We start from the raw sequence: 144179 nt of genomic DNA, 5'->3' as shown, positions 1-144179 counted from the left end.
CAAAAACCACAAGGTTACATCATTTAGGGGTACAATTCTGATTGGCTTATGCCTAGGAATTCCAGAAATCATGACTCAATTTTCCTTCTAAGGAGGTTGCCCGTCACCATTTCTCATTTCCTGCCCCCAGGTGGGGACATCTGGTGATTACACAGTCACTATGGAGACCAGAGTTGGGACATTCTGTGGTCAAACAGTTATTTAGGGACCAGGGAGAGGACATTCCATAGTCCAGCAGTCATTACCTCATGACTACCTTGTGACTCTGTACTTTTACACTTCCTGGTTTCTGGAACCTGGACTGACTGGTTTCAGTAACTCATGGCCTGTACCTAAAAGGAGAAATCTTAGGCTTTAGTTTTAGGGTGAAAGCATTTTGGTCTTATTTTGGTTCTACAAAACTAACCAGTATAGCCTCTGTGCCAGATGACTCTCATCTGATGTCTCCCACAGAGATAGCTAACTGTAGATTACCCAGGGTACAGAGATTTCACAGCCTCCAGTGTGGAATATCTGAGGGGAAAAAAAAATCTATGTACACTATGTTCTTATGTCTGTTAACTTTATTCCTCTAAGACAAAACTTTATCTACCCAGTTACAGCTCCATCAGGCATTCAGGGCAGGAATAACTGTAGATGCATCAAACTCTTTATCCACCTACTTTATTTCTCTGGGATGAAATCCTCTATAGCTTCAGTTCCATCCCGACTATTGGTTAAGCGGCACTTGTGCCTGGCTGCCACCCAAGACGGCCATGCTGACGAAAGGTGATGGAGAGTCATGAGCCATGGTTACCTTTCTAGAGCTTTATTGGGAGAGAAAGAGAGAGAGAGAGAGAGAGAGAGAGAGAGAGAGAGAGAGAGAGGGGGAGGGAGAGATCCTGTGGAGGGGAGAGGATATGGAAGGAGAGAAGGGCACAGAGGGCATGCCTGCTTTTTAGGCTGGGATGCTGTTGCAGGCTGGTGTTGTAATTAAAGACATAATCCTTACACTGACATTCAGTTCCTTTTTGGCCTCTCTTTTACTGTTGCTTTAAAGTCCTGCTAACAACTAAGCTCTTATGCTTCCCTCCTCATCTTCTTCCTCTGTTTCTTCTCCCTTTGTCTCTACTTGCTCTCTACTCCTGGCTCAAGAGTTCTGCCTTACCATCTACATTACCTCTGTATTCTTCTCTTCTCCCTGGTCATGCATTCTGTTTGTGTCTACTGAAAATGCCTGTTCCTTGTTCCCTTGGCCACACAGTTCCCTGCCTCCTCAGGAATGTTCCTCCACTCCACCTTCCACCTTGACATGTATAAACCTCTTTTGTCCTCAGTCAGTTGCTCTGGGATCCAGTAGGCCTCAAGGCAAGGGGGATGGTCTGAGCTTCATTTGCACAAGAAACAAAGCTATGGGTCTCCCTAGCTTGTCTTTGCCTTAACCAAGTACTGGCTCCAGCAGGGAAGTTAGTTACCTAGAAGTTCAGCAGGTCTGAGGAGCTGAACTGTTGGCCAATTGGTCTGGAAATATTTGGGCATGCAAGAATTTCGTAGCAGAAGACAGCTGAAATATTAAAAGCTGAATAACACCGAATATTCATAATAAATCGCTTGCCTTTTGACAGACCCTTGGCCAGTCAAAGTATAGCTTTGATATACAGCTGAATCTCTATAATATATTCTTGTAGCCCACAAGAGCTAACTAATTTTATATGTCAACTTACCTGGGCTCAGGGATCCTCTGGTAGCTAGTGAGGCATTTTTGATAGGATGTCTGCAAGAGTTTTCTGGCATTTTTTCAGTAAACTAAGGATATCTGATCTCACTAATATGTTGAGCATTATAAATCCAGTACCCAAATAGACACTAAATGGAGGAAGACCAGGCATAGAGACACACAGTTGTAATCTACCTTATTTGAGAGGATGAGGCTGGGGCATTGGGAATTAAATACCAGCCTGTACAATATAGCAAGATTTTGACTAAAAAAAAAAAATACTAATAACAGTCTCAGAAAGAGAAATTTCTCTGTGACATCCATCATCTGCCGCTTTAGACATAAACACCGCTGATTCATAGGCCACTGGATTCATATATAAACTTTCATTGCCTTCTCTATTTCTTAGGCCTTTGTGCTTGGACTGGGATTGAACACCTGGCTTTCTTGGACTTCCAGTTTGCAGATTGCTGGCCTATAGGACTTCTTGATGTCTATAAGCACGTGAGTAAATTCTTACACCAAATATTCCACTGTATCCATCTATCCCTTCGTCTATCTATTTATCTATCTACCTACCTATATATCCATCCATCTATTATCTGTCATCATCTATCAGCTATATTCCATTAGTTCTGTGTCTCTGAAGAACCCTGATCATGGCACCCACCACTGAGCATAGATACAGAAACTACAGACAGAGAAAATGATAACAAACAAAAGAAGACCATAATGCGTGATAAGATATGAAAATCGAACCTAGTAAATCTAATTAGGAGCAAATGCATATTACATGAATTGTTAAGCAAGAAGCAGCACAACCATTTAGTGGATGACACAAAGCATTTGATGCCATCTAAAGTCATGACGTTAAGGATATTAAAGAAAGGAACAGAAGCGTTCACTTTCATATAGAAATGAATGCCCCTTGTGCAGAAAACCCCAGCTGACTGCTTTTTGGTAATTGTAAACTACAGCACCTTTTAAATCATCACCAGACAATTTTTTAGTTGTTTGCTGTTATTGCGGGAGTTTTAGATAAAGCAATAACACACAAAATTCAGTTATTTGAAAGAATCGATCGTCAGACTTTGACAAAGACCAAATGTATTGGACAGGAATAAAAAATAAGACCAGTAACAGTGACTCACATAGCATTTATATAATTCTTACAGCAAGCCTATGCATTAGGAATGGCTGCTACCCCCACTTTATACCTGAGGGAATTGGCAAAGAGGAGGTAAGTTCTCCCAAGTACAGCTTGGTAGAGAGGAAGCTGGAATTCTGAGCCTGTAAGTCTGGATCCAAGCCACCTCCCATCTGCCAAGCCTGCACTAGGCTGGGTTCCATCTATCAGCATAGTCATAGCAAATAACTCTGAGAAGTGGGTATTATCCTGTCCATTATAGGCTGCAGTGGCTGCAGAGTAAACTGTAATGTGTGGATTCAATAGACTTTTTATGAATGTCTCAAAATTATAATTATATATAGGTAGCTATGTGGAAAGAGTTCAATAATAAAAATTGAAATGAAAGGCCAGACATCAACCAGTATATTTGACAAAATTTCACATAAGGAAGACCAGTTATCCAATTAAAGCAATGGGGATTATACCAAGATAAAAGTAGTGGTGGAGATAAGGTGATGGGAAAATGGGTGACTTTTTTTTCCTTTGCCAAATGTCCACAATGAATATTTAATAAATAATCTGAGTTTGCAAAACTGTTATTTACATGATGGATAGTGGAAAATGTGCACACTGCAAGGACTTGTAATAAAACATGTATTGGAACATTCTGTCAGAGTAAGGAGCTTTTGGGGTATAAATCAATATATAGTTGGGGTAGTTGTTGGCAAGAGTGGGAAACAGAATAATTACCCATGGAAGCAACTGATTCCTCTGCCACTCTAGGGTCTGCCTGCCCTTGCCCACAGCAATCTCATTAAATCACAGAGTCCGGCTCACTATCCCAGGCAGGCCTGCACCTGAAGCAAGCCAGATGGGTTGGGAGCCCAGTAGCTTCCAGCACTCAGGGTCCACTCCCTCCCTGGCAACTGAACTGTTGGCTACTGGTGTTTATGGTGACTTGCTTTATATACACCAAATTTTGAGTCAAACTGATTATATCCAAGAGATAGGAAGAAAAAGCATAATGGGGAGAGATGAGTATATGTTAAGGGTTTGTTTTTTTTTTTCATATAAAAAGTTCTGGTCCTTCCTAGGAGTGGGACAGGGCACCAGCAACCTTTCAAAGCTGGAAGAAGATTCCCACCACACAGAATTTATCCATACTGTTGATGTGTGCTTTAAATGTCAATTATTCTCAGCCTCTAACATAGCTACAGAAGTAAACCCTAAATAAAACTGCAATTCCAGGCTAGGGAGAATGATGTTAGTTAAGAGTTTGCCATGCACACATGAGAACCCAAGGTCAACCCCAAGAATCCATATTAACAAAAAATATAAGGTTAATGCCAAGTGCTTAGAATCCCAGCACCAGGGAGGCGGAGACAGGTGGATCCTTGGAACTTGCTGGCCAAACAGCCTAATGTGATCAGTGAGCTCAGACCAGTGGCAAGCCTCAGAAGTCTAAAACAAACAAACAAACAAACAAATCAAAACAAGGTGAACAGAGTCTGAAGAGGTGATTTAGCAGTTGAGAGCAGGTACTGCCCTTGCACAGGGGCTGAACCAGCACCCATAGTGGGTGGCTCACAACATCTATAACTCCAGCTCCCATGGATCTCACATCCTCTTCTGGACTATGCACACATGCACACCACACAAAATAAAACACCCACAGATGCTGTGGCTTAAGTGAAGTTGCAGTTCATTTTCCACTTAGGTAATCATCCAGACGGTCTAGGCTGGTGCACAGCTCCGCTCCGTGGAGTCAGTTCTGGATTCCATAAAGGGAAAAAGAAGAGTGACATCCAGGAAAGGTGACCTGCCTTTTTGCTAGACCTGACACTGGCTTTGTATACCTTACTTCTGTCACATTCCACCACACGGGAATTAATCCTATGATCACACCTACCTGCAACTACGCAAACAGACTGCTGTTTAATCATGTTTTAAGGAGAAATTAAGTGGTTTTTTGACCAGGGTAATGGCCGCTGAAGCTTCCTCACTGGTTCCCACGCTCTCTCCTATCTCTGAGCTCATCAGTGGATCAAAGATTACAAGTCTGACCTCTTTGGTAGAACCAGCCATCAAACCATAAAGGCATTCAATAGCCAAACTCCATACATATGCACTTTCCCCACCTCACTTCTTCCCTCATCCCCTCGTCCTCCTCCCCCTTCCTCCCCCCCCCCCCCCCCCCCTGCTAGCAACCCATTTTGATTTCTCTACAGACAATGCCCCAATAGTTGTTCCACTAGGAAGATGTTGTAAGCCGGAAGATTATCTCCGCAAATGGAAGAGGAATATTTACAGGGGCCCTGGGACTTGGGAAAAGTTCCTCATAGTATGTAGTCCCTGCTGTACTGGTCTGCTAGTGGCCTAGGTACACGCTTTACTAACTGCAGGCGCACATCCCCTTTCCTGCAAATCTGGTCGATAAACGTGGATTCAGGCGCCCCTAGGATCAGGCAAGCAGGATGGATTCACAGTGAGAATGTGGCATCGATGGGCTTGCCTGGGTCTGGGTTACAAATCCTCTCTCCATGACACCAGCTTTGGGGACTTAGGTAAGGTATTCATCTTCCTTCAGTCTTCTCATCAAGACAAAGGACACAACCACACCTCACAGTTTAGTTAAGTGGATTCTTTTAAAAGAGCCTAGAATGCATCATCATCATGAGTTCCTAATAATGAGTGGTGATTGTTGATATAATTCTTATGAAACCTAAATGAGATGCTTTAAAGAGGACCCTAGGCAGGGCCTGAAATACAAAAACAGTGATTTTCTTTTTTAGAGTCCTCAAAGAATCTTCTAGACTTTCTCAAATTAAAACCTGTAAAAGGGGGGGGTATTCCCCTTTGATAGGAACTCCAGAGCAAACTGAAGGTCAACAGTGAAGGAAGCCTGGGAGTGAGAAGGTTTTCATCTGAAGCTGTCCTCCCCTCAAACTGGTGATAGGGTGTGTCTTTGGGAGATGATGGCTTAGACAGGCAGACAAGGGGTGCTACGAAGAAGATGCTGGTGGAATTAGTGTCCTTACCGATGGAAGCTCAGGAAGCTGTCTGTGCCCTTTCACTCTGCAGAGATGTAGTGCCAACTATGAGAAACCCTCTCCAGCCACCAAGTCTGCTGACCCTGATCATGGACTTCTAGCCTCCAGAACCATGGGGAGCAAATTTATGTTGATCAGCTGTCCAGTTCATGGTGTTTCTTAGCATTGCAAATGAACAAAGACAGTCCATCCTCAGTGTGGGTGTGTGGGGCCACCAGAGGGAAGATCCGCCCTCTCCATTTTGTCCCAAGGTGGCCTTGCTTACTATAACCATTTCCAAATTTGTTAAAAATGGTTCTGGCAAAGTCAGTGGCTCAAAACAACACGAATGTATTGTCTTGCTCTTCTGGTGATAAGTCAGCTGAAATGAGCTGGCAGGGCTGTGTTCCTTCCAGAGGAAGGCGTGGGCTGTCACATAGCCTGTCCTGGCTTTTACCTCCCTGCTCCCTAGTATAGCAGCACTTGCATGGCCACTGATGTACCTGGATAATGCAGAATAATGCGCATCTCAAGCCTCTCCGTTTAATCCCTTCCATGAAGTTAACATAGTCACAGGTGGCAGAGGTTACAGACAGACATTTGGGGAGGTTGTTGGTTTGTTCCATCACACTATTCACATAATCTTTGTGCAGATTCTAAACCTTGGGGGTAGTTAAGAGAGATGAAAACCAAGTAGTGCAATGTTTGTGTTCCCCAACACACGTCTACGTGACAGAGATAGATAGCATGAGTAAAATACTAGTGACCTTTTGGTCAATGGGTAGGAGAGTGGATAGTATCCACACTCTACAATTTGGCCATTGCACTCCAGGAGAATGTACTGGAAGCTCTTGCTTTGTGTGCTCTAGGACACAGGCCCATTCATCTTCTGAGTAGCACCCTTTTTGATTGACATCTTAGACTGTGTGTCACTATGGGAATGAATATAGAAATTCATGTATCAAAAAACACATAAATCTGAGTTAACCCAGAGCTACCTAAAGCAGTCTGGAGGATTTGAGAATCATAACAAAGAAAATAAGTCACAAGAGAATACAGACAATATTATATCATCTGTGTGTGTGTATAAAGGATTCAATGCAACATCACATATTGCTCAGGAATATCAAAAGGAGATGAACATAAAGTATACATAAGAAGGTACAAACACATTTAGCATACAAGTTTCTCATGGGGAGGGAGAGGGAAGCACTATGGGGAAGGGGAATATTTTTAAGCCCGATGGAGGGTGTGGAGGGGCCTGACATGTCACTCACATTGTGGATCTGCAATAGCTCACAATAAAAATTGTAAAGCAAAGTTATATCTTATTATCTTGAAGGCTTAAGGAGATCAGATTCTATGTGGAGATTCAAGGAGGGAAGAACATTATTCCTAAAATGTGCCTAGATGGGGGCAAAAGGAGTCTGCTTGCCAAGAAGTATGATCCCAGACACAGGGGTTCCAGGTTGGGAAGGTGCCCTCAGTTCAAGAACTATCAGCTAATAGTCTTTCAATTACAAGTCACAAAACAGTATGCCCAAACTGATCACAAAAGGAGAGAATAGAAAGAGAGAGAAATAGGGAGGGAGGAAGGGAGGGAGGGAGGGAGGGAGGGAGGGAGGGAGGGAGGGAGGGAAACACCCTGACTCATGTCATGGAAAGGTCCAGATAGTAGTTTTGACATACCAGACAAGCCTTTCTAGTTCAGCACCACTGGCGTCAGGACCTAGTGATTTTTATGTGTGCATTTCAAAACACATCTTCCAGCTTCCACTTGTCAGATGTTAGTGCTATCCCCATCCCTAACCCTGGTTATGACAACCCCCCCAACACACACACACACACACACACACACACACACACACACACAGAATAATAAGCCAGCAAATGTTACCTAATGTCTATGGGGAGGCAGGGCCCAAACACCCCAGCTGAGATCCCCACCTTCAGAAAAGCTGGCCTTGTGACTTGAAAGGTGTGACAGGGACCTGGTTTCTAGTGACTAGTGACTAAGATAACCCTTCTATAATCTCAGCTTCTCCTCGGTGCCCAACACGGTGGTTCCCAGCAGCTCCACACTGTTTTTATCAAAGTGAGATAGCTGTTCCAAACCCAGCCTCCAACCCAGGATAAAGGAAATGCCAGTGGGTCGTTGGGTCATTCCCACAGAACATAGGCTATGTCTCCCTGTGCCAAAGCCTAGCATGCTTCCCCATTCTTCCCTATTCAGTTGATTGGGGGCCTGAGGCAGAATTGGTCCCCTTATCTAGAGAAATAGAACATGTTGATTGGCTAGAGCCCACTGTTAGAGCTGCATTGGTCCAGCCCCACTAATGGAAGCAGGGCAACTTCCTACACAGACAGATGCGGGAGAGGGAGCAGGTGTATATGATAAGTCAGTAGAGGGATGTTAAGGCGGAAGTAGTATTGCGGAACATTGTGAAGGGCCCAATTCATAGTTCTTAGGCCTCTCATCTCGAATCAAGAATAAAATACACAAGAGAATCTGTGCTGACAGCATATTCCTGTAACTCCAACACTCAAGACACAGGAGTATCTTAAGCTAGAGGCTATCCTGGCTTACAGAGTGAGAAAGAAGAGGGGGAAAGAGGAGGTATGGGAGAGGAAGGGAGGGAAGGGAAGAACACGCAAGAGGGAGTTAATCAGGAACTGGGTTGGAAGGCAAGCCTGTTTGGTGGACAACATGCTTTCTTTCGCTCTAAGTAGAAAAAGCTCTTAATGGGATTCTCAGAGAGCTATGATAGGGCCCTTTTATTTGTAGGAACCCTTACACTAAATACACACACACACACACACACACACACACACACACACACACACACACCTCAATGGAATCCCAAGAGAGAAGCTTGACTGTCAGCCTGAGAAGACAAAGTGTAGCTGAGATGGGACACCGCTGTCTGAATCAGTCACAGAACAGGAGGGCAGCTCTCTCCTGCCAGGAGCATGCGCATTCCTGTAGTCATCCACATTTTGTAAGGGGCCATCTAGGCCTGGGCAGAAGAACCCCAGTGAGTTACTGCTGTGTGGCTGAGGCTGAGGCAAGCCTGGAGGCCCCAGGGACCTGAGTGAGGCTGGTTGGACCAAAGTAACCAGACATCTCCCTCCCCAAGTTCTGAAAATGTCAGAGACCCCTGCTTCAAAGGGAGAGATGCTGGAGTCAGAAGCCAGATGAAGACCCAGCCTATCTCCCCAGCAAAGGATTCCTTTAGCAGGGAGTAAAACAGGTTCAGAATTGTTATTATCTAGAAAGGGAACATTTTAATTACTGAATGGAGACTGTATTTGTGGTTTAAAGTGACCAGAGCTCTTTTTTATTACCTAAAAGCCAGGAGAAAATTATGGGACCTGCCCAAGACAGAGATTTCATCCTCCGGCAAGGGGAAAATGCTCTGCACTGTATAAATTTTAAACGGGGAGAGAGCCAAATGAAAACTGTGCTTCGGGTGATATTCATTCAAGGAGCAGTTTTGTGTCCTTTAATGAAACTCAGAGAAGGGGATCTAGCTGGGCTGTGTGCTCCCATGAGGGGTCTGGGAGGAACTCCCTCCCGCAAAGGGAGTCAGGGGTTCCCCCAGGGGTGGTTGAGCCTCTCACAATAGCCTTAAAAAAAGGAACAGGTTCAGGGGGCAAAATCCAGGGGCAATCTCAAGGTCAGAGAAGGACAAGGGTAAGGACACAGCAAGCAGTGGCAATTGTAGACAAATGTCATGCCACTGAGCACAGTGTGCTAGCTAGCAGACACCATTTAAAGGCCACTCTCAGCCTGCGTAGGAAGCCATAATTCCCCATCTCCCCCGAGGGCCTCATCTCTATACCAAGTTAACGCAGTTATTATTTACCATCTGCCCCAATTTTCTTGCCTTCTGCCCTGAAGCACTTGTGACCCTGGAAACAAGGTTACAGAACCACAGCTGTGTCCAGGGACTGGAGAACCCTGGGCTGGGACCCTCATTTCACCTTGTTCCAAACAAAAAGGTCCCAGGCAAGCGCTCAGCTCCCCTCTCCTCCACGAGGACCCTCAAGGTCCTGTTATGCTGTTCCCACACTCCTTAGACATCCTTCTCCTCCACTTTGGCTATCAGCAGGGCAGAAAGTGCACCAGATAGTGGAATGAGCCCACTCCTAAGACGATGCAAAGTGGGGAGCTGGGTGTGGGGGGGGTTCTCTCTCAGAGCCTGCCCCTTCTGACAAGTGTATGCTAATTACATTCTGGCTTCTTGCAAATTACAGCTATTCCTTAGATTTAAAAAAAAATGACATTTTGTGTTGATTGCTGGTCTTATTTTTCTCCCATACTGGGGAAAAGGGTGGGGCTGGTGGGGCTGGGTTTGACACTGACCTCATAGGGAGAATGTAGGTGATATTGCCGTGGTTCCAGGGCTTTGGGGACTGTTCTGTTTCTCATCTCGAAACAATTAGATAAGTCTAATTCCCCTGTTCACATGGACCCTCATTAAGGTTTCTAAATATTCCTAACCATCATATCTTCCTGGGTCCCTCTGATCTTGGTTCCTCTGGCTAGATGAGCCACTCTGGGTGGTTTGAGCTGCCAAAGCCCACAGCTCAAGACAGCGTCCAGCTGTAGCTGTGATTGCGTGGGGTCCCCATCTCATCTGAGGTCCCGAGGAGTTATAGCAGGATTTTCATCCTATGCAACACTCTGCCTCCAGGACACATGTGCTCAAACTGTGCTCCAGGAGCGTGTGGGTATGTGAGAGACCTAAACTTAAACTCTGCCAGCATCGTCCTAAGCTCTGTTCCTCTCCCTGTTCCTCTCCCATGATGTCATTTCCTCGGGGCTCATGCACTGTGTTCTTGGGTCTTAAAACATTCTCGGTTTGATTTTCCAGTGTGATCAATAGTAATGGATTTTTCAATGTAAACAAAAGTTTGTTGGGGTCCTCAGGAATTTTGAGAGGCCCGGGCATTTGCTCACAGCTGTTCACACTGCACTTTCTTTCAAGGTGCCGCCCATGCTGAGCCGCCACCCCATCTCACACAGCCCAACCGACAGAGCCAGTTAGCCCTCCTCCCGTCAACCCGGAGCTGCAACTACCCTGCCTTCCACAGCCTCCTGCAAAACACTCTTTCTCTAACTCAGTCCAAAGGCTCTCTTACATTTGGCAAAACAACTAGACAAGATTTATGACCTTCTGGGGGAAGGAACATTCCGTTGAGATCATCCCTACATCCCCCTGGGACTCAGTTTAGAGATCTGCTTGCTCTGGCCCATTTTACAGGAAGCAACGGAGAGAGCCTGAAGACAGATGGAGATGCAGTTCCAACCAGCAGCCCGTGCTCTTTGGTTAGAACATCCTGGCCATGGAGCCTCTTGAGGTTTCTTTTTCAAACATGGCCCTTCCTCTCTCTCCATGTCACTGCTCCTGCTCATTTCAGCTCGTCTGATTTCGTCTCATCCTCACCTACCCCTTCCTCTCCTTAGCTCTTTTCTCTCTCTCCCTAGCTGTCTTTTGTGCCTCCCTCATTTCCTCCCTTCAAGCTTTAAAGGTGTCGCTGTTTGTATCTCTGCCATTGTTTCCTTGCAAAGACAAGTGAATTTCAGTAAGTGTAAATAACAGTGGAATCAGGACCTGGGACCCTGAGCCAGAAGAAGCACATGGTGGCCCCGTCAGTATAGCTGCACAGCTCTCAGGACTCTGGGAGGACTGTGGCCCTGGCATGGCTTCCTTAGCTTCCATCCCCATCTTTCAAGGAAAACCCAGAGTGCTCTCCAGTCTTTTCTCAGGCAGCAGCTATGGGGATCAGCCAGGTCTCTATAAGCGCCCCCCCCTCCCGCCCCAACTTTCCCAGCTGGGCCCATTAGTGCCTGTCCCTCAGAAGAGGTTTCCCACTGATGCTGCAGACCTATTCACACTTCAGTCCGTTCCTTTGAATTAGCATCTGAGGAAAAGAAGAAAAATGCCATTCAGGGTCTGCATTATAGATGTTCACGAGGAACACGAAGGCAGAGGCACAGCCCAGGCTGTGGGAGACGAGACATGAGTCCGCAGATGCCACAGCTCACTGTGGGCTTGGCTGCCAGGCGGGTTACCATCCCAAGCATCCCTTCAGGGCTGAGGATTGGGAGTGGCTGATAGAGGAGGGCAGGGGCAAGGGAAGAGCCAGGACGCTAACTGGGGTGCTGACCTGCAGCACAGATCAGAAACTTCCAAGTCACACCCATCGGAACCAACAGTCATCTCTCTTAAGAGCGTTGAGTGTATGTGGCAGGGGTAGGGATGACAGACAGACCTAGGTTTACAAACTAGCCCAGTCACTTCCCAACCCATGTGACTGTGAACATGTCTGCCAGGCTCAGCTCTACCATCTGCACATTGTGAAGGATAACGGTGCCTATGCAGAGAGTTTAGGAGGGTTATGTAAATTAATAAATTCCCTAGAAAAGAGACTGCAAACATAAACGACAGTTGCCGTTAGAATCATATCAGAGAGGAGCTGAAGGGACCCCAGGCCTAGTGACTGAGGCATGGTGAACCACCCGTGGAAAGGAAGGAGCTGTGCTTCTCTACTCCTCTAGGTCCCCAGGGGCTCATTCCTCAGATGCAACAGACCACAGGTGTGAAGGGAACAGGTGTCCAGATCCCCCTCATCACACTCACCAAAAATGACATGACTCCAAATACACTTCCCAGGCAGGAACACAGACGCCGGGTGAGTATTTGGGGATAGTGGTTGGAGGTGAGAGGTGGGTGGTGGGTGGCCAAGCCAGGCAGCAAGTGACTGACTCTGTGTTTGGATATCTGTCATCACTGGTCATCTTAGGATTGAAGCACACACCAGGCCCAGGGACTTGAGGGCAGCCTTTGCCAAACAGGGAACATTCCAGTTAGACGTGAGAAGAGGAGTGGGCATTCTGTGAGATTATGTGGGAACCAGTCACATAAATGTCATTTCTACCACACTTCTTGAAATAGCTCCACATAACTTTCTAGAACACTGCTTCATGCATTTCAAAGTTGGGCTTTATTATTGTATTGCTAGAATCTAGCCTGCTAAGAAAATCATAGATAAGTGAACAGGGAGAGGTGATGAACACATTCCCTTTAGTAAAGATTCTCAACCTGGAGGCTGGCTCTATAAGTTACCCTACATACTCTCTCAGAAAGGAACCCCCGGACACCCATCTGCTTACAGACGACATGTCCCGGCTCGCACATTTCACCCTCAAGAACACCCTCTGAAGTGTGTATAAGAATCCCCATGTTACACCTGAGGCAATGGTGGTCTTCCAAGTGTCTGCCTAAAGACTACAACCCCACCTCCCCAAACCCCCCCCCACAGCTCCCCCCCCACACACACACACACCCCGGGCTGGTAAGGAATGGGACACACTGGTTGCCAGGATTCTTGTTACCGTCAAGGCTGAGATGCAGCAGCTGAAGCTCTATGCTCCCATGGAAACATGCATGATGCAAGAGGCTTGGGGCGGGGGTAGGGGGGCAGGGGCTCACATCTTAAGGTATCAAGATCTCTCCTACCTGGACAATGGACCAAGGCCCCTAAAGTGATTCTGTGTCTCTCAACTAGGTTGCCATCCGATTGCTTAGTCAAACAACAGCAGTGGCTGTTGAGGTACTCAGTTGGTGTGATTTAAGTGTATGCTCAGTTGACAGGAAGTAAGGGAAATTACCAGAGAATTTGGATATACCTGATGTGACTAGTTGAAAGGCCTTTGGGCCAGAGTTGGAGCTTCTTTGAGGAAAGCAAGTGCTCATTTATGGGTAATAGTTTTGCATAGCTCAGAGCCTGGCCCAGCCTTCCCAACAGTCTAAACGGAGGGCTTTGGGCATGCTTTGCCAACCACACAGTCATGTCAGCCAGTTCCTTGCAGCAAATCTTCTGGTTCTGCTTTCCCGGGCAAATGCTACTGACTGCACCCTTGTTCCAGGCATCATCTGCAACTTAAAACCTTTTAGTATTCTCACGGGGCCCTTCTTTCGAACCCTCTTCCTCTAAGCATCCTCCAGTCTTGCTAGAGGCTCTGGTGTTTCCCACTCCCAGACTGCCTGGCCGTGATTATGGGTGGAAGACCAGGAACCATTAGAGAAGACAGAAACCCTGCAGTTTGCAAGAACTCAAGAATCCTGCTCCAAGCCAGTGATTAAAGGGCTGGCTGTTTCTCCTTCCTCCCCCCTGAATTCTGGAAAGGGAACAAGCCTTGCCTAGGGGGGATCCCAACATCAGCTTTATTGGGGCTTTCTAGTCATGTCAACATTACATAAAGTATTACAGTTTGGATGGAAAATGTTCTCTACTGGCTCTTGCATTGGAACACTTGCTCTCTAGCCGGTGGTATTATTTTGGGAGATTGTAGACTCTGAAACCTAAGGCCTGGCTGGTGGGTGTGGGTTGGGGTCTTGGCATTGGGTTATTAACTAGTCCTGTTTCTAATCCACTCCCTGTTTCCTGATCCATCGGCACAATGTGAGTAAACCACCCCAGGCTCCCGCCCACATGCCTCCCCCACTGTGACCGACTGAAATTTCTGAGGCTGTGAGCCCCAGTAAACCCACCTTCGGTTGCTTTTGTAGGGTTTTGTCGCAGCCACAGCACCAACAATAAAACTAATACAAGTGGCTTGGACCTGAGACCAACGTGGCATGTCCTACTCAGAGTCCCGTGAAATGAAGACAGTCAGGCCCACAGTAGCAAGGCAGAGCATTCAGTTGTCTGGTCCATTTTGTTCGAGAATGGGGAGCAGATTTCCTTGAGAGGAGCTACTGCAGTGATGATGTGATAATCGGGAGAAGAAGAGAAGAACCTGGGTCCCTAAGGCAGGCAGTATCCATGTGACTGCTTAGAGAATGAAAGAAACGCTGGCATGGCTGTGCAGCTCTGCTCCACTGCAACATGTTCTGAGAGTGTCAAGGTCAGGGACAGGATGCTACAGTCCCCAGAGGCAGCAAGCACAGGAGAGTGTGCATAGAAGATGGGAGTTAAACATGTTTATGCTGACATGTATCCTCCTGCCAACAGAGCAGAGGTCTACTCTTATCTGTGCAAGCAGGAGAGACTTGGACTGGGCTGTCCCTAGACAGGTGTACTGTGCGTGAAAACAACTTTGCTGTAGTGCAGCGCCTCCAATGTGGCACCTGTCTTAGGATTTCTGTTGCTGTGATAAAACACTGTGACCAAAAACAGCTCAGGGAAGAAAGGGTTTATTTTGCTTATATATCCTAAGGCATAATCCATTGCAAGAGGCCAAGGCAGGAACGGAAGGCAGGAACTGAGGAGACAGAAGCCATGGAGGAGTGCTGCATACTGGCTTGCTCAGCCTGCTTTCTTACACACCCAAGGAACACCTGCCCATGGGTGGCAAAGGCCTTCCCACATCAATCATTAATCAAAAATGCCCTACAAATAATCTAATGGAAGAATTTTCTCAACCGTGATTCCCTCTTCTCAGACAATTCTAGTTTGTGTCAATGTGACAGAAAAATAAAACACTAGGACAGTGCCCAAGACTTAACTTGACAAAGGTATTTGGGGCTGGTCTCCTCCCTACTTGGCCTCTTCCCTTTCTGTTGATTGGGGAATTATCTAGAGATTGGAATGTGAGAACTCAGATGCACAGTTCTTCAGAGACTTCTATCATCAGAAATCAACGTTCCCTTAGTCTCCTTCAGTTCTATAGGGGTCTGTGGAGTAGCATTCTAATAGGGACCCTGGGGGAGACCTGATACACCCAGGAGTTCCCAAACTTGAGATATCGATGATGTCATTCATCTACGTCATCTCCAGAGCCCAACAGAAAACAAGATTTTACTCACCCTGAGAGTTCCTAAACCACACCCCAGTCTCAACAGCAGGTCTTTAAAATCCTTCAAATCAAAGCAAGCGCTGGGCATTGCAGAGGTATAAAAAGCATTATCTAGGGAAATGAAGGCAATGAAGGCTGAGGCCAGCTGACTACAGGCCTCTGCTAGGAAGCTGAATGTCCAATATAGCTCTCCCCAAATCCTCTCGGGTATTTCCCTTTTAAGCATGCCTAGCACTGTGGTGCTCAAAGCTGCCTACTGCTTGCACAGTGCTCAGAGGTAGGCTCCAAGTTCCTGAGCAAGGCTGGAGAGAAGAGGCCACCCTAGCCTCTCTCCTACCCAGTACCCTAGGCTCCCAGTTCTGCTATGTCCCCAGGGGCTATGCATGCTTCCTTGCATTTTTAGGTTCCCATGTACATAGTAGCTCCTGAACCTGAAAGGTCCTTCCCCTTCTCTGTCTCATTGCCCATGTCTCCTATAAGCTACACCCCAAGTTTCTCCTTCTTGGGAACTCTCCAGCATTCTGTGTCAGTCCTAAGTATGTTCTCTAGAATTTCCATTTCCCCTGGGACCTAGAGGGAATGGTTGCTGTTGAATTGGAGACCATGTGACTAGTTCTGGAGTAGGAGTTGTGGGTAGGAGTCACATGAAGCAGTACTGGGCTAGATCACCTGCCTGCTTATATGAGCCTTTCTAGAATCCTCTTTCCCTCTAGCTTGGAAACCAGTAAGAGTCCAGATGGCAGCTACTCTTTTAACCTGTTCCCAGAGTCATTAGTTACCACAGTCTTGCCTAATCCACACTGGTTGGTGTGGGCTCTCTGACCAAAATGGCTTTGCTGGGCTCAGCTCCCTGGCTATTGTCTCGTTGTGCATCGTGTGTGTGTGTGTGTGTGTGTGTGTGTGTGTGTGTGTGTGTGTGTGTGTGTGTACATATATGCCTAAACTTCAGTTTGATCATGGAGCTTTGAATCTGATCATTCAGCTCAGGGTCAGCCTCCATGAGGTAGCAGGCATCAACACACACCTCTTGTGCTGTTATTGGTCGAGTGTTTCCTGCTCCTCATCAAGAAGTGACCAAGTGGCTTTGACAGCTTCCCATTCCTGTTCCTCTGGCCTTCTTTCCCCCTGCTGCTCAGGTTACTGGAATTGATCTCACTTCTCCTGTTTCTAGTTCAGTGGTGGTGGAGAAGTGGGGATATCAAGGAGTCAAACTCGTTCTGGTTCATATGTTTTCATCAGCTGTAAAATCCCAAGAATCTGAGTTGTTTAGGTAAGAGTTATTTTAGGTGAGAGAGCTGTTTGGGCCACCAGGAACTCTGCAGCAGCGTTAGTTAGCACACACCAGGGACTCCTAGAATCATCCAGTCCTCCTGCGCATCCTCCCCAGAAAAGGAGGGAGGTCCAGGAGGTTCTGGCTGCTTGCTCCTCCAGTACTTACTGTCCTAGCCTTAGAAGTGCACACCCATGAAGGCTCCACCCAATGAACCTTAGCCAGTGAGGAAACATCAGGAGCTGCCCAGTGTCTACGAGTCATATGAACCCATATCTTACACCCAAGAAAGCAATGCTTCGAGTGTTGTGGGAGCTTTGCACACATACCCCTCCACGAGCCATGGGCCTGGTCCTCTCTCCAGCTTTACATTGTCTTGGCCTCAAGGTAGCTTCCTGCTTGATCGGTCTGGATTCTGACTCCCGGGTCTACTGCTTCCTCCCTCCTGAGACAAGCCTCATTTCAGATCCTTCACACAGGTCCTCTCAGACCTCTCTACCTGACACTCCATGCTGTACTGAGACCCACTAAACCTGGCACCCACCAGTGGTGCACACCCACTCAGTCCTAAGACAGGCAGCAGCCCCAGCCAGAAAGAGAAGATCCCACCAGGCTGCCAGAGCTGTGTGACTTGGGGACATTTCTAGGGATAATCCCCCTTCACAGGTTGTTTCCCCAGGTTGGTAGAGTCCATCAATCTGTCCTTGGTAAGAGTTTCTTACATCCCCTCACTGCACCCCACTCTTCTCCAGGAGAAAGCTGCAAAAGAGATGTCAAATTGGTCCTTAAAGTCTTGAGAAAAATTACATAAGAAGAATTGTATGAAGAATCACATTCATATACACATACATGAATGCATGCATGCATACAAACATACATAATGGGTGTGTGTGTGTGTGTGAGAGAGAGAGAGAGAGAGAGAAAGAGAGAGAGAGACAGAGACAGAGAGAGACAGAGAGAGAAAGAGAGAGTGTATGTGTATGTGTGTGAATATTTATTGTCTTGTTTGTGTTTTGATGTGTACAAGGAAATACCCTCTTATTCAAAACAGGGCACTTTGGAACAATGTTAACATCTGGATATATTTGGGGGGTATTAACATTTTACTACACACACACACACACACACACACACACACACACACTCCATTAGTGGGATTTCTTTGGTAAGGAAAAGAAAAGCCATTCAAATGAAATAAGGAAGGGAAGGTGTGGACGAGGAGGCTCCACAGCAATGAAGTTCTGAGAGAAAAGGCACACTGATTGTCCCTCTTTACCCCTCTGTCATTCCCACACCCTTCCTTCCACACCCTGCTTGTTTGGCCATTAGAAAGCATGAGAAGTGTCCCATGAGCAAATGTTGTCTACAGTGACAAAAGGGAGATTATCAGAATAGGATTTCACCAGTCTCACCATCTACGTCTGCACAGAGCTTTTTCTTCGTACATGGTGAGTGGACTGTAAAACCACTAACATCTAGTTGCAGCATTTAGATAGAAGGCACAGCCCTGTGCAACGTGAAGACTAATTAAAGGTGAAGTGAGCCTTATCAATGGCTCTTAGGAGAAACTGTGCCCAATAGGAGACCCTGGAGGTAGGCTGTGTCCATGCTAACATGCCAGGTCCCTTGACACTAGAGGGTGTTGGTAGGTATGCTTTGGGAGAGGAGTCCTAAGACTACAGGGTATGGCCGCTCACTGTCAGTCTTCAGAGAAGCAGCTGATAGAGTACATCCGTCACAGCCTATGCTCTCAGAGCATCTGTCAACCTCAGATGTACCTGTAACTCACATATGAGCTCGGATAAGGTGTGATATAGTATTTCCAGGGGAAGGAAAGTTCACCGCCACAGTCCCGAGGGTTGGGAGAGCACACTGCAAGTTCTCTTTACAGCCGAACATCCATCACAGCAAATGACAGGAGTTTGGAATCATTTCAAAGCCACGTAGCTGCAAAGCTTAGGAAAGCATGCATGTGACTGGGCCTGTTTTCTTGCACCTTGCTGTTCGCATGAGACAGCATGCCTAGGCTAGCCTACTAATTCCAGGAGGAAAATCAGAGACATATGAAGCTAAGCCACCACTACCACAGCCCAGAGGAGGCCAGCCAATCCCAAGCCAGCCACAGATGCAGTAGCATGCCTGGCTGAGACTTGCAGGACCAACTAGCTAAGCCAGCCTGTATCAACCAATCCTGGCTGATCCAAAGATGCATAGGCTAAATAATGCTTCTCATGGGACACATGCCGAGTTTTCAGGTGTTGGTTACAGAATTTTTGTGACTCCTTTTTGTTGTAGGGACAGTGACTCTCACTGTTTCTGCTCAGGCCTCATGTGACCTCAGTCTCTGCTTATAGGCTTCTTAGAAGTGCTTTCTAAAACCCAGTCTTTGTTTTCTCTCTCACTTGCGGAAGAGTCCCTGGAGGAAACCTCGTCCATGATCCTGACTCAGTTCCCGGAATCTATTGTCACCCCCAGAGCAGTTTTCCTTGGCCAAGTTTGAAACACTGGTGAGTTTCTGTCTTCTGCACTTCCACTCTGCCATGGAGCAGGGTGGTCAGTCCAGAAGAACTTCCACTTGAGAAACCCAAGGTCATTTTTTTTTAACCTTCCCAGGTGTGAAGGGGAGAGGAAGCAATACCATTTCTCCCTGTTAAATCCTTTCCAAACCCAAGCTCTCAGCAAAATGCTCGGCTGATCCTGCAAATGACCATCTGTCCTCAGGAGGAGAGCAGGCTGGGATTTCCACCCAGGTAGGATGGTGTGTAGGCCGTGAGGAAGAATAAGTAAGTAGCTGAGTAGATGTATCTTCTCTGATTGACCAAAGCCTGGAGGAAGGGATAGGAAAAAGAGAGAAGACAGTAGATGTGTTTCAAGCTAGGAGGTAGCTGAGCTAAGAACGAGAATAGATGGTACATGTGGGGCAGAGAGGGAGAAAAACAAGTAATAAGCAGAATAAGATCTATAGCATGATGCCATTCGTATAAATTAAAAACACAGACGCCCCACGAAACAGCATTAGCTTTTAACAAGGATCCATGAGTATGCTGGGCCATACATCATATACTGGAGTGTGTACCTGGGAAAGCAGGGCCGAGGACTGACAGTGAAGTAGAAAAACACAAAAAAGCTCATAAAACAGGAGGCACTGCAACTCCTTATGGTAATGAGCTACGATGCGAGGGGCGTGGTTAACATAATTGCTGCATCTGCAACCCTGCAATCCTTTATTTATTTTTTGAAACATCAAATAAACCTGGCTGTTGATTTGGAGGTAGGACTATCACATCTCTGGCTGATGAGGTCACGAGACGTGGTGCAACTGATGTCCCTTTTGGAGGGGCTGGAGAGAGAGCTCCGTGGCTAAGAGTGCTCATTGCTCTTCCAGAGGACTCAAGTTTGGTAGCTCCAGCACCCACGTCCACTGGTTCATAACCGCTTGTAACTTCAGTCCCAAGGGATACAACGCCCTCTTCTGAACTCCCCAGGCACCACAAACATGTGGCAGGCACAAATGGGCATGGGCGCGCGCGCACACACACACACACACACACACACACACACACACACACACACACACACACACACACCCTGCGGGGGGGGGGGACACCCTGTTGGAGCCACCCACAGGCAGCAGAAGTCAAACAGGAAGGAGAAACTTCACAAAGCAAAAATCCAAGTTTCTGTCTTGACTTTACCACGCCCTCATTTTAGAACCTTTCATTCAGTAAGTTGTGTGGCTATGGCTGGGTCACCTAACCCTCCAATCTTCCCTCCCTTGTTTCTGAAATGGAGATGGCAATGCCCAGGGGACAGCAGAGATGAGGCACGCAAAACTCTTTGCGTGGTGTTGGCTTTATAAATAGTAATTCTTGTTCTGAGATTCTTTTTCCACCCAGAAGTCTAAAATCTCTGTAATTCTCAGCCTCCAAAATGGAACTTCATTTCTGTCTTTCTTGTTCAGCTGTCTGTTAGGAAAGCTTCTGGACTGACAGCTGCTAGAGCCTTCTGGGGCACAGGGACTGTGTCCAAGTCCACACATGGTAGGCTTTCAGGAGGTAGGGAAGGAGAAAGCATGGCCAAGAGCAGTGTTTCTCAAGCTGAGGGTCGCAACCCCTATGGGGGTGTGTGTCAAACAACCCTTTTGCAGGGGTTGCCTAAGACAACCAGAAAACACAGATGGTTTACACTAGGATTCATAACAGTAGCAATCTTACAGTTGTGGAGTAACAATGAAAATCATTTTATGGTTGGGGTCACCACATGAGGAACTGTATGAAAGGGTCATAGCATTGGAAAGTTGAGAACCACTGCTCTAGAGCCTTGGCTGGGGGTAGGAAGAAAAGAGAAAGGAGGATAGAGAAATATCCTGGGCTAGAATGACCACAGAAAGATCAGGTAAGCCGGAGTTCTTCTTGCCAGTGCTTGCTACCTCCCTGACTAGTCCCTTGCTGCCCATGGGGTGTTCCTACACTCGCCTGCTTCTCTAAGGCAGTGTTCTGGACCAGACAATTCCCCTTTCAAGATTCTTCCAAGTGATGTCACTGTTTATGGCTTTTCCACAGTGATGGAGACCTGGCTAACAGCAGTAAAGACATGGGGCAACTCGCTGTAAATGGCGTGTGTCTTTCACGAGCCTGAAGCATCCACATCCACGTCCATTCCCTAGGTAACAGACACACCCAACACTCTTTCCTGTCAGGTGATCCACTGCAGGTGGTCATTCACTCAGCAGATAAGCACACACATCCTAACTATAGGCCAACGTCTCAACAGTGGACAAGTCAGGACCCCACTTTCATCTACGCTCCCCTCTTTTATCTCTCTTTCATCTCACTTTCCTCAGATGTGGAGTCTGGTTCTACTTCATAAATGTTTTCCCAATCCTTCCACTTCTCTCCATATCCTAGATCTAAGTCAGTGTCTTACTTGGGATCATGACCAGTGTCCCTGTCTCCATAATGTCCCCTCCTATCAATTCTCCATGTAGCCACAAGGCGATGTCTCTGTCATACCAACGTCGAGTCACTGTCATTTAAGTTTCTGGTGGTTTTCCATTGCTGTGAGGACAAGCTCTACACCTGTGAACATGTAGCTAGGGCCCTGCTCTATTCAGGCCAGGTCCCAGTGTGAATCACTCTTCCTTCCAAGAATAGACTGGCTCCCCCCACCCCATCCCAGCCAAGCTAGGGCCCTTTGTCATCTCAATATTCCAGCCCCCACCTACCCTGGGCTTCTCTCTGAGAGCCTGGCTAATGCCCACTGGCTTCCAAAGGTTAATTTCACTTCCTCCGGGAAACCGGTGATCTGAGTCTATGTCAAGGGCCCTGTTGTGAGTTGAATTATGTTTCCCTAAAAGATATGTTCAGGGATCCCTGGAACAATGGCTCAGTGGGAAAGGGCATTTGCCACTGAGCTTCTTGACCTGAGTTCAATCCCTGGAAGGCACATGGTAGAAAGAGAGAATTGACTCCTGAACACACACACACACACACACACACACACACACACACACACACACACACGGTGGGGGATAATAATAATAGCAACATCTCACAGTAGATGGGAACTAACACAGAGACCCACAACCAGACAGTCAGAGTAGGAGATTTTCGGGAGCACTCAGTCCTAAATGAGATGCCTCCATCACACTCCTCTGCTCAAGGCTCTTGGATCTATGTGGAAGGGCAGGGGCAGAAAAATTATAAGAGCCAGAGGTAGAGGATGCCTCCAAGGAAGCAGTGCCTTCCAGACAAAACAGGACTGATGTGTACATGACTTCACAGAGGCTGTGGCAGCATGCACAAGGCCTGCACAGGTTCAAGCCAGACAGAGTCCCGGTACAAAGAGTGGGAAGGTGAACATGGAGTCCCATCTCTACCCAAGAAGCTATTTGCAGTTGATATCCAACAGTAAAGGGAAAATTGGGTTTCTGTAATGGAGTGTCATTGTGTATAAAGCCCACACTCTGGAGCAGGCTCCATGCTCAGGAGTAGTTGACCAATATAAAACAAACTCCACACAGTTTTTTGTTTGTTTCTGTATTTATTTATTTATTTATTTATTTATTTATTTATTTATTTATTTATTTATTTATTTATTTACTGTTTTGATTTTCATGGTTTTTTGTTGTTGTTGGACTTTCTGAGAAAGGGAGGAAGGGAAAGACAGAGTAAAGTTGGGTGGGTAGGGAGGTAGGAAAGGTCTGGGAGAAGATGGGGGAAGGGGAAACACATGATCAAAATATATTGTATGAAAAAAATTAAGTAACAAGAGTACTGAAGAAGGAGGAGGAGGAAAAAGAGGATGAGGTCTAGAGAGATGGCTCAGTGGTTAAGAGCACCACCAGCTGCTCTTCCAGAGGACCCAGGTTCAATTCTCAGCACCTGTATGGCAGCTTACGACTGTCTGCAACTCCAGTTTCAAGGATCTAATGCCCTCTTCTGGCCTCCATGGACTCTGCATGCATATGATACAGGCATACATGCAGGTAGAACACCTGTACACGCAAAATAATAATGAATGAAACTAAGAATAATTGTTACTGAAATGTAGGGTATATTCAGTCCTTAAACCCCAAGCACTTGTTGTCAGGTTTTTACTCAGAAATAGGGTCTTTGTAGATGTCATCTAGATGAGAATAAAGGGGGTCAGGATGGGCTCTGGTGTCTTAATAACACCAAGTTAGCTACAGACCCGCTACAGACCCGCAGGGAGTGAGACAGAGTGTGATGCTGGCCTCAGGGGTGCAGCTGTGGGCCAAGCATGGCAAGGCACAACAGGAAGCCCTGGAAGCCAGGCAGAAACAAGGGGAGGTGTTCCATGCCCAGCTCGTGCCTTAACTTGGGATTTCTAGTCTTCAAGACCTCAGAGACCATATTTATATTATTTCAAAGCACACCGCCATGGTAATTGTTACACCATCCCAGGGAAAGCCAAGCAGGCCCCTGCCATGAGTCCCCCATGCACTCTTTCCCTTCCCTACCAGCCCATATGCCTGTCCCATCCCCATCATCGGTTTCTTTGCTCGAAATTCATCAGCGAGCCGCCTCCAGGCAAGAAAGCTATTTGACTTGTTCATTGTTGCGGCCCAAACTCATAGTTAGAATCTGTGTGTATAACGTTGAGTGAATGAGTAATGGACGAACTAGCAGGAGGGATATAAGGCTAGGATGATAGAAATATGGACAGAATGGGAGGCAGCAGACAGGCTGGGAAGCCCTCAGAGACCTTTAGGGAATCCTGGCTTCCTGTGGGGCCTGGTGGAGTCTAACTGGGGTTTCTACCCTTCTGCAGGGAAGGCAGGACCCCTACCCTCCTGAGACCCTCAATGCCGATACATAACTGGTCACCTGTGTGGCTCTGGATACAGGAGGACAAGCCTCTGCCACAAGACCTGCCTTTCTTCTGGTCCCCTGAGAAGCAACAGCTTAGGCAGGGGAGACAAGTGGACACAGGGCTGCTTCTCCGTATTTTGGTGAAACTGGAAAGCAGACTACAAATGAGAAGTCGACTCAGAAGCTGATGGGACAGCAGCGCAGAGCAAGTCCTCACCCCATGGGGCCATGCGCCTTGTGTGGGGCTGGCCTGGGGAGATCCCTGGCCCTCACCCACCTACACAACACCCAGTCACAGCAAGCCTGCTCGAGGCTTTGATGGAGACTGCTGCTCTGAATCCATACTTGACCTTCTTTGTCCCTGGATGTGTCCACCCTTGCTGTTGCTGAACAAACCTATCCCGAGGGTATACTTTGCAGAACACCAGCTGTGTGTGTCCTCATCACCCAGCTCTCCCTTGTCCACTCCAGGAAACAGGGAAACACAGGAGGCTCATGAGATCTTGTTGCTTTTTTCTTTTTAAAAAAAATATATTTATTTATTAAAATTTTTTTTCATTTTACACATCAACCCCAATTCCCCCTCCCTTCCCTTATCCCGACTCCTCACCTCCCTCCCACTTTATCCCCATCCACTCCTCAGAGTGGGTAAGGCCTCCCATGGTAGTCAACAAAGTCTGGCATACCAAGTTGAAGGAGAGTCCCCATTGTATCAAGGCTGAGCAAGGTATCCCACCACAGGAAATGGGCTCCAAAAAGTCAGTTCATGCACCTGGGATAAGTCTTTGCCCTGCTGCCAGGGACCCCACAAACAGATCAAGCCACACAACTGTCACCCACATTCAGCGGGCCTAGTTCAGTCCCATGCAGGTTCCTGAGCTGTCAGTCCAGAGTCAGTGAGCTCCAACTAGCACCAGTCAGCTGTCTCTGTGGGTTTCCCCATCATGATCTTGATCCCCTCTTCTTCTTCTTCTTCTTCTTCTCCTCCTCCTCCTCCTCCTCCTCCTTCTTCTCCTTCTTCTTTTTGATTGCCGAATGCCATTTATTGAAGGAGGGAGGAGGCTTAAATACAGGCTTACAGCACAATGGGAGAACCCCGGATGGCAGAAGTTTGCTTCTGATTTTTTTTTTTTTTTTTTTTTTTTTTTTGAGCTGAGGATCCAACCCTGGACCTTGCACTTGCTAGCAAGCACTCTACCATTGAGCTAAATCCCCATCCCCGCTCTTGATGTTTTAGAATCTTGCATCTAAGATGTTAATGCCCAATATCTGGATACACAGACAATGAGCTTCCCTTAAGCATTCAGGAGGGAATTAGCATAGGGAGGAAAGCAAGGTCAAGGTCAGCAAGCAAGGAAACAGTTACCCAAAATGAGGGCCAGGGACCTACAGGTCCCCCCTTTTACTAAAAAAATGAGCTTCTGACTTAGGTTGCATGGGACATCAGCAAGTCACCTTACCCGTCATGAAGACACCTGTCCAGGCCACACAGGCGTTCTGTCTTACTTAGGTTGGTGAGTGCCCCCCAGGCATTACATGTCTCTGAATACTCATTATCATACAGGCTCATTCGTGTGAGAGCTGCAGAGTTAACTGTTGCCAAAGATCTCTAAGTGGCACTGGGCTTGCAATCTGTGTGTTCGACACAGAAAAGACCAACAGAAGTCTTAACCCACCCATAGCCGGTAGGCTAAAGGCAGCTGTGCCATTCCCTTCCTTAATGAGCCTTACTGCAAATTGGAGTCCTTGTAAGATGGTATCCCGAGAGCAAATGGAATTTGAGTTTGTAAATTTATAATTTTCAAAGCCAATCAAAATGTATATAACTATTAATTTAAATTTGTCATGCCCAATAGAATGAAAAATTAGTTAACTGTGGTAGCTACTTTTGCTGCCAGGGTCTCCACTGTGCTAGGTGTAGTAACCAGTTATGAAATGGCAATCCCAGAAACAGTAGTAGTGGTGGTCATCAATGTTACAACAGCAACAATGGCAGCAGTGATGTCAAATTCTCTTCTGGAGCATATGGGTATCCATTGGCATGGACACAACTCCAGGAACACAAACCACTGAGGCTCATTATTCTTGATCCCAGCATGACTTAAGCTGGAAGCTCTGCAAAAGAACAACTAAGAACCATAAAGGAAAAACAGGCAGCTCACAAGCAGCAGAACTAATGGTCTCTCATAATGGCTACATTCAGACTCACAAATTTTAAAGTATCTTCAAAGGGGGCTAAATGAATTTCAGGAGGCCAGAAAATGTTGCACGGAGCCACTCCTGAAAAGTAGGTACTGCTCCAGCATGAATAGCATTGTGAGAATGAAAATGCTTAGCTGGCATGCTACTGTTACTAAATGGAGGTCAGTGATCTTCAGTGATCTATCCTTAATCTCCTAGGTGTCTGGCTCGTTCTCAAACATACTTGAGAAAGCAGTTACCTCTCTCTTCCTTCACTCTTGTTCCCAGGGACTGGTCTCTGCTCTCTTCTATGCCTCTTCTTTGCCCATTCTCTCCCATCCCCTCAATAAACCTCCCACTTGGGCCCTGTTGTATGGTGTGACTCTTTCCCTGTTGGTTTAAAAATACATTTGGTGCTGAGAGTTAGATTCAGTCTGAGACATGCTGGGACCCTGCACCTGGCCCACCAATGACAGCCCTACTTTTTCCCCACCTAATGAATTGCTGGGTCTCTCCATCCAACACTGACGATTGTTTTTGTGAGCTCCAGGGAGTCGACTTGGATCCACCTCAAACAGCCTGATGGTTCCACAGAGCCTGGACGGTAAAGTGTCCAGCTAGCTACCCCAGGACATGGCTAGCACCCCAGATTTCTCAGGTCCCCCACAGATGATTGATGTTCCCCAGACCAGCAGGAAGCAGTCTCAAGAACACAGCACCCTCATCCCCGCCTCACTTGCTACCCCTTTCTAACTCCTCACCTTTTTATAATAGACAGAAGGGAGGAATGCTGGCATTTAGGCATCTGTACTGGCCTCCCCTTAGGGTCCTGTCAGGATATATCCTCAGCTGCAGCCCCTGGGTATTCGCATGTTTCCTTATAAAGGGGGGCCTTGTTCACCTCCCGTCTCTTTCTCTTCCTTTGATCTCATCTCCAGGTACCAGTCTCTATTCCCTTCCCTGCCCCTTCTCTCCCCTCCTCTCAATAAAGCATTTTTCTTTTAATGCTTTATTTTTTAAGTGTAGCCCAGGCTGGCTTCAAACTCATCATATAGTTGAGGCTGCCCTTGAACTCCTGATCCACCTGCCTGATATAGAAATGTATTATATATGATATAGAAATTTATTATATAAAATTACTAGGATAATAATTATTCAGCAATAATTATTGAATCTACCCTTTTAGCCTATCGTTTCTATGTAATACCTATATCACCTGCCTCTGCCTTCCAAATGCTAGGATTACAGGAATGCCCCACCATACTCGGCAGCTCCTGAGGTTTGGATACATTCCTGAATGGCACACAGGAAAGCTACTGACTCAGGATGGGTGGGGGTGGGGGTGAGTATGTGGAATAGCCCTGCAGAAGGAGATGGGATCTGTGTGGTTGTTCAGGAAAAGCCTCTGCTCCAGAACTGTGTCTTGTAGAAAGGTGGAGCCATGTGCAATCTGAATCACCTATCCAGGTCATGGAGAAGTTCAACTCTGGTATTTAAGGACTGTAACACAAAGCAGGGGAATGGCCTCCAGAGTTCAGGACATTTGGGGTCACTAGAGTAGGAGGCTGTTATGGAATGAATTGTATGTAGCTTCCACAAACTCATATTTAAAGCCTTCAGTGGAGCCACAATTGGAGACAGAGCCTAATCACATGAGTGATTAGGGTAAATGAAGTCACAAGGGTAGAGCTCTGATCTCCTAGGACAGGGGCCCTTGTGCGACACTGGGTTATTGCTGCTTCTGCCCCTGTATGTTTCCTGGTTTATTACACTGAGGCCTTGAGTCCATTTCCATCAGGAAACAAACTAAATCCTGTGTAATTCTTGCCCAGGACCAAAGAGTAGGCAGCCTAGGGAAGAGATTATCCATCATCCTTGGTATCTGGTAGGGGTTTACTGTGGGTCAAGCCTGATCCATGATAGGCTCTCAGTAAGTCTGAGAGAAATAAATGCTTCCTTCATGTCTTGCACAAATGCCAGCTGTGGCCACTTGGCCTTGACTGACTCCTGTGGGTAATTGGTATTGAAGGAAATGCTTGGAGTGAGGAAGAAGTTGGTTTTATATTTGGCACATTGTGCCATTGCAAACTCTAATCTTCTTCATGACACTTACTCACTGGCTAGATACCCACCTCCTGGGCAAGTTATCACAGTGGCTTCCAGGCAGCAGAACGGATGTAACTCCCTCCCAAAGGAGAGCTGATAATACAAGCAGAGAGCCTGGGGGCTTCAGGAGACCTTGCAACTCTCTTTATCCCCTCTCCTCTTTCCTTCCCAAGTCAGAGCCCAAGCTCCATTTGAAATAGCAAAGGACATTCAGGCCCCCAGATATGACAGTCTCCTAGGGTCTGATGCTACTTAGTTATAACCATGAGATACAGGAAGTAACTTACAAGTTCCGAAGGACTCCCTCTTCCCACAACAGCCTGTGTCATTGGCACATTCGTCCCCAACAGTCACACTGACCCTAATCTAGCTACACCTTATCTTACTGATCTGTGTAGCCCATCTAAACTCGGCCCTGTCTGGGCTAGTGGAGAACAGTAGATGGCACATAGGTTTGTTCTTCAGAAGGAGCCAAAGCAGAGCTATACTGCTGTGTTCATTTTTCATATGACCTGAACCTCTTTGGACTTCACCTTCCTAATCTGAAAAGTTGGAACAGCGGTGCCCACCCTCCGGGTTCCTGTGAGCAGCAGAGGAAGGAAGGAAGTAATCTCCCAGATTCCATATCTGGCCTGGTCCAGATGCTGCCATCATCACTATGAAGGAATGGCTTCCTCCTGGTCAGAACATTTGTGGTGGTAGAGATCAGAATCTAACCTAAAGTAGCTTTAGCCAAGTGGAGACTTCTTTAGTTCATTGACCTGTGAAGACATCCACTCCAGATAGAGACGACAAACCACAGTACCAATTCCATCAAAGTCTAATTTGGTGAACCCCCTGTTGATCTTGGGGAGTTCTCCTTGGGTGAGATGGAGTATGGTCAACAGTCTCGTGAGGGCTTGGTTATTGGTACAAAGATGCTCAGCGATGTACAGTCCCCCGAGTGGTCAACACTGAGTTCTTGTCTGGGAGCCCTAGGAATGAAAGTCACAGAGAGCAGATGAGCAGGAAGGTGAAGAGAGTTTATTGAATTGTGTGGGAAGGAGAGCAACAGCACTCCTGAGAGAAATGAACACTGCTCATTCTAGCAGCCCGACAGGGAGAGTCCCAAGAATGAGTTGTCATGAGCTTTTCTTTTTTTTTCCTTTTAGAATTAAAAACGAAAAGAGTTTTGAAAGGGAAGGGAACAGTAGCATTAACTGTGAGCCGCCAATCAGCACACTGACAGCTGCCTGCCTCCGTGCATTTGAGGAACTAGGATGTCCTTAGCTGTGGCTGTCAAGCAGCAAGCCAGAGTTCAACAGTAGAAACCCGTAGGGGCCGCATTCTGACTGTTCAATGAAGTCTAACTAACTCCTGGCCTCACAATGAGTTTACTGGAGTATGTATAGGGTATGAATAAGGGGTTACTTACAGAAGCATAGACAATTCAGAGGCGACCATGTCACTCCAGAGTCTTAATGAGCCTCCCTTCAAAATGGCATGTTTCCACCCAAAAGAAATTGCTACGTTGCACTTATACAGCCTCTGATGATGATGTTTTCATCCAATTCTCTTTATTATTTCCTGTTACAAGCCCACTTGGGTCATAGTGCATGTTCCTGGACCAATGTGGGAGTAGAGGAGTTGGGATTAAGTTGGAGCAAGGGCAGAATATGTGTTTGCCAAGATCTGAACAAGTTGTTCATCTCTATGACTTGGGGAGGGAGCAGAGCTCCAACTGGCATCCCTCCACCCCAAACAGCTCACCAAAGTTGGGTGCGTTCAATGCTGTAGTTTGAATGTGTCTTCACAGCTCGTGTGTTAGACACTTAATCTCCACTGCAGCAGTGTTAAAATGAAACCTTTCAGAGGCAGTTGGCTTTTGAGCACTCTACACTCATGAAAGGATCAATGTCATTACTGTAGAAGTGAGCGAGTTGTGGGAGGGAACTCATGTGTTTCTGTCTCTGTCTCTCTGTTTCTCTGGAAAGGGTGAGTTTGGGTGTGTATGTCTCCCCCTCTTTCCCTCTTCACTCCCTCTCTTGTTCCATGAGATGATATAGTGAAACCCTAGAGGATCATGTCAGTGACCACCCCCTTGATCTTGGGTTTCCCAGATTCTACAACCATAATAAATAAATCTCCATTCTTTATAAATTATCTAGATAGGGCATCCTGTCATTGCAACACAAAACAGACCAAGAAAATGAGTACTTAAAAGGGTCAGAAATTCTTTGATATCATCCATTGACAGACCGTTTCTCTGCCCCTTGAACTACAGACCCTTGGCTGGTCTGTAGCTTGTATGAGTGAGACTTCGGATATTTGGCTCAGCCAAGTCTTAGGTGATGCAGTCCAGCTGAAACCAAGAGGAGGAGATCCACCCAGAGTGCTGAGCCCAGGAAACCCACAGAATCATAAAAGATCATTTTAAATGGCTTTAAGCCACTAGGTTCATTCAATTACACATTGGTTATTGAACAGAGGGGGATGTGATTATTTCAAGAAAACCACATAATGCCAAGAGGGTGTAGTCTTCCCTTCAGGAAGGAAGGTATTCTGAAGAGACACTTGTATCCCCCGCTTCAGCTGTGAGACCCTTGAAACAAAGGACCTCAAGAAACTGGAATTCTCCAGGACTCTCATACCTGGCAAAGAAACAGGGTTTGGGGGTGCTGAAGCCTAGTTCCAGCCAGAGAGGGACTTTGTCTCCCAAAGGAGATTCCACACAGTGCTAACACTTGTCAGACCGCCCTGCAGGAGAGACAAGAGCCAGACAACGATGAGTCGATGGTGAGTGGGACCACACTCTGACAGGCTTGCTTAGTTCTGCATACCTGCTGCCCTCCACATAAACCTAAACTTCGGGGCCTGGAGAGATGGTTCAGCAGTTAGGAGCACATGTGTGTTTCTCTTGCAGAAGACCTGGATTCAGTTCCCAGCACCATATGCTGGCTTTGGTCTGTGATTCCAGTTCTGGAAGATCCCTTGCCCTCTTCTGGCCTATGTGGGCTCTGCATACACATGGTGCATAGACATACATGGAGGCAAAATACTCAAACACAGAAAATAAAATAAACGAACCTTTAAACTTCACGCCTGAACCCCAAAGATGGACTTAGGGTTCATAAGGCTTCTTTGTTCTTCTTTTCAACATGGCCACATTGACTAAATCCCTTTTTTTCTGATTTTTCACTATGACTCTATCTGCTTAGTTGGCCTATTGAAAAGGGTGGCTGAGCCTAGCTTGTTAGATCTACCAAGACCAGGCCCTGACCATAACAACCCCAGAGACAGAAATTCTGCCTAGACAAAACCAGTAGAGGTCTACATTAGAGATGCTCGTAAAACCAGAGGGGAACTAAGACTCCCTCTTTTTATCTCCATCACTCACTGGAATTTTGTTAACTAATGAGGCTGTCTGTCAGGTACATGGTAAAGCGCCCACAAAAGGCAGCATACCATGTCAAATGCCCAAAGCAATTAGCACATATAGCCCAGCCTCAACTCTTGGTGCCATAGTGGCCCAAAGCACCATTACAGAGATGTGGCTGAGAGCTACAGGAAGCTCGGGGAGGCACCTGAGCATCCTAGCTTCACAGTGAGTGCTCCCTACCTGAGACTCCAGAGAACATCAAAACCAAGCGTTCAAAGCTGAGAACAAAGAAAAACTGGATTTTGAAACATAAATAAGGAGAGCCGCCGATCTACAGGACCCAAGGCAAGTGTGCATATAGGACCAGGGTCCAAATGTGAGATGGAACTTGAAAGACCAGAACCATGAAAAAAAGGAATTCAGACAGGCAAAGGTCCCACACAAACTCCCTGACCCCTTGGAGATGTCCTATGGCTGGTTTGTGTGGCTTCCTCCCTGCTTTTATCATCTGCTGGTCACACTAGAAGGAGGTCACACATGTGTTCCAGGTAAGCATGCAAGCTAAGCACCCAACTCCAAGGATATAACCTGATTTCAAATCAATTTCTTAGCAGATCTCCTGGGTTAGAGGGATGAAGTGCTGGCATTGAGCGAGTGATTGTCATACCGAGTTGAGTTTGATCACACTGGTAAAAGGATTTGTATTTTGGACACCTCCAGAATTAGCAAGCCAGAGGGTGCCTAGAGAAAATGCAACCAACGCAGTCTGTCGAGTTGCAAGCAGAAAGGAGCTGGGATGAATCCTCCCTGTGGTGAGGATATGACAGGAGGTAAGCAGGTCAGACATTGTCACCGCTGAACCTAACAGAAGTCTTGGAGGTCCCTCAGGGTCACACTGGTACAATCAGGAGGCAGGGCAGGCATGCTGTGTGTCCCCTTCTGCCTATCATCTTCTTAGTTCTCTTTGGACACAGAGAACCACCTGCCTCCAAGCCACGCTCACATAGACTGAGCTCATCTCATCCCATCCTAGTCTGAAGGAGAACCCCACAAGCAGGTGGTTCCATACCCTCACTGCTCTCTTCCCAGGGTTCTGTGTGCTTAAGAGATATTCTGGGGTGTGGAGCCCTGCCTCCTGCTGGAGACATAATGATCACCCTGTGTGAAGCTTGACACGGGCAGACAGGAGTCCCATGAACCTGTGCCCTTATCCTCCATCCAAAAAAGTAGCTTTATCCCAGACACACTGGGGGCATGCCAAAATTACTACCAATACCTAATGTGGAGGCTGGATATCCCAGTCAGGCTCTCAATACCAGAGTCTAGGAAGAAATAACATGGGTCGACAGGTGGGCATATGCCAAACCAGGCCTAGGAAGACACAGTGGGTGGGACTCATCCCAGGACCTGACTGGCCAGAATGGACATGAGTCTCATAGGAACAGGTCATTGGAGTTCACCAATAGTAAGTACAGGGAGGGGCAGGCACTGGCAAGATGCTCTGGTCCTGGGGAAGTGATTCATAGGTGTTCAACAAAGCTTCCAAGGTCCTAGCATCTGCCCTTTTCCAGGTGTTTTCTGACACTGTTGTGTCCTGACATAGCGAGTCTCCATCCCTTGGGAGTGAGTCAATTGATGTTTTTATTCTGTAATCCTTTCATGTGTTCTTTCCTGTGCTGTTTGTGGTGTAGCACAAAGATGGAAATCTATTTACTAATCTGCTCAATTTTAACTCAATGCTGAAATCACCCTGGAGGAGTCAGTGTGACCCGGGCTGATGTCAGCTCCTGAGTTAAATGGCAAGGTCCAACCTGGGGCCAGTGCAAAGGAACTTTAACACAATAGGTTCTGAAATGGAGAAGGGGACAATTTTTTCGGAGAAACCATGGCTCCCATTGTTCCTAGCTCACTGGTTCCATTGTGGGGCTTGTGCATGAATAATGTGTGTAATCGCCTAAGTCTCAGTCTAGATGAGGAGGGGGCTTCCCGCTGGTTCCCCCTAGGGACCAGCTTCTTATCTTGTCAGGGCCACCATCAGCAGACAATGATAAATCTGACAACAGCTGAACTTGCCTGCACCCACGAGCTGTGTGGGTGTCAGAGCCCGTCAGAACACGCTGCCTGGCACCAGGATGTGTGAGACACTGGGTTCACACTTTGACAGCTGGAGACAGCTCCACCAGGAGGCTGCCATGGGCCTCTGCTCAGGAGCTTCCGGGCCTCCACTCCAGCCTACTTGGCCCCTGTGCCCATTCTGACATGTGTCCAGATGATGGCTAGACATTTGCCCTCCCTATGCCAAGAGCATACAGAAGCTGGACTGTGCAGAATGCCCTCTTCTTCTTGTAACCTCCTCCTTCTTATCACAGCTATTGGCCTCTGCTCTTGACAGCCACCTCCCATGTGCTTGCTTCACGCCTATAAAGCATCCATGGACACTTAAACGCTCAGCCTGTGCCCATCTCCAGGGGTCATGGTACTGATGCTTGCTCTCTGGATCCACAACTATATATAGAAGCCTTCTTCCAGCCTGTTGGGGGACCCAGTGACTGTGCCTGCTTCCCCACTGGAAGCCAAGCAGCTTTACTTCAAAGAAATGATGCCTGCGGTGGTTTCTGGATGTCCCTGCACAGCACCACCTGTTCCTGGCATCGAAACAATGCAATCCACCATCTTGGCTCAGGGGTCCTACAGGTACTATCCCTGCCATCCATACTAATATCTTGGAGTGTTTCCTAGGAGTCTGCTCCCACCTAGGCTGCTGTTCAGTGTTCAAAGTTCTGAGCTCTTGTCCACTGACGTATTGGGATATCATAGTGTGCTAGAGTCAGCATCGATGAAGGAGGTACTGAAACCCACCCCCAAGCTTTCTGAAGCACTCTCTGTGCTTCCCAGATTTCTGTTGGAAATCTGAGAGGAGAAGTGGGAGGAGCTTCCTGGCACCAAAGTGCCACTGTGGTTGGCACAGAGACCCAATCCACAGGTGTGCGTGCAGAGCCGTCCATATATAGCACTTTGAGCTTTCCCCGTGTATAAACACTCCCTATTCCAATCACAGATCACATCCACACGAGATAAAACAGGCTTTCTAAATTGGGTTCCCTGCGCCATCCTGATGTGTGCCCCGGCATATAAAATCAATTGCTTAAAGGCAAATCAATGAGCCAAATGAAGTCTGCTGTCGAATTAGGCTCAGGGCCCATACCTCTACTTTCCAGATTTCAATTCAACTAACATTTATTGAGCATCTATATAGGCCAGACAATGGGCTCTGTACTTTCCCTATAGGCTAGTTTGTGAACAGTCAAAAAAGCGCCACAAGGCCATTATGACCACAGTGAAGGGGGAGGAAGGGATGGCTTCAAGGTCACTTGGCTGTCAGCAGCAGAGCTGTGGTTGGACCTGGGACTTTCCCACTGGTTTGTTTTGCTATACCAGACCACTTTAAGGGATGAAGCCCAGGCTGCCCATCAGGGCCTGAGGACAGTGCAAGGGTGAAAACTAAACAGAGCAAGCCAAGCTGCCCATACTCCCTGGCAAGCGAAGGATCTAGATAGCAGAACAGGGTGCTAAAACCAAGCTCTAATTGGCAACAATTTCCTTGTTCCAGGGTTCTTACCCAAGGGCTGCTGGGGCTTAAACTGTGAATCTCTGAGGCAGACAGTCATTGTATTATGAGATTTAGGAGGGCAAAGGATGTGTCAGTCATGTCTGCTGCTGTAGCTTCAGAACAGTGGTTTGCACATCGTAGATGCTCAATAAACATATGTAGTAAAGGAATGCCTGATACAAGCTGCCTTCTGTTCTCCTTCCTGTTGTACACTGGTACAGCTGTGTGGAACGTCCCTAGTGCATACCCCAAACACAGCAAAGCTGGCCCAATGCTTCTTGGAATGTGTGGGGAGGGGCAGCACTGGTAGATATGTTTACATGAGTGCAGGTGCATGTAGGGGTCAACCCCCTGTGTTGTTCCCCTTGCACTTTCCAACCAACCTTTTGAGACAGCACCCAGAGTTTACCAGTTCAGCTAGGCTAGCCAACCAGTGAGCCCCAAGGACCCTCCTGCCTGGGCTCCCCTGTATTGGAATTCCAAGTGCATACCACTGTGCTTGGCTTTTATCCGTGTGGTAGGGATCCTGTGCAGACTCCCATGTGCCTAGCAAGCACTTCCCCCCTGCTGAGTCATCCCCCAGCCCCTTGTGGGATGTCTATGGTGGCCTAGGGAAGAGTCACTTGCCTAAGCAGTCCACGCTGGCCTTCTGCCTTCTCCCCAGCCACCACACTTCATGTGCAACCACAGAAGCCCAAAGCCCTTTGCCTTCCCAACCAGCTCAAAAACAAGATGACTTGCAAGTTTTCGGCAAGCAAAGGCATATTCTTAAATATTGATATCATTTCATGAAAGAAATAACATTTCGACAGCAAAAGGCAATGGGATGTGCTATCAGAACCCAGAGTCGTCTTCTCTAAGAACAAACGGCAGGAACAGATTAACATATTCTTAAAAAAAAAAAAAAGAAAAAGAAAAGAAAAGAAAAAAAAAAGGTTGGGCTTTAAATTTTTTAAATGCAGAAAAGTCACAATGTTAAATATTACACGCTAATATTTTTCTTGATGCATCTTGAGGATCTGCCTCTGACGTGTATGCTGTAGCATGCATGCACCTCTCTCTCTCTCATAATGGCTAAAACATTAATAAGCAGTTAAAAAATATTCCATGGGCACTCACTCATGTTCTCGGCAGTTCACCAACGTTGCACTCCAGCCCTGGGAGAGGAAACTTGACCCTCAGAGTACAGATGGGGACACCGAAGTTCCCGCCTTCTCCCTGATGGAGGACTATGGCCTGAGGGCTGTAGGCAGAGACCCTTCCAGTTCACCCCTGGGTGATGCATGCTGAAGCTGGTGTCATCCAGCCCATAGTAGCAGGAATATGTCAGAGGCCACTGTGGCAGCCCAGCCTGACAGCAGTCCACAGAAGCACCTGGCATCCATCTGCCACCAAATCCCCAAGTGGGGATTCTGTCTCTTCGCATGAAGATTGACAGTGAAGGGACTGGAGAGATGGCTCAGAGGTTAGGAGCTCTGTGGCTCTTGCGAAGGACCCAGGTTGGGCTCCCAGCACTCAAACAGAGGTTCACAAATGCAGTTAACTCTGATTCTAAGGGGCCTCACACTTGCTTCTGAGCCCTGTGGGCACGTGCACACACAAAGCACACACAAACACTGAGGCACATATACTCCAAATAAATAAATATTTTTAAAAATATTGGTGGCGAGGCAAAGGATGGAAGGGGACTGTGGATGCTGTGTGCACAGGCAGCCTCAGTGAGCACAGATACATGGTGAAGCTATGGCTCAGTTCCCCCCGTGTCTTGGGCACAGGGAACATTCCAAACTATAGTGGGTTGTGCCTTCTTACAATGGGGAGAAGATCAGAAAGCAGCCAGCATCACCCCCCACAAAAATTCACTGAGCACTTACTATGTGCTTTAAATCCCTATATACCAGCCAAGTAAGAGGCCTGACAGTATCTCCCAGGTGCTTGAACAAGAAATTCATCCAGGGTCCTATCCCTCAAAACATCACAATATCTGGATGTACTTGGAAGTCAAAGCTGATATTTATTAACTAAAAGCTATCTAGTGTCTAGGAAAGGTACCACAATGGGGCCATTGATTTTTTTTTTTTTTTTTTTTTTTTGAAAAGAGAAGTTACATTTTAAAAAGCAAGATACCAATTTCACATGCATCCTCCGGCTAGATGCCAGGCTCTTGGGATAGCTCACAGCAATGCTGGTTAAAGAGAGATGAGGGGAGAGAAAAACGTTGAAGAGGGGGCTTTTCATAGAGATACACAAGGAAATAAATACAATCGATTGAAATTTCTAACAGAGAAACATTCGTTTTGTTGTATTATAAAAATGGCCCAAACTGCTTCCTTATTCCTGATTTCTAGGGCTTGAGGTATTTTCTTTCCCATAAACTAGATACGTATAGGGGAGAAAATGAAAATAAGGAGACAGACAATCAGCAGCATTGGTCAAAGGCTCTGGATTGTGGCAGGATTGTAAAGCCCCAGTCTTGCATGCTTTCCTAAAGGAAAGGGTAGAGAAGCAGAATTCACTTCCTCCCTAGGATCTGCAGTATTCCACAGGGGCTAGCAGCATCTGGAACTTGGAAGGCAAATTTTTGTGGCTCACACAGTCAGCCCCCCTGGTTCATCCTTTCAGGAGGTGAAGGGGGAGCAAACTTTGGGGCAGAGTTTTTCTCCATTCACTGAGGCTTGGGGTTACACAAGGGCTCAAGGAATCAGATATTGACTTGACCTGGAAATGCACACAGATGCTCCCCAGCATACAAGGGGCCACACCTGGGGAAGCTCATCTGAAATGGGAATGACTGTAAGGTGAAAATGTGAGGGTTGGAGAGAGGGCTCTGTTTACAAAGTGTTTGCTACGCAAGCATGAGGCCCTGAGTTTGAGTCTCAGAACCCATGTTAAAAAAATTATATGTGTCTATTCAATATGGTGGTGTACACTTCCAATTTATTCACTGGGAAATTGGAGATGGGTGAATTCTTGGGGCTTCCTGGCCAGCACGTGTGACTGAATTGGTGGGCTCCAGTTCAGCAAGAGATCCTGTCTTAAAAATAAGGTGGGGATTGATAGGGGAACACATCGACCTCCCCACACAGAAGGGGAAAGAGGAGAGAAGGGGAGAGGGGAGAAGGAGAGGGGATGGGGAAGGAAGGGAAGGAGGTCATTGAAGCCAAGCCTGATGTCCCCATCTACTCAGGAGGTCAAGGCAGGAGAATTACAGGTTCAAGGCCTGCCTGGGCTACAGAGAGAGTTCAAGGCCAGCTTGGGTAACTTAGTAAGATCACCTCAAACTATAAAGAAAAAAGCAAGCTGAAATTTTCATTCAATGATAGAGTGGTTGCCTAGCATACATATGCCCCTAACTTCAATCCCCCACTACCATAAATAAAAAACAAAGTACATTGACTAGCCCTTACCTACTGAGTATCCGTGCTTAACAAACAGCATGCTGTAGAGTACTGATCATCTGTCCTCGTTATCATCTGGCAGGCTGGGAGCATGACTCTCTGCTGTTGCCTAGCATCACAGGAGAGGCTCATACCACATATCAATAGCCCAGGAAAATATCAAAATGTAAAGGATGGTTTCTACTGAACAGGCCTAACTCTCACACCATCACAGAGTCAGAAAACCATTGTGACTTTGAGGCCATCTGCATCTCCAAATGGATGCGCAGCTCCTAGTTAAATAGGGAGCCCTTGACCAATAAGCTGTCTCTGGCTACAAGGAATCAGAGGGCACATGGGATCTGGTATTACATCACAGAGATTGTCCTGAAACTCTGCCCCAGATGAACTTCCCAAGTTGATGAAGACAGGGGCTCATCTGGTCCTCCCGTTCAGACTTAGCAGAAATTCTGAGCATAGGGACCACTGATGCAAAAGCTGCCTTCCGGCCACTGAAAGTAAGACGGCTTTTCTTCTAGCAGTCAGAGGCAAGAAGTAGAGATGGAGGAATACATGTCTCAGCCAGCCTTTCGCCACTATTGACCAAAGCCCAACCCTTTCAAATTCTAAAGAAAAGGGAGCTGTAAAGGTTTCAGTCCATGATTGGTCCCATTGCTTTTCCATGATTGGTCCCATTGCTTTGGACATGCGTTGAGGCAGCACATTATGGTGGGAAGGGCATAGTGAGAACAAGGCTGTATACCTCATGGCCTGGAAGTAAAAGAGAGAAGAAAAGAGCAGACAGCACCCACAATTCCTCTGAGGACTCATTTCTAGTGACTCAGAATTCCTCAGAAGGCTGGTTTCTTCAAATTTCCACCATCTCCCAATAACACAGAGCTGAAGATGGAGCCCTTGACATGTTGACTTTTGAGGAAAGTGTAAGATCTAAATTACAGTACCATGTCAAGTGATGGTCCATTATCAGTTAACCCAAAGACTTCAGTGGAACTCACCCTGGCCATTTAACAGAATGAATATGGCACCAAGGACACTGTGAGGGGACAGGAAGGACAGTGGGGTTAGAGAATCATGGGTGGGGTAAGACTGGACATTCTCTCTCTCTCTCTCTCTCTCTCTCTCTCTCTCTCTCTCTCTCTCTCTCTCTCTCTCACACACACACACACACACACACACACACACACACACACACACACCTCTCAGTTTGAACTCACAAAGGACAATCATACTGAAGCTTGAGAGATATACAAGTGACTTCAAATGCAGGAAGGTGTAACCATGGTCACGGAGCCTTGAAAGAACTTTGTCCTTATTCCCCTCTCACTCCTCAAACTCAATCCACCCAGGCCCCACACTGCCACAGTGAGATCAGCTGACAACTTGTTTAACCAAGCCCATCAAACCTAAGTCCAGCATGCCAAATTCTTCCACATGTCCACAGCACACATCGTTCTCAGGACTACTATTCCCACATTTAAGATGTGAAAATTGAGGCCCGGAGTAATGAAGGAAGCCAGTTTCCGAGGCTGGCCCCGTCTTTATTATTCCATAGCTCCAGTTAAAGTCAGAAGATGGACTTGAAGTCTACTGGGCTTTGACATTAGAGAGACAGTGTGGCTTTCCCAAATGGCTGAATGACAGAGAAAACCTTTGGTTCCCTCATCTTTACACATCTTTCACCAACCACCTCAATCAGATGTGAGCCAGCATTCCTCAGAGACAGAGGGAAGATGTGCCAATGTCTGCCTTGAGGACTAAAACTGTAGCTCCCTCTGACAGCTTAATGTTCTCTTATTCCTTTCAACTCTTATCCCAAGCTGACAGGCGCCCAGAAACTGTGCCTCTGTCTTTCACACCCCTAGAAAGTGCTCCTTGAAAGAAAGAGGTCAGCTATGGTAGGTGTGGCCCAAGGACACTGACAGGCAGATCCCACTAAGAAGGGTAGTGGGGACCTGGGAAACAGCTCCGTTGGTAGACACACTGGGGATGCAGGGTACCAGAGTTCGGTCTCCAGAACCCGCATAGAAAAATACCAGGTGTGATAGTGTGTGTTTGTAATGCTAGCACCTGTGATGCAGCTCCATGGGGGAGCCAGCCTCTGCACTCAGGAGAGATGATCTTGCCTCTCACCACAGGTGTGGGAGAGCTGGTTCTGCTCCTTGCCTATAGGAGGTGGTCCTAGTGGCCAGAATAGACCAGCTCAGCTACTACCCAGACCTACATCCTGGGCTTTGGGTTGGCCCACCCTGACTAACATCTCTCCCATCTATGACCTGCTGGAGTGCATGAAGGGACCGGTCCTGTGGAAGATAACTGCAGGACTGCCATAACTTGGGCAGCATCAGGATGTCTGAGAGGAGTTTCATGAGGGTCCAGTGATGATGGTGTGCCAGAGGCCTTGAACCACACCAATGACTCCTTGCAGTGAACATTTTGCAGGTGGGGCTGATTGGACAAAAGGGTATACTGCATGACATAGCACGGCTTCCGATGCCATTAGGATGAAGAAATGTTGGAAAGATGGAGGAGTAAGGCAGCCTTAGTGTTTGTTTTGTTTGGTTTTGAATTCATTTTGGGGGGGTCTTTGGGGGTATGCTGCAGGGGTGAGGGGGGATATGGAGGGACTGGGAGGTAAGTGGGATTGGGGTGCATGATGTGAAATTCCCAAAAATCAATAAAGAATTACGTTTAAAAAATTCATGATGGAGGAAGCCTCAGAAAGGATACTTGACATTGTTCTCTGTTATGCACCTGTGTGTGTGTGTGTGTGTGTGTGTGTGTGTGTGTGTGTGTGCATGCGTACACACACCCCCCACCCCCACCCCCCACACACACATGCACCAGGTAATAGGATTACATTACCTCTGACCCTGAGACAAGGATTTCAGTGCAAACAGTTTATATGAGAGTCAATCCAGGTGAAAGACTTGTCATTTCTGGTGCAGGTGATCAGGGATTCAGCCCCCCAGGGACTCTCCAGATTGTGTAGAACATGCTCCTAGTTGCCACACCCGAGGGCAAGAAGCTGGCATCTACCTCCTACTCCTCTCCAGTGCCCGAGGCTTATTCTCAGAGATGTTCCCTCCCTGGAATCCCTACTTCCAGAACAAGAATGTTCCAAAGAGAGATGCTTCAGGTAGAAAGCTGGGTGCTTGCAGGAGTGAGCTCTTGGTGGTTAGGGGATGGTAGGCATGAAGAGGGTTTAGTTTGGGGAACTGATGGTGTTTGTTAGCTAGAGGTTGCTCCATCCCAGCATCATTGGTCCCAGGCCAGGAGATGGAAGGCTAGGAGGGAGAAACCCAGTGTAAGCGGAGGTATAAAGCTCCACTAAAATTCCTACACTTGATCTGCTCTTGACATCTCCCTGTAGGATGAGAGGGATGATCTGAGGCTGGGAGAAATCAAGGTTATGCCCTTTGGTAAGCTTTGGTAAGACGATGGGCAGACAGTTCTGTGTGGTTATTTGAGAGCCGTGCTCTGCCCACCTATTTAGGAGAGGCTGGCAGGCTAAGATGATCTAGAACTTTCTGGAAATCAGCGTGTCTGGAGGCAAGGCTTAGCTCTTCTTTCACAGGATGAGATGCCAGAGTTCAGGGTCCCAAGGCAGTGGGTGATAGGTCAAGCTGCACCATCCTAGTCATTGCAAGGGGCCTGGGAAGGGGTCCACAGGAGCCCCTGAACGCTCCACTTCATCCTCATATCTCACTGCTAATGCCTGGGTTATCACTTAGATAGAGGCCACAGGGAGTCTGTCTGCTGCTTCAGCTCCCATGATCCTTTTTGATATGCAGTTCCTCCTGGGGTCACACCTGTTCTACACACCCTGGCCTTTTCTGCCCCCACCCCACCCACTCCCACCCCCATTCATAAGCCTGGCACTGGGCATCTCTGGGTTGGCCCTCTAAAATGAAATTGGTGGCCACCAGTAGGTGGCAGAGGGGCAGAGCAGCCTGGGAACCTGCCAGAAAACGTCATTTCTATTTCAGTGGCCCCTTTCCTGTGTGGGCTTTAGAATTAATGCTGGATGCTTCATTTTTTCTTTGACACCATGGACGTATGTGCTGAAGCATGATTAAGATTGAACTGTGCAGCAAAAGCAACTGCCAGGGGTAAAGAGAAATAGAAGAGGTGGCAGGTTCCTTATGTGGCCAGCTTGAGGTAGTCCCATTCTATCGCACTGACCAACTTCATTAGAGATCCAGCCAAAATAACATGAACAATGTACACTAGTATCTGTTTCTAACACACACACACACACACACACACACACACACACACACACACACACACCAAAAACAGATATTTACTATTGAAAAGATAGATAAAGCAAAGAACTTGCTAAAGAACTGTTTTAGATTTATTTTATTTTGAGTGTGTGAGTGTTTTGCCTGCATGCATGTATGTGTCCTACATGTGAGCCTGGTGCCCAAGGAAGTTAGAGACGAAATAGGATCCCCTGGAACTGGAGTTATAGGTGGTTGTGAGCCACCACATCGTTGCTAGGAATCGAACCAGGGTCCTCTGCAAGAGCAGTGAATGTTCTTAACTGCTGAATCATCTCTCTAGTTCCTTCCAATGGAAAAATTCCAAAAATCATTCTTCCCCTTCTACTCAGAAATCATTATCTTTTTATGTGTTGGTGCCTACTGTCCACATACAAATGCCCACATGTGTATAAAGGGTCTAGCTAAAATTCTGGACCCTTGCTGTTTTTTCCTGAAGCTCAATGCTTAAAGCTTCCAGATAAAATAGTTTTTGTACTGAAAGGAATAGAGATGGGTATGACCTTAGGAGTAGACTATTTATTTTGGGAAAACTCTTTGAATGGGCTCTTTGTTACACAACGTTAAGCAAATGGCTCCCTCTTTCCGCACAGCCCTGGAGCCATTGTACTGGACACTGTTGTCTCCATTAAGCAGGCTGGCCTGGTTCACTGAAGAAGAAACAAGCATTTGTACCTTGGCCACAGCCAGGAAAGAAAGAGCCTACGATAGTGAGCAAAACCTGGGCAGGTGATCCTGGAGCAGGCTCCACCAGGCACCTCTGTCTTTGTCTACTGGGTCCCAGTGCTACTGGACCCAACCTCAGAGGCCCAGATGTCTCAGGACAGTCTTAAAAAAGAGAGGCAACTTGAAGAGACAGTGTCCTATGGGACTCAGGCATGACTGGTGGATCCTTGGGGAGGGAGGCTTGGCTCCTGTGGCTGGGAGCCTGGTGTCAGTTAGGATGTATCTGCCAGGGCTGGAAGAACTGGGAAGCCTGGTATCAAAAGATATTAACAAAAATAGGGGAGGGTTTCACCTGCTGCGTTGACACCGGCTCCCTGTCTCAACGACAGACCGTGTGCATATTTTCATACTGGTGGCCATGGACATTCTTACTGCAATGCACTCACTAATTGTACCCTTCTTCACAGGGGTGTAAATGTAATTTATTCGAACAGTCAGCCATCAAGTGATCATCCTTCCCCTCAGCCCCAGACATGGACATTTCAACTATTTATTTTATTTATTGCCTACTTCATAAATGAACAAGGAAAGATCGTCAGACACTCGATAAAAGACTCAAGCATCAAATGGAAAGACTAAACAAACCTATTGATCCATTATCAATATCAAAGCCAGGAAAAAGAACTGAAGAAAGTAAAGACCATGTAAAATGAAGAAGAAAGCCAAAAACTAACATCAACATTTGCACAGAGCCAGAGAGAAATGCACTGGGATCTGTGGTTCATGAAGAATCAAGAGAGTGGAAAGAGCTACAGGAAATAGAGGAGAAAAAAGACATTCATTTATAAATGAGCAATTTCAAAAGCAAAATAATTCTATTGGAAAAGAGAAGAAAATGATAGAGGTGAGAGAGATATGGACAAATTTTCAAGGGCTTTGGACAGATACACCAGAACTTCAGCAGCTGGAGACCCAGAGAAGGCACAGAGGGAAGAGGGGAATGCACCATCAAAGAACAGGTGGGCTGGAGAGATGCTCAGTAGTTAAGAGCCATCTTGCTGTGTGGTGGCATTGTGTTCCCCGAAATATTGTGCATGCTAATAAACTTCTCTGGGGTCAGAAAACAGAACAGCCACAATATTAAACATAGAGGATAGGCAGTGGTAGCACACGCCTTTAATCCTAGCATTCCAGAGGCAGAGATCTACCTGGATCTCTGTGTGTTCAAGGATACAGCCAAGCACGGTGAATCATACCTTTAATCCCAGAAAGTGAGCCTTTAATCCCAGGGAGTGATGGCAGAAAGCAGAAAGGTATATAAGGCATGAGGACCAGAAACTAGAAGCTTTTAGGTGGTTAAACATTCAGGCTTTGAGCAGCAGTTCAGCTGAGGTGTATTTGGATAAGGACTCAGAGGCTTCCAGTCTGAGGAAACAGGATCAGCTGAGTAACTGATGAGGTGAGGAAGCTGTGGCTTGTTCTGCTTCTCTGATCATCCAGCATTCACCCCATAACTGGCCTCAGATTTAATTTTATTAATAAGTACCTTTAAGATTCATGCTACATTGCTGCTCTTGTAAAGGACCAGAGTTTGGTTCCCAGCACCCACAACGGCATGCAACTATAGCTCTAGTGAATCCCATCCAACACCCTCCTCTGGCCTCTTCAGACACTGTGTGCACCTGTGCAGACATGTGCAGAGATACATAAATAAAACAAATCTGGTTTAAAAACAAGATTCCCTGCAACTAAATTGTATCTTCGTCTTCAGGGCTCAAACAGGTTTTTAGAACACCAGGGGAAAGAAAATCATAAAAGCCTTCAAAGGTAAAAATATATATATACATGATATGAAAAATAACAAATGGGAAGGCATTTATTTAAGTTCCCAAGAGCAGGATGAAGACTGTGAAGGTATACTGTTGCACTGTGAAATAAAACATGATTTTCAGGCTTGAATTTTATATGCATCCAAATTATAAACTTTGTCAGGATACAAGTATTATCAGACATGAGACTCAAATAAATTACTTCTTGTGTTCCTTTCTAAAAAAAAAAAAAAAATACCGTAGGATGTGCTCCTGCCAAATTATGGTGTAATTCAAGATAGAGGAAGACAGAAGATCAAATAACAGTGAATCCAGACCAAATATAGGCAAAGATGGTGTGTGAAGGTTAGCTGTACAAAATGCTTATAGATTAGTTAAAACGTATGTGAAGGAGAATCTGTTTTTGTAAGGAGGTCTCTGGAAATGACAAAAGGGGGACTATAAGATATGGTACAATGGGATTTTATTTAAAAAACTGATGAGTAAGTAATTAATAAGTAAAAAAGCATTGCTAAGAAAAAATGGGCCTTATTGGTGAAATTATTAAGGCCACTCCACGTAGTTAAAAGGTTTATTTTGTGGGGTAACTTACAAATGAAGGGGTAGGTTGCAGGGTCTGGCAAAGGTATAGCGCAGTCCAGCGGTGTTCTCTAGAGAACTCTGCCCGGTCTACCTCCAGCGTCCAGGGTCCCGGAACCAAGAGAGCGACCTCCTCTCGATCCTCGGTCTTCCGCTTCCTCCTCTGCCCCGCCTTGTGGGCGTGGCCATTACCGAAGCCTCCATGGGGGTTGGAACTTCCAGGCCAACGCTGGGATGGCTGCCCACTCCAGGGCCTGGTGGAGCTGAGGACAGAAACGGGACAGTTGTAACAAGAGAACTAGTTCTCTCCTCTCACAAGGGAAGGCATCTGGTTGATTTTGAAAACTTTCAAGCAATCTAAGTAGGAAATATGCAAGTAAAATAGCTGGGGAGAAGGCTCAATGTGTAAGAACACTTGCTGGGCAAGCATGGGAACCCAAGGTCAGGTGAAAAAGCTGAGTGTGGATGTACATGCCCATAATTCGAGCACTGCATGTGGAAGGGACAGGAATCTCACGGCTTGCTGGCTGCCAACCTAGCTCTGGGCTCAATGAGAGACCCTGTCCCAAAGGAATGAGCTGGGGAGTGACAGAGAAGGTCACCTAATGTCCTCCTTTAGCACTGAGGCACACCCACATGTCATCAAGAAGGGAAGCACAATCCTAGTAACCCCTGGTAAGTAAAAAACATTGCTAGGATGAAACTGGAATGCTGGGGACCAGGGTAAAGGTAAGAAAGCTGTCACATGAGGACAAGTCAAGAAACAAGTACCTTCTGGCATAAGAGTGGAGACAAAACATTAACATAAACACCAGAAGAAGGACCTAGGAATTTTAAATGGTCACATCAATGGCTGTTCTTCTTCATTTTAATAAGCCCTTTGGTATTTGACTTATTTGTAACTGTATGCACATTATTTTTAAAAAATCTTTGTAGAAGCTGTGTTTTTTTTTTTTTTCCCCATTGTTGAATGAAAGATCAGCAGGCCCAAGATTTTGTGTTCTTTAATGTGCTAAGTGGCTATCAGTGTGTGTGTGTGTGTGTGTACATTTATGTACGGGTTCATGAGCCTGTGTGCTCATAGAGGCCAGAGGTGGATTTCAGGCATCCCATTCTGTCACTCTCCATCTTATTCCCTTGAGGTAGGGTGTCTCACCGAACCTGGAACCGGGCTGGCAGTGTCTCTAGTTTCTACCTTCACAATGCTAGGGTTACAGGTATGTGAGAGTTAGTGCCTGGCATTTTTCTGTGTGGATGCTGGGATCCGAACTCAGGTCCTCATAATTGCACAGCATGCATTCTTACCCTCTGGACCATCTCTCCAGCCCTGCCTTTGGACCTTGAAACTGAAGCTCTTAGCTTCCGAGCCTTTATTTCATAGACCAGGGAACTCATAGATCAGGCAAGCCTGGTTTCCAGATGTGATCCAGCTCTGGATCACCTTGAATGACTTACCTATCCACCCTGCCAGCCTCTGTTGTATAAAAAGAAGACCAATATCACCTTCAAGAAAGGTCTCAAGAGGGCCACATGTATGGTTGTGGACACCATTTCGCCTTACAGAAGCTCAATAGATACCAAGAACCTGACTGAACCAAACCAAAATAAGCTAAACCAGGTTGTGTTTTAGAAAGCTGAGGAGGGACCTTGTGGAAGGACACTGCCTTAGTGTGAACTGGACATAGCTAAGTTCATCTCAACTACTGTGCATGCCCAGGACCCCAGAATAGAGAATGGAACCCGCCCCCATCCTCACTTCCATACTCAGCATTTCCTCCTGAGAAGTTCATTCTGTGATGTCTGTGCTCTGGTGGCTTCTGGTACCCCATTCTGTTCCAATGAGAAAGCTCTTTTCAAGTTGTCAGTGGGGGTAAGACCACAAGGCCCTAATGAAGTCAACTCATCATGTTTTCATGGTGCAGGAGGCTGCAGGCAGCTGCTTGGCTAGGGAGGGAAGATACTGTCTTTTCCTTCATCGTCCCATGTCCCCCCCCCCCCCACCACCCACCACCCACCACCCACCACACAAACCCCACCAATGGCTTGACATCCTGTCCCCAGTCATTGGGAGCCGTTTCACATAAACAAGCCCAATGCCACTGGGGTTTCCTGAGGCCACTGGCTGGACGCTAAAGAGGGCACAGAGGTCTGATGCCATTAATCACCCAGACACAGCACTAGCACTAGCGGATTCTTAGCCCAGCTGAGAGCTCCCTCCCCCGTCCCTGCCCAGAGAGAATGAGTCTTTTTTTCCTCTTTGCAATTCAACCAGCAGCTAATATTAACATGGCTTCAATCATCGAGACTCCCAGAAGTCAAGGTTCTGCCGCTTTTCCTACGAATGAGCCACCAAATTTAGCTAGAAATGCCTTCGATTTAAATAAAGACTACGCAACTCATTTGGGAAAAATATGTATTTCAAGGTCTAGTTAATATCTGATTTCCCAGCTCCGCCCACAGTCCTGTGTAACTCAAATTCTCTAGTGAAAAGAGATACTTGGCTGCTGGGAGGAATTCTCTTCTTGGAAGTGGGGAAAGCCTCTGCTTTCATGCAAAGGACCACAGTGGTGAACATCTCAGCAGCTGCTGCCTGGCCAGAGCAGCCCTGTGACCCCACTGGAGCAGACCAGGCCAGTGCAGGCAGCAGAATCCTGCAGGACTACTGCTGGGTCTCAGAGTTTCTGATTCCATAGGTGTGGAGTGGGGCCTGAGAATTTGTATTCCTGTCGAATTCCCCAGTGACATTAATGCTCCTGGCCTTGGGTCAGCACTCTAGACCCTTTGGCATGGTGAAACCTGCGCATTCATTCTGGGGGCCTCGGCCTCCAGCACATACCTATCCACTCTTCCTTGCAGGGAGATTTGTTGCTCAGTTTAGCTGGACACTGGGGTTGGGGTGGCATCTAATGTCCTGGAGCTCTGGGCATCCATGGAACCCCAAGGTCCCAAGTTCTCCCTGAACCAAGCAACTGGAGTCTGTGTTGGCTGTTAGACTAGCGCCCCAGTTTCCTTGGGTCTGGAGCCCTGTCCCCAATCTTCTAACACTTGCCCTTGGCCCTAGTAGTTCTCATAGCTCTTGCCAACTGCATCCCTTATTGTCTCAGGTGAGATGTCCTGCCTCCTTCACCCCTCAGGCAGGGGCTAGCATCATCTTCTCTGACTGAGAAGCATATTGCACCCACACTGAAAGACTGTATCATGCACAAACCCCATCCAGGGTGGGAATCCCCAAGGAGTGTACCTTCAACACTCGCTTAGTCAGGCTGGGGAATGCTCACTGAGAATTTGATGCTCATCGCCCTCTTGAAGGCTGGCAGATTCTGTATCAGGACCCCTACCCCATCCTACGTACCTCTCCTCTCCTATATCAGAGCCATACTATAGTCTACACTAGAACCTAACTCCAACCTTTTGGGCCTTCCCGGTACAATCTCTGCATTCTAACTGTGACCTTGAGCTCTTCTGAGCCAGTTTCCTCATCTGTAAACAGGGATCATAATAGATGAATCATAGGATGGATGAGGACAAAATGAGCTAATGGAGACTGAGTGGACCTTTCATTTCCTGTTGTCACTGTGACTAGTCACCCCAATCACAAGGCTCAGACATCAGAAATGGGTTCACTTGGAGCCCTAAGTTATAGGGCCCAAGTCAGGACATTGGCAGGCCTGTTCCTTCTAGAACGTTGGTTCTTGGGTTCTCAATTTGTGGGTCACAACCCCTTTGGGGTCCATGTCCCTTCCACAGGGGTCCCCTATCAGATATCATGCATATCAGATATTTACAGATATTATGACTTATAACAGTAGCAAAATTACAGCTATAAAGTAATTTTATGGGTAGGGCGGGGTTGCCACATGTGAGGAACTGTGTTAAAGGGTTACAGTATTGTGAAGGTTGAGAACCACTGATCTAGAAGCTCCAGAAAAGAATCAACTCCTTTCCTCTGGTGACTATGACATTCCTGGGCTTGTGGCACCTCTGTTTATCTTGTCATCCTTCCTTCTCTTCTGTGCCTCCTCCCTTTGTCCCCATAAGGATGCTTAGGATCGGATTGAGAGATAAATGAGGTAAAAGAGGGTTACCTCCTCTCAGGCATTGTAACCTGACTGCATGTCTAAAGTCCCTTCCCCTATGTAAGGTGACATTCCCAGGTTCTGGGAATGAGGACCCAGATATTTTAGGGAACTATTACTCAGGCCACCACAGGTGGTTCTCGAAGCTCCATCAATTTTTGCTACTGTCCTTACCACTGTTAGCATTGCAATGCTTAATCCTCAGTTTGGCCCAAACATTTTTCCTGTGATCACCACACAGTCAGCAAAGGGTTGGCTGTCTAAAGGGCCAAAGAGCACAGTTATGTAAGGCTTGAATAGATAATGGTTCAAAATGCTTAGCCATTTATACCATCTAAAAAACCCTTCCTCCCATATGTGCTCCTGGCAGGAGGGAGGACTTCTCCACAGGGTGCAATAAAAGCCCCTCCAGGTGGACTTTTAACTAACAACTTATCAGAGCAGGATGGTGCTCTAATGAGTCCTCTGAGCTCTCTGGGTGCAGCCCTGCACACGGCTTCCTCTGGCCATTGCATCTGGGATTTCTTCAAGGATATAGCTGAGCTCTGCTGTCTTCCCAGCTAACAAGAGCTAAGCAAAACCCCTCAGGCTCTACCCCAGGGGACAACTATGGATAAACAATTGCTGCCCTTACGGCTGTCCACAGCTGTCCACAGGCTCATGGGATCAAACTTTACCCAAGCCCTTCTTGGAACCCACACTGCTTATTATGATCTCCTGTGGCTACTGGATGCCGAAGGCTCTGAGTTCCAACTTCAATGACCAGTGCAAAGAATAGGCAGTCACAGCATAGCTGAGTCAAGTATGGACCAAAAAGATGGCAATTTGTGATGCCACCAAGCGTATGAGATATGTCACCAGAGATGGAGAGAAAAAGAGTGTAGAGTTGAGGTGGGATACCAAGGTCACTCCTAGAGAAAGAGTTAACACAAGAAGTGATAAGATGTGGGGAGCAACGATGGTCACGTGAATAAATCCGGACCTTTCTTACCGGAGCCTCTTCTGAAGGGTCTAATCTCCCCCATGAAAGTTCAACTGCTCCATAGTTATACCACCTTCTTTTGTAAGGGAAGAACAGAAAAGTCAGGGTTAAATATTGAGGTCTGGAATCTACTCACCAACATCCACAGTGAATTCTCTTTCTTATTGTGTGGCTTTGCCAGTTTGAATAAGAAACATCCCCTTATTATCTCAAAGTGTGTGAACACTTCATCCCCAGTTGGTGGCGCTGTTCGGGAAGGTTATGGAACTTTAAGGAGGTGGAGTCTTGCTGAAGGAAGTGCATCACTGGGGGCGGGCACTGACAGCTTATAGCCTGGCCCCACTTCCTGTTCCCTTTCTGCTTCTTGTCTGTAGATGAAATCACTAGGCTTCCCACTGCTAGGTTGACCTCATAGGCTCCCTGCCATGCCCTCTCCGCCATGATGGACTGTTACCTTCTCTGGAACTGTAAGTCCAAATAACCCCTTCCTTCACTAATTTGCTTTTTGTCAGGATATTTTATCACAGCAACATTGAAGTAACTAATGCAGTGACCTGAGGTAAGAAAGACCTGCCATGTACAAAATAGGGGTGGCAGGCCGATCTTGCTCCTTATGGACCTGCTGGGGAATAAATGAGTTAACACACATATAGCACCTAGAATGGACATGCACTGACATAAGCAAGGATTATCCTTTTGACAAAGGAAGCACAACATCAAAGTGAACATCAGATAGTGGGAACAGGAGTTCTGGAGTCCCAGCTGGGCCCTGTTTTAGCTCTGGAACCTTGAGGATGTCACTCAATCTTCTTAACCTTCAGAGCTTTCATCTGGAAAATGAGGGCGTGGCAGTACCTGTCCAAGGTGTAAAAGGACACTGGTGAAGTTCTAGACATGGTGTTCCCTAGAGGAACAGAACAGATCAAATGAGCATATAGTACAGAGGGGATTTACTAGACTGGTTTATTTGTTACAGTCTGGAGAGTCCAACAGTGGCTGTGTGCATGCTGGAGAGACTGAGAGTCTGGTAACTACTCAGTCTGTGAAATCAAATGCCACAGGAATCCCAAACTGGTGCTGAAGGCATGGAGGATCCCTGGTCTTCGGTTCATGTTGGAAGCTCAGCTCTGATGGGCACAAAGGATAACAGCGGTGGTGGCAGCCACAGAGGCGATATACTCAGCAGCAAGGGACAAAGGCAGGCTGGACCACACAGCTCTACTATCCCTCTAGACCTCTTTGCACCCAGGGCAGCACCTTCTGGGGTAGGGAGGATGGTCTTCTGCCCTCAGCTAGTTCTGACTAGAGCATCCTCACAGACCTACCCAGAAACATGTCTCTTCATTAATTCCAGATCCCATCAATTTGGCAACTAAGATTAACTTCCCCCATGGGACAGTGAGTCCTGCATAAATAGGATTTATTAGACCTGCAGCTTCCCTTCCCCTCTTCCTGACTGACCTGTAGGGTTTATGTCTTAGTCCTGCCCTCCACACTGAAGAATCTTATTCTCTCAAGCACTCCCCATACACCTATCTCCAAGATCTCCCTACCCGTGGTCCTGCTTCTAGATTGCCACAGGCTCAAGTTTCCACAGACATAGAAAGCCCCCTTTCCAACTTTCTGTGCCATTTTTTTCTCCTTTTTTCCACTCGGGAAACTTTTAGAAAGGGTGGTCTAGCCTGGGCTTCAGGATTCATTTACTAACTGTTGGTTAAATCAGTGCTGCTCCTGGCTGGCTGCCGCCACTGCCGCTGCCAGAGAAGGGTGCTGGAGGAAAGTCACAAGCCATAGTTACCTTTTTAGAGCTCTATTGAGAGAGGGAGGGAGAGAGGGATAGAGGGAGAGGGGGGGGAGGGAGGGAGAGAGAGACCCCATGGAGGGGAGAGAGCAGAAAGAGAAAAGGGAGACACACAGAGGTCCCGCCCACTTTTTAGGCTGGGCCACATCCTAGGCTGATGACGTAATTAAGGACAGAACCCTTACACTAACAACAGAGGCATCACAAGCTTTTACTGTTCCCTGTCAGCTGTCTGTTGTCGCTTAGGGACATCTCATGATAATGAAGTCCTTGAGTGTTTGAAAGTTCTTGTTGAGACATTGCTTTCTGTCTGTCGCGCTTCTGTGGGTGGTCCAGCATCCAGAACTTTCTGTGTGTGCCGATACGGTCATTTTTTCCACAGGCAGTTATGACTGCTTTACTGGGTGGCTGAACCAGCCCCAAGATAGAATTAATTCCCCAAACTTCCTTAGGAAACAGCTGAAGACAAATCTACTTTATTCGAGGACTGGGAGAGGGGGGGAGAGATGGTGCATGGGGGTGACAGAAGTGGGCAGGGGGAGAAGGCAATGAGAAAATGAGCAGGGAAAAGTAAATGCTGAGAGACAATCTAACACGAGCCATGAGCAACATGGAGAGGCAGGAGGTAGTTACACCTTTTCCATGGAAGTCTGAGAGAGAAAAAAATACCCTTTAGGCTGAAGCTTCCACAAAGATGAGTGTCCATCAAAGGATGGCCTCTGTCTAGGAGAGGGGGCTGAAGGATGGAAAGCAGGGACAGGGAAAAAATCTTGAAGAAAGTCTTGTGGAAGGGAGGAGCCTCATTCCAGATGACAAAGACTCACGTGTCCACTGCCTCAAGGCTCTCATCCACACAGTCCAACTTGGATGACAGACATCCCATCCCCACTGAACCCTGACAGTCAAGATGTCCTGTTGTTTGAGGCACCATGCTGTGGTCATGGGTTCTGGGAATCCTGAGAGAAGATGTGTCCTAAGCTCACAGTGGAGAGACACTTCCCATTCTGGCTGACTCTTCAAGTCCAAGGGACTTCCTTCAGGACCGCCTTCAGGACTGCCTTCAGGGCTGTCTTCAGGACTGCCTTCAGGGCTGTCTTCAGGACAGACTGCCAATGCCACAGGCAGTCTCCATGTGAGCCATCCCCAGGTGGGCTGCTCCATCCCAGGCTCTCTTCCCCCTGGGTACTAGCTGGAATTCTATTGTTGTGATAAAACACCAAGTCCAAAAACAGCTTAGAAAGGAAAAGATATATTCTACCATAGTGCTTACAATCTACCCTAGAGGGAATTCAGAACAGGAACCTGGAGGCAGGAACTGAAGCAGAGACCATGCAGGAATGCCGCTTACTGGCTTGCTCTCTTGGGCTCACTCAGCCTGTTTTCTTATACCATCCACGACCACCTGTCCAGGGATGGCATAGCCCACAGTGGAATGGGCCCTCCACATCAATCATCAGTCAAGAAAATGCCCCACAGACCTGCCTACTCAATTAATATTCCCTCTTCCCAGATATGTCTAAGTGTGTCAATGTTGACAAAACCCACCAGCACACCCTATTCACTTCATTTACACACCCTCAATCTCCTTCCATGGAATGGTATGTGTCTGGGCCTGCTTCCTTCGTGGCACACAGTAGGTCTTGCTTCGATGAATGAGCAAACTAAAAAGTTCCTTGGGATGATTAATACGTATTTTGTTATACCTACTATATAAACTATTTATGTACTAGATTTTCTTTGTAGCACTTTTTTATATATTGACTCATTTTGTTCTCCCAAAAGCCTTGGGAGCATGTAATGCTATTATCCTTATTTTATGTATGGGGAAGCAAGTCCTCAGAGAATTTTAGTGCCTTGCCTTAGGAAATAGAGCTAGTAAGTGACAGAACCAGGGTTTGAACCCTAGCGGTCTGACACTCAGTTGGGCAGTTAACTAGCACATTAACTGCTTCTTAAAATATTTAAGTAAGTTTCCTCAGTGGGATTGCCAAAGGCACCTGTGAGCAGATTAGTTAGAATACATTAGATGCTGGCAAAATTGGATTTTTGTTTGAAATGGCTCACTGCTCTAGTGAGGCCACAGGGGTCTGGTTGGAATATGCAGTGGGGAGTAGAGAAAAGAGGGGGACAAAATGTGTACAGTGTCAGATTGCTGGAAGTTTGGGGTTGTAGGGCAAGGGCTTGGCCCAGAGTGAGCAGAGGAATAAATGCCCATCAAATCCTCCTAGTCCCAGAAGGAGAGTCATTCATGAAAGACATTAAAGATGAGAACATGGACTGAAGAGCTGATGCTGCCTCTTTACCCAAGAACCCGAGGCCTCAGTGGGCCACTGAGCAAAAGGGAGAGGAGTTGAGCCCATTGTGACTGTATCTTGAGTCTAATTTGGCAGGTGAAGCAGAAAGACTGTTCCTAGTGCCTGTGCAGCCTTGGGATGGCTGTAATGGATCTGACATGTACTTGATCCAAGGAAGTGACAGGAGCCCTGGGCACTGTGATTCTAAAAGGTCCAGGCAGCCAGCAGCTACACTGACAGCAGGCAGGGTTCGGCTCCTGTGATGGAGAGATAGACAGTAGACTACAGATCCAGGCAGACCCGTGGGGTCCTAGAAAAGCAGCAATTCAAAGAAAGTCTCACTCTGTTCAGGGAACTGGAGGCAAGGCAACCAGAGAGCTAAGGTAGGCAACCGGAAAGCTAACACAGGCGACCAGAAAGCTAAGACAGGTGACCATACCTTGAGAGGAAATAGATAAAGAAGGAAGCTCAGTGACTACTGAAGTGAGCCATGCTCATCACTCATGGGGACTTGAGACATGGCTGCTTCCTCCTCTCTGGATACCACGCTGACCCTCCTCCCCACAGCCATGCTGAGTCCTGAGATGGAGCCCTGTGCCCTGTGTTAGGGATTGTTCTGTGGCAGAACAGGCCTGGCGTCAGCATGGGGTCAATAAAGGACCAGGAGATATCTCATTTATTCATCCATACATCCGCTCAGCTTTCCAACACTTAGTGAAATCTAAGCATTGGACATTCTGTTTCACACCACAGGAATTAAGGGGTTTTTTGTTGTTTGTTTGTTTTAAAGATCCATTCAACACTTTCATGGAGTGGCTGAACTGCAGACTCCTGACACTAACTGAGTGAAACTCTGACTGAATGAAAGTGACTGTGTATTGATAAGTGATGGAGAAAACTGTAAGGCGACTTTGATAATGCATGGTAATGTATGTAACCAATGGAAGACGCTTCAGTATGCCACATGTGTGGGAACCCAATTCAAGTTGGGTGAAGATTCAGTTATGGTTACTTGCTAAGGTAAGCTATGTGGCAAGTGCTCTCACCTGTTCAGCCTGGGAATGAGTTTTGTTTTTGTTTGTTTGTTTGTTTGTTTGTTTGTTTCCTGACAAGGTTTCACTGTGTAACCCTGACTGTCCTGGAACTCACTCTGTAGATCAGGCTGGCCTCAAAAGCAGAGATCCACCTGCCTCTGCCTCCTGAGTGCTGGGATTAAATTTGTGTGCAACTACTGCCTGGCCCTGGGAACGAGTTTGATGAAGTGTCTCTGTAAGCTCTGTCCTCTTAACCAACAAGCGTCAAATGATCTTCACCCAGAAGATTCCACACTGCTATGACCAAAGCAGCAAAGAAAGTATCCCACAGTGAAGAGGAATTTTGAAGTTTGGGGGAGGTTGTATTGGGTTGAGCTGATGATGCCAAAGCTATACTTGCCCCAGACTCTGCTTTCCCCCAAAAAACCATGGGCTCCTGCTTATTGGCTTCACCCACAAACATGGTAGAGAGGCAAGAAATACACAGACCATATCCTACCAGAGAGTCCACCTAAAACCCTGTTTATACTCAGTCAAGTCCTCCTTCGGTGTATACCTCAGTAGAACCATTGATCAAAATTTGTGTAGGCATGGGAGATAGCTCAATGAAGTGCTCCCTTATAAGCATGAGAACTGGAGTTAATCCCCAGGACCCCAGTAAAAATTCCAGGAACAATAGCATGCTCTTGTAATGCCAGAGTTGAAGAGGCAGGAGGATCCCGGGAGCCTACCAGCCAGGCTGTCTAGCCTGTGGTGAACTCCAGATTCACTGGGAGACCCTGTGTCACTGGAGGTAGGCAGTGTTCTGAGCATGACACTGGAGGTTAGCCTCTAGACTCCACATAAATACAACCCCCCCACACATACCACATGTGTGCATAAAAAATCTTGTGCATATTTGAATATACCAATTATTGTCTCTTCCTCCGCCCTTGAATGCACTTCATCCTGCCCATTGTTGGGCCATGAGGACTTAGAACAGGGCAGGTAATATAATCAATGCTGAATAGTGTTTTCTCAGTGTATTTGTCATGAATGAATCAACGATATATTAGGACCATCCCAGATCAACAACTTGTTAGCACTCTGCTCTACCACCCTTGGTCATTGACCTTACTTCAGATTGTCCACCCACAAAATGGGGAAATAACAGTACCTTCCTTCAGGAGCAATGGGGAACATGGTGAGAGACAGTGCTCCCAGCAAGGAGTAAACAAGGAAATACCTGATAGGAATCATTGTGGATGAACTTCTCCACTTGTCTTTTTGCACCCTGGGTCCTCAGATGATGGGAGGAACACACACACACACACACACACACACACACACACACACACACACACACACACCAGACAGGCTCAAGAGTGGAAGAAACAGGGCTTCTCAGAGTGTGGACCAGCCCCACCTGGGAACTTGGCAGAAATGCCAATTCTCAAGGCCACCTGAATCAGAAATTCTAAAAAATCGGGCCAAGAAATCTATGTGTTAAGGAGACATCAAGGTAATTGTGACCCACACAAGTTGAGAATTCTGAGCCAAGAACAAGAGGCAGTTGAAGATGGCCTCACTCCTGGCTGGAATGGTAGAGGTTTCCTCTGATATGTAGAGAAAGGCAGAAGGATCTTTGTGTCGCAGGTGCTCTAGATCTACCCCCGCCCCCTTTTCAACCATCAGCCTGGCCTCACCTTCCCTGTTGCTGGAAGAGACGCTTTGCCTCCATCATTACAAAGACAGTGCCTTCAGCGATGGGAAGAGTGACAGTGGCTGAGCTGAGCCCCTGCACACCTGCGCTGTTGGGGCTGACTGGGCAGAAGCACAGAGGGAGCAGAAGACCACAGGACCAAGCCAGCCAGAGCAGCAGTGTGTGCTGAGGAGCCTAAGGCAGAGCAAGGAGATCTACACTTGAAAAGCAGGGAGAAAGCCCTCTGGTCCCTCAGTTAGACAAGGGGGAACTGGAAATGCAACAGCCCCTGGCAATGGTAATTGACTGCTTAGCAAAACAGCCATCAGCTATAGACATAAAGCCTAGGATGCTGAAAGTTTGCAGCTCTAGTGAGGAAGGGAGCAAAGGACAGCAAAGAGAGGTCTGTGGCATGGGATAGATATAGGGGCCACTAGGCTCACCATGGATGCAAAAGTCTAGGTGAAACCTTTGAGTGCTGGCGTTAGAGCAGCTGGTGAAGAGGTACAATCTCTAAGTCCAAGTGCCATCATTACTCTTCCTTTCTCGTGGAAAAACCACCTCTCCAACCCAGGGCTTACCCTGTGAATCCTTGAGGGTCCATTCTCCCCCGTCTAAGGCATTCCACTGAAACCTGTCCACCCTCCCTAAGAGTAATAAGGTCTTTCTGACAGTGATGCTTTCGGAACACAGCGGAGTGAGACAGTGCAGAAGAGCCCGCGTCCTACTGCACTTTAGTTGTGAGACTCTGAGCTTCATTTTCCTCAAGTATAAAATGGAATCGAGCCCTGCTGTCTGCGCTCTGTGAGACCGAAGTATAGTCACACATCCCATACCATTTTAGTCAAAGATAGGTTTCATGTAGGACAGTGGTCCAATGTGGCTAAAATGGAGCTGAAAATTCCCCATCTCCTAGCCACGATGGAGTGGTGATAACACTGTAGTATGGTGCATTCCCGTGTATGTGCTGTGAGGCTGGCATGAACAAACCTCTTTGGACACTGTGTTGGTTAGTTTTTGCCAACTTGATACAACTAGAGTCACCTGGGAAGAAAGAGGGAACCTTATTTAAGGAACCATTTCCATTGAGTTGGCCCATGGACATTTCTGTGGAGTATTTCATTAATTGCTAATGATGTAGGGGGCCTAGCCCACTGTGGGTGGAACCATCCTCAGGCAGTTGTACCTAGGCTATATTTAAAAAAATAAAATAAAACAAAAAATGGCTGAGCATACCAGGGGGAGCAAGCCAGTAAAAAGCATTCCTCCAAAATCTCTGCTTCAGCTCTTGTCATGGTTCCTGCCTTCGCTTCCCTTGATGATGGGAAGCTGTAACCTGTAAGACAAATAAATAAAGTTGTTTTTGATCAAGACAGACATGAAGAAGTGTTCCACAGACACCAATTTGGTCAAGCTGCCTACTGTACTCAGTATAATGATGTCCTGGAGATCCCTATAAGCTCACATTAATGTGCTATCCCATTTAGCATAGGTGTATAGTAGACTATCCCAGATAGGTTTATGTAAGTACACTTTATAATGTTTGCACAATGATGCAATTGCCTAGCCTAGCATTTCTCAGAGTGCATCCTGAGATGACACATGGCTGTTAATAATAACAACAGCCAATATCTATTGAGGATTTGCTTTGCTCTAGGTACCACAGGCATTTGTTAGCTCACAGTTTCTCTGGGTCAGGAATTTGGACAAGGCCACCCACATCCTCTGCTCCAGTCTCAGAGAGCACAGTGCAGGCCTCAGGTGAAAACCTAGCAGGGAAAGGTGTGTTTCCAAGATCATGTGTGTGGGTTTGGGCAGGATTTGATTCCTTGTGGACTGTTGGATGAGACCATTGTTTCTAGCTGCCTACCAAGCAAAGCCACCTTTCATTCCTTCCTAGGTGGGCTAGGCAACTGGGCAGTAGAGATGGCTGCCATCAGAACAAGACAGAGAGCAAGAGAAGGTAAGCAGGATGGACCCACAGACTCAGAGGTGGCACCCTATCACTTTCTCACTGTCTTCAGCCCATATTCATGGAGAATCTTCCACAGGGGCATGGGTACCCCCAGGTAGGGATCATAGGGCACTAGGTCAGGGTATGCCCACCACATTGGTCAGGTCACTTTATCCTTACAGAAATACTCTACATTAGGGCTGAGATCCTGCCTTCCCACCTTGCTATGGATGAGGAAACTGAGGCCCAGAGACATGCCCAGGTCATAGACACGGAAGGTTAAGAAGCTTGGGAGCTCCAAAGTCTATGGTTTCCACCACTAAACCCTAGTGCCCAATGATGGGTTAAGGAGGAGGTCAGGTGCAGCACTATAAATAACAATGCCTCAGCAAATAGGTTCCTTCCCCTAGAATCCCAGTCTCAGCTCTGCCTCACTCAGTGGAGCCCTTGAGGTATGAGTACAGCCCCAGTTAACTTGGAAACTTTTCTGAAACTCTGAAGGTTACTCTCAGCTTAACCACGCCCCCAGTCATCTCTAATTGGTTACCATGCTTCACTTGCAACTTCTCAGTGGCTACAGAACAAACAGGTTCCCAAGATTAGTGGAGGGGTCAAAGAGCATCCCAAACATCAGCCCTCAGAACCACCAAGCTTCATCCAAGGGAGAGGTTAGGACATGCAGAAGGACTCACCGTACCCCAATGGTCTTGTTCATGGAACAGTGCTCCATGACCCCTCCTGTGAGGTGCCCATGCCTTTGTGGAAGATTCTCCATGAATATGGCCCATATAAAGACAGCGAGAAAAATGATGAGGTGCCGCCTCTGAGAAATGTATTGAGATTAGAGTTAAGATTGAGGGTGTAGAGAGGGGATTTAGAATGGTCCACACATCTGGGTTTTGCAATCTGAGGGAAATATCCAGGCCATATTAGAAATGACCCAATGGTCCATCAGAAGCAAAGTAGCATGGAGAGACCTGTGCCTCTGCAAAGTGATGGTCTCTTCTAAGTAACATCATTCCTTGGAGGGCAGAGAAGCATGAGTCACTATGACTTGAATGGGCTCCAACACTGAACAGTAATAAAAGTTCTCCAAGAGTGACTTTCCAGCCCACAACAGAGTTAGGATTCATGGCTGTGTCAAGCAGGCTGCCTACACACCTTGTATTTCATTGCACTCTTTCCTCAGAACTGCTGGGGTGAACATACAACATCTCTGAAGTTGTCTTAGTCACACTGTCCTGTAGCTGGAGTTTCTCTCCGGGTTCCGCCAAGCCCCGGCAGTCTGACATCCCACTTATAAAATAAACACACAGATGCTTATATTATTTATAAACTGTATGGCCATGGCAGGCTTCTAGCTAGCTGTTCTTTTATCTTAAATCAACCCATTTCTATTAATCTATAAATTGCCATGTGACTTGTGGTTTACCAGTATCTTAACATCTCCTCATGGCAGCAGCGGCTGGCAGCCTCTCTCTGACCCAGCCTTCCACTTCCCAGAATTCTCCTCTCTCATTGTCCCACCTATACTTCCTGCCTGGCTACTGGCCAATCAGTGTTTTATTTATTAACCAATCAGAGCAACACATTTAACATACAGAACATCCCACAGCACCGTCCTAAAGCTGTGAAGAAACCCCAAGCCCAAGGCAACTTGCAAAAGAAAGTTTACTGGGGCCTTACAATTTCAGAGGCTGAGTCCATGGTCATCATTCCAGGGAGTGTGGCGGCAGGCAGGCATGGCAGTGGAGCAGTAGCTGAGAACTTACATCAGAACCACAAGCATGAGGCGGGAAGAGAGAGCTAACTGGGAATGGCATGAGTTCTTGAAATGCCAAGTGACACACCTCCTCTAACAAGACCACACCTCCTAATCTTTCCTAAATAGTACCATCAACTTGTGTCCAAGCATTCAAACACATGAGCCTATGGGGGCCATCTCATTCAGACCACCACGGAGGTGTCTGAGGAAATATTCTCCAAAGCCTGCCTTCAAGGTTAGCACTTCTGATAGAGCACAAACACTCCTTACCAGGAGCCTAAAACATGAACTGTCACCCCTTCGTGACTCATCACATACTATTCTTCTGATATTGACTCCCCTCCCTTTTAGATTACATAGAATAAATTCATTCTTTGCCTCACAGGTCTTAGGCTTGGTCCTGAACTCTTTTTTAGCCAATGGGATGTGAATAGAATGAACAGTGTAGAAGTATAGAGACAAAAGCATGCTATTCTATCAGAATCACCCAAGATCGTCTCCTGGCCCCAGAAGAATAAGAGACATGTAATGGAGACCTAAATTGAATCCATGATTCAGCCTCCAACTGACTGGAGATAAGAGAACAAAATAAATGTTTATTACTATTAGCCTTTGAGTTTTTTGGGGGTGGGGCTTATGCAGCATGATTGTGGTGGTAGCTAACAGACACAGTCTAACACACTCACAAAAAAAAAAAATTTTTAATATTGCTTAGGTGACTCATGGGGACTTCAGAAAGAAAAGACTACAGAGCATCCCAAAGTACCGGCTGAGCTTAGAGGTTAGGCACTTTAAATGTAGGTCTTCCCTAGCCACACTTGTGAGGGCAACCCAGCGGGCAGTACGGAGGCTTGCACACACACAGATATATGCTAAAGAGCACTCAGCATATTTACTCATCAGCCCTGAGGATGAGTATATTATGGAAGTGAACCCCTCCCAGTAATCTTGAGTGTTGATGTCTCTTTAAGCCAATACCATTTTTTTTCTCTATTTTTTCCCTCAGGAATTAATCTTTTGTATTATTATGATGTTAGGTTTATCTTGAGTGAAACGTGGATGTGAATTTTATCTCAGGCTTAAGACATAATTGGGAGATAGAAAATTCAAACACCCAAGGAAAACCACGGCACTATCGGCACTGCTGGACTGGGAGTGGAAACGGGCCCACGTGCTGCTCTTCTCCGGCACCCGCCCCTCCTACCGGCTTATCACCATGGCCATTCGGATGAAGTTATTTGCTCAATTTAGGAAGCCATTACAAACGGGCTAAGAGGGCCTTTCCTGCCACTGGATTCGACAGCTCACGCACTCGACCACAGGGAGGAAGGAGGCTTTCCAGGCCACACCGACGCTGCTCATTCCTGGTTCCCCACTTGTCCCACAGCTTAATAAACAGCAACTTGGAATGCTGGTTGGGGGAAAAGTCACTTGAAAACACGTTTTTGCTAGTTAAATAAATGTGGAGAACTCTAGACTCAAAAAAGTCAAACACGTGTTCTTGTTCCCACAGGCTCCGTGGACCTTTCAGAAAGGGAGCCTGATCAGGTGTTCCAAACTATTATAGAGAATTCCCCATCTCCCTGGATACGTGTTTCCAGGGCCGTGACAAATCTGCCAGATGTGTTTAATCCAAAGCCCACGGCTATGTGTGCCCCAGCTGGCACGACACAAAATCGTAAGCTTAACATGTTATGAGTTTTCTTTCTGTGTTTTTTTTTCTTCTTCTCTGTGTGTGATTCAGATGTGCTGTTCTAGTAGATGGCAGTGCCGTATAACAATGTCAGAAGGTTGGACATTTCTAAGAGCTCCCTAGCACTTGAAAAAAAATTAGAAGTTATTCTGGTGCTTGGTCAGCAGGGAAGGGCATGTGCCAGCAAACCTAGTCATCTGAAGTCTGTTCTCAAGTGCCATAGGATGGAAGCAGAGAACTGAGTCGTGCAAGTTGCCCAGGCACATGCTCCTTCCTCTCCCTGGCCCCTCCCCACTTGCTCACCACATTTGACTGGATCTCTACAACAGTTTTGCTCCTAACAAGTATTCGTTTCCACACATTTATTTTATTGTTTTATTTTATGTGTATGGGTGTTTTGCTTGCATGTATGTCTGTATACTACATACATTCCTGGTGCCATAGACTCCAGAAGAGGGCATCAGAGGTCCTAGAACTGGAGTTATAGATGGTTGTGAGCCACCAGCTGCCACGTGGGTGCTGGGAATCAAACTCAGGTCTTCTGAAAGAAAAGCCAGTGCTCTTACCTGCTGATCCAACCCTCTAGTCCCAGGTTTCCACAATAATATTGAAGATCACATGAAATAGAAGAAAATTGTGCCCTCATTGGTTCTACCTCTTTGGACCTTGGCTTCCTCATCTAGGAAGTGGGGACAAGAGGTGATGCATGTGACCAGTTTAGATCAGAAGCTGGCCTGTTCAGACTCTTGGGAAATGGACAACACAGGTTATTCCTCTAATACCCCTGTCTTCCAACCTGCACCCTTCAATTTAGTCCACAGTAGATTTTAAGAAGTGTCTTTCAGCCTACAGTTAAGGATAGGACCACATTCAATCCCAATTTGTTTGTCTGTGTGTCTTTAAGTAGGATTATATGTCAGACCCTGCAATATCATACAGATGGGATGGTTATTCTCTTAGATCTCAAGTCTAGCTAAGAGGAACAACTGAGAGACCCAAGTTCTTGAGACAACCAGTGTCTCAGGCTAGATGGGACAGAAGAGCCTGAGTTGGCCTTGGTAATTGGAGCATAGACTCTTGGGCCTACCCTTCTTCCACCTCAAGCCCCCTTCGTTATCCATGGGTAGCCAGCATCTCTGTGCCTCAAACAGCCTACTATCTCTAACAGACTGTACCAAGTCCCTGGAGGCCAGCAGAACTGCCTGGGAGAGGCGCTGAATCAGAAGTCTACATTGCCATCATGTCAGGAAGAGGATGTGGATGTGGAAGCCATGGACTCACCAGGAAGGGCCTCACCAAGGAGGGCCTCACGTCCCTCTTCCAGCCCCTCCTCTTGGGTGAAAAAGGACAAAATGCTGACACCACACCATCTTTCTCAAGAACAAAAGGACACATGGCAGCTAGCTGGGAACTTTGCCCCACTCTTTGTCCTTAAATATAACTAAGCTGCATTTGTTTTTCCTGAATCATGCTTCCTTAACTCCAAAGGTGTGTCTCCCCAAATGGTAATCACCCTGTTCTTAGCTCCACCAGGCTCTGAAGACAGAGGCCAGCCTGGTCTTGCCCCCTGCAGCAGGTGATTTTATTTACTTACTTGCTATTTATTTATTATTTTATTTACTTACTTACTTATTTACTTACTTATTACCATTATTGTTATTATAGGACAGTCAGAGTAAGCTTCTAATCCTTCATCCCTCCCTAAGGGAATTCAAGGCACAAACAGAAGCGGAGTTCAACGTTCGATATCTGTGAGAGCTTTATCAATGTCAAGGGTGTGAAAAACATTGGTGTGCATCCAGCTGCTGTCATTTGTTCATGCCATCAATGTTCACTGCGTGTCTGAGGGGTGCCTGGTATAGAGCTGGGTCCAAGGGACACAAGGACGACAATAACAAGAAACCAGACAACTGAAGTTACTATTTGTGAATGCTTCCCGAGAGCCTGGCACTCATCCGTTCTGTCTTTTAAACTTCACAACAGCTCTGTGAGACAAATGCTGTTATTTTCTCCTTTAAAAAAATGCATGGAATAAATAAGGTGCCAGCAAGACCAACACAGCTATGAAGTGGCAGAGCTGGAACAGAGGACGGGCAGGTGACACCAAAGTTGGTGAACTTGACACCACATGATGTTACCCCTCCAAGGTAGTGTGGACAGGGTCTGCCCTCAGGGCTCCCGTGGGCTAACCCAGGAGACAGACAAATGGACAGGTAGTGATGACAGAGCAGGCCAATACTGTGGCCAGTGCCACGGGATCTTCCAGGTCACTCCACATTTTGGGAGTAGTAACCAACCCTTCCTTCCAAGGAACTCTAGCTCAGTGCTCTGAGACTGTGTGCCCAGACAACCTCCCAGAATTCTGGCCACTATGTAGAAGTTCTGGAGTAAAGCCTGAGAATCCACATTTCTTCCCTCACCCTTTAAAAATTATTTATTCTGTATATATGTTTTAAAATTATATTTTGAGAACTTCATGCATACATACAATGTATTTTAATCATTCTCCAAAATGGACTCTCTCTGCCCCTTGCAGCTGCTATCAATAGCTCTTCAGCTAGCGGTCCAGGCTCATGTGCCCATCTGCCATCCATGATGGAATGTTGACCAGCCTGATCTCATGAAGGGTTTATGTAAGAAACCACAGCTGCTGAGTTCATGAGTATGATGAGAAAACATGCAGTTCTTTTTTTTTAAGATTTGTTTTTATTTTTATTGATGCACATGTGTGTGTTTATGTGTGTCTATATATGCGATGTGCATGTGGATGCCTGAGGAGGGCAAAAGAGGGTCTCAGACACCCTGGAGCTGGAATTGCAAGTGATCATAAGCTCCTCAATGTGTGTCCTGGGAACCAGGCTTAGGTTCTCTGAAAGAGCAGCGGCCCCTCTTAATCCCTGATCTGTCTCTCCAGGCCCAAGAACCTAAGTTTCTAACAGAGAGTGACAGAGAGCCCTAAGGGAGAGCACCATTAGCACATTCTAATGAGGACATTCAGCTACTCTGGAACGATGTCTTAAGTGATACCATGTGTCCTTCCAGTTCTACCGGGGGCAATCCTAGCAAGGACTAACTGGCCCATCTCCACGGTGATAGGCATTTCATTCACTAGTGTTTAGCACTCACAGGGACTCAAGGCTGAAAATACTGCTGTTGTCAGCCCGTCACACTGGAGAAGAAACTGGGGCCTAGAGCCTAAGTAACTGTGTGCCTGCCCAAAGGACCTGACCCTTTCCAGGGCCTTTCTGCCAACTTGTCTTCTGGATCTCACTTCCTCTCTTATTTCCCTGAAACACCCAGAAGCAGAGTTAAGGAGTTTTTGTGAGGTTACCCAGCCAGCAAGAATAGTGCTGGCATTCAGCCCAGTCTGGGCTTCTTTTCTTTCCTTTCTTTTTTTTTTCAAACAGGGTCTTACTATGTAGTCCAAGCTAACCTTAGATTCTTAGGTGATCCTCCTGCCTCAGCCTCTTAAATGCTGAGATTACAGCCACCCCTCCCTCCCAACTGCAGCTTATCCATTTTTATCACTCTACAAAAATAGGAAGTTTGCCCTCCAGGAAGTCAGCTTATGGGGTTCACAGACTATCACCAGATTAGGAGGCTCTTTTGATGGTCTCAAAACCCACTCTCAAGGCCACATGCTCCTGAGAAAGTTATATATTCTTTTGTATTTGTTCTTTCTGATTTTAGGTGTATCAGTGAGATAATGATGTCTTTGGTCAAAATGTACCCATTTTCTCTCATCCTTTCGAGAGTAAAAGAAGGGAGAAAAGAAGAAGAATTATTCTAGAAACATCACATGGCTGCAGACATTGGGGAAAACTGAGTCCCCATTGGGATCATCCTGGCTTGAGACCTTAGGGTGGAGCTTGGAAGAAGTGGGTGAGTATTGGGCCATGGATGCTGTCCCCTCCAGCCACACCCAGCTCACCTAGGCTTCTGTTGTCTCCCCAACCCCAGCCCCACAGCTTCTGCACTCCTTAAAACTGTATTCCCTACAGTCCTCCCTCCCCTCCCCGTCTTCCCCAACCCAGAGCCAAACACTGGGTCTCCTCAGAACTCTTGTCAGAGCTTTGATTGCTAATGAAAGCCAAGCAATTGTTGATTGGGAATAAGAAATAAAAATAAAGTACTTGAGCTGACCAGCCACTGTGCTGGGCTATGTTTCAAGATTGTCATCCTGGAGCCAGGGAAACAGGAAAAATAGCTGCCAGCTCAGGCTGGCTCCCACGCCAACCACCCCACCATTCCCCAAACTAGCATCTATCACCTCCTTCTGAAGCAACAGCTCTCCTATATCAACTGTATTCTCAGCCAAAGGTTTCCAAAGCCATCCCTGTCTGAGGGGCATCTTAGGCTGGCCAGCTCCTGCCACTAAGGGGAAGTGTGTCTGCTCATCCACTATTGTGAGACCAGGAATGGTGGAAGTCTGTAAGCTTTAGTGTAGTGATATAGAAAGGCTAAGAGGTCTAGAGATGGGGAGGTATGGAACACAGAAAGCATTGTGATTTCCAGTACAGTCTCAGGGATGTTCCAGAAATAGCGGAAACTGCTGTGGGATGTTCAAGTATGTCAAATGTGTTGCTCTGATTGGTTAAAATAAAACACTGGTTGGCCAGTGGCCAGGCAGGAAGTATAGGTGGGACAAGCAGAGAAGAGAACTCCGGGAAGTGGAAGGTGAAGGCAGAGAGAGATACTGCCAGACACTACCATGATGAGAGATGTAAGGTACAAGTAAGCCACAAGCCATTTGGCAACCTATAGATTAATAGAAATGGGTTAATTTAAGATAGAAGAAGCAGATAACAAGAAGCCTGCCACGGCCATACAGTTTGTAAACAATATAAGTCTCTGTGTGCTTACTTGGTTGGGTCTGAGCGACTGTGGGACTGGTGGGTAAGAGAGATTTGTCCTGACTGTGGGCCAGGCAGGAAAACTCTAGCTTCAGGAAACATTTACTGACATCCATGCAGGTGGTTACCAACAGGACACACACAGAAAACACATGAAATGATGCAGGGTCAAGATCTTAGGCAAAACTCTGCCTCCATCCTCTCAGACTCTGGGAACTGTAAACATCTCCATAATCTTACTTTAACGAAGCCCAGATACACATTTCAGTAGTGGTAGGTAGGTTTAACACTACTGTGATGGCCTGAGGTCTCCAGAGGAAGAGCCTGTGGCTCTGGTAACATTTCATGGGCTCAGGGTCCCTTGAGTCACACCTAAGAGTGATAAGAGCCGTCTTTTCCCTTCACTCCAAACACTCACCCATCTGGGACCTTTCAGTGAGATAAGAACTGTGTGCTTAGGTGAAGAACCAGTGGGCTTGACCATAATGAGAGCTGGAGGGCAGGCAGAGACCTAGAGAGAAGAGGGATGCTATGGTTTGAGTGTGACATATCTGTCACGGGCTTTATGAGTTTGAACACTGGGTCCCCACTGGTGGCAATGTTTGAGGAGGTCATAGGATATTTAGGAGATGGGGTTTATCTGGAAGAAGTGGGTCACTGTTGGGGGTCTCATAGGTTATAGTTCATCTCCAGTTCAGGACCAGCTCTGCCTTCTGATAGAGCTCCATAGTAAGCCACACATTCCCACACTTGCAGAGCTACTCACTGCCATACCTTCTCCACTGTGACAGCTTAGGCCCCTCAAACTATGAGTCCAAGCAAACCTGTCCTCTAAGTTGTCCATGTCACCTGTTCTGTCAACCAGAGAGAAGGAGACCAGAAAAGGAACTAATAAAAAGAGAAAGACTCAATTTGCCAGGTCTATGTGATTTCCTCATGGAAACGCAGCCAGCAATGGCCAAAAGTTACCAGAGACTGAAGGCCACATGCCAAGTTATGTGTGCTTTCTACAAATTCTCCCATTGAACTATTAGATTTAAAATGGACCCCAAAGAGGATATGTATGTAGCTCAGTTGGTAGAGTTTTCCTAACATGCACAGATGTCTGGGTTCAATCCCCAGCAATGCAATCAAAGCAAGCATGGTGCTGTATCTCTATAGCCACAGCACTGGGGAGGTAGGGCAGGAGAATCAAGAGTTCAAGTCCAACCTAGACTGTGTAAGATCCTGTCGAGAGGCGGGGAGACAGAGAGAGAGAGAGAGAGAGAGAGAGAGAGAGAGAGAGAGAGAGAGAGAGGATAACTTAGAGACTTTTTAGTTTATGATTTCCACCAAATTAGAATTCCAATTTAGGGGTTCATGTCAGAATCTGTGGGGACAGAATAAGATAGCCACATCTTTTTCAAAGCAATAGATTTTTAAAGATTGGGAAATAGTGTCCAATTACACCACGACCTTCAAAGACGCCTGCACAGCAGCCAGGCATGGTGTCTAAGGGTGAAGTCTTTGAGGGCAGACAGATTCAAATTAGAATCCTGTTTGTGTTACTCGCCAGTTTTCTGACCATGGGCTCTTTAACTTACCAACATTTGGCTTCTTGCCTGCCCATAAAGCTAGCCCAAAGCCTGTGTCTACTTGGCCACAGAAGCATGGGCTGGAATGGAAGACAGGTGAAGCCTGGAGAATCTTGAGTTTCATTCATGTGATCCTGTTACTAGCTGGTCATAGAACCCCCATGAGAAGGATGTTGGGACTTTGAATAAGGTGGTGTGCAAAATGTTCTCAGTGTATGATCTGAGCTCAGGAAGAACTTAACAACTGATAATTGCTCTCTGACTGATAGCACACAACTCTTGAGCATTTACATCACAAGTATCACTGAGGGAAAAGGGTGAGAAGCATGAGCCCCACACAGTGCCTTCATCCTATAGATGAGAAAACAGTGGCCAAGACTTGGAGATGCTGTAACTGCAGCCCCAGGATGAGCAAGAGCACAATACAGCTCAAGGCATTCCCCCTGGTTGTTGTCCCAAGGACTACATGTCCTATCAGGCTGTATCTGGTCCAGCAGTCATGCTCACCCTGTTCTCCTCATCAGAGAAACAAGCACCATGCCTGGTACACATCAGGGTCTATTACCCTTTATAGAATCTGTACAGTCGGAGGCAGAAAACAGAACTCAAGATACACTAAAGACCTTTCCGGGAAAAGGACATCAAAGAACTCAGCATCAATATCTGGCCACCTTCTTCCCTGCAGGCTCCTCAGCCAGGTTCAGTTGCCAGCCATCATTATTGATTTAGGAGTATGGAGAGACCACTAAATTATGACTTCTTAAGGCTGTTACCACTGCAGTAACAGAAGAAGGAATGGGTTATCCCTATGTTGGCCAAATGGCTTCAGTCAGGTGATCCTGTTACTAGGGGATGGGGGTTCCTGGAATGAGCAGTGTCTTTCTGACTGACCAGGCTCTCAGACCAGGGCTAGTGACTATTGGGGAGCTTGCCTTCTGCCTCCACTTCTTAACCACAAGCATATGTGTATACAGCATATACGAGGGGGTGGGGTGAGGAGGGCGCTTTCTTGCATGCTTCAATTCAAGATGATTTGCACATCCTAGTAAGCATCAATGGCATTCCTGCCACCAAGCATTACTGATCTCAGGCTGGGTCCAGAGTGAATGTGTGACTGGTCAAACTGACTATACAGACAGCTCAGATCCTCCTGGCCCCGCCTGCCTCCAAGTCCAGCCCATCCTGCTGAGGTCAAGTATGCACAGGCTTTGCTTCCCATGTGCACACTGCTGCCTTGCTCAGCCACGCTGTACCCCTCTCAGCTGTCTCTTTTGAACTCCTCCGGCATACCCTGTGTGGAGACTTGCTCAACACTGCACACATGCACTGCCCAGAGGTGCAGACCAGTGATGTTCTTGAGGACTCGTGACACAAATTGCTAAATGGCTTTTATTAAAAATAAATAAATAGCCGGGCAGTGGTGGCGCACGCCTTTAATCCCAGCATTCGGGAGGCAGAGGCAAGTGGATCTCTGTGAGTTCGAGGCCAGTCTGGGCTACCAAGTGAGTTCCAGGAAAGGCACAAAGGTACACAGAGAAACTCTTATCTCGAAAAAAAATAAATATAAACAAACAAATAAATAAACAAGCAAACACACAATAAAAAACCTGAGCCAGGTATTGGGGTAATTGCTGAAAGATCAGAGAGACAAAGGAACAAGCCGCAGTCACCAACTCCTCAGCCTGAAAAAGCTTTTAGTTCCTGTCTCTTCATGCTTTATATACCTTTCTCTGCTCAGCCATCACTTCCTGGGATTGAAGGCATGTGTGCTTCCCAAGCATGAGATCTCAAGTGCTGGGATTAAAGGTATGTGCCACCACTGCCTGGCTCTGTTTCTCTTCTAGATTGAGTCAATCTCATGTAGTCCAGGGTCGCTTTGAACTCACAGAGATTCAGATGGATCTCTGCCTCCCGAGTGCTAGGATTAAAGGTGTGTGCCACCACTGCCTGCCTTCTATGTTTAATCTAGTGGCTTGTTCTGTGCTCTGATCTTCAGCCAAAGTTTATTAGGGTACACAATATATCAGTCACCACAAGGACTTCCTCCCCTGGGTGTGGTAAGATGTATTTCTGATTATTTCATGAGATTAAACAACTACTTATTAACTAACTACGTGGTTAGAGCATTTCTGTCCTGCCGCTCCCACCCATCCCCAGTTTCACTTCTGCTCTCTGGGGTCATATTTCAGCAAAGAATTTGTACATAAGTAAGCCTCTCTCAGTCTCTGCTTTTTGGGGTCCCAGCCTAAGATGCTTATTTGATCTGGATCACATCCCCTTGAATGTGTCATTCACCAGTCACATGGCCACAAGGACTCCAGAGCTATGATAAGTATCAGGTGATGACCCCAACTCAGCCACCCATCAGTAAATAGACCTCTGATGGAGAGGAGAAACCAGCTGGAAGGTGAGGTGTGGGTTATTGGTGTGGCACCTAACATGTATGGAGATTATGGGAATCCTATAGATTAAAGAGTATGACCTTTTGTCAGTTGTGTTGTGGAAAAAGGGAGGTCTCCAACTATAGGTTGAAGCTACAATGTGAAAATCAGAAGTCTTCCATGGGGGATTTGGGGTCTCTTTTATTTACAGGCATGGAACAGACTGGCTCAAAACTCCAGCTGAGTATAAATAAAAAGCCAACAATGTTGCCAAAAAAGAAAATACAGATGTCAAATCCTGAGATGTGGGATCAAACCTGAGAATTCCATCAGATAGTTCAAGGTTATGAGACTAAGGAGATGCAGTGATGAGCAAGGACATCCCACTGGACCACCCCTACCATAGGACACCAACATTCCCTCTAGTAAAGTGATTTGGATGCAGAGGGTCAGGGTAGTACTGGTATAGTGGAGACAGCGTGCTAGTTCTCCTCACCAAGGAAGAGTGGACAGTGAGAGAGAATGCCATGGAATTCAGATCTCTAGGACCAATGTGGGTGCTGAGGTTCCGTCATTTCGGAGGCAGATTCAAACATTTACTTTTCTACAAGATGGAGGTCACCTCCACATGGAGCAGGAGGCCAGAATGGGAAGTGGTGTGCCTTTACCTACAGGGAACTGTGCTGAGGCCTAGTATGTCATGTGGCTTAGGGGCTAGATCAGTAGAGAGGCATTTGATATATAACTTCATTTGTACAATTTTTTAACATGAAGAATTTGTGAGTAGAAGCTGGTATCAGCCATTGCCATGGGAACATCAAGTTTTTTAACTCAGTTTCAAGTTCTTAAATTAGTTAGTGGACCCAAACTTACTGAGGGCAAGGTTCCTTTGAGGAAAGAGAACATGATGCTTTCATATATAAATATGGGAAATATACCTGTGGCCCTTTCCAAAGGACTAAATGTCAGTGTAATTGTGCATTAAGAAAAGGATGAGGCCAGATGGCGGTGGTGCACGCCTTTAATCCCAACACTCAGGAGGCTGAGCCAGGCAGTTCTATGTGAGTTCAAGGCCAGCCTGGTCTATAGAGCGAGATCCAGGACAGGCACCAAAACTACACAGAGAAACCTTGTCTTGAGAGTGAGAGAGAGAGAGAGAGAGAGAGAGAGAGAGAGAGAGAGAGAAAGAGAGGAGTTCCCAGGCCTTTATGTGACTCTGTATGGAGACTGGGATGAAACTAACAGCTATATGACTGTAAAGGTAAAGTAGGAACTATTGAAGTCAGGTGCTCAGTGGAGGTCTGTTCTAAGCCTCTCTCATAGAGGGTCTAATGAATCTTGGGTTCTTGACCTACTCTGTAATTATTTCTCAAGTCCCTGGGTGTATAAGCAGAATAAATCTGTTTAGCTAGTGAATTCGTTTTCATGTGGGTCCTCTAACTTATAAACTGTCAAGGCAAGATGATGGAGTGGGCGTCTCTAGAGCCATTACTCCACACAAGCAATTCAGATGCTAGGCTACATCCTTAAGGAAATGCAAAGGATCAGAGTGACCACAAGACTTGAAGACATCACTACAATTCCCTGTTCTTCATTAAATGGACCATGGCAGATGAGCCTGAACTACCACACCCCTAACTGGTGGTAGGCCCAGTCACAGCTTCAATGTGGTTTCTTTACTGTGTAGACCAATATATCACTAACATTCTGATGTGATTGGTTTGTTTATCAAATGAATTGTTCTGGATATTTTATCAGTGAGGGTGAGCTCTCCTTGACCTTGGAAGAGTAACAGTACCACTTGCATGTGCTGGGACTGTATTGACTTCTGGTTCTCTGTTTACAGAGGAGATAATATTTTTTCCTGACCCTAGTTAGCTTGACTGGACAGTGTTCAAGTGCTCTGCCTTATACCTCAACTATGATCTGTTCATATCCTGTATTGAAACTCCGTAGCGACACTGCAGTGTGGGCTCCTGTGGGAATGAGCTCAGTATATAGGCAACTGAGAAGGATGGCAGAGTATCAGCTTTTGATCATTGAATATTAAGACAATGATACATAAATACTTCCTTCTTTCTATCCATGAGCAAATGGGATGAGGTGAATTTCATGAAGCCCATTGATGATCTGGGGGTATTGACCAACTAGCCATTTCTAACAGTAGTCAGCTTAATCCTCACATGAACTCCCTCCTCTGCTTTTCTGTTTCTTCTCTTCCTCCCATCTCCTCCCAGGCATCACATTCCTCAATACAGTCCTCATATACACAGGCTGTGTCTCGAGCTCTGCTTCCTGGAAAACCCAGACTGAGACTCTGATCTCTTTGGAACAATGGGGAAGGAGAAAAATCTTCTGTGGCCAACCCCAGTTCTCTCATTTTATCACAGAAGCAGGGGGATTATCAATTGGGAGATACAGGCAGATTTGGTGAGACATTAGATCGATCATCTGATGAGCAAAAGAATTTAGGTGCAGATACCACCACCCTTTAGATGACAGGAAGAACATGGTTAACTTTGGAGCTTTGTGAGAGTTTCCCGAATGAAAAGGAAAACATGTATTTGGGAGGCTGATAGCAGCTTTATCCAAGCCACAAGTGATTGTCTCTATAATAAAATGTTTGGGAATCAAGAGTTTCTCCTTCCTTTGAAGTTTTTCTCTCCTAGTGCTAAAATATCACGTTAGTGTTTTCCACCCATAGATAATCATAGACATTGTTAAGTGCTCAACAGCTCTATGAAGCAGATAGCACTAGCTAAAATGTCTGACAGTGTCAGGCAATAAACTCAGTGAATGAAGGATGCCCTATCGCTCTGGGGCAAATGTGACCAGAGCACTGGGGCAAATGTGACAACTGGAGCACTGGGGCAAATGTGATGACTGGAGCACTGGGGCAAGTGTGATGACTGGAGCACTGGGGCAAATGTGACAACTGGAGCACTGGAGCAAGTGTGATGACTGGAGCACTGGGGCAAATGTGACTGGAGCACTGGGGCAAATGTGATGACTGGAGCACTGGGGCAAATGTGACAACTGGAGCACTGGGGCAAGTGTGATGACTGGAGCACTGGGGCAAATGTGACTGGAGCACTGGGGCAAATGTGACCAGAGCACTGGGGCAAATGTGACCAGAGCACTGGGGCAAATGTGACCAGAGCACTGGGGCAAATGTGACAACTGGAGCACTGGGGCAAATGTGACAACTGGAGCACTGGGGCAAATGTGACAACTGGAGCACTGGGGCAAGTGTGATGACTGGAGCACTGGGGCAAATGTGACTGGAGCACTGGGGCAAATGTGACTGGAGCACTGGGGCAAATGTGATGACCGGAGCACCGGGGCAAATGTGATGACTGGAGCACCAGGGCAAATGTGATGACCGGAGCACCGGGGCAAATGTGATGACTGGAGCACTGGGGCAAATGTGATGCCTGGAGCACTGGGGCAAATGTGATGCCTGGAGCACTGGGGCAGCGGCTATAGAGGAACATGGAACTGGTGTTGCTTGTTTTTCTCATTTTTCAGAAGGAGCTGGACATTATTAATATGAAGTCATCTGCTTCCCAAAGGTTGAAAGCCAATTAAAAATGTTGAGAACATCAAGAAGACAGTGTCCATGGGCCCACTGTAATGTCTCGGAAGTTTCCACCCTCCCTACACAGCCTCAGTATTTAATTGGTTTTTTATCAAATTCCACACTGTCCATTCATGAGTACTGATGGACAGCACAGTTGGGATAATTACGGCTGACAACAATTAGCTGAATATTTCAAATGTCTAATAGGGAGGATTTTTGAATGTTTCTAACACAAGGAAGCAACTTGCATCTGCTTTAGTGAGGGTTTCTACTGCTGTGCCATATGAGGAACCAAAGTCAGCCAGGGAGAGAAGGGCTTGTCTCCCTACATGTCCCCATCTCCCCATCACCGAAAGAAGTCAGAACAAGAACTCAGGGCAAGAATGGAGGCAGGAACTGAAGCAGAGGCCACGGAGGAGTGCTGCTGACTGGCTTGCTCAGCCTGCTTTCTTACACACCCCAGGATGACCTACTCAGGGATAGCACCCCTCACAATGGGCTGATCCCCACCCCACACATCAATCACTAATTCAGAAAATGCCCCCATGCATTTGCTCACAGGTCAGCCTGGTTGAAGCATTTCCTCAGCTGAGGTTTCCTCTTCCCAAATGGCTCTAGCTTGTGTCAAGTTGACATAAAACTAGCCAGCACAATACCTGAAGTGATAGAGAGATTACTTACCCTGATTTGATTAATTCCACATCACATACGTTATTGAAACACCATACCGTGACTCCAGATTTGTACAATTACTATGTAAAAATTAAAATATATTCATTTATACTAACATAAATACTGATGAGGGTTGGGATATGGCTCAGTTAACAGAGTGCCTACCTCTTATGCAAGAATTCTAGGTTTGATCTTGTGTACAAAATAAATCAGGAATGATAACATGCCCCTATAATCACCAGGACCATAATTCAAGGTCATCTTAAGTAATACAGTAAATTCAGGTTATGTGAGAGCCTGTCTCAAAAGACAAATGAAACAACATACTGATAGATTTCACTTCTTTTAGTGAGAAATACAAGCCAGACACTAACTTTCTGATGGAACAGCACACAGTGAGTAAAAAGATAACATGAGGGCCAGCATGCTTGTGGTCCAGCCCCTTGGAGACTGAGGCAGGAGGAGCTCAAGTTCCAGGCCATTCAGACTACATAACAAGACATATCTATTGATTTGTGTGTGTGTGTGTGTGTGTGTGTGTGTGTGTGTGTGTGTGTGTGTGAGATGTGTGTGAGATGTGTGTATGTGGGCATGTGAGTACCATGGAAACTATGTGGGGGTCAGAGGACACTACTGTAGTCTCTCTGTTCCCACCTTTGTGTGGGTTTTGGGTATTAAATTCTGATCATCAGGCTTGCTCAGCAAGTGCCTTTACCAGGTGAGCCAATTCACTGCCCCAATGTTTAAATTTTTAAAAAGGAAGATCATCGCAAAACAATGTAAAAACAGTTTCACAGCTGGGTGGTGGTGGCGCACGCCTTTAATCCCAGCACTCGGGAGGCAAAGCCAGGTGGATCTCTGTGAGTTTGAGGCCAGCCTGGTCTACCGAGCGAGATCCAGAAAAGGCACAAAGCTACACAGAGAAACCCTGTCTCAAAAAACCAAAACAAATAAACAACAACAACAAAAACAGTTTCACTGTGAAAACGTTGAGTCTATGGAGCACAGAAGAGAGGAGGCAACTGAGCTAGTTCTGGGATGTCCAGGAAGGCTCCAGGGGGTGCTTGTCAGAAACTGAGATTTGAGGATGAGTACAGCTGGCCTTAAGCAGATACCACAGATGGGGAAGTGTGTTCCTAAACTTACCCGTCTTCCTTCTGGCTTCTTCTGACCTTCATCATGGGGCCCGAGAGTTATCAGAGCAGGCTTCACCTTGGCAATCCTGGTTTTAGTCTTTTTTTTCTACTCCACTCCAAGACTCTCCAGCTTACGACAAAACCATCTGGTCACTTCCACATATAATGTCCCTTAGGCTAGCCTCATTTGTTTCTAGAGGTTTTCTAGTAGACAGCCCATCAGTAAAACCTTTTTTGAGACACCAAACTCATAGTAAACCTGTTTAATTGATTTTACTTAGAAATCACACTTACAATTGATATGCTAGTGTGTCAGGTGCTGGCTCATTGTGGAAGGTTTGCAAACGTATACAACTTTAAGGAAGAAAAGACAAAGTTGAAAATTACAAGACATTTTATACATGTAATTTTTCAGCCATTAACTCAAAGGAGAGAGCTATGCAATCACTGGATGGAAACGCTTCATTATTTTTGAAAAATCTTAGGCTAGCACTTTTGGGTATAATCATTTGAAGGTCAGGTTGAAAGTATTTGTTTTGTCCATAGTTTTTTTAGAATTGACAGGCTGTGAAGCAATTCCAGAGACCTGGAGATTGAAAAGAGATATGTGTTCTTGGCTGCACTTTCAGTACTGTGGACCCAATTTTCATGCCTATCTCCCAGTTATATGGAGGAGTTGTAGGCATTTGCCAAACAGATTTTCACATTGTATCCATCCATTCATTTTCTCAGCAAACAAATCAGATATGGTGTTTTTATATTTTGAACAGATGTGTTTAGAACTCTCTGTAATTCTTTTTTTTTAAGTTGTGCATGTGTGTGTGTGTGTGTGTGTGTGTGTGTGTGTGTGTGTGTGCGCGCACACTCATACACAGGTCAGAGGTTAAAATTGTGTGTCCTCTGCCACTATCTTACTTTTTTGAGATGTGGATGACACAGAACCTGGAACTCACCACTTGGCTGGTCTGGATGGTTCCAGGGAGCCTCCTGTCTCTGTAGTATGGATGCTGGGGATCTGGGCTGAGGGCCTCGTGCTCACACTTTACACACTGAGCCCTCTCCCCAGCCTCAGAATTCTTTGTTTGGAAGATTTTTAAAGCTTCAGAAAATTCTTTTCTCAAGTCTTTATACAATACACAAATGACGGTTTTTTGTAAGTAACACACTAACAGCATTTTAGTCAATATAATCACAGAACAGTGGAAACATTTAAAATGTCCATTTTTAATGCTCTTTCTTTCTGGTAAACCTCTTTCCAAAGCAGTTCTGTCCCTACTCATTTTTTAAAGTCATCTTTACCTTGAAAGGACAGATTACAGATGTTTATTTAAAAAAAGAAGAAGAAGAAATATCTAACGGCAAGAGGTACCTGTCATCACTGGGAAGGTCAGCAATTTGGAAAACATAGATGGCTTTGGCAAAGAAAATTATACCTCTCATTGCAGTCCATGCCAGAGACCCTCTGAGTAGCACAAAATCCCAGTCACCACAAAGCACCTACAGATGCCACCACTTAAAATACTAGTCTCTGCCACCAGGCAGACTGTGATGAGGCATAGCAGACTGAGAGTGAAGGAGCTGACTTTGCAGCATTCTACAGGGTGGGGAGGCCCCACTCTTGCTGCAGGGGACCTCACACACCCCAGGAGATGCATGGCGGCTTAGTGAGTAGGTCACTGAGGGTGACCGCGGCACCCCATCTACTAAGCTCTAATAAAGCTTAATTCTTTCCCTTAGTTGTTTTCAAAATGAAAAATGAAAAGTAAAGGTTCTCTGATTTTTCTTCCCACATCAGGGGCTTTGGGGACCACTGACTTATTGAGATGGAGTCCTCACATCCTCCTCCATCCCGCTCAGGGCTCCATTTATGAAAGCAAGCATTTATCGAACATTCTGCATGCCAGTTCTGGTCCATACTCTTCACGGGGAGCAATCCACCCACTCTCAGTGAGCATCCGATAGAGAGAATGCCACTTTCGTTCCCTTTGCACAGTTGAGAATGACAGGAAAAGGGATTGAGAGACTAACCCAAGTTTTCAAGGCTAGTAAGTGGTGGAGGCAGGGTTCGAACCTAGGAAGTTTGAGTTCAGAGTACACCCTGAAGCGGTCCACTGTGGCCACTCTATACCGGGGCTGTGCAGAACACACTCATGTGCCAGCCCTTTATACCTTGGATGCTTTCCTCCAACAGCTTGTTTCCAAGAGGTGTTTTGGTTACAGCCATACGGTAGCCACTAACACATGAGGATCTGACAGTCTCTATTCTGCCTGGACCAATCCCTTAAGGTTTAGTGCTACTGTCAAAGACCCCAGCAGCCTTCTTTCATCCTGTCAGAAGATGAGTTCACACCTTCTTCCCTTTGCAGGGCCGCAGGGCCACCAACATGTCTGTTTCCCTGCATGCTGTTCCAGGTATACTTGAGTCAAGCTAGATCAATTATACTCTTTCCTGAGATTTACAGTTTAATAAGTGACATGGAGACTCAGTGGTGTGGGTCTGGTCATAGGAAGGAAGATATCATTGCAAGGCAATCTACAAATTGCAGCTTTCCAGAGAATCTTGAAAATCCCAGAGCCATTCTACCCTGTGAGCCTGGTGATCAAGATCTTTTTGGACTCACTAAAGAAATCTCAGTGTCTTTCCCTGAATCCATTTTCATTTGCTTAAATGAATAGTTTGAACTTAATGAAACTACAGAGCCCTTGGACTTCTCTCTACCTTCCCTCAGCCCACAGATCACCAGGGACTAGGGTTCAGTTTGTTCAAAGGCTGTAAGGGCTTTGTGCATCCTTGCTGTTTCCTAATCTCTGGAGTTCCAGTGCCTGGCACTACCTGTGTCCCAGAGCCAGAATCAGCAAACCCTTGCTGAGCACACACCTGGGTGGGTCCATGTATCCGGGTGCCACCCAGGATTGTAGTCCATTCTCTGTCTGCTGATGTTCACAGTGAGAGTCTGGAGAATACTGTCTCTGCAAAGAAAATCCAGGTTGGAATCATTAAACATGTTAAAAAATGACCTTTACCTGCTGAAAGCATAATCCATTAATAATATGCCTTGTACTAGAGAGATAATGGGGGCCTCCCACCGGGGAATTAAAGAACTATGGGAATTTGGGGGCACCGGTCTTTTTCCAAAACTGCTTTATCTCCCTGAAGTTCAAACAGTGGGGCACACACAGACCTCTGTGGCTGTAGGAGGAACATGTGCAGGCAGGGATTTGAATCAGGGGAGAAGCATCCAGGCAGGTCTACTTATGCACTCTCTCAAAAGATAGCCCTGCAGAAGGCTCCAGCCTGTCCCTTCTCACTCCAGTTAATAGTAGGAAATTTTATGGTCTCTAACCATGGGCAGTACAGCTAATTATTGGCAGAAGCAGAGGAATGGGTTGAGCTGGCATTCAAGTTGGGTTTTGTGACTCTGTAGGATATAGCTGCTCCACTCACAAGCCTCCAAGACTGCCAAGTCCCAACTCTCTCCCAGGGACGAAAGGAGGATCTGTCACTTCTGATTCATAGAGTCACAGAGTCTCAAAGGTCACCGTTGATCCCGATGGGAGATTTACTGCCTCCTCAGGCTGGCCACTCCATCTCGTAGAGCTCTCACAGGTAGAATGTTCTTCTTTGTACAGACCCAGCCAGACCTCTGCTCCCTGCTGGGGCCACCACTTTAATCAGAGCAGGTCTTGGAGTTGGAGAAACAGTCTGTCCCAGGTGAAGACAATAAGAGAAAACACTGTCCTTGTAAAGTGCAAAAATAATAAAACCAACAGGTTTTGCTGGCTTGCATTTTTAAAAATGTAAAGTATACATGTATGTCATAGGAGTACCGGCATATGGGTGCAGGTACCTGCAGAGACCAGAAGAGGGCACCAGAGCCTCCTGGAGCTAGAGTTGCAGGTGACTGTGAGATGCTTGCTGTGGGTGCTAGGGATCAAACCAGGGTCCTCTGTAAGAGCAGTGTGTGCTCTTAATGGCTGACTCACACCTCTAGCTCCTGCTTTCTCTTATCACCTTTCATCAGTAGCTTGCAAAAGCATCAGCATTCCTCTTAAACAAAACCTTTTTTTGATCAAATTCTAAGTAGTAATGAAAAGTTACTGTTGAATTTTAATAATGATGAATATAGAATGTTCTCTCCTTGAGTACATTTTTATTACTTATTCCTAATGACACCATGCTCCACCTGGGTCCTAATTTGGAAAAGTTTCACAACTGGCCCCCCAATACTTGCAAACTCAGCTATGTGTGCTCATTTTCTGAGAAAATTCTTAAGGTTTGGATCCATTCCAGCATCTGTGAGCACACTTCATGTATCTAATTCCTATGATCCTACAGATCCCAAATGCAATGGTTAATTCAAAATAAGCAGTGCAATGGTGAAGACAAAAAAATCAGAAAATGAGTTACTTCGGTTCTGTGTGAACACTTCCGGTTTTGCTTGTTTGCCTCTTCCTTAATTTTGAAAAGTACACTGGAAAGAACTGCAAAGTTCCATAGTTTCTGTTTGGTAGTTCCTCTCCACTGTATATGGAGACTAGCTTTAAAACTGAAATAGGCAGGCTGGAGAGATGGCTCAGTGGTTAAGAGCACTGGCTGCCCTTCCAGAGGACCCAGGTTCAATTCTCAGCACCTGCATGGCATTTCACAACCATCAGGAATTCTAGCCCTAAGAGATATGATGCCCTAATTTGGCTTTCATGGGTACTGCATGTACGAAGTATACAGACATACATTCAGGCAAACACTCATACACATGAAATACAAATAAATACAATCTTAAAAGAAACCTGAAATAATCTTCTTTCAAACTTCTAATTTTTTAATTGAGGGATTATTGAGGAAAATATAGCTGTATTTATTAACATCTCCTAAGTAAGCTTTCCCTTTTTTCAAAAGCTATACTAACATGGAATAAAAGTGTTAACCCATTAATGTTTTCTTTGATTCTGTAATATTGCTTGCAATTTTTACTGGTATAACTATTATTAAATTTTTGAGACAGGGCCGAGCAGTGGTGGCACATGCCTTTAATCCCAGCACTCGGGAGGCAGAGCCAGGTGGATCTTTGTGAGTTCGAGGCCAGCCTGAGCTACCAAGTGAGTTCCAGGAAAGGAGCAAAGCTACACAGAGAAACCCTGTCTCAAAAAAACAAACAAACAAAAAAAAAAAAACTGAGACAGAATATCTAGTTCAGGCTGGCTTCAAATACCCTATGCAGCTGAGGATGAGCTTGAACTTCTGATCCTCCTACCTCAACCTCCCAAGTACTAAGGTTATAGGCAAGTGTCACTACACCTGGTTTATATGGTACTAAGGATCAAACCTGAGATATTGTGCATGCTAAGCAAGTACTCTGTTAACACACACACACACACACACACACACACACACACACACACACACACACACACACGCCAGCCAGAAGTAAGTTTAATAAAGAAAATGTTCACTGTCTGCATTTCCTCTTTGGTCATTATTAACCTATTTTTTAAATCTGCTAATTACAGAAAGCAATCCTGCATGGCAAGGGGAGAGGTCATTTGGTTGTCAACCTTCCCAAATGTCAAGATCAGGTGCCTCACATATTTGGATCCCTTCTCTCCGCACAGCCCTAGTGTCTGCAACTTCCCATCAGGCTCCCCTTGGACTTTTCCTTAATCATCTGGTTCTCCCAAATGCCCTCATGAAAAGAACAGCTTTGAGTCCGTCTGCCAGCCTCACCATACACATATCAATTATCAAACACTAACCAAGTATGAGATAATTCCCGTCTCTCATGTGACCCTATGGAGCAGATTTTCATGTGATGCCTGAGAATACTGAGGCCCCAATTCACACAGTCAGTGTGCAGCAGAGTGAAATAGAAAGTGAGGTGCATGAGACAGCAAACTCATTGGTTCTAGTGCACAATCCTGTCTCCCACGACCACCACAGACACACACCACCACCACCACCACCACCACCACCACTGTTATCCCTGCCATGTTCAGTCCAGTTTTCTGCACTGCTCCCTTCTTGGTGAACTTCAGATGGAGAAGCACATATACCCTACCTACAATACACAACATACAGTGTGGACAGTTCATTACAGAGTTCTGCTTGTGCTGATGCTGCCCTGAACCTTACTGCTGTATGAGAAGCTGCGGCATGGATCCAAGGAGAGCATGGACAAAAGCTACAGAGGTCCAGGATGGGTATCTGGGATTTATGAGACCAGAGGGTGGGTAAAGGAGCAAACCCTGAGATGTGGCGGAGCTTCCTCTGTGCTAGCTCAGTGAAGGCACAAACATTCCCAGGTCCCAAAGAGAGAGAGTTGTGCGTTAGCCCTGATCTGTAGCCATCTCAGTGTCTAAAAGACACTGGAATTAGAACCCAGGCCAAGTAGAGGTGACCAGCAAACTGAGTGCAGATCACGCCTTAGAAGTAACCTGGGTGAATTCAGGGAGGCCTGAGCAGAGATGGGCAGTCTTCAAAGAACAGACACACCCTGCTGGACTAGTGACACTTGATCATCTAACAAGGGCTCAGAGAACCAAGCTGGAACTCACAGGTGTCCATGCCAGCCCCACTCTGTGTGGCATCTTTAAGAGGCACAAAATTATAGATGCATAGGCAGCCACTGGCCCCTTGGGCCCGGGAACTCCCTTAACATCCTCCTATTATATGAAAAGAGCTGGACCACCTTTTCCAAAGTCCACTTGTTAGATGGAAAAGACCCTTAGAGAACTTACCAGCCATTTTCTGTTCCCATTTTCCTTGATGTGAGATGGGTATCCAGGCCTGCCAAGTCCAGTTTGAGCAGCTCAGAGAACTGGGGTCTGAACCAGCTTGTTCTTTCACTCTAGGTATGGTATGACCACCAATCCTACCTCTGCTCTTTGCCCCTGAAGTTGCCCCATTATACTCAGGGACTTTTGCTATCAATATAAGACATGCCCTAAATACTTGGGCATGGTCACTTCATGCAGCCCAACCCTGGATCCAGGTTGTTGAGATGTTTAGAGTCCCAAGTAAATGGCTTCCTGTCTCCCTGGAACTCTGAGACTTGGTTGGATCTCCAGTTTCAGTAACAAAGTGTGGGCACCTGATATGTTCCTGTAGAGTAGAACTCCATCTCACTTCCAGGAGTGGAGAGCCAGGGCCACCCTCCAATGAAAAAACCAGCAGAACTAGGGATAAGACTAGTTATCACTCCAACACGCAGTGTGAGAACCAAAGTTGGGAATGGGTTCTGGACCTGAGAAGATTAGAAAGATGCTAATTCCTACCCTGCCTCAGTGTGGTGATGATGTAAGGACTCTGTACTGTGCGGTGATGATGCAGGAAGTCCATTCTGTACTGCTGAAATGGAATGTCTGAGGTGGGTACCTTTTTTTTATTTTTTTATTTTTTTTGTTTTTCGAGACAGGGTTTCTCTGTGTAGTTTTAGTGCCTGTCCTGGGACTCACTCTGTAGACCAGGCTAGCCTCAGACTCACAGAGATCCTCCTGGTTCTGCCTCCCGAGTGCTGGGATTAAAGGTGTGTGCCACTACTGCCCAGCTGAAGTGAGGTAACTATAAAGAACGGCTATTCATTTCTTACTTTCTAGAAACTTCAAAGTCTGAGATCAAAGCACCTGGATGTCACAAATGACTCTTGGCTGGATCATGCCATGGTAGAAAGTAGATGGGCAAGAGAGAATGGATATGAAGGGGAACAAGAGGAAAACATATTTCATCAGGACCCCACCCCTGTGGTAGCTAACTCACTCCCAAGATAACGGCATTAACCCATCCATCCGTGAGTCCATTGCTGCCATCGTCTAGTCATTTCTCAAATTCTCCTGTCTCAGAAGCATCCCATTACAACTGAGTTTCCATGCATGACACAGGAGGACACGCTCAAACCATACTGGTGGAGTAGTTCCTAGCCAGGTGGTAACATGACTAACAGACAACCGGCCCCTGCCTCCAAGTCAATTGGGCCTAGAGCCTTGAGACTAGACAAGTCTTAGATTCTTGGAGATGGGCTTCTGACATACATACAGGCTCAGGCAGGGGCCAGAAGGACTGATGTGGATAGACAACCTTGGGAACTCTTGAATGAGCAAAGAGAGGAAGAGGTCCAATGACCGGGATCCCTCCCTAAACACCAGTAGGCTCAAGAAGCGGCAAGTTACCCACAGATTGGGGGCGCAGCGTTGCCGCATAGCCCAAGTTGAGAGGCCTTAAGCCTGACACTGTGTCTTGCTAGTGTCCTTCTTGTTTTCTTAAGTGCGAGGAAATGAGGCCACAGTGACAAACACTGATGAACCAGAGCCACAGCAGGGGGAAAGATGACGTTTTCCCCCTCTCTTCCTCCCACCCTCTCTCGCACCCTCTTGCTCTCTCTTCCTCTGAAGATGTGCTGCTCTTTGTCCTAACCTATGGAACGGTGGGTTAATTGGCTTATAGAGCTGCTGAATATGGAACAGAGCCCTAATGGAGATTTAATCAAAGGAGACAGTTATGTCGAGTGAGGTGTAAAAGCCATTGAAGATGAATGGAGATGGATACAGTTTTCTCCCTAGAGTTATTCAGAGCCATTTTAATAAAGTGCAAGTTTAACTATGGGAAGGATTGTGTGACCAAGTGTCATTTGGCTGTAGGGCACAGGAGGCCAGGCAAAGGAAGGAGAACTTGGACTGGCCCCCAGAGAAGGCAGAACCTCCAGCTGCCTCGTACAACACTCCCAGGGCCAAAGCTCTGTGCTCTTGGCCAATCCTACCTTCTGCCCAATGGCTTATTTATGTGACTGCTGTCAGACATTGATTCCTGTGACCTCTGAGGCTAGTGGCCAGTGATGCAAGGGTTAGAGAAGGAGGCTCTAGTTGATGGCTGTGATGAGAGACCTGTAAACTCAAATTCACCAGGAATGTCCCCTTGAGTCTCAGCATCCTCCCTGTCACTCTCCAGGGTTAGGTTTAGGGGCGGCTTTGAGAAGACTGTTAGAAGCACTTTGCTGTGCTCTGCTCCACTCTACCAACCCGTCCACTACACAGTATCATGACTGTCTTTCTGGTAGATGTTACGGTTTAGATGTGGTCTGTCCCACTACCGGCCCATGTGTTGAACACTCGGTCTCCAGCTGGAGGTTGGTGCTGTTGGAGAGGGTAATGGAAACAAGATGGAACCTTATTGGAAGAGTTCATGGATGGGATAAGGCTTTGAGGTTCTATAGCCTGACCCCTGTTCTCCTCTCTCTCTCTCTCTCTCTCTCTCTCTCTCTCTCTCTCTCTCTCTCCCTCCCTCCCTCCCTCCCTCCTTTTCTCTCTCTGTCTCTCTGTCTCTCTCTCCCTCCCTCCCTCCCTCCTTCTCTCTCTCTGTCTCTCTGTCTCTCTGTCTCTCTCTCTGTCTCTGTCTCTCTCTCCCCCCCCCTCTCTCCCTCTCCCTCTCTCTCTCTCCCTCTCTCTCTCCCTCCTTCTCTCTCTCTCTCTCTCTCTCTCTCTCTCTCTCTCTCTCTCTCCCTCCCCGTCCCTCCTCCCTCCATCCCCCCTCTCTGCTTCCTGCATGCATATGAAATGTGAATATTCTGATCCCCATCAATCGTCAAGCTGGACTCCTGCTTCAGCTGCCACACCTCCCAGCCAAGACAGGCGACATCCTCTCTGGAACTGAAAGTCAAAATCCACTCTTTCTCCCCAACTTGTTTTCTACCAGGCTCATTACTTAAAGGACTAGGCAGTGCTGGATCTACTGACCAAGAACTCACCTTCCTTAAGAAAACATGTAGCCTGGTGTGGTGGCACACACCTTTAATCCCAGCATTTGGGAGGCAGAGGCAGGCAGATCTCCATGAGTTCGAGGCCAGCCTGGTATACAAAGTGAATTTCAGGACAACCAGGGCTGTTAAACAGAAAGACCCTGTCTCAAAAAAAAACCTTAAAAAAAGAAAGAAAAGAAAACATATATATGACTTCTTTTGACCAAGTCCCTTTCTGGTGTGGAGGTGGGAGTTATTGGGTTCCTTTGTGCTTAAATAAATGACTCAGAGAATGCTTTTCCCACATTAGCTGGCATCAAGTCTTGGTCCCGTGCTCCAGGCTGTCAATAACCTAAGAAAATTTGATGACTACCAAAGACGATGCCTGAATTGCAGTGGAACAGTATCTGGTCCCTAAAGAGTCAAGGCCATGCCAAGCTAATGTTTGAGGCTGCATCCAGCAGGTGACTAACTCCAAAACCACACTCATGAATCAAATAAAATGAAACCTGAGCAGTCTTCATATTTAAGGTATGGGTATAGTTTAAGGAGTTAGAAAAAAACAGGCCAGGGGCCAAACAAATAAAAGGACAATAAATAAAACAGTTAGTGGATATCAACAGGCTAAGAACTTTGCCATTGTACGAGGCTGGAATATCCAGGGCACCTCACCTAATGTCCTACAGGGTTTTAATGTATTGTTCTGTTGTTGTTGTTGTTGTTGTTGTTTTAATAACCTTAGGAAAATACCTGAGGCTGGGTAACTTGGTAAAGAAGAGATATTTATTTAGCTCACAGAACTAGAATGTGGTGGGTATTGTGTTCCCTTAAATATTGTGTGTTCCCCGAAATAAACATATCTGGGGTCAGAGAACAGACAGCCACTAGAACAAAGCCAAAAATGGTGGCTAGAAAATGGGAAGAATAAGCCATAACAGAAGTTGGGCGGGGGTGGCACATGCCTTTAATCCCAGCACTCGGGAGGCAGAGGCAGGTGGATCTCTGTGAGTTCGAGGCCAGCCTGGTCTACCAAGCGAGATCCAGGAAAGGCGCAAAGCTACACAGAGAAACCCTGTCTCAAAAAAACAAAACAAAAAACACACACACAAACAAAAAAAGAGTGTGAACGACCGCGCCTGCTTCTGCTATGGCTTGCTCTTCCCATTTTCTAGCCACCATTTTTGGCTTTGTTCCAGTGGCTATCTGTTCTCTGACCCCAGATATGTTTATTTCAGGGAACACAATATTTCAGGGAACACAATACCCACCACACTAGAATTTCAGGGGCTTGCATCTCTGATGGCCTTTTTATGACCAGGGTCTTGAGTCTGTATGGAGACAACAGACAAACAGACAGAGTGGGCTTCTAGCCTCCCCCTTTTATTCCAATGGCACTAGTGTTCAGTCACCGGTCTGCCCTGCTGGCCTTATCTAACCCTGGTCACCTTTCCAAGTCCCCGGCTCTAAGCACCATTTTCTACCCTTTTGATACTTCACAATGGCATTAAATTTCAATACAAGAACTCTTGGGTCGTACACCACATTCAAATCCAAACCACAGTGGCAAGCTGGGGTTGGTGTGAAGGCCGAGATTCAGGCAGGCATGCTGCCATCTCCTTCAGAGAGGCTGAATTGCCTCAGCCTAACGGGACGAAGTGGTGGGCATCTCCTCTGGTTCCAGCTCCCCTCTTTCTACAGATAGTCACACCACCAAAAGCCTACTGGGATGACAGTGTTCTCACCTGTGCTGTGAAGGGACAGGAAGGATGTTCCCAGCAAGTGTCTCTCCTTCCACTTTTATTTGCAGAGGTGAACAGAGGCATTGCGTTGTAGGCAAACACCAGAATCCCAAAACCTTGGCTGCCAAAGGCCAGCTGACCTTGCTGTAGAGCAAGGCCCGAGAGTGTGGAATGAAAGAAACAGTGGACTTCCACCCCAGAATACACCCCTTCCTCCTACCTAGGGATGTGACCCACTCTAGCCACCCAGGGCTTCACATGCTACTCTTTACCTCCAACAGCTCCTTTATAATATGTCTAAATAACTATTCAATTCAGGTAACTCCAGTGGGTTTATTTTAATTTATTTAATTTTTAAAACCTTTCTTTGAGACAGCTTCTCATTATGTAGTCTGGGCTTGACTTGAGCTTATGACAATCCTCCTTAGTGCTGTAGTGACATGTTTGCATCAACACGCCCTGGCCTGGATTTTCTTTCAGGCTAATAAATTAGGCTCAAGGACCACAGCTCCACAGCCCCGTGGCCTTCCAAAATCACCACTCTCTATGTAGGAAAAGGAGTTTCACAGATGGGGAAGAGCCTGAGCCTCCAGCTCAGCTTCTTGGGTTTGAGTTCTGACTCTGCTACCAGGATACTGTGTGGCCATGGATAAACTATGAGATCTCCTTCTCTGAGATCAGCTCCATTATCCTCGAAGTGCAAAGCATACTCATCCTGCTAACAGGAGCAAGAGAGAAGTTGCTTGGTTTCTGTGGGGGCAGATGCTGAAGTTCCAAGTTCCTTACATAAAATGTCAGAGCATTTGCAAATAGCCTGTACACATTTTCCTGCATGCCTTAAACCTCCTCTTGATGACTGGCTAATCACTGCAAATGCTACTTAAGTTTTACTACACTGTGTTGTTTAGGGAAAGACATGGGGGACACTGTTTATGCATGCTTGATATGGATGCAATGCTTTGACAGGAAAGGGAATAGTTTACTAAGGGGGAGACACAGAGGAGCCTGGAAGCGTGATATGCCTCCCCCATGGCCTGGCTCCAAGCTGCAGATTTTTCAAAGTATTTGTTGCCTGTCCTTGGTGGAATCTGTGGACACAACACTGGCAGATCTGGAGGAATGATTGTGCTTATAGCCTGTACAGATTAAATGCGTGTGAGCCATATGCATAGTCACTAATGTTTTCTATTGTTACCGCCCCTCACATCACAGCACATCACAACACCTGGCCAGGTGCTATGAGCCACTTGGGTAAGTAAGAGAAAGCAGCAGGCTTCTTGCAGAGCTCCGTTGTTTTTGGTGTTCATGTTGATGAAAAGAACTTCCTCCCTCCACATGTACTAACAGTGTTTACCATTTTGTTTACTATCTACTGTTGACTTACTTAGATGAAAGTATCATTCCTTTTTGCAAACATGATGCTAAGGCTTGCTGAGTACCTACTATGTGTCTGGGCCTGCATAACCCTACCAGGTTGCCATAACAACCAGCTGATATGCAGAAACCAGAGCTTGGAGATGACTCCCGGGCCCAAAGTCCTAGCTCAGGAGCTGAAAAATTCAGCTTTCAGTCCATGCCTGGCTAACTCCAGACTTGTATTTCAGATAATCACTGAAGAAGAAAGGAGAATGGTCCTAGATAAAGGCTCGATCTAGTCTAGGACATTTAGGACCTGTCACTGCCTATGCTGTTCACAATCCTCCCTCCCTGTTTTGTAAATTCCTATTCCCTGCCCTCTCAGTGTCACACTGAGCCTTTGCCCTGCTCTGCTCAGGGACTCGAGGCAACAGGACTTAATCCAGCATCAGGGCTCAGCCTTGCAGTGTGCTGCCTGGCTTAGCTCTTCCTCCCTTGAGCCTCAGCCATTACAACGAGAAGAGCAGGCTCAGAGAAGCGTTTCCCCTTCAGCAAGGGTCCTAGAATAATAGCTGGTCTATGGAGCTCCGCCAAGCCCAGCAGAGCCCTCAAAGAGCCAAGGACAGCAACCACTACCCAGCAACCCTCGCACCTGATGATTAGGGAGTAAATGCTGCTGTAAGGCACGAGATTTGACAGCAACTGGTAGATGTTGCCACAGGAAACACTGGCTAGTGCAGACATGGTCTTAGGTGGGGGGCAGGGATGGATGAGGCAGCCTCTACTGTAATGGACTATACACAGGGGCATGGCTCAAGTTCACCACTTTTAGAAAACAGTAATGCATTTGGGCCTAAAGTTGGGCTGGTATATTTGTGTACAAAATTAGTGATCTAAATATATTCTCCAAACTGAGATCAAAATAACAATGCCACAGAGGAGTCTGGGGTCAGAGGAAGGAGAGAGTGGCCTCAGTATTTTGAGTTTCTCATTCCTGGTAGGTGAGACACATAGCAGACACAAAGAGTGAGCCCGGTGGAAAGCATTTCTCCTCAAGGAAGAATAGCCCACGGGCTGTGCTTTCCTATGGGTGGGAGAAGCCACCTCTGCACATATAGCTCTGTGGATTTATTGGCTCTCGTGGTGGATAGACACCCCCTACATGACAGGTTCATATGAAGCACCCTTCTTTTTCAGGGAGCAAGTATAGATGCTTGCTGAGACCCATTCTACTGAGGGAAAATGCCAGCAAAGGAAGCATGTGGTTTACAACCTGACAGCTAACTGGGAGGGAGGCCTCTGTGTACCGGGAGAGGGGGTAGCTCTTGGTGGGGCAGTATTGTGCACAAAAGTACAGTAGAGTCTTTGCTGGGTGGCAGTCATAGTGTCAGTGAAGGTGACTGTACCCACTTCCACACCCAGGCCTGCCCCTGAGCTCTGGATAACCTTCCTGTCCCTCCACTCCACGCTCCCAGTGACACAGGGCTCAGGCCTTTGCACAGGACTCTTGAGGTCTCTGTGAGGCAGAGAGAGGAAGGGGATGCTGGGGCCACTTCATTAGACTTCTCCTATTGGTCTCTGGCCAGCTGAGATCTAGGAAAAGGCTGCAACTGGCTGAGGAGTTTCCATGGCAACAGCAGGCAGCACAGCTCTGGAGGCGTGGGGGGGTGGCTTGGGGAAATGGGAGAGGCCATGAAGGATGGGGGACGGGGGTGACAAGGGAGTTGAGAGGGGAGGAGGGGAGGGAAGAAGGAAGGGAGAGAGGAAAGGGAAACAAAAAAAGAACAGAAGAGGAGAAGTCAGAGGAAGGGAGCAGGAGGAAGAGAAGGAAGTCAGGGAAGTGGAGGAATGGAAAACGAGGAGGGATAGGCCTGAGGGAGACCTGAAGAGAGAGAGGTGCATGGAGAGACAGGAGAGGAAGGACAGATCAAGGGGAGTGGATGGGGCGCAGGAGAAATGCTGCTTGTAACCCCAACTTCATGCTCCAGGAACATGGGGGCCTATATCCTCAGAGACTGGCCAGCCAGCATGCTGGTGAGGAGCACACAGGACTAGCCCCAGAAGACCAGTGCGCCAGCCAGCCATGGCCTGCTAACCACTGTGAGTGGAGCAACAGGCAGTTTCCAGAATGAGTTTTGGCAGAGTCTACCTTCTGACTCCATGGGCTGGGGCGATTTGTTTCTTTGAGTACCTGAGGACTGAATCTAGGGCCTCACATTTGCTAGGTACGCACTGCACCCCACCACTGAGCAACACCCGCAGCCCCGCAGCCCCTCCTTTTACTCTGTATGTTGAGACCGGGTCTGACCTCACACTCACTCCCTAGCTCATTCTAGCCTTCGGTTCTCCTGCCTTAGTGACCTAAGTAGCTGGGATTGCAGACCTGTATCATCAGGTCCAGCTGGGCATGGTGTCATGTCGTGTGTCCGTCTCCTCCCCTCCCCGTCCTCCCCCCTCCCCCGTCTGTTGCCCGCCCCCCTTTCCCTCCCTCCTTCTCTCTCTCTCTCTCTCTCTCTCTCTCTCTCTCTCTCTCTCTCTCTCTAGCTCTCTGTGTCTTTCTTTCAGGCTCTCTCTGTCTCACCCTTGTGTGTGTGTGTGTGTGTGTGTGTGTGTGTGTGTGTGTGTGTGTGTGAAAACAGGCCAGAGGACTACTTCAGATGTCATTCATCAGGAGTTATCCAACTTGTTTTTCAAGACAACAGTCTCTCAATGGTTTGGAACTTGCCAAATAGGCTAGGCTGGCTGAGCAGTGAGCCCTAGGGATCTACCTGTCTCTGTCTCTTCAATGCTGAGATTTTAAGTGCAAACCACTATTCCAGAGTTTTTTTATGCAGGTTCTGAGGATGGAACTAAGAACTTCATACTATACGGCAATTAGCCTTACTAATTACTAATTAGCCAAGTCTACTTAGAGTGATTTCTTAACCATCCAAACTTCAGTTTTCTCATCTTAAGAAAGAAACAAAAATAAAGATTGTTTCATGCAATTGTGAAATTAAATAAAATAATACAAGGCCAGGCACAGTGGCACACACCTTGAATCTCAGCTTGGGAAGATGCAAGCAGATTTCTGTGAGTTCAAAGCTAGCCTGGTCTACATAGTGAGTTCCAAGACAGCCAGAGCTATATAAAGAGACCCTGTCTCAAACAACAACAATAACAACAACAAAAACCCATGGGAGAGCCTCAGGGTTGCCACATAGTAAGCATTTTATAAATAAATGTTATTTTTATGTGTTCCTTAGCTATCATTGGCTCTGTCTGAGACTCCATTTCCTCAAGTATAAAATGAGACAATCCCCTGCCTCAGGCAACTTTTGAAATGCATTACTGCAAGTGCTTACTAACTGTTAGCTGGTACTGTTATGTTTTTAATAACACTGCTTTTTGGTGTGCCTGGTACTTTTTCAAAACACAATCTCATGGTGTCACTTAACTCTGGGACAGTCCTCAGCAATGGGCATCGGCATCATCCCCGCCCCCAGCCTACATGCAATCCTAATCACAGCATCCATGACCCCATCAAATTCCAGAAACAACCCTTCCACACAGGAATCACTGCCGTTTTGCAGGTGAGAAATTGCAGGCACTGAGGGGTAAGGAAATTTGCTTGCTGTTAGCTGGCAGGCTTTGGAACTAGGACTTGAAGGCAGAGTGACAGCTGTAGGTGACAGGCAATTGGAAACATTACACTGGTGATGTCTACCTCAAACCAACACTTCTTCTTTTCCCTTAGATCTAAATTAAATTTATACTTCCATAGATACATGAAAACATTAGAAAGTACATCTTAATAGAATGCCATGTCCAACACTTGGCATCTGTGCTGTGGTCAGCCCAGAGTGGAAGGAAGAAGTCATGAGCCCTTGGGGAGCTTCACCCACATGTGACAATGTCCTGAAAAGACATCAGCCACCAAGGCATCATGCGGGCTTCCTGGAGTAGGTGTGGAGTCCGTGTGAACACACCAGAAAAAAAATTACAGACTGGGTGAGTGCCCAGTCACATCTGGATATGGAGCTAAAAACCTTATCTACAGCAGGTAGAAGAAGCTGACTTAGGTGTTTCCCTCTTTTTTGTTTTTCACAGGGAGGCAAACTGCAGATATTACAACAACACCCCACTGTGTGTGTGTGCGTGTGTGTGTGCGCGCGCGCGCGCGCACACGCGCACTGGAGCAGAAAGACAAGCATGGGAAGAGAACCAGGATGGAGAACAGAAGTTAAGGAAAATATGAGCCACAGGAAGAAGATGCTGAAAGGCAGGGGAGAAGAAAAATGGGGAGATGCTGAGAAGGAGTGGTAGATGGATAAATGGCCTGAGACTGAAAAGCTTCTGGGAGAGATGGGCAGGGAAGCAGAGACACACAGAAGCAGGAAGACAGACAGCAAAGAGTGAGCAGCATGGTGTGGAGATGAAAATACCAGGCTCAGTACCTGCAAAAGCAGGGCTAAAATCACCACCACCCTGCTACTCTACTTCCACAAGCAAGGGCTGATCAGTATCTACATTCTGCAAAGGCTGTGCTCGGCCAACACTGTTTGTCATAAAGGGGTTTTAAATCAGAGCTACAATTTGGAAGCACGCATGTTCCAGACATCTTCTCATTGGGAAAATGTAAGGAAACTTTAATTTTATATCCAGGGAATTAAAATCACCCTTTCCTAGCTCTGAAAAAAACATTGAGTGTTTACGGTGACACAAATTACTCCTATGGACACTGGTACATTTTTGCTTTGATGGGCCTGATCTTCTATGGCCTCATTTGGGGTGGATTTACAGTTGCTCAAAAGGCATTTTTATGCACCTACTGAGTGCAGGATCGGGGCTGGGCTGAGCCCAGAAGCTCTAGGTAAATAAAAAGTCTCAGTTTGCCTCCATGCTATTCAACTATACCCGATGCAAACCTGAGTCAAAACCTTTCCTCAGATACTCACATTCAGGTAGTCTTGCTGGTGTTCTATAAATGTTCCCACATCAGGCTGAGGGGTAAAGTTCCCTAGTATAGATGGAGGGCTGGGACCCAGGGCAAGACTGTCTACCTCTCCTCATTCCTTTACTCAATGTTAAGAACAGGCATGTTTGGAGGCCCTTAATAAGCTCTTGATCGGGCGAGAATAAGTTCTTCGGGGAGAATGCAGCTGAGGGAGATGGAGGGTGTGGAGCTAGTAGATACAACATATGCTAGTTGTTGTTTGTTTGTTTGTTTGCTTGCTTGTTTGCTTGTTTGTTTTCAACTTGATGAAACCTAGGTCACCTGGGAAGAAGGAACATCAATTGAAGAATTGCTTCCATCAGATTGACTTGTAGGCAAGTCTGTGAAACATTCTTTTAAAATTAACGACTGATGTTAGGAGGGCTCAGCCTACAGTGGGCAGTGCCACCTTTGGGCATTGGATTGTGTAAGAAAGCAAGCTGAGCAAGGCACAGAGAGCAAGCCAGTAAGTAGTGTGCGTCCACAGCCTATAGTTCCTGCCCGACTTCCCTTCAGAATAGACTGTAAGCTGTAAGGTGTAATGAACTCTCTCCTTCCCAGGTTGCTTTTGGTTAGAGTATTTATCACAGCAACAGAAAACAAAGGAGGAGTTACAGATGGTGCCCCACCCACCCTGAAGCCCCTCTGCACCCGTGTCTTAACACAGCTTCTGGCCCCCTACATCTTTCTGACCCAGGGTGTTCTCAAGACAATGGAGAGTGAGTAAATGCCTGTGAGTCTCCAAAAGAGAATTCCAATAGCAAAACCAAGATGTGGACCAAGAAATAGACCAGCTTGATCACCTCTCTGGAAAGTTTCAAAGTAGTTTCTGCAATTTCTCAGAGTCCCCAGCAAGACAGAACGCTAGTTACCCCAGGCAGGGGCAACTGGCTCACCTTTTACTGCTCCCTCGGCTGTCACACTATCTCACTCCTTCTCCTTCCTCCTTGGAGTCCACAACAGAATAAATCACCTAAGTCCCATTGTACCTAATAGGTAGCCTCACATCCACTCTTCTAGCTGGTGTAACTGTCCTGGAGAGGGGCACTTTCCTCCTCAGAATAAAAACTATTCATCAAGCAGCTGATCCACACCAAAGAGTGGCTTCTGGGAACATACCCATGCTACCTATTGAGAAAGGAAGTACCTATTTTCTAGCTGCAAATAAAATGCTAAACCAAAAATCCCACAAATAAACATAAAGTTATTACTTCAGCAAATTCTACAAAGGAAAGGTAACTGGGATTCTGTGAATATAAAATAGATTTGTTTGCCTGACTAAGTGGGTCAGGAGTGACTTCCCCACGTAAGTGACACTCCGGCTGAGATCAGGAGTAGACTATAACTAAAGAACCTGGAAAAAAATACTTAGAGAGCAACGAGAACACCCTGAATAGCGATGGAATTGAGGCAAACCAAGGTCACATCACTCCCAGGCTAAGCAGTTGGAAGAAGTTCGATTTCAGCCCTGTCAGACTCCCATGCCCAAGCTCTTTGTGTTATATCCAACATCTGGAGTGTAGAAGAGTATTTAGGAATAGGAGGAGACTTCTTAATCTCATTATTTATACTACAAAGAGATCAACCAGATGCTTCTTTAAATAGAAAGCTCCCAGAAGGTATTTAGAAACTAGTTCAATCAAAAAAGGAGCTACAATTTTCTGCAAATGTGTCCATTAGGTGTAAAGGGAGAGTGGCCAAGAGTCCACCAGTCAGTGGCTCTGAAACTACTGGGAGGTTGAGCATCTTCCTAAGCCTGTTGTGTGTATCTAGCACCAAAGGAGCAGCTGTCTTTGCAAGGAGACTGGAGGGAAGAATGAGGCTTCCTAAAATGACTTCTGGTACCCTGGATCATAAGGCCTTCCTATCAAAGCAGAGACCCAAAGAATGTGCTATCAAAGGAAGACAACACTCTATAGTGGGAGAAAAGAAGGGTTATTTATATTCTGATTTAGTGTACAGCCCAAACTCACATAATAACAAGGAAATAACTTTAGAACTACTAAAGGATAGTGCATACAAGGAATCCCTGATGAACTCCATTCCCAAGGGGACTGGGAGAGTAGAAGACAATGGTGTCTTTCATGCATGAAGATGAGGCCCTTGTCCTAATAAAAGTGAGTAGAATAACATGTCTATCATATATAGAGAATATTTCAAGGACAGGGAGACCATCGAAGCTTCAAATGAAGTGTCACAAGGCAGGGAAGACTAGAATTGAGTCCCAAATACAAAGGTAAATCCCATGGCCCATTCAGGAAGTTTGCTAAGTAGAAACACAGCACTAAATAGACAAACCTATGTGGTCATGTGCTTCTTGCATTCTGAGACCCTGTTGGAGTTTAATTCAAATGTGATCAAATCTAGCTGAAGATGTAGCCCAGATGAAATTATAAAATAGAAACATCAGTCCTTGGTGAAACCATAGATTCAAATGAAAGGCAACCAGACACACCCTGGTTCCTCTTTGAGGCCAGAGGTAAATGTAATCTAATTATAACTACATCCCAGCCCACCTCAATTCAAGACTTGAAACCTGAATTTTATTTGACTAAGACAATGATTGTGCCCTCTGAAAAATTAAATAAACAAAATATCAAAAATTAGACTTCAGTGTCTACTGTTTTTAAGATGAAATCTTTAGCACAGAAGAAAATGTTACAAGACACTGGGGAAAGCCGGTAACTGTGGACCATGATCAAAGGAAAAACTGTTGGTAGAAGCAGACTGATAGAAGACCAGTTATTGGGACTGGCAACCAAGTTCTTTAAAATAACCACCACAAACATGTTTGACTTCACAGGGGAGAGTGATGAGTAGAATGCATGACCAAAGTAGACAGTCAAGAGGCTAGAGAGATAGCTCAACAGTTACAAGAACTTTCTGATCTCCAAGAGGACCCAGATTTGGTTCCCAACATCCACATTAACTCACAACTACCCTTAATTCCAGTTCCAGGGGACTCAATGCCCGCTTCTGGCCTTTGAAGGCACTACACACATAATGGTGGACATGGAAACATTCAGGCACACACAAGCATAGGAAAGGAAGAAAGGAATGAAGGAATGAAGGAAAGAAGGAAGGAAGGAAGGAAGGAAGGAAGGAAGGAAGGAAGGAAGGAAGGAAGGAAGGAAGGAAGGAGCAAAGAAATAAACAAACAAGTAAGAAAAATTGGCTGTTATGGAATTAAAGTCCTAAAAGTATTAACAACAAAAAGGAGGAAACTGTAGATCTGAAACTTTACACATTTGAAATTAAAATGTTAATATTATGAGCTAACCAATTTTGCTTATAATGGAATAATGAAGAAAAATAAGAAAATTAAAATCAAGTCACTAATAATTAGTCAAACTACAACACAGAGAGAAGAGGGCAGAGCAGAAGATTGCTTAATGATGGAATAACATAAAAGTATGTTACCTATATGTGAGTGCAGTCCTGGAAGGAGAGCAGAAAGACAAATGGGTCTTCTGAACTATAAAAAGACATATGGTTAATTATTTTCAAAGTTGATAGTTTTAGATCTATCTATTCAGAGATACATGAGTCTCAGATAATCTTTAAAAGTATGAATACAAGAAAAAGTTATACCTAAGCTATACCTATAAGTAAACATAGCGTTGTATGACACTATTCCTGTGGAGGAGACATGAACCAACATCTACTCATACCAGACAGGGAACCCATGACAGACGAAACCACAGACACCGCCAAAGTCCAGCTTGATGAACCAATGAGTTGTATTGTGGTTACTTACAGGTATGGGTGAGGGGTTACTTACAGGAGCAAAAATGACTCAAGGACAGTGGCATCACCAAAGCCAACCCTATCATGCAGCTCACAAAAGGTAAAAAACTGCATCATTGCACATTCTGCAGGCAACTCACCAGGTTAGAGATGTCTTTCCTATGTGACTCAGTTGGCCTGAGCTCCACTGATCTCTGCTTCTTCTAGATAGCTGGGCTTATCTGGCATTCTCCCCTCAGAACTCTACTATTCATGTTGTCTTGGGTAGAGAGGGGCCTAGTACATTCAGAGACTTCCTGAAGCTTTTTTGAGTTGTTTACTTCCTATCTTAAGAAGCTTCCCTGTAGTATTTCACCTTCCTTAAAATATCCTGTTGTTTCTTCTCCCTGTCAATATTCTGTCTTAGAGGGAAAAAAAAGAGAATGGAGGAAAGAGGATGGGGAAGAGAGAAAGGGAAGGAAGGGAGAGAGAGAGAGAGAGAGAGAGAGAGAGAGAGAGAGAGAAAGAGAGAGAATGAACTGACTCCTCTTGTAAGTGCCTAGAAAGAAAATTTTCTATATTTAAAGATAATATCCTTCTAAAGTAAAAATGAAATATTTCTAATGTAAATAAAACCTGGGAAAATTCATCACCTATGTTGAAAGAAAGGTTAAAGAAAATTCTTCATTGTGAAGAAAAATTATACCAGACAAAAATTCAAAATGGGAAATTGGGAGCTCAGTGGATAAAGCAATACCTATACAAGCATTGAGGACCAGAGTTCAGATCCCCAGAACTCACATAAAGACAGGCACGCCAGAGTGGTCTGTAATCCCAATCTGTAGCAAAAGAGAGGTGGGAAAAGGGAAATACCCCGGGAGTTCCTAGGCTAGTGTGGTCTCTGCAGCAGTTAACAAGAGACCTTGTCTCAAACAAGGTAGAATCTGAGGTTACCCTCTGACCTTCACACAGACACCTAGGCATGCACATGCCTGGACTCACACACACAGACACATGTGTACACACAGCACATATATTTATATTATACATATGCACACAATTTTAAAAAAGAATTTTAAATGAAGACTAAATATAAAAATACACAGGTAAATAAAAAACTTATTTTAATTTCCTGAAGTTTAAAAAACTTCACAGAGGCACTCTGTCCCTCCGAGTTTTTGGGCTACCTGGTAGTATACCCACATGGTTCTCCTTTTTAATCTCTTCCTTGGCTAAGTGTCAACTACAAAATGAAGTCTGAAAGTCCTAAGGACCATGAAGTCAAGGATTTTCATTCAATGCCTCACTTTGTATCTACAGATTCATCTCTGGTCATCACATCTAGAACACACACGCACACACACACACACATACACACACACACACACACACACACACTCACTCACACACACACATACACACACACACTCATACACATATACACACACTCACACATATACCACATGATCTTCACCCTGGCCATTTTCAGGGACTTCCTGAAACTTCACGCTAGCCAGACTAAAAATCTTTATTTTTTCATTGGTGGGCACCCAAACCAGAGCCTTACATATCCATACACGTGTTCTGTCTACATCTGAACTACATCTCTGACCCCAGACCAAAATGTTTAAAATTACTCACACAGTCTAGGTTCCTCAAGCTACCAAACCTTTGAATTTATTGTCCTCTACGTTTAACATATCTCACATACTTTTATACTTTCTGCAAAACCCAAAAATTCACATTACAATGGCATCTTGCTATTAGTTGGACTGATTAGGACCTGACTGAACAACATCCTATCTCTAGAGAATTACTTGTCCTCCAAATCACTTAATAGAAGCAATATATTACCAGCCTCCTTGCAGCTAGGACATAGGGATATGACTTTGGCTTTACCCTCCAGTCACATCTCTGCAAGGATCTGAATAAGAAGCCTATGGTCTGGAACTAGACAGATGGTTCAGTAGTTCAAAGCACTGGTTGCTTTTCTAGAGGACCCCAGTTCAATTTTCAGCGCTCACAACTGTCTGTGGCTCAGGTCTCAGGGTGTCTGACTCCCTCTTCTGGCCTCTGAGGGCACTGCACACAAGTGCAGGCAAAAACACCCATACACATAAAATAAAAATAAAGGTAAAGAAAAGTTTTAAAGAAGAAGCTTGTGATTTGTAGAATCAGGCACTGTGTGTAATAGATTTGCAACAATCACATCCAGTTTCCAAAGACAGCAGCTGCAGAGTATAATGGATGTAGAGTTGGTCGTGGGCTGCTATGCCTAGGCTCATTTAGACATGTTTGAGCATGCCACTAAATGACCTCTGTGACGTGACTTAGGGTGCTACTTTGGACTGCATAGTCTCTGGGTCCTCATGGAGATTTCCTAAGGCTTCTAAGATGCCCCTTACATCTTTTCTCTGTTTACCTAGCCAGAGCTGGTTTATGTTATTTGCAACTACAACCTCTGACTAATAAACTCTCTCCGCTCTATAATCTTACCAGGTCTCCTCCCTGCCATCTCCCATCAATCATCTCAGCTTCAGATACACAAGAGCTTTCAGTCTCAGTGTGGGGGTCCCATGGTGCCCCACACCACTATATCTCTGACAGATATCACAGTTTTTCTGTTTACTTGTATGTACATCCTCATTTTAATTATTAATGTCTTGAGGTCAAGATCACAGTCTCCTTTTCTATTCCTCCACACAGTGCTGAGTACAGTGTCTGGCCAGCACAGCGGGGATGCCGAGGACCTGTGGACTGATTGTGAGTCCATGCAAACAGTGGCTCCTTGCAGTAGATCAAATGCAGTACCCACATTTTCTCAAAATCCACAACAAAAGCAAGCCCAGTTTCTTTTTCCTAAAAAAATCTTGAGGAGATTTTGTTAGGAAAAAAATATGATGATACCAAGTTCAGATTCCTATCGTGACAGAGCAGCAGCAGACAGCCATGTGAATGCCAGGGTCTTCCTACAGCATGCAGCAGATGATGGTCTTGTCTTACCCAGCATTTTCAGATGGCCTCAGGAGGCACTGTGAATCCCTGTATGCAAGGCAGAAGTTAAGAGAACTTTGTACTGGGAGCTGGAGAGATTCCTCCGTGGTTACATCACCTGCTGCTCTTGCAGAAGACTAAGGTTCAGTTCCCACTCCTCTATGGCAGCTCACGATCATCTATAACGCCAGTCCCAGGGGGCCAATGGCCTCTTCTCATCTCTGTGGCCACCAGGAACACACATGGCACATGGATATATACGCAAGCAAAATACTCATAGACAAAAATAAATAACTCTAAATGATTGAAAATGTTTTGTGGAAAACCATAGAGCTATAACAATAACTGCTTAACAATGAGTTCTTCAGAAGAAAGCAGTCTCATACTTTTAACCATTTGCCAATTTCCTTGGTGTCAACACTGCTGCTGTAAGTCATTTCAAGATGCTGGTAACAGCTTTGTGTGTGGAGTTGTGAGAAGGCACACAGCGGTGCACCGTGAAGTAGGGATTCTACCATACAAAGACAGCAGACACAAATAGTAACCACATGAGATCTGAGGATGAAATCTACAGGGACATAGCTTACAATAACCAGACATTGATGAGCTTTGCATATTAATTATCAATGTCCATAAATACAACTAATTTAAATGTTATAGAATTTGATTTGCTTAAATGGCTATATTTAATAACTAGCTTACAGACTCCTGACTGTTTACTGGTAGGTTTGCGGGAGCTGGCGGGTATCAGCATGCCACTAATTCCACCAGCTCTAGTGACCTCATTCTATCTTTTCTACGAGGTTTCAATTTATCCCAAGGTATGAAAGCTGAGAAAGCACAGGTTTGTAAGTTAGAGACTTGACTGAGATCCTGTAGCTAATTACAGGAGACATTAGATATCAGTGACATAGGGCTACTTACTACATGGCAGACATGTTGATGAACATATGATAAAATCCATTTGATTCTCATGCAAGCCTGTAAAATAGTCTCTATAACCATTTCCTGTTATAGATCAAATTAATAAATTCATACCCACATACATTTTCAAGAGAACTGATTCATCTGATGGCCCCCAATCAGGAGTCCTTTAGCCAGGATTCAAACCTGGGCAGTCTGTCTCCAAAGTCTTTTTTTTTTTTAAGAGAGAAAGGGTTTACTCAGGCTCACAGTTCAGAAGTACAGTGCATCATGGTGGGGAAGTCAGGGTCATAGGATCTTGAAGCAGTTCGGTTATGTTGAATCCACAACCAGGAAGCAGAGAAGCATAATCCATCTGGTTGCTTTCTCCATTTACACATCCAGAATCCCAGGCAGGGAATGATGCCATCCATAGGGAGCAGCAGATATGACCTCCTCAATTAATGTAATCAAGTTCCTCCCCACAGACATACCCAGAGGCTTTAAGAGCAAACAAACAAACAAAAAATACTTTTTGAAATGTATATTAACAGCTTCCTGAAGCAAGGAGGAGGAGGGTCTCAAGAATGATTGCCCCCAAAGTCAGAGTCTCAACCAGCATAATTAAGTCCCAGGTTTTCTGACTCCGTAACATGCTCATTGCACTTTCGGGTTACTTTTTTTTTTTTTAATCTATTTACAGGTTCTCATGGATCCCAGGCTGACCTTGAACTCTCTATGCAGCCGAGGATAGACGAGAACATCTGATCCTCTTGTCTCTATTGCCCCAGTGATGGGATTACAGGCTTGTACCACTGTATCCAGTTTTAGGTGATGCTGGGGATTGAAGCCAGGACTTCCCACGTGCTAAGCAAGCACTCTACCAACTGGGCTACAACTCCAACCCTGCCTTGTTCTCTTTTTAAGTGAGGCAAAAGTACCCACTCAGTTCCTTCCAGTCAACTTCATTCTGTACCTACGGGATCGGTCACGGTATGAATGATGAGCCCATGGGGGCCAAGGAGTAGAATGTGGAAGCTTAAGGGAGAAATGTCCCCACAGGCTCAGGCATTTGAACACCTTCCCCCCAGATAGTGGTGCTGTTGGAGAGGTTGAGGAAAGGCAGTCTTGCTGGAGGAAAGCTGTAGCTGGAGGCAGGCTGGAGATCCATAGTCTTACCTTACTTCCAGTTCTCTCTCTCTTTCATGCTCTTCGCTTCCCACTCCTGCTGCCAAGCCTGCCAGCTGCCATATTGGATTCTTAGCCCTCTGGAGCCATAAGCCAAAAAGAAGCTCTTCTATGAGTTGCCTTTGGTCATGGTGTTTAGTCACGTCAACAGAAAAGTAACTAATACAGAAATGCTCTGCATCCTTTGAGGAAAATTCATTAATGCCAGACTTTTGGGGATAACTTACAAATGAGATCTTGACCCCAGCCAACAGAAACCTTTAGCAACCAAAGGCCTTTGCTTTCCAGAAGAGCAGAAGTGGGATCCAAAACAGAATCCAGAGCCAGAAAGCCTCATACTTAGAGGAACTAGACTTCATAAAACATATTTATTATCAGATGTCCTTAATTTATTCATTCATCAAACACTTGAATGAGTAACTTCCTGCACAACAATCACTGTGTGAACTTTCCAGGGCCAAGCAATCTATTAGACAACATCAAAGCTTTTCCAGAGACCCAGAAGCTTTTTGAGGGTTCATGAAAATATTTGAGACCTGAAGATAATTAACATCACCTCTGAAATACAAAGACTGAAAAATTAAACCAACAAACATCCACTTGAAAGTCTGTAAAGTATAACCTTATGTCCACCTGCCAGCTACCTTGCAGTGCAGCTCTTCATGGTGATGTATAAATTATGCCGGGTGGCAGGGGTGCCCTAATAGGTTGGGTTTTAAATAAAGCAGTCCTCTAAGGCAAAGAGCATAGAGGCCTACAGAGGTCGCAGGCAGCCAAGAGGTGCTAGGAAAACAAAGATGAGTGAGATGCAGTCTCTGACTTCGAGGGCACCCAATCTTGGGTGTAGTTTGTTTATTTATCTGTTTCTTTGTTCTAATTATGAGTCCCTAAAAGACAAAGACTCTGTCCTGCAATTTCTGGTTAAATTGCATAGCTCTTGCTACTTCAATGTGTCAGCTGAGCTGATATAAGCCGATTAATGCTGTGGTCTAGACTCCAAATTCTGAGCTATCTCCAAAGACTCAGAAGTCTTTTTCTATATTCCCTTTCATACATGCATGTGAATGCACACACACACACACACACACACACACACACACACACACACACACACATGAATGCACAAGGCCTGCTACACTGCAGTGGCCATTGCAGAGAGCTATGAACCTGCAGCCACTCTTTCCTGAACAGCCAACACTTCCCCTAGCTTGTATTTGTGATGCCCTTTGCCTGGTCTCTCATATGCCAAGTGCAGGATGCATGATGTAAGTGGAGGAGCAATGTCAAACAGACTGTAAAAGAAGCAGGAGACAGTCACCGGAAGACGGACTGGATTCCTCGCACTTCCCTCTGCTGCTCCCTTCAACCAAATGCTTCTCTCTCCCACACTTACCAGTTCATTCAGATTCCCGGACCAATCTTGTCACTTCAGGCAGCTTTAATGGCTTTCATTTCTGCCAGCTCAACACTGTGACTTCTGAACCTCTTGTCCACCACCAGGCACCCCCAGCCTTCCACACTCTCGCAGAACTGAAACATTTCCATGGTCCAGAAAAATGACCCCATGGGAAGCTGCATCACTCCCGTGTCAGCATCCACAGGCAGAACATGATTATTTCCAAGGGATGGGCTTAAAAAGCTTCTCCAAAGCTCCAAGGAAGATAAAGAGGAGGAGAGAAATGTCCAGAACATGGGAAATGGCCTAAGGCCAGAGTCCATTTGTACCATTCCAGATTTGACCCACACAACATGACAGGATCATTCTGTGCCATGGGGCTTAAGGAATCATTACTCAGAACTACATGCATGAAAATTGGGGTTTTTACTAAAGGGGGTTTCTTCCTTGACTTACAGGTTTGTTACTGACATAAGGGTTTGTCGCCATTTCTTTGGTTTTGAATTTCACAGTCACTGGGTGCTTGTGGTATTGCCAGGAACTGTGCCCAGACTTTTCCTCATCTCACAGACCTATGAAGTAGGTGTGGCTATTCCCATTTACAAAGTGGAAACTACAACCCAAGGATGTGAAGTAACTTGCCTAAGGTCACATCTTGTAAATAGCACAAGCTAAATGCAACCCCACTTTGTGTCCCTCCAAAGGCTTAACAAATATCTCTGAGCTCCCTTCCTGGGGCCAGAGGGAAAGATAAATACATACAATGAATGTATCCACTCTGAAAGAGGTAGGTGGTTCCATAGGAGAACATGTAGGAAAGAAAGGTGCAGTAACTCCTCCTGAACTCCTCCTGAGGGGAAAGAGGAAGGGAGGGAGGAAGACAGGGAGAGAAAGAGGGAGGGAGGGAGGGAGGGAGGGAGGGAGGGAGGGAGGGAGGGAGGGAGGGAGTACAGGTAGGCTACACACAGTGGCTGGCAAGTGAGCTGGGTTTTAATAAAAGAGACTGTAGGGAGTGACACTCAGAAGAATTGAGAAAAGGACCTGGAATTTGGGGCACATGGATGGGTGAGGGAGACATCTCAGACAGCTGGGATCCTGAGTGAGTGAGTGAGGAGATCCTGTCACCTGGAGGCTGAAGAGAGGAGGCAGAGTTAGAGTGAGAGGTAAGCAGGGTGATCTGTAAGAACCTGCAGAGGGCAGAGCAGTAGGAGGCATTGGGGTGAGCCAGGTGAGAACTGAGCATCTGGAGATAAGGCAATGAGTGGGCAATGGGAAGGGTGGAATCGCTTTGGAAAATGATTCTTTAATGTCAGTGAACATTTTTAAAACATCGTCTGGGAAGTGACCTAAAATTGCAAATTCTGAGACCTGCTGCAAGATAATGGAATTCACTACAACTGGAGGTGGACCCTCACACCTGCATTTTAACAAGCACCCCAAGTGATTCTCATACCAGCACTTCACAGACAGCTACTGCAAGGACATTGAGAGATGGGGGGGGGGGGATGCTTCATGATGGATCTGCTGTGGGGTGAGGGAGAAGAAAGGGTTGAGTTCTAACCACCCTTTCATTTCACTCTCTCATTGCTGCTAACAGCCTAATCTTCCATGAAATGCCTTCCCCCAACTCTCAGATCAGGGGGTTTGCATCAGGCCCCAGGCAGCCAGCCTACGGCTACCTACTCACTCAGGTCAGGGGACAGATGGCTCTCTCAGAGCCATTGCCTGGATGTCTGGGAAGAGAAACAAGCACGCCTTCTTGCGGTCTTGAATCCTTGTGTATAAGATGCTGCCATCGCTGCACAAGGCTTGTACTTAAGAGTCAAGCCAAGAGAAAGTGGATTTGAGAAACAGGAAACTGAAAACCTCAAATTCTTCCCCGTGGTTTGAGGCCTGCACCCAGCCTTGTCCAAAGCTAGGACACCCTGAAACTTTGCATTTTGTGAGCCTCTGATACAATGATTGGCTGCAGTTGCTTTTGTTACTCTGTCCTGGGTTGTGTTTTCTGTCACTTACAAAAAGACCCTGCTGCTCACTGTAAAAAACCTGGTCTCCAAAAATCTCACCCTTCAGATCAGATAAATGGAGAGCCGATTACTTCTATTAAAAAGGGATTCGCTCACAGTTTCCTTTGAAGAGAGCCTCCCCAAGGTATGAAGTGTAGAATTTGATTTATTAGATTTGATTTACACATGACCTTTTCAGGACGATCTTAAATGCAAAGTAAGAGCTTTGCCGAGATAATTGCTCTCAAAGTCACTGCAGTGTGGCTTTGGGGAGGGGGTCGACTAGGGTGGCTCCCCAAAGTGGAAGCCACCCTGGTCTGCTTGGGAGGGGCCCTTTGTGATTTCATAGCCTCTTGGTTCCCATAGCTGGGAAGCTCAACTTGGCTGCAGCAATCACTGTTCTACAAGTCCAACCTGACATCCATGTCATCTTCAAGTGGGTGACATTTGTGCTGCTCTTTCTTCAATTCCTAATAGGAAACACACTCAGAACGTGATTACTTAACACGTTAGTTAACATATTCATTATTCTTTATCCGTAGCGCGGAGGAAGAGGCTTCCCACCAAGACACGTGTTGCTTCAGATTGACAGGGATCATCCCTAACATTACTATTCCACAGGCAGGCAACTCTCTGCTGTCAAGGGGACAGGAAGCACTACAGAGCCTCAGTCCAGTGTTCAGAAAAAAATATGGACATCTCAGCACCCACACCTGCCCTGCCTGAAGCTACAGACAAGCTCATTTCTCTGTATCCACAGCTTAGCGTGTGGTTGAGGCTTCTTGCATGGACCTTGGTCGCATAGTATAACAACTGAGAACCTAAAGAAATCTGAAAAGGGGACTGGGGTGCTTCATCTTTGTCATCTGGATTTGGATTGGATTTAGAAGCATCTAGAAGACACCCTTCTGGCTATGCTGCTAGAGATATTTTTTTTTTAAGATTTGTTCATTTTTATTTTATGTATATGAGTATTTTCCTGAATGTATGTATGGGCACCATGCTTGTGCCCAGTGCCCATAGAGGCCAGAAGACAGCATCAGATCTCCTGAGACTGGAGTTACAGATGATTGTGAGCCACCACATGGGTGCTGCTGGGAACTAAATCCAGGTCCTCTGCAAGAACACCGGGTGCTCCTAACTGGTGAGCAAGTGCACCTGAAGGAAGAGGGAAGATTCACCCTCAACATGGGCGGCACCATCCTCAGGGGCTGGGGGCTGGGACTGAATGAAAAGGAGAGGGCACCAGCATCCATCTCTCTCTGCTTCCTGGATGACAGTGTCATGTGAGCACCCACCTTGCTCTCCTGCCTCCACACCTTCTCCACCATGATGGACTGTGCCCTCAGTCCAAAAGTCAAAATATACTTCTCCTTCACTAAGGTGCCTTTATCATGTATTTTTATTAAAAACGAAAAATAAGTAATGCAGAGAACATAGGCACAGGTCACTCGATCATGGGGGTAATAGCACCATGATTCCAGAAATTACAGAAACTCCTTTTGATCTGAAACTTGGTATGCCCGGTGTGTCAGGAGGAATGAAGTCTACCTACCGCCTGGGGTAGCAGCAACAGGCCTGGAGTCTCCACAGAAAATTCCCTTCTAGTCTAGAAGTGCCATTTCTCAGCTGGAACCTCTAAATTGCCCCCTTTTTGTCTTAGGACTTGGGTAAATGCCTTTATTTCCAACACAGAAAGCCGTTTTCATTTCCCCTTTCGATCCATAATAAGGAGCAATAAAGCCAGGCATCTCCTTCCAGCCGGGGGCTGGCTTGTGGCTCTCCTCTCTGGTACCCAAGGTCTCGTTTTTTCTCCCTGGGTTCTCCGGTTCCTACCTCTGAACTGAGCTAGACCTCCCCCTCTCCCTCCCCCTCCCCCTCCCTGGTCCTCTCCCTCCCTCCCTCCCTCCCTCCCTCGCTCCCTCGCTCCTGCTCTTTCTCCCCTTTGCAGCCTGCTAGGCTCACCGTACATCTCGGTTCACAGCACATACTGTCAGCCCCTGCCTGTTGAAGGCCCTGCTCTTGCAAGATTTTGTTTCATTATTTTTTCCTTCCATCCCCACACCTCGGTCCCGTTTCCCACAAGCACTTAGGCTGTGCTTGGTAAACACCCCTGGATATGAGTATGCTCATGGAAAATCTGCAATATTGTTTTGTGAGTGAATTTGCTTTAAATGTACACAAGTGGCTGGGACTGCAGACTCCATGCTGTTCCTTTCATCTTCCAGCACTCTATTTTACGCTTCTAGTCACATTACAGTGGGTAACTCCATTTTCTGGTGTTAATTTCTGCACGATAGTCCATGAACACAACTTCTACATTTTGATTATCTGTGTGTGTGTATGTGTTTAGTGTGTGTGTGTGTGTGTGTGTGTGTGTGTGTGTGTGTGTGTGTGCTCATGTGTGCAGGTGCATGTGTATGTGTGGAAGTGTGTCATACATGGGCATGTGGTGGACAGAGGGGACAACCTTAGCTATTGTCACCCAGACACCATCCACTTCTCCACACATACCCCTGAAATCTCTCACTGGCTAGTGCATTTTGGGGACGTGCCCCCCTCCACTTCTACAGCACTGGGATTATTCGTGCATCACTCTTGGATTTTCTTTGAAAATGTGGGTTCTGGGGACCAAACTCAGGTTCTTATGCTTGCAAAGCAAGCTCTTTACCAGCTGAGCTGCCTCCTCAGCCTCATTTGCTTGTCTATTTTTGGTGACAAGGATCTTGGCTGCCTAAAATTACTTTCCATCACCAACAATGCTGCTATTTATATCACATCTTAGTGAGTACTCCATGAGGAACCTGTTATCAAAGCAAGAGCATATATGCAAGAGTGTGGGAAACCTCACAGGACCCATCCCTAAACAGAACGACAGGCAACCAAGGATTTCTGAGAGAGGGGGAATTGGCCATGCCCAGGAATGCCCACTAGTTAATTATCCAATTCCAGGTAGTCACTCCTGAAATCATATATACACAAAACAATACCACATGGACTCGGCAAGCTGGACTTACATAGTTATGCATTTATACATACACTGAACAATAACAGGCGAAGAAAAAGAGACCATTAGTTTAAGGGGAAGTGGACTACATGGAAGAAGTTGGGTGAGGAAAACAAAGTGATAAATGGTGTGCTTATATTTTAATTTAAAAAATAAAAGCATACTTTAGAAAGGAGTAAGATTGGTAGCTCACAGACCATACACACATAGAGTCCACTCAGTCACCTCCAAATAGCTATCCCAGGATCCCAGGAACCCTTCCTTTGTTACTTCATCCCCAGAACAAATTTGAAGAAGATGAGGTTGCAAAGCTGGATATTGATAAGCAGGAAATTGGGTTCAGCCTCTGTCTCCACAGAAATGTCGATAAGGAGTTGAGATCACCTCCAAGGAGACACTAGCAGACAGGGAGGGGGTGTGTCTGGGCTGGTGGCTTTCAGTTCACATTAGAATTACCTAGGGAGCATTTAAGAAATGTGAGTATGAGAGCCATTAATCAGACTCTGTGGGGTAGGGCCTCACACAGGCATGTCTTAAGCAGTTCTAAGGTGATTGTAACGTTCAGCTAAGGGACTAGAGAGCTGGGCTCAACAGAGCACCTGGTGTTTGCCGTTGGGCACCGTAGGGTGGTGGTGTAAACACCTGGTGGTAAAGAGAGTGTCATCGTGATAAATAATGGAGAAAGGAGCAGAAAGGTGATGATGGTAACTTGTTCTCTGGAAGGGTAACCCTCTAGTTCAAGGCCTGGAGGGAGCTGAATTTGAGGATATTTTAATTCATACCTAATAATTTGAAACTCAAAACTTCCAAATTATTGAAAAATTACAGAAATATGTGAATGCCTCAAGCTGTTAATGAGACTGTCACGGATCATTACCCAGGACTAGCTAGAGCCTGGCTGACAGAACTGGAATCTCTGACTTCCTGTCCAAGGTGCTGGTGTGCGGTGCACTGTCCAAGGTGCTGGTGTACGGTGCACTGTCCAAGGTGCTGGCCCTCACTCTGAGGCCACTGATGCTCCTCTGTCAGCAGGAAGCAGATTCCCAGCATCACCCAGTGCCAAGTGAGCTGGCCTCCTACAGAGTCAATTTCTCTCTGCAGTCAGTAAGGTAAATCCCTTGCCACACTTAAGTCACCAAGAAAGATTAATCTCCAAATTGACAGCAGTGAGGAACTGTCTGCCTTGGTTCTGGAAATGACGCCCCTATTCTAAGCCTGGTTCTGTGTTTTCCTTCACAGGTTTCAAAATAATCATGATGTTCAATGGTAAAATGGCCTTTGTAACAGGAACACAAAGCCATTGGGGAGTCATTAACATTAGTTGAGCATCTACTATGAGATAAAGGGCTAAGCGCTTGTTTGTTTATATCATTTTTATTTTTGTGATATGTCTGTGTATATGCCATGTATGTGATATGTCTGAAGAGGCCAGCAGGGAGTTGGATCCTCTGGTCCAGGAGACAGTGATAAATCAGTTTGGGTACGAGAAACCAAACTTGTGATCTCTCGGAAAAAAGCAAGTGCTCTTAACCACTAAGCCATCTCTCCTTCCCCAGGGTTGAACATTTTGCATGCTTCCTCTTGGTTAAACTTTACTAAAGCCTTGGTAATTACTGTTATGTACCTAGCAGATGAGGCTCGGGCAGGTTAAATGACTCATGCACAGGAAAAAATTATTCAAACCATGTCCTCTCTAATTTCAAGACCTAAACATGGTCTAGATTTAGAAAAATCCAACTTACTTCTAATGAGTACCCATATAAAAATATCAGTAACTCCTTGAGTTGTGTGTGTGTGTGTGTGTGTGTGTGTGTGTGTGTGTGTGTTTCGGTGTTCTTTATCAGTACATTCTTCTTGGTAACTGTCATACTTAACTTCAGTTGCTCCAGTTGAGGAATTGCCTCCATTAGATTGGCCTGTGGCCACATCTGTGAAGCATGTTCTTAATTTCTGATTGTATATAGGAGGATTCAGTCCACTGTGGGTGGTACCATGCCTAGGCAGATGGTCCTGGGCTGCATAAGAAAGAGAGCTGAACATGAGAAGTAACAGTGTTCCCCCACAGTTCTGTTTCAGTTCTGACCTCCAGGTTTCTGTCTTGAGATGCTGCCCTAACTTCCCTCAGTGATGGGTCACAGCAGTAAGATGAAATAAATCCTTTCTTCCCCCCAAGTTTGTTTGGCCAGTGTTTACAACCAGGACAGTAACTAATCCACATCTCAGGATAATCCCAGCAGCCCAGGGAGACAGAGATAATTTGATGAGTATTGGCTCTTTGAATTAGCTCATTCCACTGACAAATTAGCCCATTCTATTGATGAATTAGTCCTTCCCCACTGAGAAGGTGGGTTTTAGTCTCTTACTAGATGTCATGTTGCCCCTTGGGCCTGTAAGCACAGTTTAAATGCACCCTGTCTCCAAATATTTAGGATTAAGAAACTCAAGCCTCCAAACTCACATGTTTAGAGTGAGGCTTCTGGCAAATAATTAAGGTTAGATGACACTATGAGGGTAAGAATCCTCATGAAAAGATTAGTGGCCCTCTATAGGAAAGGAGACCCAACTTGTCAGTTTTCCATCCCTCTCTCTATAACAGCCTCGTGATATAACACAGCAAGAAAGCCTTCAGCAGATGACAAATGCTGGCCCCTCTTTCCAGTTTCTAGAACAACTAACCACTGTTTATAAATTGCCTGGTCTCGGGAACTTTGTTATAGCAACATAAATTAGGCTTACCCAGCTGTTGAACCCATTCTCTGAAGGCATGCATCCCCAGGAAAAAATGTTCTGGCATATGCAAGAGGGAGGCTTGAACCCCACCAACAGCAAGAAGATGTGATGACTCCCAGAGCCCCTTGTGACCCCTGCCACCACTTTCATGAAGGTAAGAAGGGCGAGAGAAAGGCCCTACAGGATTCTCCAGAGCAGTGATTGTCTAAGTGCAAAACTTGGGGCAGCAGTATTGGGACCATCTGGGAACTTGCTAGGTATGGAAATTTCTGGGTGCCACCCCACACCCACTGCACCAAAACCTTTAGGGGTGAGTAGCATCCATCCCATTTTAATAGATCACACACACACACACACACACACACACACACACACACACACACACACGTGTGCGCGTGCTCGGGCACACACGCATGGGGGAGGGCGGTCAAAAGAATTTCTTTTCAAGTTGCTGATGGTCAGCAAAGAAATTGCAAGTGCTGAAGTGTGCGCATGCTCGGACTGTGGGGATCCAGAGAAGGACTCCCCTTGGCAGATAGAAACCACCTGTCCTTGCATCAGTCCCCCGGGCAGGCTGCAGGCACTTACCTGCTGCCCGCTGTGTTTAAGCTGGAAGTCTTGGCCTGGACTTTCAGGCTGCCCCCTGTGCACTCAGCTTCACCTCCTCCTCCTTCCACTTGGGTGCAAGGTGCTTTGGGTGGGAACGTAGAAATCTGAGTGGGGGGAAGGGGTGACAAATGGGAATGAAAGCAGAATATTATTTTCCTGAAGAGTTTGTTTGTCGGGAAATAACAACCCCCCACCATCTCTGCTTCTTTACAAACTCTTACATCCCTAAATACACAAAACACGATCATTTCCTCAGCAAACCAAGTCATACATAATGTATTTTATTGGCACCTTGAATAAAGATGTGGCAGACATGAATCTCAAATGTGCAGATGAAAAAGGAGAGCTCACAATAGGTGAGCAGGGAGCTGGAGAGCACCTGGCTGATCTTGCCAAAGCTGGCAGAGATGCTGCAGAGGAAACTGCACCCCACGGTCCTAGAAAGGTGCACAGATGCAGGATGGGAAGAACGGCCGAGGCTGGCGGTGGCTGGTGATGCAGAAAGGTCAATAATTCATAAAAGAATTTAAAGCTGAATTCTTCAAATGATTAGTGAAAAGTGTGAATACTTTGTAGAAGAAGCAAAGAGCATCCTGTGAATCTCTGTGAAGTTATGGAATGCAGAGCTCTCTTTAAAAAAATAATAATAATACTGAGTCAGGCATCACAGTACATGCCTGCAATCCCAGCACTGGGAAGGCTGAGGCAGGATGACTGTGAGGAGATGAGGACAGTCTGGACTGTATGATGAATTCCAAACCAGCATGAGATCTGTAGCAAGACCTTGTCCCCCAAACAAAATAAACAAAGGATGACAGACTCAGCTTGAGAAGGCTCTGTCTATCTAGGCTTGGGACAAATAAAATATAACAAAGGATAATGGTGGGTGGGTGGACAGATATCGCGGTACGTTACTAAAATTCCAGCACTCAGAAGAGACAGGCAGGAAAAGAGAATTTGAAACTAGCCTGGGCTGCTTGGAGAGACCCTGTCTATAAAAACTAAAACAAAACAACAACAAAAACCCTCAGGGACATTGACCTGGAAGTGGAAGACTGTGTGTATATGTAGATCTGTCACATGAAGAAGGATTTCACAGCTCTGCTGTATTGAAAACTAAGAGGCATGTGGCTTCAACACTAAGATGAACATTCCTGGTTCCTAGTTCCTTTTCATCCTACCAAGCAAGGGCATAAAAGATGAAAACCATTTCCTAATTTTTCAGGATCCATAAGCCAGCAGAAAGTTGTAACCTGTGACGTTCCATACAGATACAAGTTGTTATTGCTATCCCCTGTAATATCAGCTTCCATTCGTGACCCCTTCCAGCTCAACACCGTTATGAAGGTGCCTGGAGAAGGTGGATTGATTCTCCAATAATAAGCATTTGAGGACAGGCAGGGAAAGTGTTGGGATGGTTTTTATAAGGAGGCAAATCCCACATGATGAAATCGAAGGCTATTGATGTTGGCTTTGGGTGCTTTATGCACACGCCAATGGATAATGAGAAAAATCTGTGAAAGATGCTATAGCCTGGACCTGAGATGTCTTCCTGCAGTGTGTTAAAGACTTGATTCTCTACCTGATGCTGTTGGGAGGTGATGGAAACTTTGGGATGTGGTGCCTGGGGCTAGAAAGATGGCTCAGTGGGTGAAAGTGCTTGCTGATCTTGTGGAGAACCAGAGTTCAGGACCCACATCCAGAGGCTCAAAGACCACCTGTAACTCCAGCTCCAAGGGATCCAATTCCTTCTTCTGGCTTCTGCAGGCACCCTATACATGTGCACATATACAAAGACATATACAAATCAATAAAATATCTTTTTAAGTAAAAGTGGTGCCAAGAAGGTATGCCTTCAAAGTCTCTCCCTCCCTCTCTCTCTCTTCCTTTCCTTTCCTTTCCTTTCCTTCCCTTCCTCCTCCTCCTCCTCCTCCTCCTCCTTCTTCTTCTTCTCTCTCTCTCTCCCTCTCTCTCTCTCTCTCTCTCTCTCTCTCTCTCTCTCTCTCTCTCCTTCCTTCCCTCCCTCCCTCTGTCTCTCTCTCCTATCACCATGCATTCCTGGAGGGTATTCTGCCTCAGAATGATTGTGCTAACTGGACCATGAACCGAGACCTCCAAAACAGTGTCCCTAAATAAGCCTTTCCTCTTTGTAAGTTGGTTGTCTCAGGTCTCTTGATATAGAACAGAAAACTGACTAACACAGGAGTTAAGTTCAGTCACCATTTCTTGAAGCGTGGGGCTTCAGTGTACTCACTATGAAAACAGTGTCTGGAAAACAAGGGGTTTGTCCTACTGCTGTGACTGGCACCCACGGTACTTCACCATGCCTAACGGATGTCTCTGTTCTGAGCAGCGGCTGAAGAGGGGAAGCCATTTCATCTGAATAGGGGTTTCCCAGGAGCTTTCCCTGTCAGTCGAGGTGGACAATGACTAAGCAGGCCATAACTTCTTTCTCAGAGTTCTGGGACCTGAAAGTCGACGATCAAGGTGAAAGCAGGTTGAGTTTCTCCAGCGACCGCTCTCTTGGGCTTGCAGGTGACGACCTACATTCTATGGCTTCATCTTGACACATTAGCCCCAGTGGCTCTTCTCTCCTTAGAAGACGAATCATATGTCTCAGCCTATTAGGACCCCAAACCAGGACTTCACATATTCTTAATTACCTCATCTAAGACCCTGCCCCCAAATACAGCCACTCTGGGGGGTGGGCTTTTGATATGTATGTTGTACCACACGGTTCCATTCCTCTCCAACTGTCAGGTGGGAGAGTTTTTAAGGCTCCCACCTTCATGCCCAAAAGAGGAAAACAAAGAGCATTAAAGGTGTGATTCGTGAAAGTCTGACCCAATACATGAAGCCTTTTATACGCTTGTATCTTTTTGGGGGTGCTGGGGATGGGGCCATGCTCACTAGCAAACACTGTCAGCCAGCTACATCCCTGCCTCATAAGGAAAACACTCTAATGATTGATTTCCTAAGATAGGAGTGAGCTTCCTAGAGTAATGGCAAACTCTCCATCACTTAATATCGCTTTAGAAGCCCCACCATCCAGTTCCCTATAGTGGAGGGCACTCCCACCCAGGGATGGGAAGCTAATGAAATGGGCTTCCGAGCCATCTGGTTTTATGAAGTTCTGTGACGCCTCAGGTAGTAAAGGTACTTTATCTTTAAAGGGAATTCGGAGGTAAAAGAATCGTATGCTACCCAACAGTACTCCACAATTCTAAATCCCACCCCAGGAAAGTTTTTCCAATTGACTCGTTGTTTCCGCCTGTCCTGGGAAGCTGCTGCCTGCTCTCCCCTAGAAGCGCTCTACTCTCCCCGCCGACACACCTTTGTCAGCATTCTTCCCTCTATCATCTCCCTCGCCTAATCCTACGCGGCCCGCTATAGTGTCTGAAAACTGCAAGGCACGCTGTTTTCCTGCTCTGATCACCCTGTGCACAGCAGCAGCCCTGGCACAGCTAATTCTAGCAGAGTCTAGTGCAGCCAGGAGCTAAGCAGATCTGGAGCGGCTGCAGGGAACCGGACTTCCAAGCCCACTTGGCTACACTGGCCATTAACTGAGGTGACTCTCTACATTTATTTGCCTGAGTCCTAAATCTTCTATAATGTACCCAATAAGGCCTTAGGTTGGTGGGGGAAGAAAAACTAGTTTAGTATATCTTAAATGTCCCCAGAAGCCCAGCATGTTAGACATGTTAAAGGTTTGGTCCACAAGGTGGCGCTGTTGGGAAGTGGTGGAAACTGGCAGGTAGTGGGGGTGCCACAAGGACTCTAGAGCTCTGGTCTCCTCCCTGTTTTCTCTTTTGCTTCCTGGTCATGAGGTCAGTTTGTCTCTGCCACTTGCCACTACTGCGATTCATTGCCTGGCCAGAGGCCCAAGGCAATGCCATTAACCAATCATCAGCTGGAACCTTCAAAACTGTGAGCTCAAATAAACCTTTTCCCTCTGTAAGTTGGTTGTCTTGGGTATTTATTATAGTCACAGGAAACTGGCTTACTCGGAGATCATCAAAGCCATGTACTTAATGGTTCTGAACTTTCCCATGACCTGATGAATTCAACTGGGACAACGATTTCTAAGGAGGAGACCTTATACCTAGGTGAGGGTAACCTATACAAAAACAGATGGGTGGCCCAATATCATTAATGGGCTTGGTGGGTGTTCACCGAGGGCTTACTGTGCTCCGTGAATGATTCTAAGGACTGACATTAAACAGCGTATAAGAAATAGTGCCCCTGCTCCCAAACTTACAGTCTAGATAGGAAGCAAAAGAATTGTTCGATTCCTATCAGGTAGTAAAAAGATGGAGTGCAGAGAAGCAAAGCGTGTGAGGTTATAGGAAACTAAATGGCTAATTTACGTTTGGTGGGTCTCTCTGGGGTGTTGACATTCAGAGTCAAATAGCAAAAGAGGAGGAATCCTGTTACAATAAGACTGAGAAGAAATCACTGTGGGCAGAGGGAACAGCTAGTACAATGCATGCCCCTGTGGGGTGGGGGTGAGGGGACCTATGTAGCTACAGCAGCAGAGTGAGATCATCACGGGAAGCAGGGAAAGTGAAGGGCAAGAGGAGTACTCAGGAAGGAAAGCGGGGACAGTAAGTGACATCTGCAAACCAGGACGAATGTCCACTCACATCAGGGGGAGGTATGGAAGAATTGTTAAAAGAGGTGTAGATGCCATCAAATTTTATCAGTGCAATGTAATTCCGGCCTCATTCATGTTGTCATAAATGACAAGCTCTCCTTGTTTGGGGCCAGTGAGATGGCTCAGCAGGTGAAGGTGCTTTCTGTCAAGCCTGAAAACTTAAGTTCAATTCCCAGGACCCATGTAGTAGGAGGGAACTTATACCTACAAATTGACCCTCACACCTCTACATGTGCATGGTGGTACAAGCACCTATGTGTGTGCATGTGTGTGTGTGTGAGAATACACTAAAATGTATTCTCTAAAGACTTCCTTAATTATTAAGGCTGAATTGTAATCTGTTGTACACAACTGATGACCCCTGAGGCTTTTATGAAATAAGCCATACATAGAAACAAAACTGCAGTACGATCTCTCATGGGAAATAAAGATCTAACTCACTGAGGCAGAGAGCAGAATGGTGGTCCTCAAACAGTAGGATGAAGGGGATGGCCCGAGATGCATCTCAATTAGACGGGTAGGGTAAGCCTCAGAGACTGACGGTACAGCATAGTGAGTACAGTTAATAATCATCTATGCCACACTTAAAAATTAGTAGGAGGAATTTTTAATATTCTCATCACAGGAAATAAGAATGCAGCGACACACAGTGTATACATACAGCAGAGCACTACCCTGTGTGCATAAATATCTATCATTTTATTTATCAGTTTTAAAACAATGATGTCATTCTGGTCACAATGAAGACCAGTTTTAAGAGCATCATATTGTAAGGAATGGGAGAGGTGTGAGCCATGGAGAGATGCAGGCAAATGTGGGAGCTCAGAACCTCAGTTAGTTAGGTTTGGAGGGACAAGGAAGGACTTAAGTCACACCCACACCTGAGCCAGTGATGGGGAGATATGCTGTCATTTTTCCTGAGATGGAGAAAAAGAGAGAAGCTTGGAAAGACAGGACAAGGGACCCTTGAACCATTTTCAGTGTGAAGTGCATTTTTGTTTCTTAGACATCCATTTGGGTGTGTGAGCAGCTGATGGCTCAGGTGTAGCCCAGCAGTAGACGCATGAGCGCGCACACACACACACACACACACACACACACACACTTTCCTCTGGAAAAGGATACAAGGCACATGGCCATCAGACTAGATTTTATTGTTTAGCCCTCTTCCTCGGAGCCACGTATGGCCCTGGAACTCAATTCTGACAATTCCAACGTTAGTAGAAGTAAGGTGACAAATTTCTGAGGCTTGCCCCTAAAAGACTTCCTGACAGGAGACTTTTGTGTTTGAACATGGGGTCTCACTGCTACAAATGTTTTCTCTCACATCATAAACAGTAGACAAACAGAGAAATATATAACACAAATTTTATAAGACATCGAACAGGGGAGCAGAACTGTTATCCCGAGGAAAAGGGACATATGATCAGATAGCTCAATGGTGGCCTTTGCCCCCTGCCTGGAAGCAGTTTCAATAACCAAACATAAGAGAGGGCAGTCAAAACCGAGCCCAGTGTTGAATTCAGGATATAGAACAGAACTGAGGAGGCCGAGGCCGCTCTACTCTGTAGGACAGAATATCGGAAAAGAGGAAGCTGTCCCCCAAAGAGAAGTCCAGAGATGTGCAAAGATGATTCTCTTAGTCTTGGGCTGAGCTCTAATCTGTGGATCATGGAATAAGACTGCTGGAATCCAGAGAAAGGATTTCCAGAAGGAGGTATTTGCAGATGGAAGAGTGGAGAGATGCCACAGACAGAAAGAGATGCGCGCTGGAATAGAGAGAACTTATGAGTTGGGTTTGGGTGACAGGGAAGGTGTAAAGGCTAACAGCTGAACTGTGCCGTGAATAGGCAGGGATGCACTGTCATTTGCTGGGATGAAAAGGGAGGAGAGCTCCTTGGCAGGGTGCAGTAAGAGAGCAGAGAGCTCAGACCTCACACACATGTCAGGGTGTAAAGACCAGATGATGGGCGGAATCAGCAGCAGGTTTGGAAGCCTTTGTTGTGAGAATAAATCAGTCTTGGGAGGAGAACCAGTCTGAACTTGCCATAATAAAGTTTAAAAGTATTCCTCAAGAGAATCAAATAGATCCCCCATAACCTGAATTTATATCAGAAAAAGCACAAAACTCTTTAAAGGAAAAACAACAGAATCTAGCACTAGACGGTAAAAATAGCCAACATGCCCCCAGATGTTGCCAGGCACATCAGTCACAGGCAAGCAGGACTTAAAATCAGAAAGAAAAACACACCGAATGAGTAAAGACCAGGAAGTGCTCAGACACTGAGGAATTAAAAGAACAACCTTTAAGATAGCTGTGCTGGGTCGTATAAATGTGCTCCAAGATAAAAGGAGGAGATAGAAGGTATTTCAAAGATTTGTGCACAACTCCTACAGATGAAAAGTTTAGCCTCTTAAACTAGAAACAAGCTGGGGAAATTCACAGCAAACTACAGGAGGAGAACGTGAACGGTTCTAACCGTACAGTGAATGACGCAGAGGTCGACAAAGGGGGTGAAGGAAGAGCAGAGCTGGTGAGCTGGGTGCTGGAGAACAGCCCGCCTTCTGCATTCACCCCAAAGTGAGGAGGCCAAAGGCTGCAGAAAAGTAAAAGCAAGGGCTGTCGGGCTCCTTTCCCTCTAAATTTGATGAAAGATCCACAGATCAAGAAACCTACAGAATACCAAGAAAAATGAGGGGGGAAAAAAGAACAGAATAAAAGCCCATAGCAATCAAATTGACTAAAATGAATACAAAGAGAAAACTCTTAAAATTGGCCACAGAACTGGTTGGGGGACATTCTGGACAAAGTAACAAAGGATGACGTCAGACTTCTCAACTGAGAAAATGCAAGCCAGAAGACAACGCAGGAACACCTTCTTTTAATTCTGAAAAACAAAACCAAAAACACTGTTGGTGTAATAAGTATCTATACAAGTACAATGATCAACAATAAACTCAAAATAACACGTCAGTGTAGCATAGCAACCACCGAGTCAGAACAGTGTCTCTCTGGTGCCTCGCACTTTCCTGTAACGACCCCTACAATATGTATCCATGTAACCACTCTCTAAATTCTGCAGGCATATCCTAATCCATTTTCATAATTAAGTGCAGAACAGCTGTTCTCCACCCTTTCTCTTTGATTTCTCTCATTCAGTATTGTTTTCATTGCAAAATGGAGGGCAGAAAGAATGTAAGAACCTGAGTGTGAGGAGGAATGGAAGAAACATTGTTTTCTGGACATGACAGGAATTGGCATCTGCTGTGGTTACCTGCACTAGGTGACACAAGATGGATCCAAATAAGTGCTATGGTGGATGGAGGAGGGACTCAGAAGCCCCCACCCCTCCCCCCAAAGCTGCTGGTAGTTGATGGCTGCTGGGAAAGGAGGAGTCATTTACTTCAGGGGTGTAGCCACTGATGAGTTGTCCAGGCTTCAATAGATAACTCCACACCCACGCTCATGCAGGCAACCATAATTAAATTCAATGGATCACAGAGAAAAAAAATACATAAAAGGAGGAGGGGGGGGGTGTCGGGAAGAATAGGGGTTTCAGCGGGAGAGGGAGGGGATGGGAGAGTAACAAGGAGTAGAAATGACCAAATTATACACATATTTAAACTGTCAAGAAATGTTAAACTTACATATGTATTTTCTTCTGACGTTTGGCTTTCTTGGGACGTACAATCTATTCACTTGCTAATACGCTTGTAACTTTAGAACAGTTTTATATCTGCAGAAAAGTTGCAAAGAGAGCACAGTCGGGGACATCTGCAGCATACTGAAAGAAATATTTCACTACCCCCAATGGAAGTAGTCTGTTTTTTAATCCAGGTAAAGTGAACACTTTTTCAGATATAAGACAACACTAAAACCCATCCCCAGAATGTGGGCTCTACAGAGAACATTGAAGAGAGCCCACAGACAGAAGGAAGAGTGGATCTACATACAGGAATGAGCACCCCCACCCCAGTAAACACATGAATATGAAGATTTGTCCTTACATTTTGAAATCACCCTACAAGACAACTGATTGTTCAAAACCTGGGAGTTTCTGGTTTGTGTCGCACATAGAAATAAACACGAAAACTCTAACATGAAGGCTAAGAGTCCTCACGTTACACTTGAAGTGAAATAATGCCACTTAAAGGAAGCCTGTGATGGGTAAATATACACAACTTTAAAGCAATCTGCAAAGCAGCATACACCTCAGAAGACCAGAGACAATGTGGAATCATACAAAAAGTCATGTAACACTTCAGACTGAAGGGAAGTGAAAGCAATAGGTGGGAGTGGGTGTGGAGAAATGTCTCAGCAGTAAAAAGAGCTTGCTGCTCTTGTAGAGGACCTGAGTTTGGTTCCCAGCACCTACATCAGGTGTGCTACATGTAAGTCTCCAAATCTGATGGCCCCTTCAGGACCCCACAAACACCTGCACACACATGGCATACATACACACACATACACATACACACACACACACACACACACACACAAATAATAATAATAATAATAATAATAATAATAATAATAATAATAATAAATAAAATTTTAAAGGATAGGACAGATAGCAAATGTCATATTTAAATCCAACCATATTGACAGTTGAATTAAATTTCAATGGTTTAACCACTCCAAATAAAAGGCATTGGATGTCAGCTTAGAAGATGATGCAATAATAATAAGCATAAAAGCAATACTCAATTATATACTTCACAAAACAAGCCCACTTAATTATGAAGGCCAGGTAAATTAAACACTTAAAAGGGAGGAGAGTGTCAAAACTTTAATCAAAAGAAAGCTTGGATGGCTGTGTTAACATTAGATAAAGAATGTTTCAAAGCAAACAGTGTTCCAAATCTCCCTCCAAAATGCCACAAAAATGTAAACTTGGGTAAAACAATGCAATGTTGTTGAACATTCATGTGTGGTGGTGTTCCAAAACGTATAAAACTAAGTGTGAAATAACAAAAATAAGAGATAAATAAGTCTATGACAATAATGAACTATGTTAACACATTAGTCTTAGTGATGAAACGAAGAGAAGAAAAAGGACACACACACACACACACACACACACACACACACACACACACACACACATGCGCGCGCGCGCATAAAGCCTGAATGTTACCATGAAAATTTTGACTTAGCTGATATTTCTCAGACAGTCATCTCAGTAGCTGCTTGTGCATTCCCTTCAAGTGAGCAAATAATATTCACAATCATAGACCACATCCTAAGACATAAAATAATAAATGTAAAGGGCTGGAATCTCTGTCAACACTGAAATCAAACTAAAATTTAATAACAGAAACATCTAGAAAAACCTCAGTATTTTGGTAAGCAACCCTGGGTATCAAGAGAAAAATCACAATGGATATTATAGATTATGTTTAACTTAGCAAAAATGAGAACATATCAAAATGTCCGGGATGGGGCTGGTAAGATGGTTCAGTGGGTAAAGGTGCCTGCAGCCAAGCCTGACCACCCAAACTCAGTGCCTGGACCCCACATGGTGGAGAGAGAGAACTGATTTCATAAGTTGCCTACTAACCTCAATGTGTGTGCTTGTACATGAATACCTACACACACACACACACACACACACACACACACACACACACAAATATAAAAAGTATGAGTGATGAATTGGGACACAAATATTATGTTTAAAAACTTGTTTTATGGGTTGGGGATTTAGCTCAGTGGTAGAGCACTTGCCTAGCAAGCACAAGGCCCTGGGTTCGATCCTCAGCTCAAACAAACAAACAAACAAACATGTTTTAAAATGAAAGAGAAAATTCTCACACCAACAGTCTTCTATCTTGAAGGACTAGTCAGGGGAAAAAACAACAAAAAATAAAATAAACAGCCAAACCCAATTAAATAGAAAACAGGGAGAAAGAAGAGAAAAATCAATGGAACTAAAGTCTGTTTTGAAAAATCAATACATTTGATAAACTCTGACAAAAATGAGCAGGAAAGGGGGTGGGTGCACATGCGGCCAATACCAAGAGTGGATAAGGGCATTTCTATGGGCCCTGGGGACATTAGAAGCTACACTTGAGGCTTTTGTGAGCACTGGAATGCCAGTAGATCAACAACATGGATGCAATGAGCAAGACCCTCAAGAGACACAAACCTCCAAAGTCCCCTCAAAACAGAAAATGTGCCTTAAAACAAGCCCTGTGTCTATTAAGGAATCTGGATTCGTAGTTAAAATCCCTGCCACAAAGAACTCTAAGCTCAGACTGCTTCACAGGTGAATTTTCCCAAGTAGCTAGTGAAGGAAGAGTACCAGTCCTGCACAAATGCATTCAGAAAACCTAGAGCAGAACAGGGCTTCCTGATTTATCCTGTGTGACCAACATCAGCCTCACACCAAAATCTGACCAAGATGGCTCCAGGAAACTTCAGGATATTCTTCATAATGAATAAATGCAAAAAGCCTTAACAGCACACTAATAGAGCTAATAAGTGACATATAAAAGGATAATGCAGCTAATAAGTGACATATAAAAGGATAATGCAGCATGACCTGGTAGGGCCGGCTCCAGATTGGTTTAGCAGTCAATCAGTGTGATCTATTCCATCAACAGAATTCAGCAGAAAGACTTCAGGATCATTTCATCAGTGCAGAAAAAACATGTGACAAGACTTGATATCCATTCCTGACTGAAAAATGTCCACAGACTAAAAGTTAAAAAGAACTCGGGGCTGGAGAAATGGTGCTTGCAGTGAAGTGCTCACTGCGCAGGCATGAGGACCTGAGTTTGAATATCCAGCATCCATGTAAAAGACAGGCATGATGGTACACGTCTATAACCCCAGCACTGGAGAAGTAGAGACAAGTGGATCCCTGGAGCTCATTAACTGGAAAGCCTAGCTGTATCAGTGACCTCCACAATTAGTGAGAGGCTTTGCTCAAATAATAACATGGAGGGCAACCAAGGAAGACACCCAACATCGACCTCTGACCTCCACATGCATATACATACATGTAAGTACTCACCTTCATGTACACATGCACATACCCATGCAAACATATCTCTCTTTCTCTCTCTCTCTCTCTCTCTCTCTCTCTCTCTCTCTCTCTCTCTCTCTCACACACACACACACACACACACACACACACACACACACACACACACATTTCTATAACCAGGCAGGCGATGACGGAATACATCTGTAATCCCAGCCCTCCAGAGGCAGAAGCAGACTAATCATGAGTACAAAGCCAGACTGTCCTACATAGCAAGACCCTGTCTGTGGTAGCTTGAATGTAACTGGTCCCCATAAGCTCATAGGGAATGGCACTATTAAGAGGTGTGGTTTTATTGGAATAGGTGTGACCTTGTTGGAGGAAGTGTGTCACTGTAGGGGCAGGCTTTGAGGTTTCCTATGCTCATTTTACTGTCCAGTGAGTCAGTTGATTTTCTGTTGCCTATAAGATGTAGCACTCTCAGCTATTTCTCAGCACCATGTCTACCTGCATGCCACCATGCTCCCCACCATGATGATAATGGACTAAACCTCTGAACTATAAGCCACCCCATGTAAATTCTTTCCTAAAAGTTGCCTTGGTCATGGTATCTCTTCACAAAAATTGAAATTCTAAGGCAGAAGTTGATACCAGGGAATGGGATATTGTTGTGATAGGCCAGACCATGTGTTTGTTTGAAGGAATTTGGACTTTAGGAGTTTGGGTTAGGAAAGCAGTGGAAATGCTTTAAGCAATGCTTAATGGGCCATATTGGTAGGAACATGGAAGATAGTGGTGCTGAATGTGATTTGATTAACTGTGGGGGGTTTACTCAAGAGGTTACAGGGAAGAAGAATATTAGTGTGCTGCCTAGAGATCATTCTTGTGATATTTTGGTGAAGAAAGTGGCTGCCTTTTTGCCTTTGTCTGAAAAATCCGCTTGAGGTTAAAGTGAAGAGTTTTGGATTAATTCCTTTGGCAGAAGAAATCTCAAAACAGCCTATTATAGACTCTATCATGTGGTTTTTAGTGGAAACTCTAATGAAGACTTATAATGAAAAGGAGCAAGCTGAGCAGGGTAAATTACAAAATGAAATTTTTAAGGAGAAAAAAAGAGCACCAGGAAGTGGAATACAGCTAAATTCTGTGTCTAAGGAGATAAATGGATTAAGAATTGAAATAAAGAGAATGGTGACCTCAGGAAAGATCCCACCCAGGTAAATTTCCAATTTGGGGAAGGAAACTAAAGAAAAGATTAGAGCTGGATATGGTGGGGCACACCTTTAATCCCAGCACTGGGAAGGCAGAGATTGGCAGATCTCTGACTCTGAGGCCAGCCTGGTCTAGAAAGCAGTTCAAAGACAGCCAAGCTTAGGCAGTGAAGGAAAACAGAAAGCTGATGAAGATGTAATTGAATGAAGGGACCATGTTCCAGCCCCAGCAAGGAGCAAAACTTGGCAGCTTTGGCCACATGGTTCTGGCTTTAGAGTTAAGGATAAAATAAATGGGTTGGGGGGGATTTAACTCAGTGGTAGAGCACTTGCCTAGCAAGTGCAAGGCCCTGGGTTTGATGGTCCTCAGCTCCAAAAAAAAAAAAAAAAGGGTTAGGTAAGGCATGTGTCAGAGGTGTCCCTGAATGGCAGCCTAGTAGAGAGGCCATTGTGTGAAGCTGTGAAGTTGAAGCCTGGATTGCCTTGGAGAACCCAAGGTATTAGAGATGCCAGAGTCATGGAATACCTGCTGAGGAAAATTGCTAACAGGGAGTGGAATCAGCCTAAGAGAAAGAAGTATCTTGCAGTCAACAAAGCTGAACAAAGTTGGAGATCTGAAGAGCGCTTTCTCATTAGGCATGAAGATTCAGAGTTGGTTGAGTATTTCCTTGCTATGCTCCCTTCCCTACATTTTGGAATGGTAATGTATATCCTGTGTCATTATATGTTGGAACTATGTGATCTGTTTTTTTTAATTTTGATTTTTACAGGTAAATACAGTTAAGAGAGTGCATGAATCTCAGAAGAGACTTTGAACTTTGGGCTTTAAAACATTGTTGAGACCATGATAGGCTATGGAGACTTTTGAAGTTGGACTAAATGAATTTTGTGTTATGATATTGTTACAAGCTTATGGGGACCAGGGAGTGGAATGTGGTAGTTTGAATGTAATTGGGCCCCATGTTCTCATAGGAAGTGACACTATTAGGAGATGTGGCTTTATTAGAGTGGTTATGGTCTTGTTGGAGGAAGTGTGTCATTGTAGGGGTGGGCTTTGAGGTTTCCTGTGCTTATTTTACCACCCAGTGAGTCAGTTGATTTCCTTTTGCCTATAAGATGTAGGACTCTCAGCTATTTCTCCAGCACCATGTCTGACTGAATGCCACCATGCTCCCTGCCACAATGATAACGGACTAAACCTCTGAAACTTTAATTAAATAGTTCCTTTATAAGAATTGCCATGACAGTGGTGGTGCACGCCTTTAATCCCAGCACGCAGGAGGCAGAGGCAGGTGGAGCTCTGTGAGTTCGAGGCCAGCCTGTGCTACAGAATCAGTTCCAAAAAAGGCACCAAAACTACACAGAGAAACCCTGTCTCAGAAAAAAAAAAAGTGTTGCCATGGTCATGGTTTCCCTTCAGAGCAATAAAAAGCCAACTAAGGCACTATCTCAAAACACCATAGGATGGAGGATATGGTTGAGTGAGAGTTCTGGGCTCCATCTCCAGCACCATAAAAGAATAAAAAAAATTCTGCTAAGAAATTATAAGTATATATCTTACGTTCATATATATTAACCTCATACTTAATATTGAAAGAGCAGACGCTTTGCCTCTTAGAGCAAAGAAGAGGCTAGAAGAGCCCCACTCACGATTTCCAGCCTATGTCACACTACAGACTCTAGCAGGTTCAACAAGACCAAGGAAATGATACATGCCAGAGCATGGCTGAGCTGCAGAAACATTATGCTAAGTCCGAGAGGGCCAGCAGGAAGACCATCATGAGACTGCGTCTGTTTGAACATCTAAACACAAAACTATGGTGAGAGGATGCATCCCGGTGTTGCTCAGGGCCAAGACTGTGGTAGGAATGGGAAGGACTGAAATGCTCTACGTCTTGATTACAGAGGTTCTGTGACAGCCAACATTTGTTGAAGATCCTAAGACATCTGGAATAAGTTACATTTTATTGCTTGTAAATCATACCTCAATAAAGCTGATTAGCGATTTGGGGAATGTGTCCCTGTTCTTATTCTCTCTCCTAATAGGGAGCAGACAATTCTCACGGCAGCTGCCATGCACCCAGGGAGAGACGCTGAGACTTGAAGGTGGCAGGGGCCATCCCCATGTCCCTGGGCTGCCACCACTGCACACACCAGGCTCTTTACTACAGTGAGAGGGCTGCACGCTAGCAAACTTACTCACTGCAGGCATACCCAACTTCAGGGGCTCAAACAAATACCGTCCATCCTTAAGTGTGGACACTCATGGAAGCCTGCTGCCCAACCTCCACCGTCTCACAGCTGTGTCTGGACATTTTCAGACATTCTCACAGTTTCAGCCAAGAACTCCTTAACCCATCCCTGACACTACCCGAACCACATTCTACCCCCAAGTCAGTCACTGAGGCCAGGTGAACACAGTGTCGTTATTGGTAGGTCCTGAGTGGAGCACTGTAAGCAGAGATCTTGAGACAAAGCATCGACAGTTACCAATGGGGAAGCAAGGAATGTTTCCCTGGGGAAAGAAAAGGCCAGATGTGTGAGGAGAGACGGAAAGGTTGATACTGGGGAGCTGGTAGGTTTGAGAGATGGCTTTATCAGCGAGGGAGATGAGTGGATGTGTGCCCCACTATCAGCTAGTAGGTGCCAAGGATTGAAGGCTAGCCTCTGAGCAGCTCCTAAGTGATGGACACATTGTACCTCCCCTTCCACTGGCACAGAACAGGCCCTCCAGAGCAATTCCATCCTTCACTCTCAGCGTGACATTTTGTCTTAATATGTTTATACTCAACTGGAGTCAAAACTACCATGGCTAAAACAAGGTTACCAATGAAAATACGGCAGTGAAGCCCAGTCCTTGAGCTTGGGTGTATCTAAGGAGAACAGGAGAAAACATGGTGGTGTGGTTTGTCTGAAGCTGTAACTCTTACTCCTAGATCACATGTTTAATGTAGTCTTAGCCATGCACCCAAGCTCTGACCCTGCTCTAGTACAGCTGTGTGATCTTGGGCAAGTCAGTTAACCTCTCTGAGCCTCAAATTTATCACCTATAAAATGTGAGTCACACTGCTTCCCAGGATTGTAATGACAAATGGTGTATGTGAAAAAGTATGACCAGATGTTTACAGGGACATGATCCACTGTCCCTTCCCATTCCATTAGACTGGACTCTTAACCTTATCCTAGGTCCAATTTCAGTTCCTAACACTCTATGGCATCAAGGAAAAAGAGAAAACCCTAACTTAGGAAATACAGAGTCTGATTGCTGTGTACAGCCTGCTCATGACATTCTCAGATGGTTTATTATGTCACCAAACATTGCAGATCTAAAGAGCAGTGATGGGGGACAGGACCATAGCCTTAGCACCTGGTGGCCAAGTCTGAGAGAATTCAAATCACCATGTTGTCTTGTGTTTTGGGAGGCACAAGCTGATGTGCAGTGGCCTCTGTGGGGCTGGCGTGCGCAGAAGCAATCCAAGCCCCAAGCTCTCTGGGGAGTGTGCTGTTGACCTCACTCTGGCCAGGCAGAGGGTCGAAGTCAGCTCTGTGGCCAAGGAGCAGGGCGCTAAGGAGCTTGTGGTCCATCTGTCAGGATCTTTTGCTGAATGGCCTGGTTGTTTGGGCATCATCTAAATTGTACCTGGGAGTCCCAGTCATAAAACACCAGCAGGCTCTGCAGACAGGAGCTGGAGAGGTGATCTGGAGTCTGCTTAGCCAGGGGCCTGGAGACCAATGCAACACACACACACATTCCATTCTGTCCTTTGCTCAGAGAAACTCAGTTGAGACACTCATGACCACATAAACCCTCTCATGTTCACACTGGAGAGCTTGTGCCCTACTGACACTTCACACAGTCACCTGCCTCCCCTAAAACATGGCCAGCACACACCCCCTTCCATGCACACAGTCCCCCTGAAGGCATCATGTTTATAGGCTCACAATCACCCTCAGACCTCAGCATACACATGCATGACCACACATTCAGACACAGTGCTGCAAACAGAGACAAGCACCTAGTTCACACTCTCCACATGCATGTCGGCACACACCAGAAACCCTGCATTCGATGGCTGAGGGCTCTTTTTGACTCGTTTTCACTAAAACTCTTGTTTCGAATGGGTCCCCACTGAGCATGTTATCTGAGGGTTCCCAGCCATATGCTTGCTACGAAAATTCTGCCTATGTGTCAGAATCTGGCATGAGTGAAACTCAGCCCACACGTGTGTATATATTGCGAACACCAGCCAGAATTGAGTTCTCACGGCAGGAGAGATGGGAACCTTAGAGAGAGCTCTGGAGACCAGCCAGCAAGGGCATCTGTCTGGGAATGGCTTCCAGACAGCTCTCCTAAGTATTCCCTCTAGGATCCACCCAGCCTCAAGGGCCAGCACCTTAGCATATTTGGGGGTCCTTCCATGGCATGCAAGAAGGGTACTGCTGGAAACTCTAGGATCCAAGCTTAGCCTCGGTAAGAGGCACCAGAGCCAAATATCTTCCCTCTCCAGGTCCGAGTCAGAGAGGGGGAAATTATAAATGAATACAGGTCAAGGTTTGGGCTGAAGAAGTGATTCAGTCAGTGAAGTGCTGGCCCTGCAAGAATGAAGACATGAACTTGATCCCCAGAACCTATTGGATACACAGTGAAAAAAAAAAAATAACAGCCACACTTATAATCCAATGCTGGAGAGGCAGAGACGAGTGGATTCCTGGGGCTTGCTTGCTGGCCAGTCAGCCTAGCCTAATTGGTGAGCTCCAGGCCAAGGGAAGGCCATCTCAAAAGAGGTAGATGGCATTCCTGAAGACGATACCCAAGAAAGTCACCTGACTTCCACACATAGGCAGAGAGAGAGGGGTGGGGGAGAGATCCTGGGACTAGCGTCTGTGCATTTGGGTACCAGCCTTCTCCCTCCTCTACTCATAGCGAGCCTGAGACAGCCACTCAACTCTTCAGAACCCGAGTTTTCTCCACTGTAGGATGGGAGGGCTCAACACCTTCCTCCAGGGTGGTTTGGAGATTAGAAAAAAAAATATTACTAATATTATTCTATCATCTGACTCAAACAGTATCTGGCTCATAGTAAGGACTTCTCCCCTGAAGGAAAGAAGTGGTGGTCATCTTGGCAGTCTCACATCCTCATGAAGAAGGCCCTGCACACAGTAGGGCACAGACACAAGGCATAGAAGGAGAAGAACAGGCTGCAGGAGGGTAATGAGAGTGCTGGAGACAGGAAGAGAGCACCAGCCTGGAGAAGAACAGGGGTGGGCAGAGCGGAAAGGAAGGACTCCAGCTGAGAAGGTGCGTAGGTTGCTTTCCCCATCACTCTAACAAAATGCCTGACAGAACCTTCTAGAATGAAGGATATACTTTGCTCACAGTTTCTGAGGGTTCATAGCAGTCCCAGGGTTTAGCTACATCCGGCGTGGGATATCTGAGAGGAAAATAATCTATGTACACTATGTTCTTATGTCTGTTAACTTTACTCCTCTAAGACAAAATTCTATCAGCACAGCTACAGCTCCGTCAGGCATTCAGGGCAGGAATAACTCTAGATGCACCAAGCTCTTCATCCGTCTACTCTATTTCTCTGGGATGAAATCCAGTCTCCATAGCTTCAGTCCCGTCCAGTTCCCCCAGCTCATAGTCCTGCTAACGACTAAACTCCTACGCTTCCAGCCTCGTCTTCATCCTCTGTATCCTCTTTCTCCTTCTCTACTCCTGGCACTCAGAAAACTCTCCCTGAGATCTGCCTACCCTCTGCGGAATCTGACTTCCTCCCTTCACTATCGCCATGCTGTTCTGTCCACTGTGGTGACATAGTGTGTCCCCAAAAACACTATGCACCCTAATAAACATATCTGGGGTCAGAGAACAGAACAGCAACTAGATAATGGTGGTACACACACCTTTAATCCTAGCATTCCTAAGGCAGAGATCCATCCAGATCTCTGCGATTTTAAAGCCACACTAGAAACAGCCAGGCATGGTGACTCATGCTTTTAATCCCAGGAAGTGATGGCAGAAAGCAGAAAGGTATTTAAGACATGAGGACTAGGAACTAGAGCTGGTTAAGATTTTAGGCTTTTGAGCAGCACAGATGAGCTGAGAAGCATCCAGTCTGAGGAAACAGGATCAGCTGAGGAATTGGCAAGGTGAGATGGCTGTGGCTTGTTCTGCTTCTCTGATCTTCCAGCATTCACCCCAATATCTGGCTTCAGGTTTGTTTTTATTAATAAGAACTCTTTAAGATTCATTCTACAGTTGATTTCTACAGAAAATGCCTGCCCTAGGTATGTGGTTCGGGTTCTCTGCCTCCTCAGGAATGTTATTGTACCTCACACCTTGATATATAAAAACCTCTTTTGTTCTTAGTCAGTTGCTCTGGAGAGCAGCTAGGCCTCAGGTCAGATGGATGGTCTGAGCTTCATTTGCACAAGAAACAAAGCTATACATTTCCCACCAGCTTGTCTTTGCCTACTTGACCTATGCCAGTACTGGCTCCAGCAGGAAGTTACCTAGAAGTTCAGCAGGTCTGAAAATATTTGGCCACGCAAGAATTTCATAGAAGACAGCTGAAATATTAAAGGCAGAATAGCACCAATATTCATAATAAATGGCTTGTCTCTTGACAGACCCCTGGCCGGTCAAAGTTCAGCTTTAATACACAGCTGAACCTCTATAATATATTCTTGTGGCCCACAAGAGGTTCAGATCATGGTGGCTTGCTTCCGCGCACCTGCCTACAGCGTCTTTGTGGCAGAAGCCTGATGATGTCTGTCTACATTTCAGCAGACAGGAAGCAGTACAACATGCAGGGGCCAGGGATAAAATTCTCCCAAGGACCTGTTCCAAGAGACCTACTTCCGCCAGCCAGATCCCACCTCCCTAAGTAACCAGAACCTCCCAAAACAGCACTGCTATCTGGGGACCAATTTTTCAATACTTGACCCTTTAGGGCAGTGGTTCTTAACCTGTGGGTCATGACCCCTTTGGGATCAAAAGATCCTTTCACAGGGGTCACCTAGGACCATTGGAAAACACCAATATTTACATTATGATTCGTAACAGTAGCAAAATTACAGTTATGAAGTAGCAACAAAAATAATTGTATGGTTGGGGGTCACCACAGCATGAGGAACCGTATTAAAGGGTCGTGCATTAGGAAGGTTGAGAACCAGGGCTCTAGGAAGGTGGGACCTACCTCATATTGAATCCACAACAGAGGGAATCTACCCACTCTGTGGGGTACTGCACTTGGTGCTTTATGAATGCTGCCTCACAAAAGCTGCTGGACCACGTGGGAGGCAGGTACCCATATCACCAGATACAGTAAGGAAACTGAGGTTCCCAAAGCCTCTCCCAGCTTCCCTCCCTGACCCAGATGTAATGTCCCCCGACCATGCCAACAGCAGTCTGGCCCTCTGGTTGCTGCTCCATCCCCAAGGCAGCCTTCCCAACTTCCTTCCCCTGTGCCAGCCTCTCTCCTGATGTGTGTGCGCATGTGGTAGTGCAGCAGGGAGGCGCGATGGAGTCTCCTGGCCATTCATCAGCCACCTTCAAAGAGATGCCTTCCTCTTGCTGCTGCTCTGATTATGATGGTCTTCTGGGCTGTGGCGCCTACAATGCTTATCGCCTCCAACTCCAGAGGGCCACATCAGCTGCCACAGACTTTTATTCCTGCAAATAAAAATGTGAGATCCATCCCAAGGAAACCATTGGCTAAAGAGGCAGAGCCTATAAACTGGCATTTTAAATGTGGGGAGCCTGTGCCAGCACTCCTCGGGGTACTGCCTCCCACATCCTCTCTGCACTTGGCCACACTACGCAACACTCCCCCAACATGCCACCTCCCCAGCTCAGAAGGGCCCAGGTAGGAGGGTGGGAAGGATGACATTGGAAAGGGTGACCTTGAAGCAATTTGAGTCATTCCTTACTCCCCAGGACACACAAACTTCCGTTAACCTCTGGTATTGCAGGATAATGAAAGCAAGTCAAAGCCCCCTTGTGCTCTCTAGCAATTGTGTTTTTGAGTATATAGGCATTTTCAACTAATTTCCAATGTATTGGCCTCAGTGGGGTGTCTGGGCCCTTCAGAAAGCAGGTTGGGCTGATCTGGCAGTCAGAGGCAGAAGCAGCTGTCACAGGAGCAGAGAGAGACTTCTTACAAGCAGGGACATAGATCCACCATCATAAATGGCCTTGTTGTCCAGTCAGATAGGACCTCCTTCTCCCAGCTTGGGGAGACGGGGACAGGGGAGGGCACTATCCAGACTCTGACCTGTGGCAGGCTGTGCCTCTATCCTAGAGCTGCCAAGATGAGTTAGACAAGGACAATGGCCCCAGAGGAGTGGGTACCAGCAGGAGAGACATATGGGGAGGAAGATAAAGAAAAGCTGGGCACTGGAATGGGAAAGCCGAGCAGAGCAGGGGAGGGAAGGATTGGGGAAGGAGGGAGGGAGGGAGATGAGGAGGAGGGTCAGAGGGCTAAGTCAACTAGGTCAACACTTCTTCTCAAAGAGCACTTTTTGAGTGTTGAAAGAGGGAATGGTGCCTGTAATCCTACCCCAACCTGGATCATGGCTCTTCTCTTCCATCTATCCACAAGCTGGATGTGTCTGTTTGATTCTGACCTTCTTGGTTTTTAATTACCATGTCGTATCTGGACAATCAACTATTCACTTATTTATTTATACATTTAAGCTCTCATGTGCCACATGCTGGCCTTGAACTTACTATGTTGCCAAAGATGGCCTTGAACCTTTGATCTTCCTGCCTCCACTGTGGCTAGTTTATGCAAGCAAATCCATGGCCTCAAATGCACTAGGAAGTATTCTACCAACTGAGCCACATCCCCAGCTTCCAAGGAGCTCTCTCCCACACAGAATGGGCCCCTTGTCTGTTTCTGATACTAGTCCTGAGGCTGAACCCTGGGTCATTCCAGGATGCAGAGATGAGACCATCTTTCATGGACTCTCAGCATTGTACCGAGAACCAACCCCATCGGCTGGACCAGTCAGGCTGACAAGTCTGGAAGTAACCCTTTGGACTTTCATCTGAAGTGTTCTATTCAGTCCCCACATCTCCCATCTCCCCCTCCTCCTGCACCCCATTCTCAACCCTGTGATCTGCACTAAGTTGCCTATCCTCCTTTACACACATGCTGCCCTGACTGAACCTGCCCCTACAAGTGTGTTCTACTCTGTCTCTACATCACCAGGATCCTTTTAACACAGCTCTGGGATTAATTAAAACTACCAGAGCAGGGTATGAGAGAGAAGAAAGATACTCAATTCTTGGAGAAAATGCCATTATTGCTGTAGAGGGGGAAAAAAGCAGAGAGGCGATGGGAAAGCTGGAGAACATGCTGAAGGACTGGAGCTTGTCCCAGAGCTACAGTCAAGAGCCACACAGCCCTGTGGAGATCCCAACACAGTGGGATGAGCCAAGATGAGAAGGGGGCCTTGGTCTAATGGTGTGCTCCTCTGGTCTGTTGGGGTTTTGAATGGCAAAGTGGAACCAGAGGTCAGATTGCAAGGATCCCAGGAGAGGAAGAAGGATGAAGGCAGGGGTGAAGAAGGCAGGGGTGAGGACAAGGCTTTGAAGATCTTTGCACAGACAGGACTTTGTTGCTGGGTTATCAGGGGGAGGTGGCCTCCCAACTTGGCTCTATGGCTGACATGCCCCTTTGTGTCCAGAACCATCCTTCTCCTGGGAATCAAATGTCCACTTCCTCTGGGCTTGTTTTGTTCCTCCCAACACAGATGTTTCATTCCAGTGGGGTCTGGATGCAGAAGAGGGCATGAGTTCACACTATACCCACCCTCAGAGCCCTTTCCTGGGATTTCTCAATTGAAAGCTGAAGAAGGCACATGGGATGGCTCATCTTCATCGTCAACTAGACTGGATTTAGCATCACCATGGAAACCCACCTCTGGGTACATCTATGGGGACTTCCCAGAAGGTTTAATAAACCAAGGAAGATCTACCCTGAGCATGGGCAGCAGCATCCCGTAGGCTGGAGTCCCAGGCTGAGACAAATGAAGAGCTGAGTGTCAGAGATCATCTTGACCTCCCTCCTTCCTGATTGGCAGATACAAGGTGGCCACCACCTCAGACTCCTGCTGCTGTGTCTTCCCCAGCACAATGGGCTTTATCCCTCTCAAATTAAGACCCCAGACAAACCCATTCTCTTTTAACCAAATCACAGCACAAACCACTAAAAGAATGTTTTCCTCTCCATTGGTGAGACCTGAGATTTATGAGACCAGAAGGAGCCATGGAAAAAGCCCCTCCCATATACGAGACAGCTGACATTCAGGGAGACAGGGGCATGTCCTAACAGTGTTTGAGTGGCTGAGCCCTCCCCTGACCTGAGATTTGGTCACTCCAATCAATAGAGCTCCTTGTAGCTGAAACTAAATTGAATTGGGTTTCTGTCACCAGCAACCAAAAGATTCTGATCTCAGAATTTCAGGCCAAAGGGTAGATACACAAGAAGCATGCCCAAGATGGCTTGCTGCAAAGCTGGTCAGATCTGTAGCCAGAGCAGACCCTAAGGCCTTATTTCTCCTGAGTCTGATGTCCATGGTCTAGTGACCATGTCTGGTGGCACCTGGCACATGCTCCTGTTGTACTGACAGAACTCTCCTGGCTGCCTGAGGAGGTGGTTGTTTATTTACTTCATAAGCAGGAATGCCTGAGGTGTGCCATGGCGGGGTACAAGCTTGCCTCACTTTTATATTTCACATTGTATTTCACCCTGGCAAGAGGGATTCTTCTTGGCTGGGAAACTGATTTTAAATCACTCTCCTCGCTGCCAAAAATCCTCTCCAACCCTACCTTCCCTAGGGTCTTTGCCTTCTTGCCCGTTTGTAAAGCCTATCTTCCACTGTCACACCCCAAGTTCCTGTGTGTGAGCATGCATGCACGCACACACACGTACACACACACACACACACACACACACACAAACACCAGCTCCATCTGCGGCTCTGCAAGCAGTCTGGAGAGATCAGGCCCAGAGTGTGGAAGAAGTTGGAGGAGATGTGGACTTTGATTCTTGGCAACTGCCTAAAGGGACTGAGCTGGAACTGGGTACCACAAGGCCCATCAGCAGTTCCTCAAGGAACAGGCTGACCAAGAGGTTGGGGATTCAGAGAAGCCTGTGAGTGCCACAGACCATCAGCTGAGACCCAGACTCCAAGGCAGAAGGCGTTGACAGAGACAGATGGGTGAGAAAGGAAACACAGGCAACCAAATGCTAGCTCTGTCCCTGGCCTAGTCTTTCATGCCCCGGTGACCACTGTGTGTTGCTCATCTCAGCTCCTGTTGGCAGGAGAGATGCCTTATAAATTGAAGCAGAGTTTGAAATTTCTGAAACTCAGCTCCTTCATTTCCATCCCAGCTTAGTCACTTTCTATCTATACAAGCCTGTCTGATGGGACTATGTAAAGCCTTTGTAGCTTTGTGTGTGTGTGTGTGTGTGTGTGTGTGTGTGTGTGTGTGTGTGTGTGTGTGTGTGTGTGTGTGTATGCATGCATGCATGTGTGCACCTGTACCTTCAGAGTCCATAAGAAGGTAGCAGACCCCCAGGAGCTGGAGTTCCAGGTGGTTGTGAGCCTTCTAGGGTGGGTTCTGGGAATTGAATTCTGATCTTCTGCAAGAAAAGTAAACTCTTGTACCATTGAGTAATTGCTCTGGCCCTACGACACTTTTTGGATGGCCAGACCATAAATTCTGCCACAACTACTTGCCTCTCCCAAAACAGATTGACAGCAGCCACAAAGGGCATGTAAATGACTAGGGGTGCTTCACTACTGAAATCTTCACCCACCAGAATAGGCAGCCATGCTCACAGGGTGCATGGGCACCCTGCAGGCCCTCCCAGATCAGGTGAAACACTGGTAGTTCTGATGACAACCCAGGAGCTCCACCCTCCTGCTCAAAACTGTAGCATAGCGGTGCTCTCCCCTGTTCATATAGAATATGTGGTAGGGCCTCAGGATCACAAGCCTGAACCAAATACAAGCTTGGTTTTGTTACGTACAAGCCCTGGGATCGTCAGGGAATACTACCTGGCTTCACACCTCAGCAGCATCTACAGAATGAAGATGCTGAATGGAAGGCAAAGTAAAGGTCCAGTAAGTCCATTCAGTGGTGCAATGGTGTCCAGTAAGTCCTGTGGACCTTCCGGTAAGAGGTCTGACGAGCTTGCCACATGAGGCTTCTGAGTGATAGCAGACAAAGGCCTTAGGAGGAGAGGCTGGAGCTGGGGCTCCAGTGGTAAACAAGAGCCTGTGTGAGCAGCCCACTGAAGGCAAGAAGAAGCGAGTCTCATTTGGGGGATTTACAGGGAGGAGCTGTACTCCTAAAGAATGGGGTTCCCAGAGGAGCATCCAGGAGAGACAAAGCTGGTGAGAGAAGCTGGGCAGGGTGGGGTGCACAGGGCTGGGCTCTGAGCAGTAGGGTGTGGATTTTATCTGCACAGCAGCAGACTATGTGTACCTAGAGGTGCACTTCCTCTGGTGGCCCCTGGAAGGACGGATCAGAACGTGTGAAAACAGAGGCAGAGGACCACTAGGATGTCCTTGCATCAGTTAGCACTGCCCTAGGGTGATGGCCCAGAGAGGAGAGGACAGGCACAATCAGGGGTGAAACTGCTGGCATAGACAATGAGATGGAGAAGTCAGGGGGACCCCCGGGCATCAGCCTACCACGCTTTAATAGCACCAAGCAATAGTTTTACCATAGGCTGATCTTTGGGTCAGAACTCAAAACCCAGCATAATCCAAACTTGCGACAGGAAGGAGCCTTCAGAGGTCATCTTATCCATCCTTCTGTCTCTCAATCGGTCTGTGACCAGCCCCTAAGCACGGAGCACAAGTGCGGCAAAGGACAGACATCCCATGAGTGCATAGCGGGGCTTCATTGTCTCTGAGCAAGCCGTGCCAACAAGAGGTGAAAGTCCCCAAACCCTGGAGCAATGGGCTTTTAGCTGGGCAGAGGAACAGAGTCCTGCTTTCTTGGTCTTTTTCAAATTAGCCAGCAGGGTCAGCCTCCTTGCTGCAGGGAGAGGAGGGTCTGGCAGGCAGCCACCTCAACCCTATGACCACTAAAACTCTACTACCCCCGTCACGACAGATGCAATTTATCTGCAGTCCAGGGAAAGTGGGGGAAAGAATGCCCTGCTTCCACTCTTTGCTGTTTGGGACCATCCATCACCTTGGTTATTTTTAATGCAGTGTGGGAATGCTTCATACTCCCATGCCCCTCAGGAAATGTGAACAAAGGAGGACTCCAGGAGCAGTGCTGCTGAAGAAGGCACATGAGTGATTAAGAAAGGGAATGCACCTTCCCACCCCCAGCCCTTCCTACACCCTGCTCCCTGTTTCCCCCCAGAATTCCCCATTGGACCTCAGGCTTCATCTGAGTTATCAGCCAGAACAGAAAAGCAGCCCCACAGCCCCCAGAGTCTGCACACTCTGAACACAGAGTGTATGCATTGTGATGTACTTGGCACGAGGCCTTTGACTGAAGTCAGCAGAGTCAACACAAGCATGGTTCAATGAGACCCAGAGGTCAAGTTCCTAGAAAGATGGGAGTGGAGGAGGAAATGCACAGATCTCAACCCAGATCGGACACGGGCACCTAAGAGCTCAGAGACACTGTGTGTCTTTTCCTCATGTGGAGGTGTGTCACACTGTGGCATTTCGACGCTGTTCGAACCTGATTTGAATCTTGACTCCTCCATTGTTGTCAGAATGTGTGAAGGGGGGGATAATAATGTCTACCTCATCAAGTAGTTATGGAAATTTTCATTTTCAAAATGTGTTTTATTCTCTAGTTCAAAATCCAAATCTTGCATTACCGTATTTTTGCTGCTTACATGGTTCCAACCTTGGCCATGAGACACTTTATGCAGTCGGCTCCTGTCTTCTTACCACAAGGCTCCCACTCCACTGTTCTGGCTGCATTTTGGGTGTTCCAGTCTTCATGTCTGGGATCAACTATTTCTCCTCAGAACCCTGGTTCCTTTCAAAGAACGATAAGGCTTCGAGGGCACAGTCTAGATTGTCAGATGTTCACTGCCATAGAGGTGCCATTGCTTCTGGCCCCAACATCACCAACATCACCATGCTGGGAACTGTGTGTGCATCTGCAGCGCTGAGAGTGACTGGGGCTGTCCCCACAGGCTTTGTGTGTTGAAGGTTTGCTCCCCTACAGGTGACACCATGGAGAAGTGGCTGGAACTTGAGGGTGATAGCCTCATAGGTGGATTCATCCATTGATTTCATAGACAAATGGAGGAAGACAATCACTAGAGTATGATTTTCAAAGATTTATCTTGCTCCTAGGTGCCCCCTCTCATTTTCTCTCCCTCCCTCCCTCCTGTCCCCCTCTCCTCTTTGTATGAATGTATATATCTTGTTCATGGTAAGGTAAGCAGCTCTGCTCTGCCACATACTCCCTGCTATGACGTTCTACCTAGAAACCAAGAATCGAAGCAACCAGGGGCTGGAAGTCTGAAATAGTGAGCTGAAATGAATCCTTCTACCTTTAAATTGCTTTTATTAAGCATTTTGTCACAGCAATAAAACTGACTAACATAGCCAGGGATATGTTCTGAGACAGGCACCCTTTAGATGATGTTCCTTCATGGACTGTGCATGGACAAGCCCACATGGCACAGCCTGTTACACACCTAGGCTGTGTGATGCAGCTACTGCTGTAGGCTACAAACGTGTGCCTGTTCCTGTACTCAATACTGCAGACAACTGTGGCACAATGGGAGGGACTTGCATATGCAAACATATCTAAGCTCAGGAAAGTGAGTAAAGATATAGTTTAGAAAGATGTGTACATGGTGTTTGTAAAGGGCTGTTATAAATAGACTGGGAACTGCTCAGGGCTAGAATGTGAGCTAGGACAGGCCTAGGTCCCCAGATCTTATAAACACTCTACACTTAAACTTACTAAAAGTTTTTTTACTTTGTAAACTTCTAGGTTTTTAAAAACTTTTTGACTTTTAATAATACTGAAAGCATGAACACACTGTACTGATGAATAAAATATTCTCTTTATACCATTATTATGTTAAGCATCTCTATATAGTATATTATATACACACACACACACACACACACACACACACACACACACACACGTACTTTAAATTTGTAAAACTTTATTTAAGACCCAAACACACATTAGTATAGACCCACACAAGATCACAGCCATCTTATTGCCCATGTCTTTGCTTCACATTCTGTCTTACCGGGAGATTTTCATAGGCAGTTAACACACAGACCACTGTTGTTTCTGTGTTAGCAGCACCTTCTTCTGGAATCTTCCTGAGGGACTTGCTGGAGGCTCATCAGGAGCAAGTGTCTTCAGGAATGTGCCCATTATGGGGCCAGACATGTAGTTCAGTTGTAAGAGTATTTGCCTAGCAGACATGACACCCTAGGTTTTATCTCTAGCACTACACACACCAGGTGTGGTAGAACATGCTTATCATCCCAGAAATTGAGAGGTGAAAGCTAATGGATCATAAATTCACATTCTTGGCTAAATAGAGAGTTCAAGACAAACCTGGGTTATATGAGACCCTGCTTGAAAGTGAGAGAGAGAGAGAGAGAGAGAGAGAGAGAGAGAGAGAGAGAGAGAGAGAGGTTTGCTATATATTAGGTACATAAATAGATTTTCATTATGAATCTGCATGTGTGTCCATAGCATTTGATTACCTGTGAACATAAACATAAATATTTGGAAGGCAATTTGATAGGAACACCATGTTTATTTAGCAAAACAAACAAAATTTCCCTATTAAGATCTATGACCTCCTAGGCCACAGGCTTTTGGCCAGATTTAGAGTACCAGACATGATTCCTTCTGCTGCAATGGGCCTCAAACTCGATCAGAATCAGCTGGATACTCCCATAATAGTCATGCCACTATGATCAGTAGGTACATCTTTCCTGGCATGCAGGGTTCACGTCTGAATAGGACTGTTGATACCCTTTCTCTTCCAGCAGCCTGAACAGTACTTTCCATTACTATGACATCTAGCCAGAGGTGAGGAGGTTTCCAGCTCAGTTCTGACTGGATTTCCCTATGGCCCACAACCAGAACATGTGTGGTCTTCAGCAACAGTGTCTCACTATCTAATTCTAGTGGGCAACCAACGGCTACAGAAATAGCCTACAATATTCGAGCAGCTTCAGGGGTTTCTCTGACCAGCAACTCATAGGGAGTAGCCCACTCCTGGCACTGATATTTTTATTTTAATGACCTTCTAGCTTTGGAAAGCAGGGATCTTCCATTCAAACTTTTAAAATGTTTATGTTTTTAAGCTTTTTCTATGGGTCTATAATGTAGATTGAACATCTTGTTTTGTTTTGTTTTCTCATCATAGATGTCTTTAAAAGCAGCAACGTACCATGAACATTCCTTTCTGTTAAGGACAACATGTTTGTATTGGTCCATATGTCCAAGCATTTAAAGAGCTGTGGAGATCTGCGAGAGCTTCACTGACCCTTTCACTGGGAATTCTCTCAGGAATTATTATTAGGCTACTACCATGACAACACTCTCCCTCCTCCTCCGACTCCTCCTCCACCTCCCACGGTTCTTTTTCTTTCCAGCCACTTTCACATTCCCACATCCCTATTCCAGTTCTAACATCTTAAGGGGCCACAATAAAACACACAGTCTGCCTCTGACTGGAGCATTGATATGCATTGTACAGCTATGTGTTCATTTCTACATCTGCAGCTTGGTAAGATGAAAGCAAGATTAGAAATATAGGTGAATGCTTTATCCTGTTTCTACCTTTTATGTTAGCTCAAAATTAAGGGTTATTTTGTTGTTGTTGCTGTTGTTGTTGTTGTTGTTGTTGTTGTTTGGTTGTGTGTGTGTGTGTGTGTGTGTGTGTGTGTGTGTGTGTGTGTGAAGCATCTATCTAGGATGTAGTGTGAAACAGCTGCACATTCTCTCTTGCCCCTCCCTCCACTTTTCCTGAGCTCGACTCTCCTATTTACCTCCAGAGTTTATATAAATGAGAAAGAAATCTCTGCCCCTTGGGTTGTTGTAAACCACTGGCTATGTTTCAGGATGTGAGCCTTAAATGTGGCCTAAAGCAACAAATCCACATCAGGGTCTCCTCCGGCCCACTTGACTAGACCAGAGCAATGAACTGACTTTACACAAAGTGGGGAGCCAA

The sequence above is a fragment of the Onychomys torridus genome, chromosome 2 (assembly GCF_903995425.1).
Source record: "Onychomys torridus chromosome 2, mOncTor1.1, whole genome shotgun sequence".
In the NCBI taxonomy this organism is placed as follows: Eukaryota; Metazoa; Chordata; class Mammalia; order Rodentia; family Cricetidae; genus Onychomys; species Onychomys torridus.
The sequence above is the reverse complement of the archived record's forward strand: the minus strand, read 5'-3'. Positions refer to the sequence as shown.